Genomic DNA, 144,179 nt, shown 5'->3' on the forward strand with positions numbered 1-144,179 from the left:
CTTTTCCTTAACATTTCTCATAAAGAAAAGGAAGGAAAAGGAAAGAGGGGAGGGAGTAGGATTATGGCAGTAGCATTGAGCCAGTGGCACACGTGCGTGTGCGTGTGCAAGCGTGCAAGCGCATGCACGCGCGCACACACACATGCACAGAGAGCAGGGCTTTGGTTGACAAATGCAGATTGTCCAGAGAAGGTGGATGCATAAGTAAGGAAGACTCTACAGTGATGCAATTGTATCTTTTATGTTTGCATGGAGTGAGAAAACAAATTCAATTGAAAAAAAAAAAAAAGCAAAGACCTCTTTTTAGGTCCCTCATCAGTGAGAGCATACTCAGTATGCTAGAGAATTTATCTGAAACCTTTTAAATCAAGGCCTCTTTATTACAAAAATAAAAATGAACAAACAAAAAAGTATGAGAGACGACAAGATGCTGAAGTGTCACTCCAATCGTCCCTGCAGAGAACAATTGCATCCCATTTATTATTCATTCTCTTCTCTCATTTCTACGATGTCTGTCATTTCCTCTGTGTGAGGCATGTCGGTCATTGCAGAGTCTTCACCTTCTGTAGCTGCTTCATTCTCATTCCGCTTCTTTTTCTAGATGGAAACAAGCATTGGGAAACCTATCAGTAAGTGGTGCGTGAACACAGTCCTACAAACTTTGGGCACTGGGAGAAGCGAGGTGCGAGTAATTTACTTTTTTTTAGTACATTATTAAGAGCTAGAATATTTATGTCATATTCATGACTTGTCACTAATAAGTTCTCTTAACTTAGAAGGTTTCCATAACCTTCCTGGGGCTCAGCTTTCTCCTTTCTAACATAAATGCAATAATAGAGGCATTTCTTATGCTAAGCAACATCCAAAACAGACTTCAGCACGACTGGAGGGAAGAGAGCATCTGGAATCTTTTACGTCACAGACTTTTTATTAAAAAAATAAGAAAAGCAAACAAAATGTGAGAGAAGATAAGCTGCTCTAGGGAGGGAGACAGAGGTGGCAACCTAATTTCTCAAATGTCAAACTTCAGGAATTTACAAGATGTGAGCATTCTGGCTTTTCTTAATATTGCTGATCCACTGTGAACCCCCACCCCACCAACGCCAAGTAATATTAGAGTATTTTTGGCTAGCAAGAGCAGGAGGGCATTCAAGAGTCCTATGATTCATCCAGGATGTCCTGGATTAGTAGAGCTAAGAAGCATTCAGCCCCACTACAAAACAAGTTGAAGCATCTGTTCCTTATTATCCGTTTCTCAGCAGGCTGACTAGTTTTACAGAAAACACTTGTACAGCTGACAAAAAATCCCCCACAGGTATTATTGATTCAGCTGAGTTGGGCATATCAGAGTTTCGAAATTTTAGAGGTGTCTACACAACACTTGATTTGCAGCTCTCAAACGCCGCCCGCTTATTACCACTGCAGGTGAAAAAAAGTTGGTGTATACAGCTACCGGCTGGCTCTGCCACTGTCACATCGGCTGTTGAGACGATGCTGTCAGCTACACACCAATTCCAGTAAGGGAATAAATTAGGTTGGCACAGTTACTACTACTACCTGCACTCATCACTGCAAAAAATTAAGCACCATGTCCCTGGCCAGAGACGCTCTATGAGCTACTCCTGTAACAAACAAGCGATGAGGAGGTCAGTCCAAACAGATACATGTTGTGAAACCACAGGCCAAGAACAGCCATTTCAGTGTCTCCAGGTTTTACTCTTTGGTGCTCAAGAAAAACATGACAGACTAATCATGACAGAGATCAAGGTCTTCTTTTTTCTTATGAACCTTGTACACTTCGGTCTACTGCCATGGCCTGCACTGTTAATACATATCAAAACTGGTTTTAGTTTGTTCCAACATAAGGCTTTTAGATATTCCATCTGTATTTTTTTGCTAAAAATAGAAGTGGTGGGCATCTTTGCTTGGCCTTTAGTAAGACGTCTAATTAAAAAAAAAAGTAAATGCATAGATTATATTTTCTGCTCCCATTCACAGAGTCCTTCTGCACCATGGAATGACGTACACACCATCCCATTTCTGCTTGGAGTTGCGCCTGGTGCCTACACAGTGCCTTGAACATGTAACTGCAAGGGTGCAACACGCAGGTACTGTGACGTATGCAGTCACCTAGCCAATATTTAGCGGAATATTCTTTGAAATCCATGTACCACTACTACTCTGTACATGCAGGATTGTAGTGTGTGAAAGTATGCCTATGAGAAATCCCTGCCTATTTAAGTATTTGTAAGCTCTTACCCTCTACTGCTGTAGGAGTATGTCTTGTTTTAAGCCACTTCTTTAGATGACAAAAAAAATAAGCAACTGCACTTTTTGCCCATTTTCAGCAGAGCTGGTTTTATAAAGAAATAGAAGTATACATACATATACATACACATGTACATGTACATGTACATGTACATATACACATACATATAATAAGCTTGGATGAGTAGTTCCTGTGTCTACATAAAGAAGCTATGTTGTACTGGAGTAGCAGATCTACAGTGCAAAACAGGTGGTGGTAAGGACATGATATCCATGATACACATGCTTAGAAGGGCAAGAGGTTTACTGCAGACCAGCATGTCCCATGGCCTGGTCCCACGGCCTGAATGCCCACTAGCAGTTGGAGGGCACCTTTTGGTTTTATTTCAACCCAAAGAATTCCCAAGTTGCATACTCTTGAGACGGCATGGGGAAACAAACCAAATTCAGTAAGCGGGGATGCTGGGGAGTTACATTTCAAAAACGTACTCTTAATCTGAACTAAAATCCACCATATTCATCAACTGCTTTCATCAGATCCCGCAGAGCCTAATTCTTACCTGTTTCCGATAGACGTAACAGGCTGCTATTGCAACCATGGTGGATTCTCCTACAAAACCAGCTAGAAGGGATCCTACTCCAAGAGTGGCTCCATGAACTCTGTGGGCGGCATAAAAGAAAGTAGTCATGGTTGTGTGAGAATGCATAATTCACAATTATATTTCCACCGGCATATAGAATCAATCTGTTGTTAGAACATTTCCTTCAAAGACATAATACACTGGCAAAAAGAATAACTGGTATTTTAAAGGACTTGTTTCAGTTTTTTATGGCTTCACTGTTTAAAAGAAACGTTCTGAGTCAAATTATGGGCTAAGAATTTGAAGCCTTGTACAGAGTGCTGTAGATCAGATTATTTACCTTATAAACAAGATATTCTTCCATTACCTTTCTTAACAGTGCATTTAATAGAATGGAAATAAATTCCCCGTAGGATACATGTTTGCCTCTCTGACATTTGCCTATTTTTACAAAAGAGGCATCACTGTCATGCCTGCCTAGAGCAAAGTGATACTTGTGAATTTGTACATGTTTCTTTTCCAGATATTGACACTATTTAGGCTTTATATTATGGTTAGTATTTGAGGAAAATGTTCTGAGCTACCCAAACTCAGCTAAGTGACAGGAAACGGGAATAAAGAGGGAAGCAAGCCCATCAGCTCTGTGAAGAGGAGAATGATTTACCCCAAGTAAGGCAGCACAATGAGACTGGTGATGAGGACGATAATCCGCAGCACTGAGCTGGGTGCCAACACAAATGTCTTCTTCAGAGTCATCAGCCAACCAGTCAAGTGCGCTCTGACCGTCACTGTTCATAAACAGGGGAAGAGGAGGGGATGGGAAGAAAGGGAGGCGGGAGTAGTAAAAAAATATCAGTCATCTCATATGAAGCTTTTTCATGCAGAGAGCACTGTTCAGAAATAACCATGGTGAAACCTGTTTCTGGTAACTTTGCACACTGGGAAGCCCTACTAGAAATGAAGTAGCTCTTGTGTCCAAATTGCTTTAATATACTGATTTTTGAAAAAACAAAGTGCCAGTTATAGACAGCAAGCCTTCCTGAGAGCTGCTCTCTTACAACTGATTTATTAGATGGTTCATTCTGTTTTCTTTCTGATTAAAAGAATATCCCTTCCCTAAACAGAAATCATACCAAGGAAAATTTTCCCTCTAGCTCCTGTGTGGTACATGGTGTTACGGTTAGTCACAAAAAATATCTACAGGTACCTATTCTTATATTTGGAGTTTATCTTTATTACAAAACTGTCTTGTCATATAAGCAGAAAACACTAGATGATGTAGCATTTGATTACAGAAATTAGAAATTTTTTGAGGGGAAACATTTTGATTGTGCTCTCAAGGTTGCCTCTGTCTTGAATATGGGCGTTAACTTTTATTCTATATTGTTTATGCTGTGACGGTATCTGAAAGTGCCACTGAGTCTGGCAGCAGAAGGGGAGACTAATGGAGGTGATGTTACTGTGGAGCTGGTCCTAGATGCTATCCCAAACAGTTAATTTCAGTCTTGGCATGCATGTATTGCTACTGCCATTCATGTGTGTGTTCTTGGTCAGCTACAACAGACAGAATTCAGACTTTTGACAGTCAGAAATCTGCCTAATGACAGACTGCTCTTACTGCAACATTTGTATCTTGACTACCTATGTAAATAGTCTTGGTCTACACCAACTTCAATAAAAACTGTGTTTCTTATGCTAGGCACACATTTAGCCACTCTTGTGTGTACAGCCACGCCAGACTCTATGACCATACCTCACAGTAGGTTTGGTTTTGAAGTTACAGAGTTTTATGTTCTTGTTTTTTACCTGGAACTGGAAAGAAGGAGAAGATGCGCAAAGGAACAACACACAGCTCTGCAAAAGCGAAGTCTACTCCAATTATGTCAACTAAAATCTTCTCTGATACGTTTGGCGTCCAAAACATCACAAAACAGAGCTAGGAAGAACAAAATTAAGAAATGTTTGTATTTCAGAAGGGTAGCACAGCAAAAGATAGGCCCTCCTGGTCTAAAACATTTGTTTACCCTACTGATGGGTATTTTTGGTATTAAATGAAGGAAGAAGACGGATACAAAGTAATAAAAATACGTTTGCTTTTCTACAGTGTTCAGGGATCTGTAAAATGCAACGATTAAGGTTTTAATCATCACTAAGGCAAGGCATATTTTATGATTAACTTTAATCACTTTATTTAACCATTCTTTGATGTTTCTGCCTCTTTGCACATACACTGATGAAGAAAAACCACAAAACTTACATGTTAAGCAATAGTCCTGTCTCAACAGTTTAGGAAGCAGTCATAAAAAAACAACACACATGCATGCAAACCTAACAGAGTATTTGTTTGCTGGGTTTGGATTCTAACAATTCAAATGTTACGGTTCAGTCTGACTGTAATCAAGAAGAAATTGGAGGGAAAGTTTTAAAAGGCTCTTCAGAGAGTCATCCCAACCACCAACAGTTCTTGTCTTCGACTTAAGTTGAGAATGCTGAACACTCCAAAAGTCAAGACCAATTTTGTTGTTCTCAATAAAGAGTGGAAAACAGATTCTCACTTCTCTCCAATCAATCAATCAAAAATATTGGAAAAGAAACAATCACAAGCAAAGTTCATAAACACAGTCAGAATTAATTTCCTTTACTTTGAGAAATGTATTCTCAAGCACTGTTTTGCAACAATTTAAAGACGTTTTAAAACATTTAAATGCAGTAAGACTCTAGTGCACACATAGTATATTTATAATCAGCTTGCATGCAAATACACAGAGTACACAAGTAAGAGAAGCATGTTAACTTCAGAAGCAATTCCTACTCTTCATGTTCCTCACATACCAAGACTGACGCATATAGAAAGAATTTTTATGGTGCCTGCAAATGGTCCATTTGTTACAAAAACAGTAAGAAACTTGACTTTTACAGTACTTGCTCTGGTTAAGACACCCATATTCCTACAGATTATCAAATGTTTTAATAACTAAAGATCTGAAGTACTCTAAGACCCAGAGATCTGACCTAAATCTAAGACGAGGGGTTTAAACACGCTGCTGATACTAGTACTGTTGGTATGTAATATGCCTGATACCAAGGCAAAAGTGTTCAGCGTAGTCCTGCAGACACGGTGCCCTCAGGCCACAAATTCACCAAGTCTTGTTATTTTAAAGAGTGTGCTGTTTAGTCCATACATGAAAGGAAAACTTCCATAAAAAACCCACAGCAAATGGTACAGCGGTAGTACACGCTGTTTAGTTTTTTGGTCAGTCCTGAGGCAGGGCTTCAGTTTGGGCTGAGGGGGCTCCTGGCAGCTGGCAGGTCCAGCTTCAGTTCAAGGCACTCGCTGAAGAACGGTGCCCACAGCCCTTACAGGACTTTTCCTGTAAGAAGGGGTACCAGACATCCTTTCAAGTATAACTACTTTGTCATTTAACTTGGTTTTGTGATTTAAAGTGATTTCTTCCTGTTATTCTTGCAGTAAAGCAGATGTTAAGGAAGCAAGCTGACTGAATGAGGCAAAACTTGGGACCTTAAATGCTCTGGCACTCCTCTGTCAGGTTACAAACCAGTGTACCAGGTAAATTATGCACACTGGCTGTACAATCTGATGGCTCTGTAAGACTCTATAACCTCCATAAGACTCTTATAAGCTTACAAGCTAGCATCATAGTATCTAGCTCTTCTCTTACTATCCAGTTGTCACATCCCTACATGTTCAGATGGCTTTTAAAGCTAGTCTTTGAAGTCCTACCACCTCCAAGACAGCTGGGATTTCACTCTCATTCTTTGGTTGTGTGCCAGAGATTGTCCTTTCTATTTGGCCTACAAGTATCCAGACCGCAGAAGTTTCCCAAGGTCCGTGACCGAGTGGCCTGTGGGAGGTCTCGTGTTCTGACAGCCTGTGCAGTGAACAAAACATTTCACCTTCCTGCAAAAAGGCTCATCTTCGGTTTTCTTCTCCACTTCTTAGGGTAGGAACCACCATTTATTTTTCACAATTGAATGCTTTACTTGACTAATTTGATGCTGTCCTGTGGTGTATCTCCATCACTGATACAGAGAATAGTACGTGGAGGAAGGTAAGAGCAGAAGACAAATGAACAGAGCACAGAGTTTTTTCTGCTTTAGCCAGCACTTCTCTCTCCCTGCCAGACTACTTGTACAGGATACAGCTGAAGCAGAGGGGACAATCTAGAGCAGAGAAGGTTGTGTGGTTGAGAATCCAGTTATTAAAAAGTAACTGTACAGTGACAAGAGCAAATTCTTTCATTGTTGCAAACACCATTAGGCAGACTGCAGTGATTTGTACTCTTACTGCAAATGACCTGTAAAGCAACCATACAGGGAATATTTTGTCAAATCTTTCTTCAAAGTCCAATAAACAAAATAAGATGCAAAGGTGTCCACTCTTCAATTATAATTTGCTGTTTTCATGAAAGCAGACCTTTATGCTGCTTGTACTGCACAACGCCATTAGCACCCTACTGAGCAGTATAGTTACTGCTGCTGCAAGATTCCATACATTTACGCTGACAGCAGAGTCTGCCCACTGCTAGCAAAAGGCAAATAGTGCAGTCTTTCCTTCTTCAACAGCCATTTAAAAGAATATTCTAACATGGTTAGACAGGCAAGCAAACAAGTGACCAAAAGCATTGTTCTCAATCCTGTTCTCTTTGAAGTTAAAGTTTGTTTCTGGCCTTAATAAGAACAGACTCCATCTCCATCCAGCTCCTACGGGAGGAAGGTCAGTTTGCAAATCGGAGGTAGTGACTTACACCCAGGTGGTATGCAGTCATTCCTCCTCAGCTGTTGCAAACTGCAGTCCTCCCCACTCCCTGCCCCCCTGATCAGCAGAGAGTCAGTGCTGATAAATGGCTTCAAAGAGCACTTCTTATATAGCAGCTGGTGGGTAAAGACAGCAGTAACTGCTGAGCTTACGAATAAGCAGTTTGAGGAGGTGAGGCATGGCAGCAGAAGGACCTTCTATTTCTGTCTCAGCATGCTTCCATCTTTTGGTTGCAATATTGATAACCAGTTTCATTTTGCAAAGAGATTCTTCTCTGTCATCTTATGAGCAGATTATATTCTCATTGCCTGCAGGGGACAAAGCCTTAGGAAAAGAAATTAATGCTTTGCATCATGCAAGCCCTCTGCAATTTAACTTCTAGAGCACTTGCAACTTCGGAAGTTTCCATATTATTTCAAAGACAAATTCAAAATGTAGTGAAAAAAACAGGCTCTGCTTCAGGAAAACAGTAACGCTAAACATGCAAAGGAGGGAAGGTATTTTGGCTACTGATTTTATTACGGATGAGGTATACTGAAAATAGGATGAAGTCTTAGCTTTTTGTGATGCTGAGTGGTCTGTATGATGTTTGTGATTACCTTGGTAAAGGGTGAGGACTGGTCAGAAAGGAGATCGGAGAAGATGGTAACAGATGAAATGATGCAAGCAGTCCAGTGAAACAGAGAACATGGCACACACAATTAGAGATGGGATCTACTGGAGTAAGCAGTGGTAACTTCCTGGGGCTCAGATCAGGAAAGATTTTAGGAAGTAGGTTTACCTATAGTATGTCTTAGTATGTCTCCTATCTTTCTTTTAGTTAAACACTGTTTGTTTCCCCCTCCCCCTTATGTCTTTCTGCATGTGTCTGCAAGGTTAAAAATAGAATAAATAGGCTTGGGTAGGGTTACCGTTATACCTTCATTTAATCTAACCAAGAGGTGAAGATTAAACAGTAAATGCTTCAGCATAGGCTAGCAACATGCATGCATAATGACATTGCAGCTTCAGGTTGCAATTGCAGTTGGCTGCAATGGCTATATACAGTAATGAATACTGTACTCAGCAACTCTGCTGAGGCCGAAGCATTTTAATGCTTTGGGAGTAAGGATTTTGCTTGTGGAATTCTAGCAACAGAATTGATTTGATTTTCTGTTATCTTATGGTATCAGCACAGCATGATATTAAAGGATAGTTTTGTTAAAGCCTTTGATCATTTAAACAGAACTTCAACTGAGCAGTGATGAGTATTTTAAAAACACAGGAAAAAAAGAAGATATAAACAGGAGAGTGGAACACTACAGAGAATATGCAGGCCTGAGTAAAGACAGTAATATTTATTATGGTGGTGTTATCTCTGTATAAAAACAGTAGCCTAAGTATTTCTGAAAGTGTTTTAATCATTTGAACTGATCTGAAGGGTTGTGCTATTGGCTAACATGTCTTTAACTGATCTACAGTAGTAAAATTTGAAAGACTTTATTAAATATGTCAGTAATTTACAGTGGCATAAGAAAATCAGTACAGCTGTACTAGATCGGATCAAAGCTCCAGCTAGATGAGTACCCTGCTAAAGGTCACTGGGGGTTGCGTAAAGAAAGGGCACGAAGAGCTGGGCAAGTGCAGAGTAAGAGATGCCCTTCCCCGGCTGCGTGGTCTGAGCTGCTGGCAGTTCAGTGACTGCGGTGCACCTTCATCCCATGCAGCATTACGTTGTGCATACAAAATATCTAATATTAGCGATTTTTTTTTCCCCAATCCAGTTGTGCATTGAAAAAAGTCAAAAAACCTCTCTCTTGTGGCTTAGACACTCTCCGTAAGTAGGTGTGCTTACTTTCATGTGGAACCTTGCTATTCTCAGCTAGCAAATTCAGTATCTAGGCATATTAAAAGGTTACACATCAAAAACTTCTGCTGTCAACAAGCCTGAGAGAATGCACCAAATCTTTGTTTCGCCAGGGAAAGTATCAAACTGGTAGTGCTCAGTCCAGCTTCTTTTTAATCTCTTTTCTTAAGCACGCTTAATGCATTTGACTTTCCAAATGACTGTGACGAAAGACTGTCCATGAGATTTTTGTTTCAGATGCTGCATGTGGGAGTTTGAATGCTAGTAGTTCTTGAAAACTAACAGTCTTTTCATAGGCTCTGCATCTCCTGGAAGCTATTTCCATTTATTCTGGTTGCTGACAGGGATTACTAAACCTCAGAGACTCACTACATAATGCATTATAATACATTATGCTAACAAAGGCTATTGTCATGTGTATACTAATCTGCAGGGTGCTAGACTGATTTGCTTTTAGGCACTTGTAGAAAGCTGCCTGTCTTTTGGGACATTCATTGATAAATATAAGGCACAAAAGAGTATTCCAGTGAGCTATGAACAACAGTACAGCATTTCTAGACTTTAGTGCAGTGTCCAGTTAGAAGAAACACTGCCTGATGACAAAGACATGATATGGCTCTATGTTCCTCAGAAAGAAGCTACGGAATCCAAAATGGATGTTTTTAAAAATGGGTTAAATGTATACGAGCCTGGAATGAGATGGGGAAAACAGATTTTACGATGAGGAAGGGTGCTGTTAACCTGCTAAAGTTCTTCTGTGATGAAATGCAGTTCAGATTTTTCTCCTGCAAAACAACTCTCAGCAGATGTTTCCTATCATTTATTGAACTTGCTATATTTGCAGAAGTATGACTGTCCAAGAGAGGTGTTTTACCATCAAAATATTGTTCTGTGTATGTATTGAGGATTGCATCTTAACTAATTTAACCCATGCCTTGTTCATGACCTCTCTATGCCCATTTATCTATGTGGCGCCCAGTGAGGGCAGAGGAAAACTATTTCACACCTTATTACACATCTCAGCTTTGAATTGCACTTCAGATCTTTGGGATAGGATCAGTTAAGTTTATCAGTTCTATTAATATGGAAGAATATAAGTCATAGGATTTTGCGTTTTGAAGTGTGCAATAAACAGATCAAAAAGTAGCCTGAGTCTTACATGGTCTGATCTGATATACCAAACATCTCCATGGCTCCCTCTTTCTCACATAAGCAGAACTTCTATAATTCTGTCTCCTTTTAGAGCTTGTATCACACTTACAAGATGAACTGATCTCGCAGATATGTTTGTAAGTCAAAAGAATATCTTGTTCTAACTTGCATCAATGCGAAAAACTGAATTTGACTCCTCTGTTCAACATCTTATTTTGCAAGATGTTGGAAAAAAAATATTTTGTTGAATTTGTTAGTGCTATTCTTATGGCTGTTCCAGATCCATACCTTCACTGACCTTAAAAATTTAGTTCTCTAAATGACTCTGTAGTACTCGGGCTTGTCACTGAAAAACTTACTCTAGCAACTTAACGTTCAAAGAAACTGCATTTCTCTTCTGTATTTTCATGAAGAGTAAAGTAGCAACAGTTTTGAATTGTTACGTACTCGTACAGAAATAGCTATTAGTTACACCCCTTCTCAGACCACAGTTGGAGTGTATTTCCATGTTGAATATAGTTGTATAACAGAATACAAATTCCTAATACCTCCTGAAGCACTCATTCCACTGTGCAGTCTCTCAAATAGTTGAACAACGTGGAAAATGTTCAACAGGGTTCTTACAAAGGAAGGAGATCCAACCACTCATCAATTTACACAAATAAAGCATTTTGTGTTTTATTGTGGACCAATAATCAAAAAGTCTGTTTTATCATAAAGACATTATTCCCTGTTGATAGCAAATCACATGCGAGTTTAAGATGAAAATAATCAATAATCACAGCCTTTTATGCTGGTTTTGGCTGGGGTAGAGTTAATTTTCTTCATAGTAGCTAGTATGGGGCTATGTTTTGGATTTCTGCTGGAAACAGTGTTGATAACACAGGGATGTTTTTGTTACTGCTGAGCAGTGCTTACACAGAGTCAAGGCCTTCTCTGCCTTGGTGACTCTGGAGTCACCATCCCTGGAAGTATTTAAAAGACGTGTAGATGAGGCGCTTAGGGACATGGTGTAGTGGGCATGGTGTGTTGGGTTGATGGTTGGACACGATGATCTTAGAGGTCTTTTCCAACCTTAATGATTCTATGATTCTATGATTCTATGCTTCTCACCCCACCCCACCAGCGAGTAGGCTGGGGGTGCACAAGAAGTTGGGAGGGGACACAGCTGGGACAGCTGACCCCGACTGACCAAAGGGATATTCCATACCATATGATGTCATGGTCATCAATAAAACTAGGGGGAAGGTTGGCTGGGGAGCCACTGCGCAGGGACTGGCTGGGCATCGGTCAGTTGGTGGTGAGCAATTGTTTTAATTTGCATCACTTGTCTTTTATTTATCTCTGTTATTTTTATTTTCATTACAATATATATTATTATTACTTTTTTTTTTTTTTGCAGTTATTAAACTGTTCTTATCTCAACCCATGAGTTTTCTCACTTTTACCCTTCCAATCCTCTTCCCCCCATCCTGCTGGGGGGCGGGGTGTGGAGTGAGAAAGCGGCTGTGTGGTGCTTAGTTGCTGGCTGGGGTTAAACCACGACACCTTTAAAGACCCAAGGGTTTTTTTGTTAGTTGTTTTTTTTTAAGCACACTGCTATAAACAATTATAAAGTTCTTTGGAAGCTGTGGAGGAATTGCTGGGCATGGTATGACATCAGAGGCCAGCATCACTGTCTTGCTATGGAACTTTTCTGCATACCACAGCTTGGCCCGCACCAGAGTGGACCTGCAGAATCCTATGCTACCTTTGCTGTAAATCATGTCAGAGAGTGGTCTTTGCAAAGCCACCCCAGTTTTGAGAAGTTTTTAATATACAGCTTTTAAGACAAAAAAAAGAAATAATTTTGACCAGCTCAAATGGAGGCGTTGAAGGTTCCCACAGTCTGATGCTCTGTTGGGATATCATGATGATGTGCTCATGTGTCCTGTAATTCTGAAGCGGGTAGAAAGTGGGTCCTTTTCTTCTGTGGGAAATGTAAGGTTTTCAAGACCAGACTGGCCAAAGCCCCAGGGAACCTGCCCTGACCTCACTGCTGACCCTGCTCTGAGCCAGAGGCTGGACCTGATGAACTCCTGAGGCCCTTCCAACCTGAACAATCCTGTGATCCTATGAAGCAAAAAGCCCTGGATGTGTGTGCAGTAAAAATGTCAGACCGCAGTCATATTTGAAAGCGGTTTATCATAATGCTGATGACTTGAATCACAAGGACATTCTCTTATAGCAATTATCCCTCAGGCGCACACAAGTCAGTATAGATTTCTTTCAACTTTGTGTTCTGTGAAGGGTGGGTGTGAAGCTGAAAACAGACGTCAAAAAATTTGTCAAGCAGCAGGGGGAGCAAAAGAAACCAGAGGTTGCCTGCAGGAAAACTCCCTAACTTCACATCTTCTCCTGAAATAATTGGTTTCTACAGATCTAAGTCTCCCCACGCCTCCCCCAGCTTTCCTTATAGTTCAGAGTGACGGAGCACGACATTCTTCAGAAATAAAGCTAGGTCCAGCAGCTGCACAACACAGTGACTCTCTGATAGCATTAACATGATGCCACATCTGCTTTCTCACCAACTGCTGCTGAAAATACTCAGGTGGTATTTTTCAGGCTGAGTTGGGTCACTAAATTGTTTAAAAGATAGTCATTATATCTCCCCATTGAATTATGCTGCTTTATTTTTCACAGAAAGCAGAATATTTTACTAAGTACAGCCTCACTTCAAAAAAGCTTGAATAAACCAAAGCCGGCAGATTCCTAGGCTCTCTGAAATTTCTTCTGTCCTAAGTTTTCTGCAGCCCTTGCTCCCTCCTATCGCAATTACAGAGTTTGAGCAGAAACATGCTGCAGTGACAATTTTTGACCCTTCCTCTTCTGCTTACTCCAGCTCCTCATGCAGAATAGACCCTTTGTGTGAAACCTGAACAATCATGAAGGACACATCAGTCTCCACCTCACTGGAGCAAACAGAAATCCTTTGTTCCGGGACAAAGGCTCAGTGCGGTACCACGGATGGTTCAAGGCCCTTGTGAGGATTTTATAAAGTCAGCCTCTGGCGGTCCAGCATCTTCCTGAGCAGGCAGGAATACTTCCACTCATGTCTGAAATAATTTTTACTGAAACAGGAACTAAACCTGACCTTGAAAAGGTAAAAAGCTTCTCGAGCGATTGTCTGCCAACATGTTATTTTCCAATTGTTATTTTTGTGCCAGCAGCCTGAAGATAAAAAAACAATCTGGGAGTTCAGAGACAGGCAAAATCAAAGCAGTGAAAACAAACTCATCCGCTGGATGGGTGGCATTATTCTAAAAGCTGTCCTTGGCATCCATATAATGTATGACAGTAAAGTATAAAGAATGTGGATTTAGTCTGAAAAGTTAATGTTATTTTTTCAAATGTGAATATTCTAGATAGGACTTGTGAAATCTCCTTGGTACAACGAGGCTGTAATGAAGCCATTGATGAAATAAGATCAGGGAGTGTGGGGGAAATCTGTCCCCCTTTTTTAATTTCCCTTCTTTGTATACTCACGACAGATAATGACACTGAACTCAGTCACCCAGGGAATTCCAGGTACTGGCACTGTCAGCAGCTGGGGCTGTGTCCTCTGAGAGGGACCAGTTTCTTGCCGCAACACTTCTTCCTGTGGATTTTACTGCCTCTCAGTCCTATTAGCCCATGACTCTAATAAAGCCCAGTTGTAACCTTTGACAATAAAGCAATGCAGAGATGTAAAATAAAGACAGCCAATAAAAGATAGGAAAAAATGAATGAACCTTGAACACAAATCCAGTGGCCTCTGGCAATGGCTTAAACTTCTGGTTGCTTTTTGACCTGTGACACTGAATGTCACAGGTATATATGGTGGCAGAAAAACATGGTTCCTGTTCACGTTTCCCTTCATTCATCTTTAAACTTGGGAGGAAAAACTACATGGAAAGCTAAATAATGCTATACAGTACTTTGGTTCTGAAGAAAATGCATTTTGTACTGTTTCTTAAAGCCAATTGCTAGCCATGCCTAAGTTCTTCTTTGTTATAAAAAGGTATTCCTGAAAGCAAGCAACAAATACCAGGAATGGAGGGATACACTGCAGTAGCTACTCTGAGTCTGAAGCTCGTCAGCACTACACAAGGGGAATCAATTATTCTCACAAGCAGAAAAGGAGATATTCAGGGAAAATCTGCTGTTGAGGAGAGCTGTAAGCATGACCTTGGACAGGGGAAGATGAACTACTGCTTTAATCTGGATGAACTGGACAATGTACTATAAAGTACGATTGCTTTAAATTTGGTGGAGGGGGAATGAAGATAGGCAGATTTAATCTATGATTTGATATTGTGTGATGCATTGAAAAATTCCAATTATTATTCAAACTCTAAAGTTCCATAGTCAGACTTCCTTAAAAAACAAACAAAAAACCACACAAAAATCATATAACCTTGGTCAGCTTTAGAAAACAACAAGGGCTTGCCCTAGTTAATGTAGTAACACAAGCCACTTCAAGAAAGTTGGCTCTTAAGTAATTTCCATTTATAAATTCTAATGCAGCGGCTGGTAACTGATGTGCTGGAACTACAATGCTGCAAAACTCTAGCTCATGCCCCTGGCCATGTTTGTTAAAACTCTAGCACCTCAAAAACTGAAAAGCATTATTGCCATCAGAAGTCATGTTACCTTTATGATCCAGAATTCAAATTTTTGATTTCTACAGAGTAACTTCACCTGTGCGATATTACAGTTTGAGCACATGAACACTGATAAACCCACAGATTTCATTGTTTACATGAAAGAAATCATCATGATGAATCCTGTTTTCCATAGTGTGGCTAAGCTGTTTCCACGAGTAAGGTAGAAATGCTACAGTAGCCAAATCCTCAAGATGATAGAAGAGATTAATGAGGTTTATAACTGGGTGTCACATTGCATTCCCCTTTTGCAGGGAAGATGTAGAGTATCTGAAAAGCCAAGGAAGTTAAAGGACGGCTTCTCCTTTTCTGATCCTGATGCTATTCCCTCGACCATGAGTCACAAATTCATGAAAAAATGAGGCTTTGTTAACTTCAGTCCATTTGTAACTACTTGTTCGGCTGCTGGGCTCTCCTGCACCGTCACTGCACAAAGACTACATCTTTGGCTCTCTCTTTAGCATTAAATACTCCCATATTTCACCCCCCCACCATCCCACTCCCTTTCTCAATTCCCAGCTGGGCCCTGGTGGGCCATCTTCTGAATGTCTGCTATCAGTCATCTATATGAGAGTTGAGATGGGCAAGTGGGAAGGTTCTAGCACTGCATGCAGGTTAGGCGTAAAGCACCGAGAGGAACGCCTAAATTAAGGACCTCAGAAATCACCACTTTGTTCAGAAAATGCTTTCTTCAGCTTGTGAACCAAGAACCAGCATTACCAGCCTGGAATGTATATAGCTATCAAAGCTGTAAGAGTTGTAATAACCAGGTGATTTTCTCAGGTAGCAACCCTCTCCCAATACAGAGAACAACTGCGGCACCAGTCACAAGGAAATAGAAACAGTATCCCTTGCTTTTTCTTGTTCCCCTTTCCAGCATTACTTGAAACCGTGGGGATGAGGCAGCAGATACTTGGATGAAGGTGTTTTAAGTGAGAGTGAAGGAGGAATAATGGAGTAAAAGCCCTGACAGTCTCCTGCATTGGTCAGAATTTGCAAATCACTTTGCTCTACTCTAGGTTGGTCTTTACCAAACTTAATCAAGTGTGTACACAGAAACCTTCTCACTCTGTTTGCTAAAATGCATGAAGGTGAGTGCATAAATTGTAGTATTCCTGTATTTTCTTGGTAACTGACAGTCTAATACTGATTTCACAGCAGTAGTGGTAACTGACCTTACTTTCTTTAGGAAAGGGGAAAAAAATTAACTACATTTTTGTGAAAGTACGTTCACATACACTGCTTGTGGCAAATTCTATTTTAAAATACTTTGCACACCTTCTGGCTACAGTGAAGCTGCCTGAGGCATCTAAAAATTAAAGCTGATATCCTGTCAGGTCCTAAATGCAATTTACTGCCTCTCAGCCTTGAAATAAGACCCTTCAGGTGTTTGGTCTCCAAAGGTGGAAACAAAGCAAAGCGCATGATACTTTTGTAGGAATCGCAACTCATTAAGTGCATTCACAGTGGCTAAACGTCAGCCTGCGTGGGACTCCAGAAACCAACCAGCTGACACGCAGCAAGAGATGCCTACTGCATGGAACTGCATGGAACTGCCGTGCAGTTATATCACGCTATGGACACTCCTCTCTGCCTTCAAAAGGTTTCATCAGTGAAACAGGAACATGTTCCTTGGTGTTTCTCAATATGCAAGCCTAATTCATATTACCCTGAACGCAAGCTAAGGATGCCTAGTAGGATAGCAGTCAGTCTTGCTGCGGAGATGCAAAGAATTCTTTAACTTCTGTCCTTTACCAACAATTGCTTTATGTCTCATTGTTTAGCAGGACAGTCTAGCTGAAAACATCAAATACATCAGTGTCTTACATACGCAAGAGCTTTACTCAGGATACTTTGTCATGTGGAAAATGAACTTACAGGTAAATGCAGAAAGTGATATGAAATGGCATATTTATTAGAGATTGAAAATTTGAGATCAAATGGGACTACTGAAAACTGGATAGTCTTTGGTGACCCTCATGGGAAAAATCAGCTGCAGGACTGATGGCTGGGAAATAACAAGATTTGCTGAGTTCAATTGGAAATTAAACAACTATTGAGTAAAAAATGTTTGGTAGATGCATAGCATCAGAGTGGGAATACGTCAGTAAACCAATGCAATTTCAGTAATATACTGAGTTGGTATGAATATTCTGTCTTCAGTCCTGTGGGCTCCAATCTTATCTGCCAGTACCTACATTCCACTGGCTGGTGAGGCCTTGCTGATCAACAGGACAGGAGAGTTGGCAGATGGTAGCCACTTGGCAGTTCCTAGTTTGGCAAAACCAAATCCAAAGCAGAGCGCAAAAGCTTGGGCATCTGGAGCTGCCTTTTAAACAGATGAGGCTTCTCAGCCTGAATGAAACACAGCTGCTTCTTTTCTACAGTGACTGGCTCTAGCTCTTACAGAATTAAGTAGAAAGCAGCAACTACCGAGTCCTGTATTCTGTACTTTAATTCCTCATATAGGGAATTTTCCCTACTACACTGGCTTCCTTGTTCTTGATCAGGGTTTTCTTCTTATCTCCTAAGTGCCTGATGATTAATTATAGAAGATAATAAGCAGATGATGACTGGAGATTAGGCAAATGATGGGATGGCTTGCAGTAAACTGTCATCAAACGGGACAGAGCCTTTCCTCCTCCCCTCTTCGGGCTGAAACTGAATTATCCCATCACAGGCATCCAGCAAAAGAAACCCTGTGACTCTGGAGCCCTCTCTGCTGTTTAAGACTGTGATGGGATCCCTCTATTGAATCTTGCACGATCAGTTAAAGAGCAGTCCCCAGCAGTCTGTCCCACTTTTCTGCCCATGGTTGGGGGGAAATAGGAAATCAACAGGCAAACATGTTAAATGCTGCAGCTTAAAACTTCTGATTGTTATAACATAATATAAAAAACCCCACTTATAATTATATATAACTACACTCTGCATATGATTATATACGTATCGGATACATATTTATAATTACATACACTATACGTTAATATATAAGATGAATATAACTGCCAACTGATGGTAGCTTATGCTGCTATGCTACAAGCTGTAAGCGCTGGAGAGCTGACACAGCGCCTGTGTGCTGCTCTTCCTAAGGGGCTGATAACTTCCAGCAAATGAAAGAAACAGACAGTTGCCAATAGTAACTCCTTAAACTACAGATGCTCATCAGCAGGAGCCCTTAGAAATCAATATGTGTTTTTTCCCCTGTCAAAAGAATAAGTTCAGATATGAATCTAAACATTGCACTCTATTTACAAAAAAAAGTAGTATTTTATTATGGAATATAAAAATGGCCTAATATATAATACAGAAAGTAATATTGTAAGTATTAGAAACATTTTAAAGTTATAATTAGACTCCTCAATTATGGACAAACCTGACTGTAAAGCAGGTGACATTTTGACATGTATTGACACACACTTATTCAACTCTCAGGCCCAAACATATAAGCCAGTAAACTGACCAGCTGTTTGCTCCTAAGTACATTAAATTTAAACTTTCACTGAGATTTAAATCTAATCTAATCTAATCTAATCAAACCTGGCATTTGAATTTGGTTACCATAACACAACTGATGCATATCAACTTGTTCAGCTTACGAGCCTGAGCCTTCATTTTAGTTGAAACTTCATGGCAATGTGGTTTTTTTTTTTGTCTGTGGTTTGTAGCAAGTAAATCTGAAATTTGTAAGCTTTGCATAAACCACACACACACACACAAGTGTAAATGTGAAAGCTTTCCCTCCACTCTATCTTTCAGTCTCCTTTTGGAATAGAAAGGAATGAAAAATCACAGAGCAAACTTGAATATCTGGATTTTGTTTCTTAAGCAGTATCCACAATTAAATATAAGATAGCGTTCTACCCAATTAGCTTCTCCCCTTAATCAGTCTGTTTATTGATGAAAACTGCTACTTTCCTCATTTGTCCGTAACTATGTGTCCATTTAAAAAAAAGCAAAGCAACATTGAAATTCCTTTTATAATAGCACTGGTGCTATTATACTTAAAGCTGGAAAGAGCTTTGAGCTGTTTCTACTAGAACACATGTTAAAACTGAGGAGCACTGTGCAGCTCTCCTGCTGTACATTGACTTGGTGACAGAGGGATGAACATGGCACGGTGCGCACAGCATGTCACCCTTGGCACCTTGAACCTGTCTTACTGGTAAGGGAAAACCTGTTGTAATACATAGAGCACTCAAGAATATGAAGATACAACTGGCCACGTGTCTTACTGACACTTTAGTTAACAGGAACCATGCAGCTAACAGGAGCTGGTGTTTGGAAGTGTATCCCTAAAGCACTGTGATCTGTCCCAGCTGAGGCTGCTTGAAGAGGAAGCTGAACTGAATAGCGTAGTTCACATAACTACTGCTGTAAGAACTGATTGCTCCTTCCCTGGTATAAACAAACAAGTAAGTACAGACTATTCTGGGTCATTTTTAGTGACGGTGAGCTAGGGAGCTTTTACAGTGGTCTCTGAGAAATTGCTTTCTCTGACCAGCATCTTGTATGCTCCTCATGCGGTGATCTTGCTTCAGCCACATAGAGCCAGCCATGCTTCTACCCCAATGGCAGCGACTTAAACGAGGGTGCTCGCAGCTCTTGTTAAGTAAGACATCACTTGCCTTCCAAGCCGACTCTGAGACATGAACAGACGCCACTCCCAGTCCCCTCAGAGAGTTAAAAGTCCCACTTTCCCTAGTGCTGCTTGCACAATCGATGGCCTGCTTTCAACTCAGGGCACGCAACTTCACCGACTTGCGCAGAGTTAGCACACAGACGTGTGCGTGAGGGCACGGCCGTGACTGCCACGTGGCGTGGGCAGCAGCAGGTGCAGCGAAGGAGCTTGTGCCCTCCCAAAGGAGCCCTCTGCTCATCACTCTCATATTGCAGGCACTAACGAACACGAAATCAGCCTGGAAAGCCTTGCCGCTCAGAGGCAGATGACCAAACGCTAATCCCGTGCCTGCCAGCAGCTAACATTAGCCAGGGAAAAGGATCTCAACTGACTGCCACTTCTGTGTCATCACAGAAGACTTAAGGAAGAGCCCAACTGGGAAATGGAGACGGAATTAAAATTAAAAAAAAAAAAAAAAAAAGAGAAAGATAATTTGGCAGTAGCTGTGCCCTACAGGCTGCCTTGGAAACCCCCTGAATTCTGCACTGTGGTGTCCGAGCTCAGAGACACTGCCACTATTCTAAGAAAAACCCTTGCTGACGCGCAGCCTCTTTGGTGTTACTTCTGCCAGGGAAGGCAGGGTTCCCTTGAGTAGCTCGCTCCTCACACAGCATGCCCCTCTGCGCACAGCTCATGAGCAAGGGAATGCTCTCCCCTGACAGAGCAAACCTTTGCAATGGAGAAATGCAGTAATTTAGCACCTGGACAAATTATTTCGGGATTTCTGCGCTGTACTGAGGCACACACCAAAGGGATGTGTGCTACAAATGCACCAGTTTTCTTTCTTCACTTAGTCTGTGTCTTCACTTAGTTTGCAACTGTGCAATGATCTCAGAGCTGAATTGTAGGATCATCTAAACAGGTCTAGCATTGAACCAAAATGTTTAGCTCTTCAACAGTCTTATCTGGCAATGGCAGCAAGACTGGCATTTGGAGCAGTATCTCTACTTATATACAGAAAGAAGCATTTTTTTCCAAAGTGCCTACTGGCAATGAAGTAACAAATAACGGCAAGCAGCATTATGCACGCTCTTTAAGCTGAGAGTAAATTACCAAGCATGCCTTATTTTCTAAAATTGGAACCAGTCCCTTAATTGTATGGGCAAAATTCTTCAGCTGAGTCCCTCCCCTCTGCTATATAAATTTTACATTCAGCTACATAGCCACAAAACAGGGCTGTTGGAAGGAGTCACTGCTTAGTTACAACAAAATCCACATCAATATGACTAATCACATCAGCTCTTTTACATATCGGGTGTCTAGTGGCTTCTATTTACAGCCTTGCAACTTGTCTACAATTTTTTCACTAAGCAATACAACTAATTCCCATTTTTTGAAGAAGCAGCTTTAATACCAGCCTGATGCTTCAAAGCCATGAGGCAGCACTTATGATCACACTCGGCAGAACACATTTGCATGCTGCCCAGTCAGCCTGGGAAGGCTCAAGTGCAGCCTTTCAGATCCCGTGAAGATTTAAAATAAAAACAAAGTTATGTTTCTTAACAGAACTATGCCTTTTTTTTTACTCTGACCCAATACTGCCACTGTCAACAAGGGTGAAAAAGTGCTTCTGCTGTAGTAATACTTTTACAGTACTTCTTGTGCAGGCATGACTGGTCTGTGGAAGGATGCAGGACATTTTTCTTCCAACTCTATGAAAAAGCATGTCTTCAATGACTGGGAAGTTTCCCAGGGTTTTACGCTGGGAGGGTACTTTCCTGCATGGTCGCTGCTCATACTAAAAGCTTCACTGTTATTTTTCCCACTGGTTAATGGACTTCCTTTATCTTTCCATCTTCTGGAATCCTTCTATAGATCATCCACTGAAGAGTGGATTCACATGGCATGTTTAAGTATTTGACTTGTTCTGACCTCTTGGTCAGCCTGGGAGCCTGTTTCCCACTTTCCCTCTGATCCCAAAGAACAAGGTGTTACCAACAGTGATGCCACTAGCCTGACTGCCATTCGTTGCAGGAGAGAGCCTCCAGAAAAACACAGCAATCACCGATGGCCACGGGAGCTCAGCTACAATGACCTGGCTGCAACAGAGGCAAATCTGAAGTCCAGTTTCTTACAACTTGTGGCACATAATAACTTGAGTCATACTGACGTCTTGTGTGCTGAAGCATTTGCAAGCTCAGGCCCTCGAACCAAACCGAGTCTTTAGAGCTCATGTGTCTAATTTTTCCGCTCTGTTCATTGACAAGCAATCCTAAGAATCTGTCACTCGTAGGCAAAAATAGAAACAGGACAGGAAAAGCTATGAACCTCAAAAGTGTTTCTGGTATTTCAGTGCAGACAAATCTCTCATGATGAGCTTATGAAAGAACTGCCCTTGAAAGTACTATGGAGAACTTTTGGAAAAAAAATCCTGTAAAGTTACAAAACAAAAGTCTATTGCAGTAATTAAAAATTACTGCACCTGCAGAGGATGGTGATGGTAATGTGAGAAGCTCATGATTTATCAGAACTTGAGTAAGCTGATAAATGCCCAGAAGGGTTAAGAAAATAGTCAGTTCAGAGAAAGCTTTGAGACGGAAATAGTGTTCTCAGAACAATTTATAAAGAGGAAAGCTTTCCCCTTCATGGGTCTCTAATAACACTGACAGACTTCAAGGGAGGCTCCAGCTGTAGAGAACGTAACCTTGGCTTGGCACAGCACGCAAGAGAAAACCTCAAGGTGTGTGATGGTAGATAACATGAAAGCTGCGGAAAGTCTCCAGACAATGGCCAATTCAATGGCCAATTTCCTACATGCTGCAGGAAATACAAGTTAGAGCAAGAGCTGCTGGCCTCTAAGCCACAAGAAAAAAAGAGTTCAATCTTAAATCTAGGAAATGAATAGACAGAAGAGATGCCACATTGGCTCATGAATCCTGTCTTTGATAGTGGCCAGTTGTAGCTGTTTAGGGAAAAAGTATAGGAAACAAAGAGCAGAAGAAATCTCCTAATTCAGCTATGATGGATTGAGTTGCTTCATTTTCAACTGTGAAATAAGACAGAGAGTACCATATCCCATTTTCTCAGATTGGGACAAGGGGGTGGGGATGGTTACAAATACTGCATGCTTGTGTACTGTAAGGTTTCCTTTGATGTAAATTAGTTTCCCTTCATGCATAGGCCATGTGTGACTTGGTCAAAAGGCTCTACACTACAAAGAAGGGGAGAGAGAAATTACGTCAGCCCTTCGTTACTCAACACTAAATTTGTGAACGTGGGGAGAAGAGAGTTACAAAGCAGCCAGCTACCTCACGGAAGGTTCGCAACACTGGGGATAAAGAGAAAACCTGCCTGGGGTATCAACAGATTCAATTTTAGGACTCTGAGCATCATACCCTAAAACCGTTGCAGCATTTCTCACTGACTTTTGTAGTGTGAGGAAGGACTTTTTCTTCGAGAAGCTTATTTTCTAGGTTCCCCTTGGCTTTTGTCCTGCTAGTGCAGGTACTGAGGAGAGGAGCTGTCATGGCCCTGAGGACACCGCCAGCCCTGACTGTCCCTGCCCAGCCCTCGGGGCTCCCCCACCCTGCCCAGGCCCAGGACCCCCTGTCAGCCCCCCAGCGCCGCCAGCCCCTCACCCAGCGACACCGCAGCAGGGCCGGTCTCCAGCTCCCCACAGCCCTGCCCTGCCCGGCCATGGGCCCCACCGAGCCGGGTCCACCCGCGGGCCTACCTCCCTGCTCGGCCTCGGCCCCTCCCCAGGGAGGTGCCTGATGCCGGGGCTGGGGCTGCCCCGGTGCCCCCCGGCCACCCTGTTCCTGGCTGGGGGTGGGACGGGCCCTGGCTGCCAGGCCCTGCCATGACTGACCCTGGCAGTCCTGGCGCCTGGTGGTGCCCTGACAGGAGCCAGCCCAGGACTCCTTAGGGCACCGTGCACGGATCACAAATCTGCTAATGACTGTCACAGGCAGAGGTGTGGTTGCTAGTGCAAGTCCACCCCGAGTGGCAAGCGGGTGGCTTGACCAGCTCCAAGCACTGATGTAAATCCATCCCATGTAGAAACAGAAGTTGCATTTACTCCGGTCATCTGCTCCATTATTTGCTGTGATCCCCACCACCTGCGTGAGTTTTATTCCACAACTGCCTGTTTGTTGCTAAAAAGACCTGTGCAGAAACAGTTTTTTTGGGAAAAATGCACGGTACGTATGTGCGCAAGCTGGTTGAAACGCTGCAGGCTCAGCAAAATTTCTCCGTGAATGTCAGCCCCTCGCAATGCTTCCCAGCACCGACAAGGCTTTAGATCCTTTTGTCCGTGTCAGCACCGTCTCTGAGATTGCCTTTTTTAGTTCATTTTGAGAGTAAACAAAACCAACGTGCATGAAATTACCCACAGCGTGGAAGACCAGTGCCATGTGAGGCGGCAGGGAACAGATTCTGCAGTTTCGACACGTGCTGCCTTTCCCACCGTTCACAGCAAACGCTGCCCGGGGCGGGCTGCCATCCCACCGCACATGGGACAAATGCAGTTTTTCATTTTCCTGACGCGCTGGTTACCAGAAGTTTTGTTCATTAAAAAAAAAGAGAAAAACAGATATCTTGGATATCTCTTTGCACGTGGAGGCTGACTTGAAATGAAAAGTAGTGAGAAGACTTAAATAAAATAACTCTAGCCCGTAAGATATCCAGCCTAAGTTAATGACAGCTGATTTTCTTAGTACGCTAGTACCATGGTCACACTCTCTTCTCCAGATAAAAGCAACAGAGCTTCATAAGAAAAGACAACTCACCTTTCTTGAACTGCTAGTGCTTTTAGCATTAGGTAGAGGAGATAATTTTCTGGTTGAGATGAAAGCCAGAGAGTTGAACAAAGGTTTCTTACCGTTAAGGACAATGCCATGCAAACAAAAGTGAACTTCTTGATATGTGTTGCTGTGACGGTGCTGTTGGTGTTCACCAATTTATTGCTGGGGTTATTCTAGGGTGAGAGAAAGAGATAACGAGCATTAGCTTGGCTCCAGACAAGCAGGAGGCTGACGGCACCAGGATCATGTGTTGGACCGGACTGTCTGTGCGCGTGCATGTCTGTCTTTGCTTGTTTGCTTTTTAACCTAGAGCTTTCTGAGTACTTTGTACCACCATAGAATATTTTCCGCTTAAACTGACAGCAACTGCTCCTATGGTTACTGAGGGCTGAGTAATCTCCCTACTTTTCTGCGGAATAAGTCCTATTTAATAAATTCAGCTTTGAAAAAGGGTGGTAGCTCTTTCTAAGGAAACTCCACGTGATTTTTTTTACCTTAGTTTAAAGTTTCTAGCATGTTTTCACAGGAAAAATAGGATTCCATTCCTTTTTACCACAGAGTGGTACCGAATCCATATGCCAATGCAAGCATCCTTACTGATCCAATTAGACAAGTAGGTAATATAAACAAAGTTCCTGGAACAGCTCGCTCCGTTAATGCAGTTTAATGAACAGAACGTAATTAGGACTATTAGATGTTCCACGTTGAACACGGGCTCTGTACTCACATGGCAGCGAAGTTTTGTTTAAAACAACAACAAAAGCCCTCTTCCAAATGTCTAATATAGCAAATGAAGCTGAAGATTTAAAATTGCCCTTAGGGAACACATAAAAACAAACTAAATGGTCTGTGAAAGGAGAGGATGGGATATCAAAAGCAGGTCACCATTAGGAGCCCTGTAGCAGTAGGCTGTTGTGTCATCTCTTGCATTTACCCCAGGGCTGTTTGAGATACACAAGTATGTGCCCACGCGATAAAACCTATACCATAAGATGTAGCACAACATTTATTCATCCTTGATGTAACTCAGGTAGAACAGCAGTATCTGTCACACAGTCAGCCTCTTTTACTGAAGTTATTCGTAAGAGAAATAGGAACTTATGCAAACACATCTTGGGAGTGGACAAACCGAACATGAGCTCCGTGAAGGGTACACCATTTCACACACATTCAAGTAGTTGATGGAATTTTGCAATTTAAAGCTTTTGTGGTGATCAGTGCAGCGACAGCACCTGGACAGCCCCTCGCTCCTGCCTAAATATCTGCTTGGAAGTTTGGGTGCATGAAGATGCACGCAGGCAACCCAGACCCTGAAGCAGGAAGCTACTCCCACGTCTGCCCTTTTTGGGAACAGAGAGTATGAAAACTCTCTGTAAACATTTTTTCATGCATCTATTCTTATTTCTTGTGTTTCTGAAGAAATACTTTGTTACTGTTATTTTTTATATACGTGAGGATAGGCCTTGCTTACATCACCTACCAGTGTTTAAATGAACTCTGCTGCATGCCTCAACTTTCTAACAAGGCTAAAATAACAGAGAGGAAGGAAAGCACACCCAAATCCAGCCATCCAAAAGGGCTGTGAAGAAAAAGGGCTCTCATTTGTTCCTACCTCGCTGCTGCTAACTCTGCCCTTGCTCTACTGCGCCCTTTGCTCTAACTCTTGACCACACGCTCTTCATTCCTATCTCTTGCACACATTTAGTTCTTGGATCAAAACACTATGCAGATTATGGAGCAAACAGAGTATCCATTCCCATCTATTAATCAGATAAATAGCGTTCACAAGTCTTCTCACAGTCGGTGTTGCTGCTCTGAATCAGACGGCACAGTCCATTAAGAGTAAGGGCATTATCACCATATAAAACAGCAAACAGAGCACAGAACTAGGAAATGCCTGTTTTCTTTCAGAAAATCAGTAGTAACCCTTAACCTGATGTAACTGCTAGGCCACGAGGTTGCTCTGGACATAGAGTCTCATGAACGACTGCAGCAGGACACTGCATCTCTCTTACAAACGTGAACAGAGGTAGTGATTTCCCAGTGAAGACAAGAATCTGACTTCTCCAGTAGAGCCACTGAAGAGGGGCACACTGTCTGGATCCCAAATCCCATCAGTGAGTTAGGGCGATGCAGTGTGCTTCTGATGGCCATCAGCATTGCCAGCTTTCTGAGTAACTGACAAAAGAAAATGAGAGTTTGCATGCATGCAAACTGTTTCAGCATCTGAAAATCACAATGGAGGCTTTACAGAGTCCGGAAATAAAAAGTGCTTCTATCTGGACTCTTCTGAGAAAGCCTTAGCTTAAGGAAACAAAGCTTTTGAAAGGCACGGTGACACGCGAATGACGTGTGACTGAGGGTAAAGCAATTCTCACAGCAATCTAAAAAAACCCACTGTGGGTTTCTGGTTTAGTATTTATTGTCTGAAAGGTACGGTGGAGGCATTTGCACAGATGGTTGCCAGGATGAGATACCCTTTATACTGTTGCTGCCTCACTTAGCACATTTTATGCCAAACTGCTCTTAAAACATGCAACCAAAATCCCCATTATATACTTTTTTGGCAATTAGACAAACTGTACCTATCTGTGCCTTACCCTAGCTTTTTCTTCCTCACATTCGTTAACAAGACATCTATGAGAAGCCTTTCAACTGAAATAAACAAACAGACAAATCATGGTCTAACCCTCTCACCACTAAAGTTGTCAGCACATCTTCCACCAGCTAAATGAGACCTGAATTTAGGAGTCTTAATTGCTGTTAATTTTGCTTGGCAATAGTGCATTTGATGATTGTGGCTCGTAGCAGATGAGATTAGCAGCCCCTGTGTTTCCTGTCCCAAACCATTTTTATCTTGCAGTTTATTGGTTTTGCATCTGCAGTTCCTTTTCAGCAGCATGACCTCTGAGAAAGCCTGCATGTTGTATTTTATCCGACAGGTCAATTTAGCTGTACACAGGCAGGTTAGGAAGTTATGACTGATTTGACTTTTCTTTGTTTTGTTTTTAAATTCTTCTTGGAAATGTGATGGATTGTATCAAACAGGGCTTGCTTCAGTTATGTACATCCCTGAGCAAGCAAACATATTTTTCATCAGTATTTGGAACCAGAAATTTCAGTACTAACTGGTAAATAAAGGGAAGGAGAGGATCTGGCATTTGAATTAGAGTGTCACAGGACATGACTGTTCTTTACACAACATATGGACTAGTGAGTACCAGTTCTAAAACAGAGCAAAAAAAAAGAGTCTAAACAAAATTAATTTTGGTTATATATTTACTCTGTTCTCAGTTCCACAAGCAGTCCTTGCATTCTTACATAATTACATGATTTGCCAACAAAAATCTTCATAGTCTTGGTCAGCTAAGTCAGTACTACTAAAATAATGTATGTTATCTGTGTTACGGTCAGTCTATGAAACAACCTTTGCTAAATATTAACATCAGCAAATGAACCCAAACCCATTTGAGAGATACCGCAGAATCTGGAGCAGAGACGTGAGCTTGCTCATTCACTGATGGACACTTTGTGAGAAATCACTTCATTAGCTAAGTAGCTACATCATAGTAACTAAGTGAAGACTTTTTTTAATCCTTAAAAATACAGCACCTATCTGTCAAAAAGGTAGCTTAATACCTTGTAACACAGAGCTAAGGTTGAAATCATAAATCAGACAACAGCTTGAAGCCACCAAAAACCAATTCATTTTAACTAGGGTTTTAAGAAAACCTTATCAATGGGACAAGGGACAATAGGCATCAAAAGCAAAAGTAAAGAGAAGCAAGACAATAGATGGTCATTAATACAGCCCTATTTAATCTTTGGTTGGTTTATTTGTTAAAGAATCTGTTACACTTCATTACGGAGCCACGAACTAACTTTCTTCATATTTGCTTGGCAGAAATTCCTTTGACATCACTGAAGCCACCCCTAAATTATAATGTTGTAACAGAGAGAAAGAGGAGGACATGCATGTGAAACCACACCGAAGGTACTTACTACACCCCTAACACAGGCACTCACCTTGTCAAAAGCAGGGTATACTGCTCTGATCTCTGTCAGCCAGCCATACGGCATGTGTCCCACAGGATATGTAGCTGTCAGAATTGCCACCGCCTATGAAAAGAGACAGGGAAACATGAACTTCAAATCTGTGAAGAGAACAGTTAAACTAACATAGGGTGCCATTTCTCAGCAATATCACCACATTGACCTTGACACAGTGAGAAACCAGGCAGGTGACTGGAAGCTCTTTGTTTCAGCAAGACCGTCAGAGTGGCCATCATTTGGCCCAGCGTTTTAAGCTTACGAAATCTTTCGTGCCATGAAGCTACGTTACTCAGCTTTGTCGTTTCACCATCACTCTGATACTTTGGGATAATAGTTAACTTGAGCTGGTGTGTGTCCCTCAGTCAGCCGAATACCTCCCTCCCACATTGCTCCTGAGTTATTCTGCCTACAGATACCCGAGTAGCAGAATGCCTTACAGCTCACCGTAGCTTTGCATCATATTTCATAATTTTAATTTATGTACGTTTTACTTGGTTATTTGTAAGTAAAACAGTTTTAAGACAGACAGACATACTACAAAACAGGCCTCGGTGGCTGACTGACTTCAGACATCAAACTGACCGCTCTGGGGCACAAGGCACTTATGAGACAAAAAAAAACCCTCTCCCCACTTTGGTGCTCATCAATGAAAACCAGATTAAAATAATTCCAGATGACCATTTTTATCATGAGAAACAACTCACTGCCTGCAATTTAAAACTAGGCCCTTTTGCACTTTCACAAGTACACTCTGAGAGGTACATCAAAGACATAACCCCCTCCCTACATATTAGAATGTATGAAAGATTTTGCTGATGTTTCTGATTTCTGAAGAAAAAGTCCAAATACATGTACTTCAAGTCATTCACATAGGAAGGGTGTTTAGGGAGCTCTTCCTGCAGCTGCTTGGAAATCTACTGTCACCCCAAGTTTTCTAGTCCTCAGAGCTGAAGTGTGCATCTGTACTGAGAACTGCCTGACTCTCTTAATTCCAAAAATCCAAGTGTTTGACTGCCTTTTGTCTGCAGGTTCAGATCTGTTACAATCCGCCTAAATTCAGATGCATTTTACATCTGCCAATGATAGCGTTAAGACAGACCTTTTCTAACTACTGCTGTCTCTGTTTCACTCCTAAACTTTCGATGTACGTTTTCTTGGTTATCTGAGCCCATTTTCCCATTATAAATGTTAATTGCTGTCCTTGCTTGGTTAAAAGACCTATATAAATACAGGACCATGTAGCAAGCTAATTTGGTCTCTGTGCTGTTTAAAAAGAGGAAAGTAGTGATATTCACAGAGAGGAAGAGAGTGGGATAGATTCTTCTCTTCTAATAGTAGCTTTAATAATGTTTAATGTACCTTGAAAAAGTAATTGGTTCAAAGAAAACAAATTGGAATTTTAGGACAGTACCCTTTTTAATTGCAATCCCCCCTCTCCTTACTGTATTTTCAGCAGAATTTCCATCTATATGAAACCTAACTAAGTTAAATCAAGATATTTTGCTTATTTTCATGATGAAGTCCAAAAAGACTGCGAAGTCACAGTAACTGTTAAAGAAAACAATATTTCACTACCACAGTTTGTATGCTAGATTCCACTTGGATTAAATTACCAAAGTTTTTAGCGGTGATTTTTCTTCCAGTATTTTTCCTCAATTGCTGGGATCCCAAAATACGTGCATGAAAGCTTTCCTAAATCTTAGAACCTGTATTTGACAATTGAAAAAGTCCCCCATCAAAGCCAACACCAAAAAAGGTACCCCAATCACCATAACTGTGTTGGCAGTCCAAACAGCAGCAGTGGGAGCTGGCCAATGCAAGTGGCCTTGCTGTCCTCATGAACGTCCCTTCACAGGGACATCCTGCCCACACTGAAAGTTGCTGATATTATTGAACAGGGGACCTATAAAACTCCTGTGTATACTGATGCTCCAGACACTGATGTTATCTGTGTTGCCAGCACCTCCCTTTTCAAAGGCAATTATTCCAGAAATCAGAGAAAGTTGAAATGTGACCATTATTGTTAGTGTAAAAAGGCCAGCAAACCACCAGCTATGACATGTATTTGGAGTCATCCTAATAGCAACAAAATGCAATTGGCTAGCCACGAAATGTGATGCATCTAAAATCAAAAGTCACCAAGAAATGCCAAACTGATCTCTGCTAACCTGCTCTCGCTCCCCTTGTGCTGAGACTGCTATTAACGCATAGGCTGATCCCCGATTTACACATGTAAAAGCATTAGGTTTCCTAAATTCTTTCTCCACAGCTGTTTATTTGCAGTCTCTGGCAACTCCTGAGCGAGTGAAATACACAGTATCACGTATGACAAATTAGCAGTGCTGAGAGAACGTTTGTTAGGCATCAGCTGTTTGAATTTTCCTTTCCATTTAGTATCTTACAGCTTTGTTTTTCCTGTAGAAAAACCATGAGAGATTTGCTAATGACTACGTGGATCTAGGCATCCTACCACTGAAACTGGCAGCAAAGGTCCCCCAGACTTCTTAAGAGAACAGGTCAGCTCATGGCGAGCACTGGTGAAGGCTCTGCATTACAATGAGAAGTCCGGCTCCCCCCAGCTGTAAGAGATATTGGAGTGATCTGAAATTCCTCAGGAGAAACAGGGTGCATTTCATACCCCAACCAGGAGACAGGTTTTTTTTATGTATGTGCTTCCTTACGTCTCTACCCTCTCTATTCTGTGTGATGCACTGACTGCTAACAGTAGTTTCACATCAGCTTGCACAGCCATAAATTTACATGACAGGAAACAGCGAAACATGGGATTACTGACGACTGTCCTAAAACCTCTGGGATCTGAATGCTCCGGAGCATATGTACCTATATGTAGAGCATGAAAACCTGGGACAGAGGAACTGTTCAGTGAAAAAGTTCTACTGGTCTTATTGAGAGTGAGGTCCCCTTAGGCCTGGCAGAAACGGTCATGGTAAGAGTCCAGGCAGTCATCTTTTCAAGGATAAAGAGAGCACTAAACAAAAATGTACTTAAGACAATTTTTTCTTGTCAGCACGGCTCAGAAGAGAAACACAGAGGTAACTCCAAGTAAATGATCGTTTGCAGTAATGGAGAGCACTGACTTTCTTACCTCTGTGGCTGCAGAACTGCCACCTAGGTCCCGGGAGACAAAAAGGTTGACAATGGGCCTACTTATTCGCTGAGTTGCCAAAATTAATGCCAAAGGCCACCAGAAACTCAGCATCTTCCTTATTGTAGCCTCTCCCTGCAACACATAGGAAAAAATAAAAAAAAGAAGTGGATTTGGAAAAAAACATGCAGAACTGAACCAAAAGCACAGATAAAGGATTTTTGCTTTTCCCACCCATTGTCAGTTTGGTACATTCATTTCAACAGTTTTCAATATGAGGAGCCTAAAATATTTTCACTCATGTTAGTAATACTGATTCAAAAGAAGCTGTGTCATCGATCTCAATAAATAATGCATAAGGTATCTATCTGCATAATTTGTTCTGGCTACCAGACAAAGATATGTGAAAACCACTATGACATTTGAGGAAAAAGAGGAATTTTGAGACCTTCTTCCCTGTGAAATAAGGTGTCCCCTTAGTTCATGCTGTCTTACAGCTCAGTACAGAGCTCAGTACGGAGGTGCTCGGTAGACAGCACATCCATACCACGGGAAGCATTGCCTCATGTACACTGTTGCTGGAATAGTTTCTACCATGCCTCCTTAAGTGAAAATGTTTTTTCCTGCAGGACGGAGAGAGGAGGTCCTTCATGCACGGTGGTTTAATACAGTATTATAACACAAAAAGCAAGTTAAAATTATTGAATTTGAAAAAGTGCAAAGGATTAAGACATACCCCCATTTCAGGCCCACTTCTGTCAGGAATGACATCATGTATATTCCTGTAGTATCCGAGGCATAACGTGGTACATCGGACAAGTGCTCCCATGTATAAGGACAAGATTGGGATCAAGAGAGGCTCCCTGCACTCCAAGTGACTGTGAAGCAAAATGGCTACAAAAACAACCTGCCAGGCAAACAAAGAAATGATTAATAATTTGGCTGTGTGTTTCTTTAGGGCCAACATATCTCCTGTCTGACTCCAAGCTAGTCCATCTGAACCAACAACCATGCGTGACTGCAGTATCTACCTGACTTTGAGCTTGTGGAATTGAAACTTTAGTCAGGACCCCCCTGCATTCGGTCATACAAATGAGAAGAACAAGAGTTAACATCATACAGAAGCTCTATTAAACAGTACTTGAAGGTATGGGCAGGTGTTAGACTAGGAGCCATAAATAGGAGGTGGTTAGCGTGAAAGTCTGGCAGGGTCTGGCAGCAAGCATGTGGCTGAGTGTCACCCTTCCCAGGAGAATGTGCTATTCTGATATACACTGAGGCTGGAGACATGCTTCTAGGGTCAGCTTCTAAGCCCTACTTTTTTTGGGGGGGGGCGGGGGAAGGCAGTGGCAATTAAAACCCCAGATGTTTTGAAGTATTCACTTCAGCATTTAGAAGCAGGAAGTCTTATGTCATCCTAATTTTCTACTTTTTTGAGTGAAATTTCAGTATTTCATCATTCTCTCTTCAGCTATCTGAGTACCACATTGATGTAAATGAAATGGAAACTTTTGGGCTAATGAACAGCTCATAATTCAGTCCTGTAAGATTAAATGCTCAATCCAGAAAATGCAAAGGAATTGATTAATATGATATTATTCTCTTTGTTAAGTACAGGGCTGATGGTGTGCCTGTTAAATTCCAAGTGTCTCTGGACGAGGGGCACAACTAGAAAGCCAACTGCGTTTGGTGCTGTGAACAGCAGAATCAAGGACAACCCTGCTGGGACATGCTGCCATTCAAGTGAGTTACAAGAAATACAAAACACATTGTTCAGGGGCAGATTGTCTCCTTCATTGCTAGAGCTCAAGAAATACGTAAGAAAAATCACACTTGCAGATGTTTGTTAGGCAGGCCACGCTGTTTAGGAAGGTTTGCAAAACTGCTCTTTTGAACCCTACAAAAGAATTGTTTTTCAGGAAACAGAAGCAAAGTCAGTCACAAAAAGTGTGTATATTAAGCTACCCAAGGAGAATTAGCTACTGCCTGCGCACCTATTGCTTGTGTAGGGAGCAGATGTAGGTGTAGAGAGTTCTGGGGTACGGAGAATCACAACTTTTTGTCTTCTGGATTTGCTCTTGCTCTGTGCAATATTTTGTTGAGAGACGATGACAGGTGTCTTACTCTTCACAACCCTGGCACCCCACTCACCAACCACTGTGGAAAGGGCATATGTACCATGGCCAAAATAAGAATTTGTTTCTGTATTCAGCTGTTTATGACCCGACATGGATCTAGGGTCAGCAAACTTTGCAAGTCACAGCAGAACAAGAGCAGATCCTGAGGGTTAAGGTAATTTACAGTAATTGGTATTATCTTCAGGGATTTAGTGCAGTAGTGTAGAGGGGCAGATCTGCCAAACATAGAATAGCAGCTAACTGAATGGTTCAACCTGGTTTATGGTTTGCTCATATTTAGTGGGAGGAAAATGCTATGGAAAATTGAACTAAGTGCTGTTGACTTCATATTTCCTTTGATGTTGTACTGTTATTATCCTCTTTCTTACCCAGTCATTACACCATTCAGCTGGTAATGGGGCAGTACAGCAATTGTTTTACAGGTGCTGGGACTCTCCATTTTGTAATACTTTTATATATGCTTTGAAAAGAGGGTTGTATAATGGTTCTCAAATGCTACAACACTGGCCATCAGCAGTATGTATGAATGTTGTTTTTTAAGTGTGTATAGTACAAAGCAACAGGATAGTCAACACCTCCTTCACAAATGAAAGTTCAAACAACATTTGGTCTTCTCTGCATTATCCAGGGGCTACCACCACAGATCTCTTCTGGTGCAGTTCTGAGCCCGTACCTTTTGGACCAGTAACAAGAACAGAAGACGGCACTCAGAAGACCGCTTATACTACTGCATTTCACTGGAGTGCAAAACTGACAGGTGAACTGGAGAATCAAGCCTTCACTTCCCCACCAACAAGCCCCACTCAGGACTTCAGTGCAACTGTGCGAAGTGTGGGGGAGAATGCACGGGGGAAGAAAGGTCTCTTTCAAAGCACTCCATCAGCCTCAGGTTTGGTAGCAGCCATCGGTCTCTTTGCCTGACCTTTCTTTTTCCCAGATGTACACAGGTATATATAACTTGTTCCTCAGCCATTCTGAAACAGGGTTGTGGAGGTGCTGGAAGACATGGCCCTAGCCCAAACAATCCTGGTTCCCTTCTCCTGACATTGGTTTGGGACTGACTTGATCCACTGAAGTGAGACCAGCCTAAACCACAACTGTCAGCAAACAGCCTCCACACAACGGGGAAACAGCCAGAGAACAGCACACAAGATTACTTCCTCTGGTGTGTTGTTCACAGCGGAGAGAGAAGACAGTCTCTGTGCAACAGAGCTCCTGCTTAGGAAAGCATCTAGTCCGTAACACAATGGAAACAGTGACTGCTAAGAGGAGTCATTACCTGAGCTATGACATCTGAGATGGAGGCACATCCCACTAGGAAACTGTACTTGTGTTTCAGCAGAATCCCAGCATGGGTCCATGCCTGAAAAAAGGCAGAGAAGAGTTTGGGAAGTGATTATGATACTTGTGAATGATTTCAGGTCCCAGAATGCTGTTTTCACTGTATACAATGCACATTGCTGTTACACTGTACACAAACAACTTATAAAGCTCTTTTCCACCAGCAGTACCTGGTGTGAACCTGGGCAAATGTTAAGCCAGTAACGCAGAGAAAGCACTGCTGCATTCAGTTCCTCATTGCCAGGGCTGACAGGAAGAATGGGGATAATTTTATAGACTGTATAGAAATTTCTGAGCAGATTTAATAAGAAACTGCCCCTTCTTCATAAAAGATGCTGCACAGGATGGATTATCATACTAAATAATCTGAGGGAAAAAATGTTTATTCTCATTCAGCAGCTGGATGCACCTCTGAAGTGTAATATTCATTGGTGCACTGAGTTATACTGAGTCCTGACGGGAAAGGAAAGCTTAATGATCCAACTTCTTTTTATTGGCAGCTACTGTTTCAAGCAGACAAAGAAAGTGGTGGAGGCATGCCATATCCTTTACTAGTTTTATACAGAAGTAGAGGCACTAAAGAGAGCTGCCATATTTTTATGTTGTGCAGGCCACAAGCAGCAAGCCTGGTGATCTGGGAAGCAGCAGCCCACACCAGGTGTGGCTCTCTTGCCCAAGCATTTGAGATATACTGGACTTAGCTGTGCTTGCGAAAGTTGATGGTAAGAAGTATCTTTTCAACAAATTTGCTTTCAGAAAATATTGAGCTTATTCCTTGTGAGCTCTGCAAGTGATCTGGGAATGCATGGCAAATCCAACTCTTTCACTACAAATTGGAATGAGAAGACACATACAGACAATCGGTGCAGCTGATCACAAGATGACCAGTGCTTTCCAGCACGCACATACAGTAACTCTAACAAGGCAGCTGAGGTTTTTTACATATGTCATGATCTCTGGATGTTCAAAGTCCACCCAGATGCTTTTTCCAGGTAGCAGGAGATGATGTGTCCAGATATATCCAGAACTACTGCTTGCAAAGGACACACCTTCCTTCTGCACACCTCCAGTTTCCCATCAGGTAACAGACTTTCTGAACTAAGATCACCAAAGGAAAACAATAACATTAATATTAAAATTCAGTTCTGAATCAGGCACTCACCATGGCATCCATAAAAGGGAAGGCAGCAAGATAAAGGAAGGCCCTCCGAGTTTTACTTCCCACGGATTCATCCACATGGTGCAGCTTATTAATAATGTAATACCCCAAATCACTATATGCTGTAGAGACACAAGAATAGGAATGAATAATAAAGGTTACATATGGACTCTGGGTGAGATACTCAGAAGTACCTGAAAGACTGTGACGCCTAGGAGCTCAGACACACATCCACTCAGCAAACAGCTGCAGGGGCTTCAGGATATTACAGCCTCACCAGCTGCTGTTTATGACTAAGGAGTGCTCTCACAGTTCTTTTTCAAGTAACCTTTGGCAGAGGAGTGATAACAAATGGCTGGGTTGGGAGATGGGTATAGTAAGTGCCACATCTGTTTGCTAAATGAACACACTGGTACTCCAGAAAATCTACTGCTCTTTCATTAACTCAAAGCTCTTTGTTAGAAAAGCTGTTTTCACCAGGCATTGTCTATTTCATGGGGTGTAGTACCTTATAAATGCTGAAACCATCCATTGTCACTGCATTCACATGACATTACCTGTAAACCTGCCCAAAGCTGTAAAAGGATACTACGAATTGCGAAGGCATGCAACAAATCACACTCGTTATGCTACTCCCCTACTCCGCCTAATGATCACCTCTGCTGGGACCTGTCAGGGCACTGCGCCCTTCACGGTACAGTCCCTGGGCAGCCTCGACCAGCCTTAGTTTCCTTCCTTATCTAGAGCCGGGAGCCACAAGTCAGAAAAGGGCACCGCTGGAAATCAGGGGGTTGCCACTTCCGATCACCAGTATGTTATTTTGCCATCCTGTTTCAACCAGAGACGAGAATTTTTAGTGTTGGGCAACACGCCTCCAGCCAGGGCTCTCTTCCCAAGGCCTTGGGTTGAAGACAGCACAGACGCAGGGACTCACCACATAGCTCTCTAAAGACTGCTTACCTCTCTGTTAGTACCCGTGTTATCCAGCTGTTTTAATAACCCCAGAGTCCTCCCCATGACCAGGAATAACGAAGAGCTAGCTATGACTGAACTGAACTATGATTCTGAACTATGGGGACTTACATAATACGCACAGTTAAATAATCCAAATAATTTTTAACCTTTTAGAAACTATGTTCTAGACCTGCATACTTAGTTTCCTCTATACACTTGTAATAGCTGTTAAAAGAATGATTAGGTTGTAAAGTCAACCTCCCAACACAAGTAATGGCAGAATTACTTGTGCCTGGGGAATATCATCTCAGTTCTCTTCCACTTGTGTCTTTTCTAAGATAGTTATTTTAAATGTCAACATCTATCTGATTTTCCATTTATAACAACTCTGTTATCATTGTACAGACCTTCATATAGGGTATTCCAGGAAACTTATCCTTTTCATGCATGCCGGTCATTTAATCGGATTAACAAATGCTAACACTAGTCATCCAATTCTATCTTTTTAGCCTAAAAGTCTCTCTCATAATTCATAATCAGTGTTTGGAAGCAATTAACGAGGAGTTTAAGTCATCATGGTTTTGTGATGGCTTAGGGATACAGCAGTTAAATGGTTAACAGGACTGAAAAGATTTTTCCAGTCTGAACAAGACAGTCTAAACAAGGTGGTAAAATAGAAGGAGGTGGTATGACAGCACTGGAAACAGGCACGAGCCTCATTCCAGATAACCAGGACTGCCCAAAAGATGCTAAAATGTTAAAAACTCTCCCTTTCCTTATGCTGGTCCCTATCTAGATGCCTTTCATCTGAACTACCGTTAGACTTGCAGTCTCCCAGTTCATCCAGTAATGCCCAAGTTGCTTAGCCATCTCCTGAGGCACTCCCAGCCTTGTTTCCTTTTGAAAGGGGTTGGGGAAGAACTTTAAACCAGGACTCCAACCTCTCCTCAGTTCAGGGAGGCCAATTTAGTTCTTTAAGTGTTCATGTGCTTGTTGCAGTCCAGTCACACATCAAGCACAGCCTCTTTTTATTTTTGCATGAATACCCATACACCAATTTTCACTCAGTATTTTGAAAACTCTGTTATGCATCATTTTTGCGTGGTAGGTCCTTGTGGAAAGCTGCTTTTACGGCAGGGCAGCACATGGATGTTTCTGAATTGACTTATTTGAATGAAGGAGAAGAAGTTTGGAAGGCACATGAGTTAAGCTGCCTGTGAGGGTCAGATTCATCGAGCTGTCTCTTAGGTTCCGTTGAAGTTGCTTTACACTTCTCCTGCACAAAAACTTAAAAACTGCTGCAGGAAACACACCGGCCTTATTCCCCACATGGGGACTGACAGAATCAGAGTCGAGGTGCTGAGGAACCTGCTTCTGTGGAGGGGCCTCCGCCAGCAGTGCAGTGCTGGGAAGACAGCACGCTGCAGAAGTCACTCTCCATGCTCTCCATGAACTTCACCTGCTCGGCTTCGCCTGCTTTAAATGAGACTTTTAAAGTGTTTAGGAAGTGAGTAATAAGTAACTTTTTTGGCTTTAAAAGCCATTGAGATGTTTAAATTTTTTTTTTCAAGTTTACTATCACAGAAAAATTCTCAGAATCAGAGAGGTCAGAGGGTGAACTACTCTCACTTCTAGGAACAGACAGTTCACCACAGGGTTGTAGTTTATTAGCAGGGCACTCACAATGTACCACAGCTCACAGCACCACATTTTTAAGATTTCTAGGGGTATCAGCACTGTGCTTTGTAATCTTTAAGATTCTTTTTTCTCTCTCCCATCCAAAAAAAATGTCTAACTGCACTTTTTAATGTGATTTTGATTTTAAAATCATAATGGCTAAGCTTAAAAGCTAGTTTTAAAATAGACAACTATTCCACGTCAGTGAGAGCGCACAATCACTTTTGCTGATGTCCATGAATGTTTCCTCAGGAAGAAGGACTCAGCAAGCTGAGATTTACTGACAAATATACAGGCATGTGTCTCTGAGCTATGAATAAAGCAATTGCTGATGCAATTAGAACTTAACCTTGGCCAACCTTACAAACTTATTATGAAGCATGGTACAAAATTAGTAACACAGACAACAGAGCTGAAGAGTATTACATGAATCTAAAGCAGATGGCTCTTCCCATTCCTTGCATCATTTCAACCAAAACGGAGAAGTCCAACTCCAAGACAAGCTGCCTATTTGCTCTCTTCCAATACCTCATTTATTTTGATATGTCTATGGATTACTTTTGCTACAGAATTTAAGCAGGAATTCTTGCTTTTGGCTTTTCCAGTTGAGTTTTAAGATACAGAAGCTTAAGAAACAACACTGAAAACTGCATACCTAATTGGATCTTCTCTTCCCTACACTGATTTCTTTAAAAAGCTAATTACTACCACATAAACTTCAGACATTCTTAAACCAACTGAACACACTCTTAATGATGCCAGCAGTCTCAAACAAATAGGTGTACCGTAGTCATTTTGGAGCTGTCTACTACCCAGCATGTTATACTTACATCATAAAGACAACAAAAAGAAACCCTCATAGGAAGTGATACCATTTACTTCTAGACACAGAGCTACATATGTCAATATTAGCTTTACTGGAGGAAAAAAAATCCAAAAATGTTTTTGGGTTAAAGCGTGTTCTTTTCAGATGCATTCCATTTTCATACTTCGCTGCCAGTTTTAAAAATGAACTTGGAGACTTGAGAAGTAAAAATCTATTCTGCTGCTTGTCAGAAAGATGGCTCACATGGCCAAAACTGGTGCTGGTCAGGAGTTTGTTCAGCTAAGTGATTTGGGCAGATAGGAAAATGCCAATTTGAATTAAAAAAAAAAATTAATGGCAAATCTTCATTTGGAGATGGCACAGGGTACATAGATTTCTTTATGTCTTTAATTAGCCTGACTCAAAGCAGAAGCAAAAGGCTGCGCCCCCCTTGTGAAAGCCCAGATGATTAGAGTGTTTTAGGCTTTGTGATCTTTTTGCTCACAGCAATAAATGAATTTAAAAAAAAAACAGCTTAGGAGCATCTCATTGCAGACTGATTACTGCAATCATCTTTTTCTGTGCTCAGCTCTAGTTCCAAAATCGCGTTAGTTCATTTTTGCAATGACCGTTGGTCTCTGAAATATCTTTAGGTAGGCCAACATCTCCTAAGTCTCAAAATTAGCCTGTTTTAACTAAAAACCAATCATTGGTATCCTAAAATCCACAAATGCTTTGGTCACAGGCTTTCTTCCTTCCTCTTTTGCCCTAAATACCTTGCTGATAAGAAACCGCCCCTTTTGTGGGAGAAGGGTTGGGGCAGCTGGGGAAGCGTGTTACTGCTTTAGCAATGGCCATCTGAAGATGCTGAAGTAGGGGACATTTTTAATGAATAACATTTTATCACCTTTTAGAAAGGAAAAAAAAAGCAAGCCTGGATTACATTCTGATTTGTGTTCCTGTGCTGTCATCTTCTTCTAGGGCAAAATGTTTCGTACAAGCCAGTACAGTGGACACGTCGGAATAAGACTGACTGGAAAAAATAGCCCAGATGATTGTCATAAGCCACTCTGTAACTCCTAGTCTCTAGAAAGAATTACACTGGAAGTGGTGGGTTTACACCTATGTCTCGCTTCTTATGAGATCTTTCATGTACATGCAGTGACCATGCATGTGGGAAGTTCAAAAGAATCAGTGGAATTACTAGCAACTGCTAAAGTTTTCCCCTGTGCAATCTGTGCAGGGAGTGGCCCGTGCTCACTAGCCCGTCAGTGATAAATTGGCACAAAACAAACCACTCGCATGTCTTGACCATCCAATCTGCTATAGGTTTGCCTGGTTACTAAAGTTCCAACAGTTTTTTCCTGGTGATGACAAATGATCCATCATATAGTTTTTAATCAGGTGTCGTGGGCACCAGTTAAGGATGTCTACTTAAGCAAGGAGGATGTTTCCCCAAAGTAACTTCTGCCTTGTCATTTCCAGAACCTCAGAGAGCTGTGGAGAGTAATATTAATATGCAAAAGGAAATAAACTTTCTCAGTATACTATTTCTCAGTAAACTACTGAAAGGCTCAACAATGCTGTTTTATTGCCAAAGAAAATGTGCATGTCTTTCATGACACTGGTGTTAAAAGGACTCACTTAGTATGGAGGGCTTACCAGCAACACCACGAAACGCACTATGTTAGCATAATGTTATATAAATGATTTCTCTCCTCTGTCAAGCTGGCAATTTAGTAAGATGTCAAAAATATGCACAGACAGGCTTAGCGTCTTGAATCCCTTCTCTTACAGCCCAATATTCCCACCAAAAGCCAATGTGAAATAACGAGACATTTTAGATCCTGGCTACATAGCGAACTTCCCACCAGGAAGCCCTAACTAGTGGCAGTAGCTGCCCCCAAAATAGCACAACGGAAGGAAGGCAGCACACTATCTTCTATTTCCAGATCGCAAATGAAACAGCAAATCCAGGAATACCATACTGACCAAGGTTTGCAGCAGCATTATAAGTGGGACGAAATACGGTTTCAAATCCCTTTGGTCAGGTCAAATTGTTTCTTGGTTCTTACGGCTACCTGTACAGGGGAGTGATAGGAACTGTTGGTGAGGACTTTGCGGACATTCATGGGAATGCGGTGGGGTGATGACTTAGGGACCCAGACCTTGCAGCTGTGAGTTCGAGTGGTTTGGCTCAGCCAGTCACTCCCACGGAGGACTGCGTTAGCCCCGGTGGGGAAGCAGTAGTGGGGAGCTGGTGCTGAAGCAACGAAGCATGAGTCAGGTGGGTGAAACGGTCTGTTTTGATATTTTAAATAAGTAGAGGCTGCTGTTTGTGAGGAGCTGTGTGTGCAGACTGCAATTAGTCTCTATCACAGTTGGAAATGTGGTGATTCACTGTGGTCACTGTGTTTCTACCACTTGTTTTCCTCCTCCTGACTTGCAGTACTCCTCCTTATTTCTTTGGGCTTTTTGTTCCCTGTTCCTTCCTGGGCTTCGACAGTCCACGACAGACAGTCATGTCATCTTCCTTAGCCCCATACACATGGCATGTGGGAGAAATTCAGTCCCTTGAGCGCTGTTTATTTCTCTTTTTCATCTGTCGAGCATCAGTAACCTGTATTTGTGTCTCCTGTAGACAGCCTGTGATAGGCTTGCAGCTGCTGGGGAGCAGTTGCAGGTCCTAGGAGGCTGCCTGTCTGTCACTGGACTCCTTCTCTTCCTCCTGCTAGGCAGGTTATGCATCTGTGGGTCAGAGAAGAATAATCAGGATTTGAAACAGGTTCAAAGGAAACTTGGAACACAAAACTTGGCAACATCACCCAAGCAATTGGTGCTAGAATCTGACTAACTCCATTCTCTCGGGCACTCTGCCAGTCTCTGCTGTGGCCTTTGCATATTTTCAGGCATAGACAAGTTAAAACACTAAAAAATATTTTGCAGTCTGCCACCATAAGCAGCTGAAAGATTGTGTGAAGCCCTTTAATTCAGGACTTTAACGCATGGTAAGTACAGCCTTCTTTTTTCTTTTTTTCCCAATATCTGCAGAGAGGGCATTTCAGAGATTCTGAACTCAGCAGGGCTCTCTTTCCAGGCAAAGGCAAGAAACTTATCTGGCATGTTTTCCAACGGTTGCCCCAAACACTTCCCTTCAATAAGAAGTCCCACATGGAAAATCCAGCTATGTCTTTCACCTGGAAATTTGATAGTTGCACTTTAAGTTTTCTTACAATCTATTGTAGCTTAAAATAAAATGTTGGATGACTAGAAAATATTTCTTTAGCCAGCTGGCAAAGCCAAAAACTTTGACCAGTGCTGGCAGGAAAACAAGTGAGCAAATAGAAGAGCAGCTCTGGGGGCTGAAGAAACATTCCAAGCAAAGAAATATGAGAGCCAAACGTACAAATGGCCCGAAGTTTATAATACTGACTCAATAAAGCAGCATCAACTGTAAACATATTGAGGAAGTGACCAATCAATACCAGTGAATTAAATTAACTTGAATGCATGGATTCAGCTTATAAAATTTGCAACAGCTTATCCCTGGCACAGAGTTGCCATGGCTAGTGAGCCATTACTGTAAGAATTTACCATGACTGTAACGTGGAGTAAAGGTAAACAGCACAGGGCTGCCTTATCGGTAGTGGAATAAGAGACATGACGGTCAAACAAATTGGAGTGCTTGGGAGGCACATAAAGCTGGTGAATATAGCTGGCAGCCTGTTAAAGGATAAGAACAGGGGGCATTCATATTTACCAGATGGCTCTTGTACCTACTCGGGCAGGAACTGAAATAGCGAGGTCTATTCTATTCTATTCTATTCTATTCTATTCTATTCTATTCTATTCTATTCTATTCTATAAGCTGACCAGCAGCATGTGCTGCTCTTGAGATACTAACAGCCCGATAATCAATGGTGCCTCACTTCCAGGCCACTGTAATTTCACAGCAATTCTGGATATTGCCATCACACTCACATTTCCCATCTTTCTGTAACGGAATGATCCCCTACTGCTGGTCATCCAGCTCAACCCTACTGCCTGTCAACCAACACATGCCTCCATAGGCTGTTGCATTACCTCCTTCCTCCCATCCCTTAGAGCTCCCAGCTTTTAGGATTTTACCTGTTGAATGCAATGCACTCTCTGCTTCTTCCTCCAGCATCTCCTGTTCCTCGTTGCTGAGGTCCAGAGGTTTTGGCTCTGTAGAATGAGCCAGAAGGTGCAGAGAATCTGGTGCAGTTCTCGGAGAGGATGAAGTTAAAGTCTTCCAGGTCACATGGCTTTTTATTGCTGTGGCTGATGCTTGGGTTGATATCCCATTTCTCCAGGCTCTCAGAAACTGGCAAACCCTGTGGCTGCCTTACTTTTTATGTTCAGTTCATTTCTGCTTGTGTATTTTCTTTGTTTCATAGTACACTCAGGAAGCTGGTCTCAGTTTGGCATAAAGTGCTCTTAGTGACTACTTCTTTTCTTACAGGTTAATTATTCAACAGAAGTAGATGATGACTAGCACTAGTAGAGAGTAATACCTGATATTTTAATGAGGATGCTGGCACCTGCGTGCTTAGAGTTTTGTTCTGTGAGATAAGTAGCAAAGGGATAGGTACAGAGGGAGTACACCGACGGTGCCACCAGGTTCTGTCAAGCAGCCCTACCAAGCACACCTTCAAGTCCTGCTAAACCCATTTGGGCAGATACTGCTAGGTGATCGTCACTACCTTACCGTAAGACTGAGCTATCAGTTTCATGCAACCTGTCAACCTTGCCAAAGCTTTGCTCGCACACCGACTGAAAGAGACCAGCAGCACATTTTGCTGGCAGGCAGGAGAGCCCTGGGGCTGGAATCTGCCACTTAACAACCTGTTTAAAAAGTCATAAAAATTGCGTGGATGGGCATGATACTAGCCCAAGAGATTTAATCTCTTTTGCATCTCCTGTTGCACTTATAAATGAAATCTTAAGCCTACAGATTAATCAGTTTGAAGAACAGGCAAGGGAAGCAAATTAAAAGACATATTAATTAGACGTGAAGTGGCCTTACCTATTAAGGTATGAAATACAGCAGCTACAGCGCCAGCCACAACCATGCACAAAACTGCTTTGGTCCTGTCTCGCTTGCTGTTCACAAACACCAGACCTACATTTTTGAAGTCACTCATCGGACCCGTGAAGAACTTCATCAGGGAGTATGCCAGCCCATAGCTGGCCAGCATTTCCACAGCATCTTCCTTGACAGCAGCGATGCCCCTATTCAAGGCCTGTTGAAACACAGAAAAAAAATAATGTAGCACATGTGGAAGTGTACCAAAAAAAACCTTCTGCAGCTGGTTTCTGAAGGAACAAGCAAGTTCAGCTCTCATTGTTTTCACCCCGAGTTGGACCTTATTTCTCTGGGTTCAGCAGCAGTAACTTATGACTTGTGACACAGGCAACTTCGTAATTTCATATGGACAGTAAATTCAAGTCAAGTGGACTTGAAGATAAAGTAAATATCTATACTGGAACTCCTGCTATACCAGAAGTCAGTCTCTTTCCTTTTTAGGGTAATTTTATGACCTGCTAATAATCATGGATGATACAAGACCATTTAAATGTCGCTTTGAGGCCCCAGCCCTGAACTGAACAAAGCACAGTCCTCGCAGGCCATTTTTACAGGTAAAAACTCTGACATTATTATATGCTGAAATTTCAGGAGCTCGAACTTTTTTTCAGTGTAATGAGCTCTTCACTACTTCCCATGTAATTGTTGTGAATAGCTGATATTATCCTATGATGTTTATTATGAAACTAGGCCAAATATGCACGTGACTAAACATAGCTGTTCTCCTTCCATGTATCTCACAAGGTTCTGATCCTATATTCATTTATATCTCTCATTTATATCTCCTTGTAGCATATTTAAAACGAAATACAGCACATGCATTCCAAGACATATTCAGGTTCACTAACCTACTAATTCATTCTAGGTCTGTATTTAGGAAATGTCTGCCAATGAATCACTGAGAATTAGATGGATTATTTTTATAACTAAGGTGAACCATAGAAAAAATGTGTAACATCATTGCTTCAGATTCCAGCTTGCACCAAAATGCTTCTAAAATATTGAATAAAAATGACAGAATGATAAATTTTATCTACAGTGTGACAGCATCAATCATCTGGTACACCCAGCAAACCGTTAAAACAAGACTAGATTCAAAAAGCATGAAGGATGAAAAATGACTTGTTTTCACAAGTATTCAGTTCCTATGGGTTACAGCTGTAACCAGGAACATCTCCCCAACCCACCCTCCAAATCTCAGTCTATCCACTTACACAGCAGTTCTAATACTGCTTTTTCTGAATGAACAAACCAGGCAGAGTACCATCAGGTAATCGTGATGAAGTCTTTCAATTTCAAATGTAAGCAAGCACAGTCTTTTTGTTGCAGTCTTTTGACTTTTTTTTTCTCTTCCAAAGACCATATAAGCAAGCAACTCCCACTGACTTCAAAAGAAACCGCATCCCCATAGCAGAAATGAGCATTTTTCCTACTGTTCTTTTCCACTCTTTCTGTGAGATGTGCGTAATTTTGGAAACTAAAGCTGCACTGTCAACATAGCAAAAAGCTATGTTGTAGAAAATACCAACTTCTCCATCCTTGATATCTGCCAAATCTCTCTCTTGCAACATGCTCTGACCTGAACACCTGAGGCTCCAAATGTTTTCATCTGTCTTGCTCCAGTGTGTCCCTTCCTGAAAATACCATGTGTTAGATATGGAATATCTGCAGCTGCTATATGCAACCTTTTCTGGGGTATAGATAATTCCATCTATTGCATCGATAAGAGTTCAAATTATATTTAATCTGCAGATGCCAAAACCACTAGTGGGTGCATAAAACTGTACTCAAACAATTTGTCGAAAACAGTGTGGCCTCTGAAATGAATAGTCAAGTTTAGCTGTCTTTTGTGATGATGCTTGTGATAATGTTGTAATGGATATCAATGTGTATACAGAGTTATAATCTTTTCATTTAAACTTCCTAAAGATGCTGAATCTTCCTGTTGCTGTTGCCAGTAATAGGCAAAGAGCCTTAGATCATACGATATAGAGGGTTCCTTGATCATGGCTTTTTCCCCCCTTTTTTTTTGTAAGCAGTGAAGTATTTCTGGCAGCTTCAATTTAAAAAGAAACAGCTAACCCTTTTCAGGTAGTCTGGTTTAAAAGCTTCTCATCACATGTAAACAGCTGAATTATTTCCAGCCCAGTTTCACAAGCACAAGTGCTTACTTCCTGGTTCGGACAACTACTTAATACCAGAGTCTGTGGAGGATGGGAAGCCACTTCTAACAAGGTCCCTGGGATAAACGCGGCTTTAAGAAATTCACATTCTGTCAAGAGGCACGGCACTACGATCCCTCTGCAGAGAGACACATCTTCGTTGAGCACAGTCCTCAAGCCAGTGAAACTAGCTCCCTGGGTAACTAAGTTTTCCACCTAAGTAGGACAGATGGAAAGACTTGAGCACTCCTCTTTCTCTCCCTCTCTCCCTCTCTGGTTTTCCAGGCTGAACTCTGATCTCTTTTGTGTGAACAAATGACAGCCAAGTAGATACTCCAGAGTAATTTTCCCCAGAGACACACCGTGTACCAGGTAAGGTAAACTGGCAAAATCCCAAAGGGACTTCTGTAAGAGGTTTGTTGCCATTAATTTATACTCCTGTGGAACAGTTGGCTGACATGATGAAATAGGCTAGAGGCTAGTCCTGAAAAAGCAATCCTCCTAAATGCTTCTTTGGAAAGATCCTTAGGAAATGAACAGTCAACAGGGCTGTGTACAGATTGTTTAGCTTCTGCAGTTTTCTTTTTCCTTTTTCACTTTAAGATGACAATGCAAAAGGTTCTTCATCCTCAACTTCCAAACACTATACGAGAACTTGTGTAGCTTTTCTACCCCATGTACCTTAGAATATTTTTGCTACTGAAGCTGCTGATGTCATATTTGATGTCCTTAAATCCACTAGAAATCAAGATACTTGATAAAGCTGCTTTCGGGTGCAATATAAAAGACACAGGCACTTGACCTTTCATGGCATGACAGCCATGCAGTTGGTAACCTTCCAGTCTAATTTCCTGTTAGATTTCCAATTAAATCTCTCATAAAGGAAGAAAATTATAAACCAGGGCAAGGTCTCCATTTTTTTATCTGACTCTATTTTGTACACTTTTTGTGTGAACAAAAATCAATAACAGAACTTCGTCAGTAGCATCTGTATTCCATGTTTGTTTCACACACAATAGAGCATATCTCTACAAAGATTTGTGTAGCTAGTCAATGAAATCACACAGAACTAGGTAGTAGTAGTAGTAGTAGTAGTAGTAGTAGTAGTAATAATAATAATAATAATAATAATAATAATAATACTTTATATGAGAAGTTAGCTTGACCATACATATTTCAGATGTCATCCTACTTTCAGCTGGCTTATTCACTACAAACTTGAAAGGAGAACTACGAAATCCAGGTGCTGGAAGAAAAACTATTGGTGACGGCATTTTCTCCTGTGTTTTTAATGAACAGCTAACCTAATATGGTAGTAGGTGAAAATGTCACAGTAAATCGCTATTCATCAAACGTGATTAAAACAAAGCCACTGACATTGCTGACCCGTCTTTTAGAAATAACAGAAAAAAGCACACAATACTTCCAGGCTGAGCACGATCTGGTAGGTACATGAATAGGTTAGTTGAAGTAAGTCATATTCCTAAAACACTTCTCAAAAAGGCAGGCATCAAGATCTACAGCTACTTTTATGCAATGTCTTCTATAACACATTATGTTATCACTAAAAAGATGAAATCTTTACTATAGGACCTGGTAACAACCCCTTGAGACTTTTTTTATGAATAATTGTGTGCTGTCTCTAATGTTCACTCTAAAATCAGAGAGGACTAGCATTTTTAAATTCCCATCCAAAAGATTCAAGTCAGAGGAATACCAAATAATACACTTAATGACATTTCAAGCCAGCAACCACATCTTTACAATTGGATACTGCAGCTGACTTTATCCTCTTAGAAGGAACATACGAGACCTCTATCAGATTTCGAGGACATGCATAATGGATGAATCCAACAAACTTTTGCATGCAAAGGCAGTGATTTAAAAAGCAACAATTGTGAGCAAAATGTCAAGGGTCTAGCTTGTCCTATTTTGCATGAGCTTTCAGCACTATTCACTAATGTTGGCAGAAAAGGTTTGGTTCCAATCTACAGCTACACACCTCTGTTGCCAAAAATTCAAAGTCTGTCTCTTAAGCTGATTCTATAGAGTTTGACCATTTCTCACATGATCCTCCCCTCCCAGAGACTACTGGATGAATCATGTTTTATTTTGTATTGGATTAGCCATACAAAAGCATAAAAAAATCCACTGAGAAAGCCACGCCTGTTGATACGTTTTCTTCTGCTTTTAAAAATGTTTTATTACTTACGTACTGCATAGAATTTCAATAGTCTATATCTAACATTTTCTACTTCATTTGAAGTTAACTATTGACTATGCAGTCAATACTTGACCAGTGCATGTGTTTCAAATAAGAGCAAGTAAAATCCAAGAAATGTAATTCTTGTCAGTCCTCAATTTTGCTTATCCTGGAAAAGCAGACTGTGACCTAGTGGAAGCTGGCACGTTCCTATGGCTTCTTCAGTTTGAAGCTCGGATTCTGCCTGAGCTGTTTTCAAGTCTGTTCCAGCTAGTTATCTACCTAAGGGTGACATCAAAAACCTGCTCAATTTGGCAGTAACTTGGCCAAATGTATGTTCGGTTCAGCGAACATTTGTCAGATGTTCCCCCTCCCCCTACATCTTTCTTCCTACCTGCCCTCCCCTAAGAAAATGGAAGAGAGCCAAAGTATCCAGTTAAAGAGCAAGCTAACGTAGGGGACAGTCTTTCCTCTGTGTCAAATAGTCTCTCTCCTGATGATCGTTGGCTGAGTTTTCATTTACTAAATCCTGTCAAATTGAAATCTTCAGCATCAAATGTACCAGCTGGCTCTGGCTGTTCTGCCTCTCCCCGTCATCAACTGCACTGCCAGAAGGACACCTGACAGGTCCGATGTTCTATAAGCACGGCATAATCAGACCACTGTGTCAGTGCTACCTGAGCGCTACCCCATCTGCATCTCTGCTTCTGGTTGGGTTTCTTGTAAAGGCAGGAGCCACTGGTAGGCAATTTGAGGGAAACAGCTAGTGCTCTGTGTAAGACTTCCGTGGATGTAGACACAGAAGGGGGAGAAAATGGGGTAAAAATAGCACACACACATTTATTCTGGCTCAAGAAGATTGCTCAAACATAGTGTATGAAGAGATAGCCCTGAAGGGGTAGAAGGAGTCTGACCTTGTAGCTTGAAAATGATGACCGAGGAGTGTTCATTATTTTGGGCCTCTTTTTTGGTTTGGTTTTTGTTTTGTTTTGTTTTGTTTTGCAACGCCTTTACCCTAATTCAGTATCTCTAATTTTGGGTCAGCATCTGTTGTAGATCATGTGTCAAATGACTGAAATGCCATCTGAGGTCAATTCCTATTAGCCCACTATCAAAATACTTGACTGCCCCCTACTCCCTGATTAAAGCTGGCCCTAAGAGAACAGCTAGTCACCCCTGTCCACAGTGCTGCAAGTGCTGAAGAGCATTAGGACTGTCCTGAAAATGAGCGCTGAAGTTCTTCTGTCTCTTGCTGCTTCCTAATTCAAAAGAAACTGGAAATGCAGGGCAGGTATCACAGCTTTATCTTAAAAAAAAAGTTAAGTGTACCAAAATTTCAATCAAATTTACTTTGTCTGCTTAAGTAAGGAGAACATGGCCCAGAAGAAAGCCCATATACCCTGTGAAACAACAACCAGGCCATGAAGACTAGAATGCAACCAGTAACAATTTTTTCCCCATTCACCTTCCTGAGCAGCAATGAACACTGTTGCATGATTCCTACTCTTATCTGAAATGCCTGCTACTCTGTGACCATGACCAGGCCCTGCGTTTTACTTGTTGACACTATCCACTCACTATACAATGTCAAGGCTGTATGAAAGTGTGGCCTGGGAGAAGTTTAAATAAAGACTCTAAATCCAAAATAACATAATTTTTGAGCACTCACAGCTTTCACTTGACCTGGGATACATCAGGGAACAGCACTTTTCAACAGGCACAGCCAGGAGGTTTAAGAAGAACTAGGGCAGCAGTGGCAACAGTGAAGTCAGTGAAAATGGGAAGTCCTCCCATTGCAAGAACTAATGCAAAGGAGGACATGTCGGGGAGCTGGAAGAGTAGCCACTAGGCACACTACCCTAGGGCATGTACTGCCTGTGTGTAGATTCATGAACAACAACCACCAAAACAAGGCAGAGAATAATACAAGAAACACAGGAGACTGCAGAAGATAATGGCGCAGGACCACAGGAAAGAAATCAGACTCAGTGAAGCCAGAATGTGCCTCATTTAAAACTACATTTGACAAAGTGCCAGAGTATTTACGACAGGGAGTAATCTTGGAGGGGTGAACCAGTTGCTGCAGATGTCTCCCCGCAGGACGTGGAGAACACTGATCCCGAAGCCAAGGGAGCTACGAGCTACGGTGGGAAGCCCTTCAGGACATATTCCCCAGGTAGTGTCTATTGAACGGGGATGGCCGACACCTGTATGGAGACCTAAACCACTGCCATCTCCACTGATGGCTGTGGAGAAACCCATCCCCTAAGGTGAGACCATAACCATTAACTTTTCCTGGCCTTTTTTAGGCAAGCAGTGCTTGTTGGGGCACAGGACAGAAGCAAAATCAACAAGTCAGAGATATTCCCCTGCATTATAACTTCCCTGGTATCCTCTGGCTGATGCTAATCAATTGTCCAAAATGTATTTAAGGTGCAACTCACAAGGGAATGCTTTGCTCTCAAAGTATGTGAGCTTTTCATTCAGGTTTCCCTGGAGCTCATCCACAAATGTGAGAAGCATTTGTGATTACGTTACAGAAGTATGGCTAACTTCAGGCTGATGTTATTTGTCTTCAGATCATCTTCACATGGAGGCCAGAGACTCATTTTCTTTCAAAAGCTATTTCTGTTTCTAAGTCTATGAGTATAGACAAATAAAATTCAGACATAAATTGAGACACATAAAACTAGAAGGTCGACTCCAGGTCTCTTCAAAATGCCCTGTGGAACAGCTATCATTTCTTCACCACATCCAATTTTGATTACTTTGAAGTGCTAGAAAACACTGGGGAGGATACAAATGCGTATCACATGTATCTAAACACAAAGAATATTTGCCTTAATCACAAGTGATACAGTATCTGCAGCAGTGCTCCTTCTTTTGTTTTTAATTTCTCACAGAAACAGGCTCTGTTCTCTTCCTCACATTATACCCTCAAAGTAAAAAGTAAGCTGATTTACTATCAGTTGCATATTTCATAAAATCACATTTTCTCATGTTTATAAATTAAATCTCTGCAAGGACTGTTATAAGACTTGTTTGTATGCACACAGCAAATCTAATCTACACAGGTCCCATACCTGTCAGTCTCTCACAACTCTGGCATATTGCCTTTTTATTAGCATTAACTCAATCTCTGCTGAAATACTCCTCACGCCTCTCTCCCCCTGAGATGGAGATTGCCACTTTCTCCATGATCACACCTTCTCACCAGGCTCCAAAGCACACAGACAGGTTCGGGTTGGAAGGGGCCCCTGAGGGCCAGCTTAGAGTGCTGCCCCGGGCTGAACATCGGGGAGATGTTGTGGAGGAGACCCCACACCTTCCCTGGGCAGCCACCCTGAGAGGCCACCCTCAGCCTGAACCTTAACATGTAACCAGAACTGGCATCTGAAGATCCATGGCCATCTCCTTTGCACATTAAAACACACTCTCCTGCCAGCGAAGGCCACGCTCCCAGCATTGGCCCAAATTTCCATCTCCCACATTTCTCCTTCCTTTCCTTGAAGGCTCTTTTGCTTCATTGCTCTGTACCACTTCTCCTTGCTGCTGTCTTTCACCAAAGATCTTGTCCTTGACAATAACTCACCTATATTTTCACTTCATGGCAAGAAATTATTTAGCTCCACTTGCCTTCCAATTTTCACCCTTCCTGTTCTGCTGTTATTGGCTTTTTTATAGATGTAACTTACCATACAGTAGAACAGTATTTTTCAGTAATTTAATGTTGTATTAATTTCTTTTGTATTACTAAGTTCATGCATTACATATGAAGCTAGGCTTTTGCTTTCCCATTGTTTCACATATTATAAGTAGTTCTCTTAAGAGGTATTTTTTCACATTAAGGTTACCTGACACTCCCAATTACAAGATCCTGTATCTAGTGCAAGTCCATTTTTTTCCCTTAAAAAAAAAATCAGTCTAGGAAAAGACCCAAATTGGGAAAAAAAAAAAATCCAAGCAAATATGTTAACGTATCTGCAAAAATACTTTTGCCCATTGCAAGAATAAGGAAAATTAATGAGGTTTGTCCCTGGCTTTGTAGATTTTTAACCATTTTCCTTAAACTTTTCACATTAAAAAAATCTTAACACATGCAGAATTTGGTGAAAACTTCTGAAATTTGGCAGAGGCTATCAAAAGTGCCTTTAAAACAGATCAAAACTTGGCCAAGTATCTTCAAACTCCGAGTTGCACAGGTTCAGTAGAACTTGTTACACTACTTTAACTGCACAGAAGTCTTTTCTATATTTCAGCTGTGCTGAGTGTGCTCCTGGGCATTAAGCTTAGAGCAGTGAAGATCAAGCACCACACAGCAGAGACTGTGTAGGTTCAAGTCCTTAAGGTACTAGGAGACAAGGAAACACTACCTGTATCATTATCTCAAAGCAAAAGGGAAAGCATTTCTCTCTCCACGGACTGAAGATGCAGTACCCTGCAAAGACTTCTTTCTCTCAGGAATTGTAAGGTGGTTTATTCTCCTGTCTTGGCTCTTGTGGAAAGCACACTGGAGGCCAGATCTGTAAAATTTGCTTTTATTGCTTCAGCTCTCTTATTTCTGTACACTTCCCACTCTTTGTTAATGATTAAGATCCCATGTCCTCCTACTTGGAAGACTAATAATTGGCATTTCCTCTCAATTCTCTTTCCACGTGGAATTTAAGGGATGTAATAATTATACGCAGCAAACTCTGCGAGAGCCAACAATCAAGTTTGAGACTGTCAATACCGCAGCAAAATATTTTAGTATCATCACACGTACTATCCTACCACTTCATGGCTCTCTGGAGATTAACCTACTGCTGCTATTGCTTAGAGTTACTGATTTTGCCACAGTCAGAACTGGTAGTCAGCTGGGAGGGATGGGTTACTTCATTGGAGTATGGCCATACAAACAGGTATTTTGGGGTTTGGTGTAACAAAGAAGTGGAAGCCTCCCAAGATGGATGTCCTGCGAGGGGAACCTTCTGTTAAATCAGCAGCTGATCCCTTTGGGAAATAACCCCTTGAGACACTTAGTTCAGTGGTAGATGTCCAGGCTGTTTTATTGCAGAAGATGGTGAAGTTCAGCCTCAGTGACAATGTGCAGGATGGGACCAAAACAGTTTTGGATAATGGGGCTGTAAGGGAAGACACTCACTCTGCAAAATTAGATTTTTTCCTTAAATCACTTTCAAATGTGACTAAAGCGCAAGTTAGTTGCTCAAATTTGAAAGTGTCAGAATGAGGGGGGGGCCTACCTTTTGGTGTCTGCCCCTTGCTCCCTCCCTCCCCCAGTGTAGTTCAAATTCATCAGTACCAGCAGCAGACCAAAGTAAGGGTAGTTTGCAAACTGCAACCCCTCTGTTGCCAGCAGAGCTCCCATAGTCATTCAGAGCTCCCTGGAAGTGTCATCACGTATGTCTGCTAAGCAAAATATGTAAAGCGATCGAGTCTCTGTCATTTAATGAACATTACTTGTACATGATGAAAGGCTAAAGCAAACTGAAGCAAGTGTCTGCAGGTTTTGTTCATTCAGCTTGGGTAAATGTTCTCTCTCTCTCACTGCACACAGGAGAGGTAAGGACCCTGCTGAGCAAATGCACAAAATTCTTGACTTGTCATATGGCTGGGCTTAGGAAGATGAAAGGCAAATAATTGCAGCTTGGTCTTTCATCCTCCTCAGTACTGCACGATGTCAAAAAAAAAAAAAAAGAACAATGTATAATGTACATGTCAAAGCTCCTATGATTACAAAAAATACACATAACCATCAAATAAAGGCTTCTGTGCCTTACTTGAGAAGTGGGAGCTTGCCCAGCTGTCCCAGCTGAACGTGTAGTACAGCCCTACCTTTACGTGTACTTAGTGCACTCTGCAATTATCTGCTGTCCATTAGCTTACTCTTAAAGCATTTACCTCCCCACGTGGCCCAGCATGGACTTGTTACTTATGTTCTAAGGCTTTGCCCAACTTCAGCCGAGCAGAACATATTTGAGGTCTGTGATCTTCATCAGCTGTTGTGTCAGGAGCAGGGAGCACAGCTGGTTAAGGTCCGTCATTAAGCAGCTGTTCCCTCCAGCATGCTGCTGGCTAGGTAAAGCACAGTTTGGGCTACACAAAGCAGAGTTTGTTAGGTGTGAGTGCCTGCGCCTGCAAGTGTAGAGCTGCCAGATTAGCTCATGTCTTAATTGCTCAGAAGCGACAAATAGAGGGCACCTAGATCACCAGCCTAAATACAAACTTGGTGTTTCCGCTGCTGGAAACACCCATCATAAGCAAAGTCCATAATATTGGTAAGAAAACCTTTCATTTGTACCTGTTTTTCTTTCCCTTCTATTCTTGTTCTTTGTACCAGCTTTCTTAGGATGAGATTAAAGTTATTCAGTCGAATTGGAAACAAACTGTGGATTTCCTTTCTCTAGGGCTGGTGAATTTATTACAAAACACGCTTTGAAGCACTTCCAGTTATTACAGCACTTTCCAACACTCCAATACCTGCAGAAAGCAACGGCCTCACTAAACTGCTAATTCTGCCTTTAGGTTTTGACCTAATGTACCTGTTTAAAATAAATGGGAAGTGGGTGGTAAAGATGTGGGAGCGGAGGAAGACAGAAAGGAGAACGGGTAGACTTTCTCCAAGACAGAAAGGAGAACGGGTAGACTTTTCTCTCAGAAAATCTAATCTTCTATGCCCCCAGCCCAAGTTTTGAGAACCTTGAACTCCTCTCCTGGTTCTGCAGGTGGTGTTGACAGGATTGGCTAACATTTCCTTTTAAAAATAGCTCGACTGGTTCTCTCGGTATCCAATGACATGAAGTCAACAAGTCAGCTCACAATGAAGTTATCACACATGGGTTTTTCCAGGCGGTGGGTGTATGGAGCACAGATAACTAAGAAGTTTCTCTTGAAATCATGCACTCTTTTTGAAACCCCCTATCTTTCACAAGGGGAAGCACAGCAATATTTTACACAAGCAAGGCTGAAAATACCCTCTCTGACCTAGAAGAGTGGGAGGCCATGGGAGAACCTGATTACTGTTGCTTATGTGATCTCATGGCAGCTGGGAGCCCAATTGGTGCTGTTATAATAAATGGCTTTCCACGGTAATGGAAATACAGGTACAATACCAATTAATCTGAAATGCAATCAGGCTAGATACGTTCTGTCCTTACTGGATTCAACACTAAAGAGGAGAACGGGAAAATGTGTCACTGTTTCAAGCTTTTCCTCTGTACCTCCTGGGAACACATAAGTTACGGAGGGAGACAAAAAAGCATTCTTTCTGAATATACTGGGACAGACAAACCCTAGAGCCAGGGGTTTGCTGGAGTAACCTCTAAATGCCTGCCAATAATGAATCCTGTTACATCTTCACCAAATCCTTGGCTAATGCTTCTCCTAAGAATTCCTTAAGCAGTACCTAGGCAGCCTTCTCAGGAAAGAAGAGGCTTGGAAACACCCATGGAGTTGTAGCAAGCCTTGAAACTTTTATTTCTGTGTGTCTGGCAGGGATGAGTCTTAACCAGAAGTGCAGTCACAAGTGACTTTTTGAGTGTTCTTGATTATGCCAAATATGTGGTATAATTTGAAGCTTAATCCAACTTCAGAGGTGTCTACCCCTGGGTTCACAAAATCCAAATTCAAAAAAATATATATTTTTAAATCTCTTCCAGCTGAAGAGGTGATCAGACACACAGTGGATGGGTTCCTCCCCTAATTGAGGAACTATACATGGTGCCACAGTAATTCTTAAATGGGTTCTGCTGTCTAACTGCATCTCTACAAACATCTTCAGCAACAGAGCACCCGCCATCACGAGACATTTGATACGAGCTCAATGCTCTCTTAGCCTTGTGCTGACACCAAACTTAACTCCAAGCTTAAAACTATCTTTACTGACATCCCTTCTCATTCTTGCATTCCTTATGACCTGACACAATGATCCCTTCTTATTAAAAGTGATTCTTTCAATAGCAACGAACATTTTTCTACTGACCCGCTCTCTCTAACTCCTCAACTTGAATTGCATACTTAAAACTTACTAGCTCATTTTCATTTGTTTTATACAAGCACAAGACCCTGACTTAAGTTTAGTAAAAACACTGACAGATTCCCAGCAGCTTAAGTGAAACTGATGCGGAAACATCGTAGCGCAACAGGTAATTTTGCCTAGCAGGTTTTCTCTCTGAGTCACTGGTTTTAAATAATGGATTTCCTTACTCCTGGATTTCAAAAGTTGTAAGAAATGCAATGAGATAGACTATCTACCATTCTTTCATGCTAGTACTCTACATGGTGCAGAGGTTTCACTGGGAGAACAGCCTCCTGTCACAGGCCCCCCACCCCCAGACCAGTCTTGTTCTGCTTTCTCAGTCATTTAACACCCTATTTCCATAAACTCAGAGGAGATGCAATCTTTCTTCTATCTTCTCCATACCTGGGTTTTTTGTCCTCTTGCTGATGTGCAGGGAAATGCGCAGGATGTAAAACATTAATTCAGCACAGCTAAAATTTACCTCTGAGCTGCTGTAATATGAAATACAAAATTGGCTTCGGATGGGCATCCTGCCAAGATCCTTACCGAGGGGGAGAGAGAGCAGAGTGTCACACTATTGCTGTTGCGGGGACTGAAAAATTGAGCTGGCTTGCTTTCATAACGTAGTATGGACTACAAGCTAGTCTTACTCAGTGAATACTTCACTACACTTCTCTGCCTACAAGAACAATGGATTAAAATTTATCCTTTGCTGAAATCTTCAATGCCAGAGGATAAAATACCATAAAAGGTACAAGGCTGAAAAAAAAGAAGAAAAAATATAATAAAAGGGCCAATATTACCATGGACAAGTTGAGGTAACTAGCTGTATTTTGCATTAACAAAACTTGAAAACTTGCAGAGGGGGACACAAACCCAAACATGGCATATTTCTTTGATAATCTACCCAAACTGCCTTCATTCTGTCTGACTACACTGACAACTCTGGTAAGGCTTAGCAATGAAGCAGGAAACAAAGGACACATTTCAGCTTAGCTTCAGTTTCTGACACTGTGGGTGTAAATAGCTCACCTTGTGTTTGCAGGTCCTCAGAAAAGTGTAGCACAAGAAACTCTACTGGATTCATCCTTGGGGCTTAACAACAGGGTTTAAAACCCTTCTGCCTGTGGAACATATTCTATCCTCATTCACCTGTTTATTTAGAAGCACTGTTTTTCTACCTAAAACAATAACCACAGTGGATACTTCATTTTTAAAGCCTGATGAGAGGGACTGATAGAAAGCAGTGGATGCTCTGCTCATCATCACATTTCCACGGACTCCAGCTTCTGTGCTGGCGAAACTCTCGCCCTTAGAGGCTGCTGGGCTTTGTTTGTTCAGGCTTGCAGGGCAGTCGGGCAAAAGCGTTAAGTTCTCCCAAAACAGCTTCTGAAATGTGGTGATGCTAAGGCCACCAGCTTGGACTGCAATGGGCATACCATCTTGGGGTAAATATAACACTGAAGCATTTGTAGGGGTGGTGCATAATACTAGAATACAAACATTGCAGAAGCATGCATGAAGCCAACACATCAGCGATCCTGACAGAACTCTGTTTTTTGACTTGTGTGGTAGGAAAACTGAAATGAGGATATCCACAGCCACTGTGGAACATTTCTGGGAAGTGCGTGCTTCCCCTTCTGGGAGGGCACAAAGACTACTGAGCCTCCAGGTGCAGGTCAGGAACAAATTAGCCTATGCTGGTCTTGACACATAAATTCTTTTGGACATCAGGGAACAGACCTTCTAGAGTGGCAGTAGGAGCAAACATCTGAAATATTTTGAAGCAGTCAACACTGGTTGATGTCTTACAACAAAAGCTGGAAGGTATACTTGCAAAGAAATCTAAAATTTATTTGAGATAATGCCGTGTGATGGTTTTAATCGCTACTCCCTCTGGTCGTGTTCCTGCTGATAATCTAATATGTTTGTGCTGAGCAGGAATAAGAATAAGAAACTTGTTCATACTAGTCACAGGTCTCAAAGGAAAATCTATAACTGGAGCTAAAACCAGGTTATATTCTGCTGAAATGCAAGAAGTGCTCTAGCTTAGGAACCACAGTCTAAGAGCTGTAGGACTATTGTGGGATCATCCTCCAAAGCACTGTCATTTGGAAGTGGTGATCCTGAAGAGAGAGATGTTGAAAACCAGCTTACTAGAACTGTAAAAGCATAGTTCTGTACTCCAGGTATTTAAAAACTTTAGCAATGTTGCACAGCACGTATAATTTCTAAACTCTCTATTTGAAACTCTTTGCCCCAAAGAGTCAAAAACATGACTGTGGTAAGAGCGAAGTGAAAGCAGATGTTGTGACAGCTCTCTTGAATAGTCTAACCTGAAAGTTAGATAATCCAGAAAGAGCCTTTCCTTTGGGTCATCCCAGATTTACTGCAGGCAGTGAATTTCCCAAAATTGGTTACTTTACCGTGACGACAGCGTAGGGCAGGACTCTTAATCCCCCGTGAGCTCTGGAGCCCGATCCCCAAGAAAATATACCCCTAGGCCTGTTGCTAGTGGGTAACATACAAACCCCAATGGGTTTGTCCCTTGCAGGTTGATCTAGCAGCAACAGATTCAGCTTTCTTTAGGTCATCGTGCACTTTACCGAAGAGCAGTAGATGATGTCACAGAAAACAGCTTCTCACTGCTGCCCACCCTCAGACGCTTTAGACCTTCTTCACGCCTTCCTCCTCTCACCCCCTCCCTCCTCGGCTGCATCCCTGGCAGCTCTCGCTCAGGCGTGGGGCAGGTATGTACACATTCCCCCGCCTGCCGGCCGAGCCAGACCCTGATGGGCTCCAGACGTTCTCAAGTCTCAGGTCTCACCACAGATATAGCTGAACCAGCTTTAAAAGCACTGCAAATTGCCTCCTGCCCTGCCATGGGGTAAGACCAAATTGCCTTAAACATAAGAAAAGGACTGTATTTTCATAAACTTAGAAGTAGAGGAAATATATATATCTATTCATTGTCTATGAGGCAACCCCCTTACTACTTCTGTGTTCTCTTTTTGGAAGACCTGACTTCATGTTTCAACCTCATTTTAGAGTTTGATATTGGAGGAAATCCTTTGCTGAGGTTATAGTGGAGAACAACTGTTGCTGTCACTGCAAATTTAAGCTAGCAGTGTGACCAATTTGTCAACTCCAGGCAAGAGTGCCAAAATTTTATTTTATAGTAGGAACTGAGCTGCAATAATTCTGTAACTCAATTAACAATCTCTTAAACAAATACAGTTAAAATCTGGGTGAAGAATTTAATTTTTTTTTAGCTATACGACTTACTTCACTCTGAACAAAAGACAGGCCCACTCAATTACATATTCAAATACTATAAATTTTTTTTTGCAGCCAGTAACAAAGCTGCTGCTGTTGATCAAAAGGCTTTAAGGAAACTAAGGTACTTCTTTTTATTACAGAGCTTTCGTGATGTCTTTCCCCCAGGAGACTATCTTGATTCCTTTTAATAAAGACGCCTTTGAGGAAGCAGATGCTTGTCACAGTGGTATCTAGTGGATTAAGCCTTTTCTCCCTGAAACTGGGGGGATTTATAACCGAAGAGCCTTGAATTATAGGCATTGTAAAATTAAAAGGCAATTCTACTCTGAAGCTCTGTTGCTTGCTTATCTTGAAACCCGAATAGCATAGGACAAAGAAGAATAGTTGGAACCTCTTTCAGTCATGGTATTTATTTGACCCCCAATTTGGGGACCAACTCTCGAGCCCCAGTTTGGGCTAGCACAACTGTGTTCCCCCTCTGCTCTCAGACTTCTGGAGAAAGATCTACAGCACTAATGGATGTACTGCCGACGATGGTAAAACCCAGTTTTCTGCTAAACCCCCGCCACAGCTGTGGCGGGATGAACTGGCACGCGCTTCATGCTTGTGTGACGAGACTCGCCATGCAAACGCTCAGCATAGACCACGTCCCAGCCCTGCACGAGGCATTTCAGTGACAGAGGACCTCTCCTAAGAGACCTGGTGGTCTTTAATTCAAACTAGCAGTGAAGTTGAGGGCACAGGAAGGTACACCCCAGTCTGCTGACTTACTGCAGTCAGCATTCACTTCTCGGGAACGGGAAGCCACAGGGCGGTCACTCAGCCAGGACCATCCTTGCTGCCTGCAGTGGGAAAGGACTCGCCCTCGCAGCCAGCACAGGGGCAGGTGCCAGCTGATGGGCAGAAAGGGTTCTGGAGGAGTCAATGGAGCTGCATTAAATATCAAACCATGCTGTCAGAAGCATCTCTGGGAAAGAAACACGGGCTATCAAGTAAAAAACAAAGGGAAAAAAATTAAAGGCCTTTGAAAAAGCCCATTATATTTTTTGGTTAGAATTTTATAATAGCCACAAGGACTTCTTGAAATGGGGCTCCAACTGGTAGTATGATAACAACCTGAAACATAAGCTTCTTTTTTCAAACTCATGTTTCATGAATGGTAACCAAATGTACTTAAAATGCTATTTTATGCAAGCCGTAGAACCTGATCCAATAGCCTCGGCACTCAGTGCAACCCAAAAAGTTTTTTTCTTGAGGAATAACTTTCCTTGAGTGCTTTTGCTTCCCCAGGTGTCTTACCAGAAGACATGGAAGGGTGTAACGAGTGTTGAGGCCTCCCCCTCTCATCTTGTCCAGCCTCACAAACTTAAGCAGATGAAATTATATCAGCAATGGAAAGAAGGAACAGTGCAGTTCTACATGAAGTGGTGATGCTAAGCTTGGCTTTGTTGAATTTAATGTTGCTGTTAATATTCCAAAGGTAATATCTTTTAAAGGGTGCTATCAACTCTCAACCCTCCCACCTGTGATCATGACAAAAGTCAGATATCTTGTATTGTATGATTTGGACACGTTTCTCTTACAGCTGTTAGGTGAAACAGTCTTGACGTTTCAGTTAAGTAATAGCGTTTGCTTTCTGTCCTAAATTCCTACGTTGGGTATTTGAGGGCTGTTCACAAAGGTGCCGTAATCTTCCAGGCAAGTTTACATTTCAGAGCAATGTTTATTTGGAGTATTTCACAGTTTACATTGTGCTATGATGAAAGAATTGTATAAATGCCATTTATTTATTTATTTCATGTTTTAAACACTGGTTCAGATTAGGATTACCGTTCTTCTCTGGAGATCGGAAGAACTAAAGGGGCTTAAAGCACCCACGAACTCAACCGTATGACTGTGCGCTGCGTGAAGCAACCCAAGGTGCCACAGCTACGGCGGGGGCTGCGCGGAGGCTGGTGAGTGAGCCGCTGTCCCTCTGACTCTGGAAGCCCTCTGGAAGTTGGGGCTTTCCAACTTTCTGATTCCAGGCTGGGGTGTCTGCCTACAGCAAACTAATAAACTGCAAAGCAAGCCTACAGCGGACCTAGACAAAAATACCTTAATCATATTGGTACTTTAGGGCATTCAATAATTTGCCTTTAACCAGAAGTCTCTTCTTTTTCCTGCTCCTGGAGAACCTGATGTTAACAATATCATACAATTTTAGTTATTTCAGTGCCAGCATTATGTCATGCCATAGAAGATTATGATTTCCCATCAGGACAAAGTAGTTTGGAACAAATAGATTTTGAAAGAGGAAAGCAAAATCCAGGTCAGTGCAAGAATGGATATTGCGTTTTGAAGCCGTACATACAGTCTAAGTCCTTATGCTTCACGACATTAAAAACATTTTTGGACACTAAGGCTTATTGATTTGTTAACAAGTCAGCGAGTTCTTTGGGATGCTCAGCAACGCGAATTCAGCACGCTTAGTGAGCTCGCCCGCTCACCAGGAAGCCTGCGACAGGAAAGCAATTTGTTGCTAGCAGGGAGGCAGCAAACCATACAGAAACATACAGGCAGTCATGCCTGCACAGGTAGATGTGGAACGGACGGAGAGGACAGGTTTGGAAGATGCCGTCAGAAAAGGCTTATTAGGTTTACAGAGGAAGAGACTTGAAGACTTCAGACCAAAAAATACTTGCAAGCTATGACTTTGGCAGAGAGTCATTATCTTTCCCCTTTCCACTGCAGCAGACGTCTCTACCTCTGCATCTCCACCACGAGCAGTAATGACAGAGGAGACCATGAAGTCAACTGTGGGAAAGAAAGCTGCATGCCTATTGCAAATGCTCTTTTGACAAGCTTATTTGGCCGTACACGCACATTTTATTTTCGAGGCGACAGTGGATCTCATGGTGGAACGATACCAAGTCAGTGGGAAGCAGGACTGCTGGTTTCAGCTCACAAAAAATCCCAGTCTGCTGCGGACGCCTTTGCACAGGTCTGTGGGAGTACTGCTGGCGCTGGTACTCCAGTGCATTCTGACCACGTATTTTGGTACGTACGTTACGTACTTTGCCCACATCAAGTAAACAACCAAGCTTGCATATTGCAGCAGCGAAAACAAAAAAATGGGAGGAAATCTTCAAGCGGTGCTTACATGGGAGAAAAAGTAATGATGAACGCCTCAGAAAACGGCCAATGAAGTAGAACATTCTCCTCTTATTATTACTTGAAATGGTTCAAAGTATAATAAACATCATTCCAAAATCAAAATAATATCTCACCACTGTATTTTCGGCAAATACAGCAATGTTGAACACAGGCAAAGCTGAGGATTGACGCTACACTCAGTAAGCTTAATGCAGGGTCCAGACAACAACAGTAGACAGTCCACACTGTAAACCTTTGAAAGAACCAGTGCATGAAATTGCAGGGGGTTTAATTAATTTGTCATGCTGGTGTTTGTACAATCTGATTAGGTAACAGCATCTGATATGGTATCACATAGGAGAGGATTCATCAGACTGAATAATTACATGGATTAGAAGAGGACTCTGAAATGCTTACGGGGCTGACTCAAAGAGAAATGCAATCAGCAATGCTGAAAGGAGACGCACCGGCCTCAAAGGAATTTACTGGTGGGGCCCCTGAAGATCAAACCGATACTCTTTAGCATTTTCATTAATCTTCATTCACCACACCACAAAGACTCTGAATATGCAGATTACATATGCTAAGGATGCAAATCTAGTAAGCACCGCCGGCACAGATGACTTTGAGACTTGTGTAATAAAAATGGGATGAAAAAAGTAGAAAATGCCAAGCCAAATACTGGGGACTAATAACAAGAATTTCTGCCACGAGCCAGGAACCCATAAGTTAGACTGGGTGTACTAACATGTTGCCAAATGACTGACCGGCAGTGCGATGCAGCCATGGAAAAAGGCAAATGCAAATGGAGAATGGGTCTGGTGAGGCGTTTCTGGTAGAGACTGAGAAATATCTTTGCCGTTTTAAGGCCTTGTTGAGACGACAGCAGGAATAACTCCGCACCGGATCAAGGAGGCTTTCAGAGCATCCCCAGATCAGCGGAAGGTTACTAAGCTGATCCACGGGTACAGGGAAACCTGATCAAGCGAGAGGAAACCAGAAGTGCTTGTTTTCCATAGCAAAGGGAAGGCTGAGAGCCTGCTCTGTTTCAACATAACCATGATGGAAAAAACAGGGAAGAAGAGCCATTTAATTCAGAAGACGGTGCTGGCATTAGAACAAATGGGTATAAACAGGACTTGGATACATTTTGGCTGTAGTTTAGAAGGCGGCTCTCTAACCACTGAAACAGAAAGCTGTTTTTCCTCCAGAGGTAACAAGGGCAAAAAGATATGTGGCGTAATCCCTCTCAGCAATATATAACTTGTGCACTTGAAGGCAGGGAAACAGGACCTGGAAAACCAAAGAGGTGCCTGCATCTTATTCTTTAATTATTTCCACAGGCACTGATGTCGCTTGGATCTCTCATCCCATTTCACCCCTTCTTTCAGTACAGCATGCAGCATGAGGACGAGAAAACACCCCTAAAAGCCAGCTTTCAACCGAGGGGGCCTCACCTCCTTTTGTGGAGGATGCTCCCAAGGACAACTTCAGCAGAGGGCTCTGACTTCGGTGCTCCAGGTCCTGTCCCGGAGGTGTTTTTTTTAACACAAAACAGCTGGGCCAGCCTCTGAGGCAGCATGTTTCAGTGCTGCCGAGAGCCTGGTATGTGGGTGCAACAGCTCTGTTACAGAGGGGCAGGTTGCTGGCGGTGTTTTTTTGATAGTCCTGCTTTTTTCTGCCTGTCACCCCACACTATGGTTACAGCTTCCTCTTTCTTTGCCTCCCCGTTTCCTCTTTCTCTTCGACAAGTAACAGGACTTTCAGAAGAAGCCTGTCAGGGATGGGTCACAACCACATTGCCCCTACTTTCCTGTGCTCTCAACCACCACAGCACCCGGCTGCTCCTTCTCTGTGCACTGCGTTCACGTCGCACCAGCCTGCCAGCACCATTCAATACTGTTATACTTACAGGTATCGCCTCCTTTTTTCTTTAATCATGCTGGTTTCAGCTTTTGTTAGCCTTGCCCCAAGTTATCTCCTTTAGCATCAGTTAAACCAATATTTCATCAGCATCACTGTTTTTACCTGACTACATGTGCAAACAGAACCGATGAATATATATTAAAAGATATAATGGAGATAACTGTATGTGCACTGCAAGCCAAGATAATGAGAAATTTGATTAAGGATTTTTTGTTGTATTTTTTGGAAGTGAAATATCATGAGGACTCTGCATTCAATAAGGTGCTCAGGTTTGGAAGGGTGCAGGCTCTGAAGTTTATTTTAGTAAGAGTGTGACAGGATCTGTGTCCTTCTTCCCCTGCTTAAATCTCAGAAAGTCTTTAAGTGGGTACAAGATAAGGAAAGGCGCGAGACCTCCTACAGCAGCTAGGTATAGGAGCCAGCTGCTGTGCCTCAAAATGGTTTGAGGTTTGCTCAAAATCACTCTTTGGGCTAGGAACTAAAAAGACCCTGGTTAGTTTGGTACCTCAGTCCACTGGAAAGAAATACTTCTTTTCCTTAACACCATCCCCACCCCCCTTTTTTTTTCATGATTTGGTTTTGCTTGACTTTGTTTGGTTTGCATGACACACTTTAATCTTCAAGGGCTACAGAGCCTGCCCACCTTAAACCGCAGTCCCTTCCAATACTTTTACCTGCTCTGAAGTATTACTTTCAGAAAACGTATATACTGGGACAAACTTAGCCAAAATGCCTGGTCATAGAAGTGGCTGCATTTGTTTTCTGGAGCAGCTGCAGAGGCTTCAGAGGTGAATCCCAAGCGTCCTCTCTGACTTCGAAATCCCTTCCAACGAGCTTCTGCATGAAGAACGCAGCAGGAGGAAGCTTCAGGGAGGATTCTTTGCTGCCTTCTACTTTCTATAGGTATTTGCATCCGGATAAACTGAAAAGAAGCAGCTCTCCTCCTGAGGGGTTATAAGATGGAAGAGAACTGAAATGGAAAATGAAATAAATCTTTCTGTTTTGACTTGTGAGTAATAACTGCTGAAGCCAATCTTTCCACACAAAATGCTCCGTTGGTTTATGTGGCCAGGATGTTTTGCCACCAAAATCTAGGTGGAGTCAATTGAAATCTGTCCTGTGGGTTTTGTGGTACGTTAATATGTTTTCTAAATTTAATATACTCCAGGGTAGAAGGCTTGAATTCCTGAAGATAGCAACTCCTGTATTTTTTTCCTTTTTCTTTCTTGCCAAATAGACCTAGATGGAAAGGTTTCTTACAGTTTTCTCTTCTTCTTACCCCAGGCCAGTCAATGAACCAAAGTTTATTCACTTTGCCCCTTTGAGAGTGGTGTTCATCTGCATGTCTGAGAAAGCGAGTGACTGCTGAAGTGAGGATAAACATCCTGTAAATGTATGGGAGAAGGAGGAGCGAACTTGGACATCTTTTGAGAAATTAAAAACTGAGTGTATCTATCTCCTCCATTTTTTCAATCCTTTGAAGAAATATGATGAGCGGTAAGCAGTTCATTGGGGAATCATGAACTTTATTCCCCTGCATTTGTTGCTGAAAAACTCATCAGCACATGAATAGTTCAAAGAATGGTACTAAAAAGTGACAACAGGAAAGGCAGAGCTATGATTTGTCTGGCAGTGTGCTTCCTGATGACTAAGTACTCACAGCACACGAGTGGAAAAATCTGATACTACACTTGAAGGCCAGAGGCCATAGTCCAAAAAAACAACCTCCTATAACAAGAAAAAGGTCATCAAGACTAAGATTTCAGTTAGCCTATGAAAGTGTCTTCAGTTTTTCATGGCCACGAGGGCAGGCATGACTTCAAATGCCAGATTTGAAATTTTGATACAGCCAATTTGGCAGAGGATGAATGAAAACCTACCATTCTACTCCCCAGAGACGTAAAGCCTAAATAGCTTTAAAAGATATCTGATAGAGAGAGGAGAGTATTCACTTCTTCTAAGTGAAGACAATATAATGATCTAAGCAGTCACATGGGTTCTACAGAAAGAAATTGCTTCCCCCTTTGCCTAGAGAAGCTCAGTGTTGCTTGTCTTCTGTTCAGAGGTGGCACTGTAATGTACTAATAGCCAAGAGACAAAGGATGACATTAATTAAAAAAAAAAAACTATCCACATCTATGTAAAAACTCACGAACAGAATTATATTATGGATTCAAAGTCCTAATCTGGGAGCCAAACCAAACAGTGGGGCTTAAACCACTGCTCTGAAGTTTTGTTTAACTAAGGCTGAAACTCAACTGAACAATTTGAGCAGATCTGAAATGGAAAATGAGGTGGTTTGCCTCCTTCCCTAGTGAACAGTCACACCTTTACAGACCTTTCTGTTCGAGGTTAACCTCTCAAACCTCTCTCCCTTATTTGCCAAAGAAGAGTGAGGATACAAGCAATGCCCTAGAAAGCTAGTAACTTTTTTCAGGACAGTGAACAGAAAATAATGCACATACATTCTAAGGAACTGGAAGCCAGACCACAGCCTTATTTATAAATACTGCAGTGTTTTCTTCTAATCTCCTTGCTCCTTAAGGACTAGAGCTGTTAGGATAGGGAGCACCTCCTTTTTATTTGAACACCGCTTAGCACCGCTGCACATACTTATTTTTAATGAAGACATCAGGATAACTGAAAATACTGTTCCCGGACTTTTCTGATGGAAAGGAGAGAAAATAAACTAAGGGCTGAAATGCACTGGCTGAAATTTGGATTTGTGACGGTGATGATCCTATAACCAGAGATGTATCTGAACAGTTTCGTGTGCATCAGAAGTCCTTTTCAGCTGCTATATTTAAAGTATTTGTAGGTTCAACCCCAATCATGGCTTTTTCAGCATTTATTTCCCTCACCCTGAAATAGGAACAAAAAGCCCTCAGATAAAAAAACTGGGACACTATATCTTTGAAAGGTATCTCCACAGGCTTTTTCAAAAAAGCTTATCTCTCACTTGTCTACTATGCTATTCTGCGGTGAAGTGTAACGGATAACCCGATGCTTCCTTAAGGCAGCAATGAACGATTGAGCTCATTTTGTTTTCCACTACTGCATGGTTAAAACAAAGCACAAACAGTTGCTGTGTTTAAAGTTTAGCACACTGTGAAGAAGCAGATAACAAGCCCTTCCATGTAAAGTACCTTAATTGAATTATCAGGCATTCTGTGCCCAATGAAAAAGAGAGGGTACTTGCCAATGAAACTACCCTTTTATTCACTCGTTGTTCTTCTGCGCAGCTCTGGTAAGAAAGCTGGAGGCAGAGAAAGGGGAAATGAGCTGGTTTTTTATTGACAAGCTCCACCAGGCATGGAAGAAATGGTTTTGCCAAGTTTTCTTTCAGTTACTCTTTCAAATCCAGTAAATCCTTTCAACCAGCATTACCTAAAAACTTGCCATACCTGAGTTAAAAGTAAAAAACCAAAACATACCAGCCCTAGTGCTTTAGAAGCACTGAAGCAATAAAAAAGAAAATCTCCGTCTGATACAAAAATATCTGTTGATTAGCTTAAAAAATTAAAGTTTGTATTTTTTTAACCCTTTGAAGTGCATGTTTTCAATTTTTGAATCTGCAGTGCTGTCAACTTCGAAAAGCTGAACTGTTGGTAAAATCACAAAATTCAAGAATTAGCATTTTAGGAAATGCCAAATGCAATAAAATTTTATTACAGTGAATGCCCAAGCAATTTTTTTATTGTTTACTTTGTTGTCAACAAGCCTAATTATGACATATTCCTGTATTTATTAATTTAAACAAACTACTTCACCATATTACTTCCCTGAAGGGCTGAATTCCAGTGCTAGAATAACTTTATACCTTCTTACTGTGCAAAGACATTTCACTTGTGTATTTGTATTTAACTGAATTGGCTTATTTGTCCTAAGCCGACTCCTCTCTTTCAATCTGCACATCAAATGAAAAAGAAAACGTGCTCCGATGGTGTTACTAACTCCATCAACTGGACGTAGGTCTGGAAAGGCACTTCTTCACAGGCTTCTCGTTCAGATGGCTTCTTACGGAGGTTCTCAGCCGTCTAATTGATTTCAAAGGTGTCTAGCAGTGTTTAGGAAATCTGATTTAGTGTGTTTTAAGCTGACTTTTTGGATGTGTTTCTTAGCAATGTGCTCAGCTGGGATTTCCTAGTAAGAAAATAATTACTTCTTTTTTTCCTGCTTATAGCTTAGATGCCTGTTAGAGGCAGATCATTAATAACTGACTCGGCAGTACCATCACTTTCTGCTGCTGGCTCACTAGGTGATTCACCCACCTTACCAGAAGAAGACAAACCAAAGGATATAATGATGTGATGTTAATTCCCTCCAGTGAGACAGGTAAAATGCAGAGGTTGAAGGGGAGCAGCTTCAGGAGGTGGCAGCTATCCAAACGGCTACCACTCCTGCCTTTTTCAGACTTCTTTAAAACTACTGCCTTGGCAGCAGGCAATGCCCTGAGCAATCCCTCCGAAGCTATTGTACGCACTCCACGAGGTATTGTGCAGCCCCCGTCTGTACGGTGGATATAAATTTTCCTCCTGAAAGGAATAAATCTTTCACAAGTAAGGGAAAGAGGAGATATGGTTTCTAAATGAATGATTCATTGTTGGAGGGCGCCGTCTTGATTTGCTGGAGTTGCTACGATACCGCAGCAGCAACGCCAACTTGTCATAGCCCTTAATGCTCTCTGGAAGCTCAGCAAGCCGAAAAGGCATTGCTGAGAGAGAAATTATTTATTTTTAAAAAGGAAACGTGTATTTACCACAAAACTACTTTCAATCTCCCACCTTTCTCCGTAGGCCGGCTTGAAATTAGTTGTAGCCTTTTTCTCCCCCACCATGGGTTCTGGGGGAGCGAAGGGCATAAACAGGAAGGCAGCGTACACTGAGGAAGATGGCAGGATGCCCCAAAACAGTAATTTAAAAAACTCTCTCACTGCGCCTGCCAAAACTTGGGTTTGGGCCTTTTTTTGATAAAAAAAGAAAAATATTGTCAACAACTTTCTGTCACATTGAAAGCATATGTGGCTTTGCTGATTCATGTTTATCTAGAAAAAGTACGAAAGCATACAGCGTATATTCTTTGTGAAAAAGCACAGCAGGGCTATACAAGAATAAAGTCAGAATTTCTTTTGGGAATTCTCATGTTTAAAACTGTAACTGTAGTAACACCAAATCTGTCTTTCAGCAGCATAAAAACTGCATCTTATGCAAGCTGACACCTTAAACAGGGCTCCTGCAGCAAGCTAACAGTACAAAAGAGCGAACTAGCACTAACTGAACACCGGAGCATCTTACTAACTAACAAAAATGGCTAGCGGAGATGGGAGTGAGGTTATAGGCAGGGAGAAAGAAATGAAGTACCAGCACGCAAATTTGTGATGCAGCAAACTGCAGGGAAAATACGCAACTGAATTGCTACTGTTGCTGAAGGAAACTTGACTCCTATTGCAGAAGAGCCTGCGACTGTCCTGGGAAGATGAAAGCTCTGGAAGAAGAAAGACTTATGTCACATCCTTCCCACAGGCTGCAGACTTTCAGAGAAAGTGAAACAACAAAATTAATTTTAATAAATAAGTAAGGCCAGCTAGTCATTTCATAAGGATCATAATGATAAGAAGATGACAGCCTCTAGGTAAAGATTACCTAAGCACACACGTCTCTTCCATTGCAAAACCAACTCGATTTTCTTCAAAGAGCTGTAGCGCATGCTGCCACCTCCTTTCTTTCGAAGTTCTCATTAGTCCTCTTAAATTCAGAAAACAGAGAGTACTACAAAAGTGGGAAGTCAGAGAGGACTGCTATTAAAAACTCTAATGGTCCTAAACCTTGCCCATGCCGAGTCACAAAGTACCAATAAAGCAAGCGGGATGGAAATCAAAGTATGAAAATTGCTTGTAGAAAAGAGACTGGATCAGGGAATGGACACCCAGCCTCTACTACCAAAAGGAACTGAAGTGATTTTTAGCTCAGATTTTTTTTTAATTAGAAAAACTAAAGTTTTTACTTTATTTTTAAAGAAAGGACAAATTTCTTTCTAAATTCATGACTGAACTGGCATGAGAACCACCTCTGGGTGGTTCTTCACCAAACTGAGTACCTTCTTGCTTAGATGCTTAGGAGCATCACTCTTTCCTGCTGAAGTCTGGTAAGTGGTGTCTGCTTTTAAAGAGGTTGTGCTCCTTGACTGACAGCTCCGTCACATTTTGCTTTCAGTGCATGCTGAGAAATGACCCAGATGGGTTTTATAGGAGGATAAAGCTCCATTTTACTAATTTTTTTCTTAAATAAAATAAAAAAAAAAGTTGCCATTAAATCTCTCTTCTTCATATCACAATTAAAAAGTCTCACTAAGTTACAGTAGTGGGCCCAGAAGGACATATATGAGCTTATTCATATAAATGACTTCTCAAAGAGTAATTTACGGTGCCTGCTCCTTTCTGGTTGTTCTGTAAGACCATCTGTGAGATTTCCATTAAGAGATGTTCACTATGCTGACCAATACTGGCTTATTACATTCAAATACCTATGAAGTTACTACTAATGTCCACATAGGATTCTTCTCTTTAATTATAGGGGCCATTCCTGAACCCTAATCTTATAGTATTTTGTTCAAAATAAGAGACTTTTCTCCCTTTATTGCTGTTTCCTACCAGTGACTGACTGTTCAAAAAGACCGAATTAAAGTCGTACAGAATGACCCAACTATAACGTACCACTGGCATTACACTGAACACGAATGCTTCAAAAGACACAGCTTGAATCTAAATATATGGAATCTGCAGGTGACTTGGCTTGTGATTTTGGAGTTTGCTTCTAAAGCTCAATAGGCAGATGTTTCATCCTTGGGCTGAAGGAAGATATTCTTTGTATGTCCTGTTACTTCTCAGTCTTTCCCCCTTGGTATTGCAATTTCTGAAGAAACTGCTGAGACTTCCTATTCCTTTGCTGCTTGATAGTAGCAGGAAAACAGGGAGGTGAAAAGAGCAATAATACTTGAAAGGGACTTAAAAGGAGACTTAAAAGGACTTGAAAGGAAGTACCAGCAGCGTCAGGAGGAAAGCACGCTCTCTGAATGAATGCACTGCTTTCCTACGGCATCTCCAGCCTTTGATTAGGCTCAGCCCCGTGGAGACTCCTGGAAGGATCCTGAAGGCTAATTAGAAAAATGACATGAAATGATGAGAGTCTTCCCAGCTGGTCTTTATGCTTCGCTTTCCTTCTGAGGGGGAAAAAAAGGCAAAAGGAGGGAATACCATACACACCAGTAACAGCAGAAATGGAGCTACATTTATTATGGTGGTGATTCTGTCGGATTCGTGTTGCAGTTGCAGAGACTGAGCTGCATGAAAGGAGGCCACAGTATTAAAAAAGGGTCATTCCTAAGAAGCCGTCCCTTGGAGTGGTGTGAAAGGCTACGGGAAGAAAGCAACTCTCAGGCAAGGCTGTGCTGTTGCTACACCTTTTCTCATACAGCTGGGGGGGAAACAGCATGAATAATTCACCCAGGAGACATGCTAGATTGAAGTGGGAGAAAAAGTGAATTTCCTTCCTTTGCTGCCAGTATTCACAAACCGTACCTTGCTGTAGTCTCCCTTCTTGGTAATTCTTACTGCTCTCCTTTGACACTGGATTAATTATGAGTTTGGCACGATGTCTGAAAAACAGAGAGCAGTGCAGTGACACAGCAAGAAAAAAAGAAGAAAATCGGGAGCCAAAATTGATCTGCCTGCACCAGCAGCTGAAATACAAATTATAATGGAAAAAAACAACAGCACCTTCCACGCAAGCTACTCAGACTGTGGAGTTTATACCTAAAGGTAGCTCCACCTAAAAATAGCTACTACTGTAATTTATTACATTACACCTAGCTTAACAGGAACATCTTTTGACAACAGCGGAGGTAAAAATCAATTTTCCTTGGTCCGGCACTTCTATGCAGTCAGATCGTGGCTGCTGGCTAACTAAGCCTCATTACTGGGTACATGACAAAGGAGGAGAGAAAATAAATGATAACGACCGTGACACAACTGTCCTGGAGGAAAGAGCTGCACCTTTCAGCCCGCATCTTAAATCACTTCTGCATACACCGCAACAACTTAGAAGCACAATGTTATATGAAAGGCACAGAGTAAGATGCTGGTGGTGGCTGTCACAACTAAAAGCTTTAGCACGATGTGTCCCCAGGTTACTGATCCGAATCCTGAATATCACAAGGGGAACCATCACGTAAACCGAAGTAGGCCCCATGTGCAAGAGAAGAGTTCTGTATCTAAGGACTGTTCTCCACCAGAAAGTGACATCTGCTTCTCTTAAATTTAATTTAAATACTATTTTAATAGGTAAAGGACTTTGTAGCTCTTTCAGTGCTGAGAAAAACACGAGTCTCAAAGAGAGGCCCACAGATAATACAGTTGTAAGAGACAGAGACGTGCCTACTTGTAGGGATGCGCACATTCAGTTGGCAGTGGGAAGAAGCAAAGACTAGTAAAAAGAAAGATCAGCAAGTGACAGTACCTTGCCGAAGGATGAGCGGTTTAACAGAGAGAAAACACGGCCCGGAGTTTTTAAGGACGTGGCCTGAAGTGAAGAAAGTGGGTCCTGTTTCTTGTCCGGCCATGGACTTACATGACGTTCATTATAATAGTGTCTTTGCAATCTGCATTGAGAATTTAAGTATGTAGAAACCCCGTACTGGAAAATGCAATAGTAGTATAGAAATAAAGAACACCCATGCTGACCTTCAATGTGTGGATTTGGATATCCGATTTCTATGTGCAAAAGCTGTGATTTTCAGAGAATGACAGGAGGCTTTGCACCCTGGCAGGAGGAATTAGGCACCTTCGTGAGGAAAGACAACTGAGCGCAGTATACAAGAAAAAGGTCTGTGCAAGCCTCTGCATAATACAAGTTTTAACGAAACTGGAGTTCATAAAATATGAATCCCAAAAAACTTTTTTTAATACATATTTTACAGAATAAAAGGAAACTGATACTAAGCAGTATGAGAGCTTTTACACAAATAGGATGATATTCCTTGTCAATATGGGGGCATGTGAGCCCCCACGTCCACTGCAGCGTCACTGCCGAATACAGACAAAACCTCCCCAGTGGACAAGTTATTCTACAATAACTCAGCTGGTCCCTCAGCACCAGCTTCTAACAACGTTAGCAACTGTCAGAAGGAGTTGCTAGACTAGATGGACAACTGAATGGACACTGATGGACAACTAGAGGGACACTGGCTGCTCCGGTGTTAATAGCATAAATTTACTCCTTATTCATACATTTGAAATACTAGTAACCTACCTTAGAGGATATTTACTGATATCTGAGGTGTGCTTTGAGATAAGAGTCTCATGCACAAAATATGAATCTACGTTTATGGGAAGTAATCTGTCTTTTGTGAAGGTATTTAAAAGAAGAAAACCTATATATGGAACACCACTCTGCTTAAAAACAATGGTGACAAGAAAAATGACGAGCCCAGATCATTCAGCATTTGCAGGGTTAATTTTTTTGGTAAAAATGACATTAAGTCATGCTCTTACATCTGCAAACCTTCAGATACTTTCTGAGGTGGCCGCGAAACAATTTCTACGATATGCATATAGAAATTAATAAACTGACATCAAACAAATTGCACTAACTGATCTGGCTTTTTAATGTATACTCACGCTGACACTCCAGTTGCTGTTTTTCCTCAGTGCGATTAGGAGAGAGGGGTTTTTTTCCAAAAACCTTCCAGAGAATGAGGCACCCAGCGGCTACAGGCTCTCAGCAGCAGCAGCAGGCAGCCTAAATGCCTCAGCTGATGCTGGGTCGGGGTATTTATTACCTTCCCAACCCTCTCCTTATCGCCGCGCTGTTGAACCCGGGCATGGTGGGTTTTTCTCCTTTAGCAGGCAGGAGCACCAGGCTCATTTTGGTCTTTCCCAAAAACCTGGCTTCTCACCTCAGGTGCGTTTCGTCATTCAACAGCAGGAACCATCCCACCAAGTTGTCCACCATTACTTTTGCTCATCTCCCCCTTCAACTCCCAGCGTGAATCTTAAGTGATTTCCCATGGGAAGAGCAGAAGGCATGCAAGCTAGAAATACTGCACGGATAAGCAGTCCAGAAAGTTCAGGAACTACCTGATAGGAATAAGCTTAAAAATAAGCCAGGTCCCGAGGGAAGAAGAGACATCTCACAGTCTCTGTGTCCCAAGAGCGAGGTCTTTACCGGTGGATTATATTTTGCTGTGTACCCTACCATCGGGACAGCGTGTGACGAGAAATCTCACAGTGAAATAAATGTCATGTCTCGCTCAATAGCTTTTTTGGCAAATTGCAATATCGTATATGAACAACCATTGCTCTTTTCTTTAAAATGCAGATTGAAAACCTCAGCGCTGGTTTGCGGAGATGCTGGAAGCTGCCCACCAGCAGGCTGGCCTCGCCGGCCGCACGGCCGAGGGCAAGGCAGCTGCCTGACACAGCCTCCGCCGTGTCAGCCTCCCTGGCACTCCTCCTCCTCCAACCCAGCCTTAAGTCAACGTTGCTTAAGTCAACGGAAACATTTCTTTGGCTTCAGTCGACACTGGACCAGGTCCTCTATCACTGACTGAACTTGTTTGTTTTCTTCTGGAGTGGCTTCTGCATTTGCAGAAAAAGTGATCGCGATAAACCTAAATGCAGGTGGAAAAACCAGTAAGAAGCACGCTCGGCGCTCACGCCCCGCCAGGCTGGGGGGCTGCAGGGAGCTGCCTCTCCCGGCACCACTGGCACAAAACTGGGGGGAGACGCTATCCCCCCACACCCTTCGGCCCGTGCGAGAGGCGGCCAAGCACAACAACCCAGCCTACGCGGAGGAGGGAAGGAAGCGGTCTGAGACGAAACACCGTAACGTGGACGCCATAATCGGTTTTGGTCCAAACCCATGTCATGTGTATGGGGGTAAAAGAGCAAGACTGGAAAAACACATTGCAGAGCTATGCTGCAAACAATTTGTACTAAATCAATCCTAACACACTCCTTAAAAATAGTAACTCAAGAGGACTGAATTTGGCTTGAGAAGCCTACATAAATACATACATATCTGAATGAGGAAATGAAAAATGCTCTCAAAGGCGTCCCAAGAAGCTCTCTCTACTTTAAACTTGCTAATCTTTTCCTAAACTGAGTGGACATGTAGTTAACCCATTACAATGGTTGCATGCTCCTAATGAAGCATTAAAACTTTTTTTGTTTAAATCTTCTTGAAGTATTTTCATTAATAGAAATATCAGAATGTTTCAGGTCCTCCAGGGGGAATTTATGACTTGTTATTATGCAGCTTTAATAATTTAAACGCCAATGTAACAATCCAGGAATGGAAACAGTATGTTCCAGGAATGCTGCAGTGAATTAGTAATCGTGATCTGCTTGTAATTGCTGATTATCCCCATGAATTCTACCCAGACTAGTAGAGTGAATGTTTTTTTACTGACGAAAAGAAACTTGGGAATAGTATTAACGTAACAAAATTCAAACCAACAGCGGCTTACCCTGTTTCCAACAAGGTTTTGAATCTCTTTATCAATCATATAAATAATTGCAGAGCTTCAGCGTTTGGAGCAAGAGACCCTACTCCTAGAGCAGGGCCAGGGCAGGAGCCACGTACTGCTGTACATGTAAATACGGGATCCTGTTACCAGGCACTGCCATTGCAATGTCAACACAAATACTGTCGCTAGGGGAAGGAGAACAGCCAGCGGGGCTGGAGAGGCAGTCAGCTGGACAGAAGACAAGGCAGCAGAGCCATGTGTCCTGGGCAGTTTTTGCATATGCCAAAAAGTATTTGAGTGACATACAGGACGCGCTGCAAAATAACATACGTTCATTTGAATGTGTTTTTCCTACCGACTGTCCCACTCAGTCTCGTTTCTCCTTTGACGATATTTATTTCGAGGAAAGAATTTGTGGATTGGAGGGGGTAATAAACACAGCATCGGCATAGATTTGAATGAGCAGATGCTGGGTTTCTTGCGTAGCAGGCTGAGAGGTCAGATGCAGAGTCATCAGGCAGTACCAATAAGAACAGGTACGATTAGAAAGGAAAATGTTAAAAGAGGAGTCCGAGGTAAGAGATGGTTACGATAAAACAGAAAACGAACAAACAAAAGTTGGGAGGGAGACTAACAAGGGACAGGGTACATAGTAAAGAGCGGTGAACTGCGATACAGACTAAAGGAAAGAAAAAGGTAAGAGGAAAGCAAAGGCTTTAAGCTTTGCCAAGGAGTAGTCACTGTAGATGATGAAATTAATTTCACTGAAATGAAACGGATGTCGATAGAGAATTCAAGAGATCATTCATGAACTGAAGACATTAGACAAGTCAGCTCTTGCAAATGAGCAGCCACCACTGGCAGGCCAGCAGCTTGTCAAACAGTTGATACCAAAGGGCCATCAGGAAAATGGGAGGGAGGTAGGTGAAGGTGCTGAAGGAAGGTGAACAGAAGCACAGATGAGTAGGAAGTACCGTGGGAAAGGCTGTATGGAAAAAGGGAAGATGACTTTAGTAAAACTCATTCCAGATCATGTTGGACAAAATATGCATTTTGGCATCCCGGGCTGTGACACAAGAACACGCTCACCTGAGACTGGATCCATAAACCACGCTCAGTGCCTTTTGCTATTCTACCTCTGAGCCACATTCAACCACACTTGATTGTACCGAGTGTCTTCAAGCCTGACCATGAAATAATCTCTTGAGGCATGCACAAAGCTGCTTTGAAGTCAGTGGAGCACTACAAGCATCTGCTCATATGCATCATGTGCCAGGACCAGACTGACACTGACCATGACAGTATTACTTGCAGACTACTTGTAAGACACTGGTCAAGCACACGGTGCATTTTGGCTTTCTATTTTTAAATTAATATATGGCAAATTAAATAATTTGTGAAGCTTATGTTTATTGCATTGTGTGGAGAAAGTTGTGGACTTGATGGACTTGATTCTCCTTTTAGAAGTATCATTTTCACTTCATGGCTGCTGCTGAAATCAACAGTGGGTTGGTTATTAGCTGGGGTAAAAGAGAGAAAATTGGCTCCATAGGTGTTTTCTACATGACAACAAAAAAGAAATGCTTATTCCTGCATTGTGAAATTATGAACCTTGCTTTCCTCTTTTCCTCCATACGAAAAGCAGCAACACCAAGTGAAGCTATCCCCATGCCTTTCCAAACTACCATGGAAGTGAAAAAGTTAACTGTAAACCATCCATGCTTACAAACGATGAAGTCTGTACATTTAACTCAACTTGTGCTGTCACTCACAATCAGTTTGGCAATCATACAAGCAAAAGATCTTTGTCTTTCCCTTGTTCTGTTATTCAACTCAACGTATTTGCCTAATCCACTGTTCATTCAAATCACTGAAGAGGTACAAAATGTTTGGTAGGACTAGGAAGCCACTTTTATCCCAGTGCATACTTCCAAGTGTGCTAATCACATAACCATTTCTAAGCACATTTCCCTTAAAGTATCAATAATGAGAACTTGGTGTCCTCTAAAAAGAATAATAATGTCTGGCTGCCCCCAGAACTGAAGCGAGGCAAGGACCGTATTCTTTCTTTACCTCTTTTCCCGTCTTCCTCAGAGCTTTAGATGGGGACATGGCATATGACAACAAGGTCTACAAATTTAGCTACTGTGAAGTAGGAAGTAAAGAGGCAGCATGGAAGAGAGACCTTTCTCCTGCTTGTAAATGGAAAATACACAAGTTCTTCTGAAGGGAGAGACCAAATTGTCAAGAAGTAGGTGAGGCCACAGGTGACTCCACAAGAAAGGCGGGAAGAAACACTCCAGAAGGAAACATGGGGCAGAATGGACTTGATACTTGGGAGTTAAAGGGAGAAATATCACATAATTTATCGGATTAGACTTTCTTAGCAATATTAGGAGGTTCTAGCTGAATATTGTTATATTTCTACAATTGCAAGTGTTTTTCCTCACTTGAGTGGAGATGCCCAATGGTATCAAATCTGCTGGTGGCTTTGAGGCAGGAATCAAAACACCTCACAAATGAGAAAACTTCCAGATTCTTGGAGCTGAAACTCTTATGTTCATGCTGAATGACCGAGTTTTCAGGGCTCTAGGATAATAATGTAAAATTGCATAACCTTGCTGACAGACACTAATTCAGCAGGTTGTCCAAAGAGACAAAGACAAACCAGGGTCTTATGAAAATCAGCTTAAGCCAAGATGGAATAGGAATTAAGGTAAAATGGAAGAAATACTGTAGATAACATCTCTATCTCCTGAAACAAAATTTCACAAGAGGGAGTAGAGGAGATCATCCTTAAGTGATGTTAACACTGCATAAGTCATGTCATGCTAATAATTAGTTTGTTAACTGTTGAGAATGATTTGTTATTTGAACATGTAGGTTTACATATTAACAAATACTAACCTAAAATCTGACTCTGAAGTATCAGCCATCACTGATAATATCAGCATGTGAAAGAGAGAACAAATGAACAAACAGGCTTTCAAATTTGGATCTGCTTGCTGCTACTCCAGAGCTCCTGTGTGTCCAGTCAACTTTAGTGTATCAAAATTTCTTATTAGATGATGATACAGACTTCTAAAGTTTCCAGAGTTGTATGCTCGTCAGAAAACTGAGTTTGGATGTGGACCTGTATATCTTTATTTTCCCTGGGCCTGGGGTAGTTCTAGGGGTGAACCTTCTTCCCTCTCCCCAGTAGTCCCGAGACATATTTCTTTCACACAAATTCAGTCTGTTAACATAGAAGAAAGTAGAACTTCATGGTCCCTGTGTCCAGTCAGAGCTATTCCTATCCCCACCCAATCCCACATGCCTGCCTTTACATACACACACATGCACAACCACCCTCATTTGTTGAAGCACTAAACTTACTTTCCATTGTCTATGCATTTGCCAGTTCATGTTTCTAAGCGCAGGAGCAGATATGGCTGAGATATAGCACAGAGATTTTGAAAAAGTTTCTATTACAGTTGCACAAGAAATAAACAGAATTAGACAAACCAAAAATTGCTGTTTGCATTTCCCAGCTTTGGAAATTTTTCCTTTTGATTGTTGTTTGCTAGGGAATCTGGGGGCCTTTAAAGTATTCAGGGACCTTCACTGACATAGCTTTGCCTTCTGCATCTCTTCTTCTCTTGAAAATGGCTAGCAAGATAAGTTCTTCCTGATAACCAAGGGTCATCGAGGTTTAGTGACCTTCTATGGACACCCTTGCGACATCACTGCTTGCAACTGCATCCAAATGTGGACTGTGGAGGTAATTAAGATAGCAGAAGGAGAGACTGGGCTTACAAGCAAAATGGAGCTTGCTGTACGATAAAGGTGCTTACACAGAGCTCACAATCTCCGAAACGCAGCTCACAAGTTGCACCGTCCCCAAACAGCCACAAGTGAGAAATCCTTTCTTCTCTCCGCAGCAGCCAGCACCCATGCTCGCCACGAGGAAAGCACAGAAACAGCGGTGGCACAGCACCGCGCTCACCTCCCACTGTCAGCCTCAGCAATGCAAACACCGGTCTTTTTGGTCTCGTGGGGAAAGGGGGAAGGGAGGCGTTTTAACTTCACATATTACTTTATGAGTTTTCTCTTTAGTCTGAATGAGCCCCTCAACAGTATCACCGGGTGCTGGATGACGGCTTCAGAGCTACCTCATTGTACCAGGTTTGGTGTGCCCCATCTGTAGTGATCTCCTCAGCGTCGGATGCACAGCGCCCACGCTCCGTGGGAGGCTCCACGACCCCTGCCCACCACAGGATGGTCAGGACCAAGTGCCTGCTGCTGAACTGCCGCATCCACAGCAGGAGATCTGTTTTCAAGGCGGCACATTTTCTCAAATCGTTTTGTTTCTTCAGTTCAAAAACACTGACTTGAATTTTGGCAGATGGCAGTTCCCACTGTTTCAGTGCAGAGCAGGAGACTGGCTGTCACAAACCATAGAGTGAAACTTAAGGGGAAAACGGAGGAAGCAAGACTCATCTCCTTGGGCACACTCCAAATATCTTATTTATATTCTGCCTTTTAAAGTCCACTCCTGTTGTCAGATACAGCCTCATTCTGCTAGCAGCAGCCAGAAATACAAAATGGCCTGAAGTTCAAAGCAGGAAAAAATCAATGCACAGGTTTCATTTTACCACACATACACGACTGGCTGAATTTGCTTCTACCTAGGGACAGTAGCCCTAGCAGCCCAAGGACAGTCCTTACATACTAACTCGCACTTATTTTTAGATTCATGGAACAGGGAAGAAGAAACTGAGCAAAGCAGCAAGTGTCTTGCATCACACAACTCCACGTATTAGACAAGCAGGTGAAATGGTGACAGTCGTTAACAGTGAAGAAAAATCTGAAAGCAGAGTTCTTAATTGTGACAAACGTTCAGCAGTGAATTATAATTATCATTTTATTTGTTTACAGTACTCTTGTCCCTAACTTTTAATTCCTCAGCTGATGACCTAACAATTGAACCAATTATTTAAGCAGAAATTAGTTTTAAGATTAATGAGCCTCTTTCTACAAGGAAGTAGCTGCAGGGGACTGTGCTGTCACTAAGTTCTCTTCTGTTTGTCACTGCTCCCCAGTTACAGATGATCTAAGTTCTGGCTTGGTTTGCTGCACGCTTATGCTGATGATGCCAGAGATAGCTTTGGGACCCAGGTGAAAGCAAGAGCGTCCGCGGTGTAAGCATCCCTCAGTGGCTCCCGGTGACGGCTGGGGAAGGGAAGGAAAGAAACTGAGGGTGCCGTCTGAGTAAGAAGTCCTGAGATCTGGGCAGGGGGAGGTGTTTTTAGTGGAAGAGAGGGAATTTCCTCAGGATTGTGAGGTTCTCCGAGACATGCATTTTATTCATTTTTCATCCTAAATGATACTGACTGCAGGGCTATGGATTACCCCAGTGCTAACGCCCAAGCGGAGACTACAGCAGCAGCGCTGAGATCAGCGGTACCCCAGTAAAGGAAGCAGTGAATAGGTGGCCGTTCCGTATAATATCAGGTCAGCTCCATATTTAGAGAATTCGTTACATGTTTCCAGAAGAAGCATGACTCAGATACATGTGATCAAGAGCATCTGCATAGAAATTGGAGGCAGATGTTTGCTAGCAGGCAAAGTGCAAACTTCAGAAGCAACGAGGTCCATGGAAAAGGTGGGTCTTCAGCTTTCTGGTGGAAACAATCTTTTTTGACTACCACTGTGACAGCAAATAAGGGATTACAGGTGCAGTGTCATATGAACTAGAAAAGACATTAGAAGAAAACAATTGGTACTTTGTAGTTCTTTTTGAACAGAAGATCCCAGGTGTTCAGATACTAAGAAACTACAGTCTAGGTGATCTAGAACGAAACATAGTGTTAAAATACAGAATACTGTAACTGAACTATAGCAATGCTTACTTAAACAGAGAAACTGTCCTGTCTTCAGAGTCTAAATTCTCTGGACACAGACACAGTAAGTGAGCCAAGATATCATAATGAAAAAATCCTTTCCTCTGCATAAGCACACTTAATTTTTATGTTAAGCTTTGCTTTAGTATCTGTAAGTCTGCATTTTCACTATTTAATAGATACTGAAATTCTACAGTAAAAGGAAAAGATTGAAACACAGACTTCCTAAATGTAGATGAATCAAGTAAATCACTTGAATTTCATTGTGGGGATTTTGGGGTTTTTTTTTGCAGTAGGACCGTACATTTGTGCAGGGTTGTATCATCTCATCATCTGCAACGTTCTTCTTTAATCTCCTTTTCTGAAACACAATATTGCAACTGATGCTGTCTGCTCTCCACAGCTGTTTTACAGCCTTTCTGATTTTGAGCTCTCTGTGGTTTGTTCACTACCTGTTGGTGAATTTGGCTAGACTAATGCTGTTTTCTGTTCCTGCTATTAGTTTTATAAATATATTGAGACAATACATATTGAAACATTGGTTCTTTATCCATCTTCAAAAAAGAAGAGGAGTGAAATGTACTGGCTGTAGCTTCAGAGCAGCCTGTTTCATGGCACTAAGTAGCCTTCCTCCTTTGTTTAACTGTGTTAAGAATGGGTATAGTCAGCTGTACGTTTTGTTGCTCTTCTGTAAGTAATATAAACATTTATCTGTATAGAAAATTGTGGAAAATAGAACTATTCCCGTACAGTAGTTCTCAATTTACAGTTTCAAACAGAAATGACGCGCTTGCCTGAACCACTGCTTTAAATTCCACTTTCACGGAATTAAAGTTATGAGGGATCAGCTTTATCTGAGCTTTATTCCCAGAAAACATCTCACATTTCTGTATAGTGAGGATCAGCTTTTTGCTTGTTCAGGTCTGAGCTTGTTCCTCCCAGCAGCTGCCGTCCAGCTCCGCCAGTGGGCAAAAATGACTTCCAATGGAGGCATCGCAGACAACGCTCCCCGGGTACCCAGTGAAGGCAGACGCAGGGGTTTCCTCATCTCTTCTGGGAGCTCTGCATCTTACTATAACAATAATAATGATTTCTTCACAGAAGTACCCTTCAGTTACAAATAAAGAGCAGGCTATTGGAGCAGTAAAAAGAAAGAACATCCTTTGCCTCGTTTTGTTAGTGTCATTAAAATCTGTGAGTTTTGGCTACTGCTTTCTACAACTGACATCCTGCAGCCTCGTTAGGATTATCTGGTAATAGTTCATAAGTAAAGATGCCTTTTCACACAGAGACCTCAAAAAGAGACCGCTGCTGTCTCTTTTTCTGTCAATGAGGAGTGCCAGCTACCTTCTCTTTCATTGCTGACTTCTCGATCTATGGCAAACAAGTCCCGGTGATACAGTTAGTACAAAACAAAGGTATTTTTGAGGCAGTAATAGAATAACAAGTGTTTCAACTACTAGCTTCTCTACTCTTTCCTCTCCTTCTCTTCTGAAACACCACTAACACAATGCAATAAGCACTCTGCAGTGATTTCAGCTCTACCTTTTTGGAAGCAAAAGCAGCTGACTCATGCTGTATGAAGAGGCACATATCCCCACTTTTACGACAGCACTAACTTCTGACAGAAGCTGTGGAATCGTTAGAGCCACCAGCTTTGATGTTACAAGAGAAACTGCAAGGGTGCAGGTGGTTTCATTCCCTGTAGGTGAAAAACCGGTGGACCTTCATCTTAAATCCACATTGGTCTGACGGGTTAACAGACTGCTGTTTGAAGCCTTGCATTTGTTCCTCTCTCCTGATCTTTTCTTTTATTGTCCGAGTAAAGGGAGATTTGCTTATTGGCATATCCCAGGCTCTTGAATTTTATTCTGCTTTTTACATAATAAGTCCTTTGTCCGGAAAGCAATGAAATGTGATGACTATAGCTTTTGTTCCAAGATCTGGGCTGAGTTTTGGGCCATTAAGACTCTTTCCAATTGTAAGATCTCGCTCCCTCAGGCTTTTTATGTAATGGGTGATAAAGGAGTTGGAAAGCAAATTTATTGCCTCTTTTTCTTAAAGGCTTTCCTTTTCATCCTTGACAGTGGTAACGGGACCTTTACCGCTGATGCTATTGGGTTTCTCCTGAGTGTCTTATTCTTCGGTGTCATTAACAAGATAAGTTATCCTTTCCTAAATCTCCTCCTCCCGTTCACTTTCAAGGGTCATGTTTTTGCATGGCTTCAATGTTAATGTGCAGAAAGTTCCCACCGAGCATATGGAAACTCTACAGACCATCTTGGATTAGGAGTGCACTTACTGGTGATGGATCTTCAGGTACCTTTTCTGTGGATATCACATATTACAGACAGCCAAAAACTTCCAGTGAGCCAAAAGAACTGGAGCTGCTTTTATGTCATGTGATATTCCTCCTCTTTCTTTTCCCCAGACTTCTGTCTCTCTATTTTCAGTTTGGGAACCCATCATTGTGCCTGATATTCACGTTCCCAGCAAGGATTATTTCTGATGACTTCACAGTTTCATAATGACATTGAGCAACAGCTGACATCTCTCTGCACAGGCTGCAGCAATTTCTATTTCCAGACTGTCTTTATTCTGCTTAGTTAACAATGATACAGCAAATTTTTAATTCACTACCAACAATGAATGAAAAATATCAGTCTTTTAAAAAGACCGGGGAAGAAAAAAAATCAGTTTTCCACTTTCTAAGGACATTGCTACCTACATATGGCTATGGGGAGCATAATGACTCTTCAAGGAGGGAATGTGTTCAGGGAAACGCCAAATCTGCACCCATTTCCTATGCATTAGTCTAGCAATAAAGAGCGATCATGAGAGATGAAGAGGGAATAGCTACGCTGCAGAAAGATTTCAACCTTTCAGAGTCTAGGATGCAAGTATAAAATAAACAGATCTGACACTTTATTTGTGGAAGAATGAACTCTGCCCTGATTAAAAAAAAATATAAAGGTCAACAGCCTCCATGTCTCATGAGGACACAAGCTGAATGAGCTGGATGCAGGTACTTCTGCCCCTGGGAGAGAGTCCGCGTAAGTGAGTGCACTACGGGAAACCCTGCTTGCTCCCGCGGCACCCAGGGACGGGGACGGCTGGAGATGACGAGGACTACTTCGCAAAAATCTTTTAAGTGCCAACAGTAATTAATCCCAATGCATTTCAGGGCCAGGAATCCTCTCCTTGCTAGGCACACCCAGCCCCCTTGCACACGGGCCAGGGTCTGTGGCCAGTCCCACTGTACAAATGTCCCTTCACAGCAATAAAAGCACGGGATTGCAAAAAAGTCCTTGAGAAGAAGGGTGGCGGGAGGATTCACCTCTCTGCACAGACGGCAGTGGGCAGAGCGAGGCAATTCTTTTGGCTCCCCCCTCACTGGCCGTTCCCCTCGGCACAGCCGAACACGGAGTAGGGCCAAATGATGGCCACAGGTCAAAGCGGGTACGACACACCTGACAGCCTGGCCGTTCACTTCCATCTGCTGTCAGCAGAGTAATTAGACCGTGCTCAATCAGCGCTCGGACACTCGCATGTAGGTGGTGTAACTAAAGAGAATACAGAAGCCCCCGAGTCAAATAAAACTCCCTTTTCCCTCAATCTCGACTCAGCCAGATGAAAACGCTTAATCTCTCAGACGCAGAAGTAAGCCTCTCAAGTTTCAGCATTTGCTCTCCTTACAGGATGCATCGTTCCAGTCACATCATGAAAACATTTTAAAATAACATTTTTAATTAACTACAGCAACACCAATATGGCTTCTTAGTCGCTCCATTTATGCAGAGGCCAGCAAATTTGATGCCCACATTTCTGAAATGCCACATTTCTGAAGGTACTGCACCTTATAAAACTTGCGATAGATTTTTTCTTTTAATATCTCATTACTGTAGTAATGGTTGCTTTGCTTTCAGAAGGACCAAAGCAGCCTAATTCAAATGGATGGAAATACAGACCGAGACTTTCAAAGTGGCCGATGGGAGTTATGCATTTCTCTCCCGGTGCTCCCAGCGCAGTCTGGATGCTTCCCTCTCTGGCATACTTTTGGCACTCTTGTTTTTTACTAAGAATACACTAAAGCAGCAACGTTTAAAAGGATTTTCAAATCACAACGCCAGCCTGCTATTTGGAACGCTGGGAGAAGACATAAGCAATGAGAAAATGGGAGGGTATTTCATGTTTTGAGATTGTCCTAAATCAGGGTCAATGGCAACAACAAAGCAAACACTGACACTCAGCTTTGATTTATCATTAGCATGCAAAACAGAAAAAATGAACAGATAAGCTGTCCTGTGAACAGCGATAAAAGGGGATTGCCAAATCCTTCCAAATTTTGTTTAACGTGTTATCATTGAAAGCACTTCTTTATGAACCTGAATATACATTGTCTTCTCTCATTATGTTTTTCCTCACTCGATTGAGCAACCTCCATCCCCAAGCTCATCCTTCTTCTGTCCCGTCCCCCGCCCCCCACTCATTCTGCTGGAGCAGAAAATGAACAGAGCTTCGTTTGTTTGCCGGTGCCAGCAGCAGCAGCAGCAGCAGCAGCAGCAGCAGCAGCAATGTCAGTCCCGCAGAAGCAGCCGCCCTGCCTCCGCAGCCCCGGCCGAGGGGACACCTCCTGTTTCTGGGAATTGTGCATCCCAATGAACTGCTGTTCCTCTGAGAGAACAGCTAGTGGGTTTGTGGAGGTCTCAAGTAAGCAATGATTTAAAAAAAACAAAAAGGAAGAGACATTAAAAAACTAGTGTTTTAGAACTACTGCATATTCAGAGAGATTAAAAAATTCGCTATGAGAAGAGAAAAGCATTTGAAATTAGGGCTTAAACGGCAACAGCAGGTTCTCTGGACAAATAAGCTGAAGCCAGAGCATCTGCTTTCTTGCAGCTCCACTCAGGGACTCCCATTCCTTTTTGTGTATATATGGATCACACACAGGCTACATACATACAAAATAATAGTTGCCTCTACCAAGTTCTGCTTTCTCTCTTTCTTTCCATCACACAGGGAATGCAAACAACTTCCAAGGGTGTAGGCTTCGGTCCTTTGCTGTGCTCCAGGCACACATGCAACAGCATGACTTTCATTAACTCAATCTTAAAAGTTCAGCTTTCCTGCCCCTGCTCTTTCCAGAGCCTCATTTGTCTGATAGCCTGGAGCCTTCTTCATTTCCAGTTTAAAGGTACTCACGGTCTGATTACAGTCAGATGTTGCTACCCGGTTAGCTCTTGTTTGCCTCCTTTATCTACGTACAGACAGCAAACTTATTCATGCTCTACCCATCTTTAGTGGGATAGAGACATCAAGATCTTCCAGTTTCTCCTTCTCAGATAGGATGAAAAATGGAGAAATTAATAGCTGGGGTTTCTTTTGCCTAATCTTTTGAACAAGCTTGATTTGACCTGCCTTAAGTATGCGTGGCCAGAACTGTGCAAAGTATCCCAAGTGAAATCTCACTTGAGGCATGTATTATCTCTACGAGGAGACAGGTCATCAGATAAATCCTCCAAGATCTCCAATCTTCTCACCTTTATGTCATCCTCACATACTTCATATTCTTCTTTTTTTCCCGAGAGAACAGGGGCCCTTTGTGTTAACACTTCAGGCAGCTTGCAGTGCCTAGGTAGGGAAACACCCATTCGTATTCATTGGGAGACAACCCTGCTTTGGTAAACTTAGAGATTTGCAACCTGAACTCTTGAGAGTGCTAGGCAAGCCAAAAGCTGTCTACTACTGAAGCTGTTATTTCACAAACTTGTTTATTCAGAATACTTTCTCCTAGTTGCATGTTTTGATTCTTTCCATTATACCAGTCGCCTTGTTGCTTCCTTACTCTCCTCCACTCTTCTGCTTTATTTTTTTCTTCATTATCAGCCTCTGTAGAAATGCTATCAGTAATTCCTGTAAGGTGGGGAGATTTTCGAAAAGAGTCTTAAGATCAACGTAGGCTCAGCACAAGTTTAATTTAGAACATGTGATGGGTCTGACTCACACAGTGCTATTCATGCCATCCATCCCTGACTTGGAACAAGCCTAGTTGTTTAGTTATGACCTGAAAATGTCTGAAGCCAAATTATATATAGCATTTTAAAAATATTTATAATGTCAAGAATGGTTATAAACATCTCCAAAGTCCCTCAAGTGATGCACAGGTTCACAATGGATACGTTTCTGTCTGAAGCCTACACTGAACACCTACTTCACAACACCTGGACCGCTCCGCACAATGCATTCATGCCCATGTAAAATGACTGAGCTTGACGTGCTTCTCTCAGGTTTCCTCAAAGGATTGCCTTTGAAAGAATACACCAAAGAGCAGAAGCACTCTCTGATCCAAAAGAGGCTTTGCTGAGATTAGACTCCCTTGGCACTCCAACATCTTTATCTCTGACCTTGCAGGTAAGAAAACATCACTGGTCAGCTACAGCAACGAGACCTCTATGGCAGGATGAACAGGCACGTGAGGAATGCAGGCAATGTTATTCTCGTCTGTGATCCAGAAATTGGCTTTAAGACTTAGTGAGAGAATAATCACCCTGACCTTCGTCTGCAACATCTTAAAAAAAACCACCAGTGAGGACAGCAGGCATTCACCACGTGCCATCAGACACCAATATGCAGGGAGAAAAATTTCACTGCTTCTCCTACACAGCATGGTGCTGAGCAGGAATTCAAAACAAGCCACTGGAGTGAGGATGACAGGGAGCCACAGGCCACCGGCAGTGGCAGAGCTGTCACAGCCACGTCTCGCCCGCACTGTGACGTGCCTACTCCTAGAGAAGAAGTATCTGAACCAGACTGACCCGGAGCTGGCCCTGACACGGTGGGACGTGAAAAGAGGAGTACAAATAGCATGTTCCCTGGTACCGCAACTGCATGTCTGGAGGAACACGAAGAGGCAAGCATGGACCCTTTGCCAGATAAAGTTTTGCAGCTTTACAAAGCTCACATTCTTCATCTGGAGCCTGGCTGCCTCATATGAGATAAATACCTGTGCATGAGCTTAACTCAAGCCCAAATTTAAAGCCCACAAACATCAAAAAGATTTCGAGTTAAGCATTTCTCTTGCTGAACCGGGCCTCTCGTTTGCAAAGGAGGAATCTGCCGGGGGCGGGCGGTGGGAACCTTGCTGTCACGATGACGGTGGGCTGCCTGCCTGCACACGGCAATGGGACGTGCTCTGGAGGCAGCCCCTGGACAGGCACAGAGAAGGAGAAGTAGCGAGGACAGAAGGGAAGCAGATACTTGAAGATTACACACTACTCCGGAGAAAAAAAGGGCGGCAAATGGGTGGCAGGGTGACAAGGAGGATGCAGGGAGGAGGGTCAGGAGCTGTCCAGGGCCACAAACCACAGCAGCGCACGGGAGGCCCCAACCCAGGGCCGAAACCAAAAAATCCCTGGTTTTAAATAAACAAGTATAAATAAAGAGCCAAGAAAAGATGAGATTGATGATGCCCAATCCTTTTGGGTTCGGCTTGGCAGGCTGCAGACACCAGACTGTTGGTTATGGTGCTGCATCAGTGTGCTGCCACGCAGGGATTCAGTGGAAGGGAAAAAAAGGATTGAATTGTGCGCAGCTCCCTATTTTTATATCCTGTTTCTCTCTTTCTCAATGGGATATTTTCTTTCTTTCACAAAGGAATCACAAAACAAAGGGATATACACAGAAGATTTGAGGTTACAGAATCTTATCTGGCCAAAACAGAAAGAAGAAAAGTGTAGAGGTATTTGATGCTAAATGTCATGAGGCTACAGAAGCACTATTCTTTATGGAGAGCAAATGAGAGATGCTCTTGCTTGTAGCTGCCTTTGAAACCAACTCCCAGAAGTTGCAATAATAACCTCTTGCAAAACAGCTACTAATCCTTTTTTGTAACCGTTCCAAGCTGTCTGTGCATCCTTCACCCCTACGCTGTGGCAACAGCAAAGTGAAACAGTGCTTAGGGTCCCTAATGCTGTAAGAGTGTTAAGAGTAAAAAATAAATAAATCAAATATCCTTTGTTCTTCCAGCTGTAGACATAAACCACTTCCCTGTCCGGCCAGTTTGCTTATTTCTTGCCATGACACTCCATACTCAGAGTTCTCAAGAGATAAGGCAAACTCATCTAGAAATCACTATATTCATATCTAATGGTTTCAGGTGTCGCTACTATTCTTATCTGCTCTTGAAAAAAGGTCAAGGATATTAGTGAGTCATGTTTTTTCCTCCACCTATTTCTACAGTTCAGTGCAGGTTATCCTTTATCGCCAGCTGGACAAGTATTGCTTTAACATTCTTCTCGGTGCTGGTCATAGAGAACCTGACTGCCTTCTCGTTAAGCCAAATTTACACTGGCATGCCTCCTTTGTCTACTTTAGACTTCCAGCGGGACGAGGGAGGCAAAAATATCTGGTTCATTATTCAGCAAGATATCAGTGATGAAATTATGGCCCTGCAGCCGCTTCGTCTGTAAACATCTCAGCCTTTCTAATGCGGTGAAAAGCTTTCATGACCTGAGACAGGCACTTGCTGGACGTTGGGACTTCTGGGATGTGCTGGTACTTCCAAAGCCAAAGTTGTCAGGCTTTTTCCTTGCAAGCAGCTTCCCCCTTGATCTAAACCTCTCTCTCTTACTACTCATTTCCCCTTTCAAATCAGTGGATGCACACAGAATACAAGAGGCTCCACAGCTGCAGATTACTGCAAGCACGACCAAACCCTTGGAGCTCAAGTCACAAATATGCAACTTAACATGAGGTTTCCTTGACAAAGTCCCGAGGCAATGATTGTGCCTTTGCTAGCTATTTTCTCCTTAGTGATGCAACCACCCACAATGCGGTAGGAGCTTGCAGCTGACAAAAAAGGCATGCCGTGATTTGGAAAAGCTAGCCCACAACTATACAGGCCTTTTCCGGACAGCGATACAAAGCTCATCAACAGGTCAAGCCTACAATAAGAAAATGTCAAGCAGGTTACCTGCTGTGATTTCTCATAAATTTATTAAAGAGAGAAACTTCGGCCTCCGCATAGTATTAGCAGAAAAAAACAGACTACTTATATATTAGATCCAGAAGGCATTGCTGAAGAAAGCTCTTCCCAAGACTATTACAATGCTGGAGCATGTCCTAACCAGTAGACCGTTGACTGCATCTCAGAAAGCTCATATAAGAACAAGACGGTGAATGCTGAAAGGTCGTCATGCTTTCATGCTTTGAAATAAAAAGCTCTGAAGCAAAACGACTGCCCACAAGTATATAAAGAACAGTGATGCAGTGACCAGCAGTGCTCTCAAGGTCACATCTTGAAAAGATGAAATCCATGTACAAAATTATTGTTTCAAAAATAAAGTAGCATTTGCACATGCAACCACCATAATAGCATGTAACCGGAGGCAGCTCAAACTATAAGGGACAGGAGGTGCATGTGCAATCACCTAAGTAGTCCCATGCACAGCTCTTGTCCTTATTTCCTTAACCATTTTGCCTTGCGTATAAGCCAGTAAGTAATCAAGACAGAACTTCAGCACCATTCAGTGTATAATTCTCCTGTAAAGGCAGTCTCCTGCTCACGACACACTACGTACATGTGCGTGTGCATGTGCGTACCTTTTTTATTAAAGAAGTACTTGAAAATTGTATTTACCTGTGGCAAACAGAAAGCTTTTTGTGGATGATTACCTTCCGTCTCTTAAGGATCTGAAAAATGTTTTGTGGTTTGGACTTCCTTTCTCTTTTAAAGCAAATGCTTAAGATTGCGAAATCATTACGCCCCAACATAAACACAGGGGAAGCTGACAGTGCTGTCATACTAAATTTGGAGCCCCACATTACCAGTTGTTTTGTACTACTGAAGTGCGGAGAAAAATGACCAGAGATGTCCCCGTGACCGTACAAAACCAAGGACAACTGGGGATACCTTGACAGGCTTCAAAAAAACTATGAGCAAGAGAGGGCAAAAATTAAAATTAAATGAAGAGGATGATCCAAATACTCAGATTGGAAGATTTATTCCCCATTGCCTGTGAGGCAGCCGATAGGCTGTGCAAATGGGGAAAACCAGCTGCCCTTCCAGGTATGGTCACTTCTGCCAGGTAGAGTTGGTGGCCGGCTTGAACTCATCTCCTTAGCTGACCTCTTGGGTTTAGGGGACTGCAAATAATGCTAGCATTCAAAATCGTTTCCAAAATGCCACAGTGGGGGAGGAAGTGGGATGGACTGACGAAGTGAATTACAAAAGCTAGTAACAGGACGAGGGCGAAATGGATGGGCTCCCTGGTAGCAATTAGGGTGAGGAGCTGCACTGCAGGCTCCAGCCTGGTGACAAAGCCACGTGGATGTCTGCGTAACTAAACCTCTCGAGCTCCCATGGGACAACCAAGCAAAACAAAGGATCTGCAGAACCGAACTGGAAAGATGGTAAGGGTGCAGGGCTGGGCATGCACTTTATGGCATCGCAGGACCTGAAACATCCCCTGTGCTTGCCGAGTCTTGCCTCACAGCAGCTATGCCTTTAAGCCCTTTAAAAAACTCAGCAAGCTTCCAGTCTAAAAGCAGAGTTAAGATCTCCCTTACTTCCACGCTGAGGACATCTCAACACTCCACTTCCCTCATACTGGAAAGGTCCCCGTATTTTGATAAGCTCATATCATTTGGGTTTTTCCTCCTCAGCTCTGCCAGGGAGACCCCAGCACTACGCTTCTAAAATGAACAAGACGGGGGTTTCACAGTCAATACTTTTATTATCTAGGTAACTCTGGTTTCTCTCCCTAGCAAGTGCTCTCTATACACTGAACCTGGGAGGCGTCAGGTGAAAAACAGAAGGCTATAAAACAACTGTTTAATACTAGAAATTCTGCACCTCTGAGTTGCAGTTTTTGTACATTTTACATTAGTATGTACAATTTAATAGGAAGATGCCATGCTAACAGCCCATAACTACATTACCCTTCTAAATTGCACTGTCTTTGAGGAGCACGTAGTTCCCAGGCTGCTTGTCTCTCTCACCAGAAGACGTGGTCTTCAGGTTTGACCCACCATGTACAGCACTTTACATTGATCACAGCACTCGCTGCTTTCGGTGACTCACTGAATTTGAGCCTACGTAAAACGCCACCACCACCTAACGCCGTCTAAAGCACAGCACTCTTCATGCCAACATTTTAGAAGGAAGTAATGTGTGAGAGGGAACGATTCCTGCTTTTTACTTGGAAAATCATCTGAAAACCTTTTCAGTCAAAATTGTGTTTAACTGCCCCAATCTCTCTTGTTGCTCCTGGCCGTGGTCTCCTCCACGGCAGTGACCTAGCTAACCCTGTTTCCTCTCCTTCATGACCACACCGCAGTTCATGTAACTGCAGACAGCTATCAGATTCCCCTTCTGTCCAAACTATAAATGCTTCATTTCTATAATCTTTCCTCTTGTGTAACTGACATTTTTTTCCGCTCTCAGCAGAACCGAAAACGTGAAGTGTCCTCCTGGCCAGTAATGCTGCTAACTATTGGTTTTCTTCTCAAATGGGCTAAACGCTTTTTAATTGGTAAGATGCTGACAGAGGAAATGGTAACGATGGACTTGTGCAAGAGTCTGTCTTTCATCTGCAGGATGGCAGATTTGAGATCAAAGGCTGCCAAGTTCTTGGAGCACGTTGGTATGCTGTGGCAAGGAAAGTCTTCGCAATGAGGAGGGGGCTGCTGGAGGTGGACCACAGCTACCACACCTTAGCTGGCCATGGCTGCGGGAGAAGCAGGGGTTATACCTCACTGGCAGAGAGGTTATACGAATAAGATATTGATCACCAATACACAGTAGAATGAAAGAGGGGTAACACGGTGTGAGTAGGAAGCGAAGAAGAAAAAGAGTCTAATCTAAATGTAAATCCTGCATTTTCAAGGAAGCAAATTTCAAATCCTGTCATTAAAAAAACAGGGCAAGAACAGCGGGTGCAGTGTGGTTGCACCCCTTACACCTACACCGGCTGACCATCTGGCTCAATGAAACAACAGTCCCAGCTGGGCATGCGTCAACGCTGTCTTCGGCCAGAGTAGGTCAAAGCCGTGCAGCCACAAAGATCTAAAGCCAGCACACACGAAAGCTCAGGTATGGCCTGCATCTGACTTCATTCACTAATTTAAGTATGAACACAGCTAAGAAGCCAAGAAGCCAGACCGTCTCCTTGCCAAATGCCTTTCAAATGTATTTGTCAGCAAACGTACTAGCACGTGCTTCGGTGCGGTGAGCTTTCAGCCCCACAGAACCCTGGATCTTAGGGAACATTTACAAGGAGTCGGAAACAGGTAACTAAAAAAAAATGTAAAAGCAAATACGCTCTCCAGCTTGTACGGATGTGAATTTTCCCTGCATCTCCACTGGAAAATTTTCCGGGCTCTAAAAATTAAAAAAGATTGGAAACAATCGCCTTAGCGATCCAATGGCAATGCAAAAAAGCTATGTGAAGCAAATCACTTGAAAATAAGTTGCATCTTGCAGTTTGTTCGCTTTCCATGCTAAAAGCTGAACTCTTGCTGAACCACTAAACCAGTAAAGCAAATTGGGCATGCTGGGCAACAGTGACCACCCCTTCTCCAACAGTAACACTCCTGCCACATCAGAAACAGTGGATTTTTTGCATCATCTTGGGGAAAATAATTAAATTGGCACTTGAGATTTCATGCCATTGTGGCACTTATTTTTTAACAAACTGCTCTTGACTCTTCAAAAAGGGTATGGAACTCAATCGTGGGTTTGCAAATAACAATGCTGTACTTCAGCCCTCTTTGGAACCAAACGCATGTTTACACCTGGAATTATTCTTAGTTAATGTTTCATGCAGGCACTTTTATTCTGCACTACATCAGAAAGGAACTAATCAAGAAAAACTGCATATGCAGCAAACTCTAAAGCAGAGTAGCAAAGTTCTGTGGAAAATCTGAAAGAGAAGTGAAACCATAGAGGAGACAGAAGTTGGAGAACTGCAGAGCTTTGCTGTTTCAGACACTGAAGTTCATGGGTCATTTAGATCTCTTGTTCTTACGGCGGTTCCCTGGTTTTTTAATTCTCCGGATAATGGTTATCTGAAAAGGCAACGACGCTGTCTAAAATCATAGTTACAGCAATATCATGTCAGTAGAAAATCAAGCAAGCACAAGGAATCTGATGATCCAATTGCATATTAACACTCCTGTTTCCCTCTCCCCAAAATCCACAGGTTTCCAAGTACAAATAAGATAAGGTACCAATAGCTAGTTAGAATAGACTGTTAAAATCTAAGGTCATTACAAATTTTCCATTTTTTTTTTTAAGAAACACATGTTCTTATATGCCATTTAAACTAGAATTGAGCTCAGCAGTAATATATATGTTATTTAAAAACATCACAGATTTCTGAAAGTAGCTACAAAGCAAAATCTGTTTGGAATTGCTCAGTTTTATGCACGGAGGTTTCTGCATGAGCTGGCAGATATATTTAAATTTTCTATTTATACAGCAATTTACATCCATGTTTTACAAACATGAAGGAATAAACTTTGTAACTGCCTCGTGAAACACATCACTATTTTGGAACTGACAAAATCCACACAAAGAGAGAGATAGATGTCTTGTCTAGGATCAAGATAGGAAGTCAATTAATAGCTAGAATCTGCACTTTCGGAGCTGGAGCCTTGCATATATGCCTTCTTTGCATATAAAAAGTCACTTATCTTCAGTCATAAGATCGGTCACGTCATATAAGCCTTTGTATACAACCAAGTCCTCCACGCAGCAGCAAAGTGAGCGAAGATTAAAAAGAAATCAGTTCAGACCAAATCAAATGTGAAGAGAAATCAGCTTTCTTGATTTTGTGAAAATGCAACCAAAAGAAATGAACACGAAGACCCCTGAAACAAATCAAATGGTCAGTTCAACTCAAAACCAAAAGTTTTACTTTGGGGTTTTCTCTCCAGGATGCAAAATACGGTGGTTCAAACCCCTTTCAAAATTTCAGTTTTGAACCCATGTTTTAAAATTAGGCTTGGTAGAGACAAGACGCTGTCTTAGTCTACTAGACTTTCACTGATGTAGGGAGGAGAACCCAATTCCTCCATTTCTGAAATAAGCACCAGAAATCTTCGGCTATCACATGACCCTTTTGCAGTGAATATCCACGATATTACAACCGGAGTATCCCCAGAGAGAGCCCTCCACCCTAGGCACTGGGACTCGGGACTGCTCGGCAGAGTGGTAAATACACCTGGTCTCCCACCGCATCGGTTACTCTTCTGGTAGGGAGAATCGTTTCCACCCCACAGACCTAAGTTTTATTTTCAGACAACCTACTGGACAAATATAATCTGAACTCACAATCCTGAGATGAATTAAACTACTTCAGAAAAAAATAAGGGGCTGGTTGGTGCTGTGCGGGGTTGCTTCTCCCTCCCTCCTTCCATCCCTTCCTGGAAGTAGGTATCTCTGCAGTTATATAGCTAGCCAACTACTTCAGACATGCTTAACAGGTATCATCGAGTAGAAAACCTGCCAGTTCTAACAGTGAAGCGTAAGAAAGTCTGGAGAAGTCCTTACAGCCGTGCTGACACAGCCACGGAGGGTGGGAGGCAATGGGAGTGGGAAGCAGGGAACTGGAGGAGTTTGTGAGGGAAGGAGAGGGTAGGATGAAAAAAGAGAAGGTACCGACAAATGAGGCATAGCACAGATCCTAGTCTAGATTATGTATTCTACACTATGGCAACATGGAGCACTACAGGGGATGGTCTCCTCATTTCATAGTGCATTCTCATAATTTGTAGGATCATCTGAAATCTTCAGCGGTGACAGCCCCACAGCTCTTCATAACCTGTTTATTTTGTACCTTATGTGCTATAAAATGCAAATATATATTGGTTTAGCTGCCGGGAGCATGTGTCTTTGTTATCTTTAAGAACATTAATGCATTGCTGAGATTTGGCTTTTATCTGCAAATGTTTTATCAGATCTTTGACTTCTTCCCAGATCTCAGCATGCATTGCTTGCTGTGAAACTCCAGCAAATGCTCCGCGTGACTGGTGAATGCAGTGTCTGGTATCTAATGCCTGCTGCAACTAACAGAAGACAAATAAGCCTAATTAATCACTTGTGTACTCTCAAGAATTGTCCGTGTGGTCTAGAGGCCACTTAGCACTGTCTTGAAAACCCCCAGTGCTTGGCAGACGACTATTTAGGAGTTAAGGCTTAGGGCTCAGGCTGGATGCAAATGGAAGTAAAGCCACGTTCTTTAGAAGAAGGAAGCCTCTGGAGTCAGTACTGAGGTACAAATCCTGAAAATGACTACTTCAGGGGTGTGTGGCTCGGTTTTCAATCCTTCATATAAGGTCTCACTTGGATTTTCTCACTCCGAACAGGGAAGTTAGAGGTATTTCACTGATCTTGCCCAGCCGCTTCCCTGACTATTTGGCTTGTGGATCCTGCAGGAGAAATTAATTCCTTCAAAATATTACCCCTGAAACTTTAAAAAAAAAAAAAATCTGTTGATAGCATACTCTGTAGATGTTTGCTCCTTCAACACAAATTTAATTTAAAATGCTGTGTAGTTCACATTAATTTAAAACAAATAGGGCACTTCCATCAATGTACCATACTAATAATGTGGTTGTGGTAATAACATACAGTCACAGTCTACACTATTATAAGACCTTGTTAGCTTTTTTGTTTATATGGTACTAAAGTCCTCCACGATTTACACGAGTCCCTGACCTCTCACAACAGCAATAGCAGGAGTACTTTGCACTCATACAGCACCTTTCATCTCGGAGCGCTTCTGACACATGAATTTTCATTACATCCCTGTGACACACAGGTAGGCGTCTAGGCACACTTCAAAGGCAGGGGAACTGTGCCACGGAAAGGTTACGCAACTTGGCCCAAATCCCTGGGGAACAGCTGGGAACGTGAACTCTCCCATTGCTTGTTCTGAACGTCCAGACAATAACACTTACCCCAAAACTGAGCTTCATAAAGCATTAATCAAAATGTTTAACCCCCTACTAAGTTTGCAAATGGCGTGGGCAGACGATAAGCTCACTAATTCTTTTTGATACATTATTCATGACTTGTTCTCTTTTTCTGGCAACACTTTTTTTCTCAAGGAGAAAAACAAAACCAAAAAACATTTAAATACAAGAAAAAGACAGTTTGTTTTTCAAGCAATTATTGCAAAATAATTTGGAATCCAAAACATTTAGCACTTGCTCTACAGCTCGCCTGTTTGATCCCAACTATGCTGCGCGCGACGTATGGCCATGTCTCTGCAGGACCGGAGCACCTGAGTGACCTCGGGAGAAAGCGGCAGCGGGACTTTGCTTGCATAGGTTTTAGTTTCCAGGGACCTGCAAGCCGCTGAACAACATTATGTCTGCATACCTAACAGTTATGTTGGTAAATAAAACTGCCCAATCAACAACTAGTGACAGCAATTGAAACTAGTGATTCAGGGACTGGCCATACGATAGCTAGAAAGGAAAAAAAAAAACTCTTACTGTTCCTGTTGATAATTAAGGGACTACTGCAGACAGGCCCCGAGTTCAAAATGTTGCTTTCTGCCTGGAAAAGCAACCCCGTGAGCGGCAGAGAGAGTTACCGGCCACATTTGTGAATTGTGTTTAACGCTCCCTAGGGCTGATTCGACGCTTCTGAGAGAGTTAGTGAACTAATGCGCACCTCAGTTCCCCCCCCTTTATAATAATGCTAATGCGAATGTACACATACGTTACCAATCAGGCCACCACAATACATGTGAGCAGCTCTGAAACCGTTTTAAAAGGAAAACTGATGTGGGTGGTGATGGATTTTTGAGCTCACGGGGTAACGGTGGTATTATTTGCTGGGTGAGTTGTTTGAGGTCGTGTTGCGCTCCATCACATGGGAGCAGTTTATTTATTTATTTCCAAGCAAGTACATCCACCAACACTTTTCATGGGAGCCGGGATTTTTAATGCAAACTCTGCTCTCCAACAGCTGAGCTCTAAATAAAACACTAATTACTGTGAATCTCAGGACAAGATGTTGAGAGTCGAATGCTCTCACCAGCAGAGTGAAAGAGAGAATCTCTCTTCTGGTGATAAGTTGTGTATATTTGCATGTGCGTGTGTATACGTAGAGAAAAATAAATAAATACATGCATGCACGCACATACACACACACACACGCACTTGTGTGGAGAAGGAACATTTAGCCAAGATATCTGGGACTATTTTCCTGAAGGCCTTACTCTAAGAAGAAAGCTATGTAGTATTTTATTTCATAAAAGCTGTGTAGTACTGTAAATAAATTGTAAGGGAAATGGGTTGCAGAAGGAAATCATGGAAATAGGTTAGAAATGGTTTATTTCTCTTCCACTAATTTACGTGGTCATGCATCAAGACTAGCTTTTTCAGTGGGGGGGGAAAAATCAGATATTTGTCGAAGGAGATTTTATGGAGTGAACAGATGAGATTAGCTCACTTGATTGGTGTAACTCCGTAATATAGCTTTGTCCTAAAGTGTTACTGGATTAGGGCCCAAAGGTCAACAGGAGGCTCTTCACTGGCTATAGCGGTTCTGGAAGTGCAGGAGATGAGCTTGTTAGTTCTTAGGAACATTGCTCCAGCATTTTTTACTTCCTACAAACTAAACAGACTTGTCATAGAAAACATCTCATATGAGGCAAGGGTGACAGTCATAAACTATGTTCTGCAAATATTCTCTAGCCTTACTGTAAATTTCCCTTAAAGTAGCAAGAAATCTAGAGACAGCCACATACCAAGGATCTGGCAATTTCCTAGTGATGTTTGCTATTGAATAAAACTATTCAACACCCAGAAAAACCTCTCAAGGTAAAAAAAAAAGGGGGGAGATTCTCTTTGTTTCTCACTTTTCAATCTCAGGTACCTTATAGTATTAGGTTTTGTTAAAAAGGCTTTGCTTTGAACACTCTGCTTCCAAATACTCTCCACGCTTGAGAGAGCAATGTATCAATGCGACACATCAAAAGGGTTTCTGACTTACAGCATTTCTTAAACACCTCTTCTTCCCTGGTCAGGCAAGGTCCATTCTCTCCCTAATTTTTTACAGTCATCTCTTACTTCTGGCCTATAGTTCTCCTGTCTCTTTTACAGTATTGTCCAGAGAGGGTAACATTACTACATGCAAATTTTACTTCCCTTATAATTCCTAGAAATCTTTTTTATCTGCAGCATACATTCACAGGAGGAGGTACGGCAGCCTTTTCAGAGCGATCTGTTGGCACACCCATTCTTCTATGTTGTTTCCATTCAGCCCTGTCGTTAAAATTATTACAATTTTGGAGAGCAGAAGGGTGACTGGCTCAGCAAGTCAGTATATTTTCAGCCACACAAGTCCAACAGTAATGTCCTACAAGTGTAAAAAATAACTTCACATATTATATACAGGAAAACAAAATGCCTGTCCTTTTGTCAGTACGAGGATCTTTTCAGACCTCTTCAGGTCTCCTCAGACCTCTTACTCTTCAGGAGTAACTTTGTCCCTGCCTCAGTTTCCTGATTTCCATGTAGGTAAGTCTCCCACTAGGCTGGTACAAAAAGCATCTTTCCAGCTCCCACTCCTGAGCTGGGGTTTTCTGCAGGAGTGTCCCTGCTTGCTAGATTTCTCCCTTTTCGATTAAGCACCTCCCCAGACTGCCATCCGAGACGGGATAACCCCAACTCTCCTGGAGGGCCAATCCTATGACTCGGCTATCAAATAAAACACGCTGTCAAAGTTGGTTAGAGAAGTGCTTACATATATCATCCACATGTTAATATCCCTCCCGTGTCACTGGTACTCGGCCAGACAGAAGGCCCCTCACTTACACAACTGTAATCTCTTGCTTGCTAATTTTTGAAATCCTGGTCCAGAGTACACAGAAGCCAAAGGGATTTTTTTTATGGGCTGACACGGATTTTGAATCAAGCTGACCTTGTATGAAGCAAACTGTATACACGCACCTGTCGTACTCCGTTTGCTGAGTGAACTGCTTTCAGTTTAACTTCTACTGTATGTTATTAACATGGCACAGCTATTAGCATTCAAATCACCTTTTCCCTTGTCATTTCTATCTTTAGTTTTCCCTTCCCCCCCCCCCCCCGCCCCAAGTATGATTTATAGAAGACTGACTTAGTAGGAAAGTATGTAGTTGTTAGGCAAGGATGGAATTGCATTTTTTAGTATCACGGTTTATTTAAATTTAAAGGACTAGGATGCAAAATGCATTAACACAGCCATGACAAACATATGATTAATGTTAGCTATTTTTTCCCACTGTAATAGTTTTCCTTTCACTTTCTTCTTTACAAACGGGTGGAAGGACCCACTAATTTTCTGGTATCTTTGCTCAAGGGGCATGGGAGCAAGTGCCTATTCTGCTTAGAAAACAAGAGCTTCTCAGCAAAACTGAGTTACTTAGGACAAGGATAAAAGCTATTTGAGATGCAATACTTACTGTGGCTGCCCAGCTTAACACTCATGAATAAGTATTAGTGTATACCGTCCTACTAAAACTGTAATAATAGGCCCTATATAGTGCAGCCTGACACAAGACCAGGGCCTTACCTGTCATAAATACCGAAACAAGAGAGCAGAGATTTCCCCACACCACAACGCTGTGGCAAACAAGCACCCTGCGTGGAAAGCTCGCGCAAAGGAGGAGTGCGTATGTCAACCACAAAACATGTTTTCAGTGCAAACGCAGCAAGCGGGGATTAGGAGGACGAAGCAGGAGGGCTGCACGTAAGGGAGACTGACAGCGAGTCAGGGGACGCTGGGGCATCTTCTTGGTGCCCCGGACAGGGGACAGTCTTAGGTCACCAACACCACTAGGGAATTTCAGCAGGGCTGAAGCGCACAGATCTTTTCACGGCTGAAGTGTGGTGGCAGCAGCTCCTCCTGCTGTGCCCCGATCTTTCCAGGCTTCTGCCCTGTGGCCATCACCGCGGACTCCCGGCTCACACAACACCGGCGGAGGAAGGGGCGCAGCCAGAGGCTCACCTGCCCGCAGCACCGCCGGGAAGCCGCCCCCTCACGAGGGCATGCGGAGCGGCTCCCCGCCGGGCTGCCGCCCTCCTCCCGGGATGCGGCGGCGGGGGCTGCCGGCCGCGGGGCGGCGGGGGCCGCTGCGGCAGCGCCGCGGGGCGGGGGCGCGGGGCGGGGGGGGGCGGCGGCACCTCTTGGCAGCGGCCGGCGGGGGCGGGCAGCGGCAGCCGGGCCTCCCCGCCCGCGCCCCGCTCAAGCACGCCGGGTCCCCGGGCTGAGCCGGCTCCGCCGCCGCCGCCGCCGCCTCCGGGCTGAGCCGGCTCCGCCGCCGCGCCGCGCTGCGCCAGGGGCTGCTGCACCTGAGCAGCCGTGCCGGCGGGGGGAATAAACCAAAACCAACCCCCGGCAAATGCATTATGTAATTTCAGATTATATAATCCTAAAATACAAGGGGGTGGCAAAAAAAAAAAAAAGCCAAACCCAACCCAAAACGCGCCGTCCCTCCCCGCGCACTAGCGGGGTGCGGAGCAGCCCCGGCTCCCGGGCCGCCGCCGGGGCACGCACGGCGGCACCGGCCGCCCGCCGCCCCCAACGGCGCAGTGGCCGCCGTCCCCGCCCGCCGCAATGCGCCCGGGGAGGACGGCGGGGCCCGGCCCGGCCCGGCAGGGCCCGGCCCGCCTCTCCTTCCCTTCCCTTCCCTTCCCTTCCTTCCTTCCCCGCGGAGGCGCCGAGCCCCGCCGGCACGGCCCTGCGGGAGGGCGAGGATGGCCCCCGCGGGAGGCGCTGCCTTACCTGCTCCCCGAAGTCGATGGCGATGTTGGTGATGCCGAGAGGGACCAGGAACCGGATCAGGGGCCAGTAGTTAGTGAGCGCTGGAAATTTCACCATAGTCCCAGCTGCGCGGTGACCCCCAGCGCATCTGCCGCGGCAGGAGACGGCGCGGGAGGACGGCGGGGGGAAGGATGAAAGGGCAAAGGAGGAGGGTGCGTGCGTGTCCCTGTGCGTGTGTGCGGGGGGGGGGGGTAAGGGCGAGGGAAAGGAGCGGCAGAGCCCCCTAAAAATAAAGCAGCCGGGGGAGCGGGCGGGGGCCGGTCCCTCCCTGCCCGGCGCGGGTGCTGGCTGGGCGGCGGGGCGCGCTGTGCTGCCGCCTTAGCAGGAGACCCGAGAGATCAAGTCCATCCCCGCCGCCCTCCTCCCACACAACAATGATCCGCCGCCGCCGCCGGAAAAAAAAAGAGGAGGGACACCGCCGGCAGCCACTCGTGCGGGCAGCGCTGCCATCCTCGGGGCGCGGGGGCCAGGGGAAGGGCCAGGCCGGGGCCTCCCCCCCGCCTGACGCTCGCCGGCGGCGGGGCGACAGCCGCGGCGCCGCGCAGGAAAACGCCGCCCTCCTCCCCGTCGCCGCCGCGGGGCCGGCGCAGGCCGCGGGGCCGCGGTGCGGGGCCGGGCGCCGCCGCCGCCGGGGGTCCCTGTGCGGGTGGGCGAGGCGCGGTGCGGGGCCGGCGGCGGTGCGGCGGGGCCCGGCCGCTGGGCGCCGCTCCCCGGCGGGGGCTGCCGGAGCACGTGGGTTTGACACACGCTCGGCAGACGGGCCGGCTGGCGGCGGCGGCGGCGGCGGCGGCGGGGGAAAGAGCGGCACCGAGCGGCTCCTGACGCCGGAGCGGCCGCGCCGCGCCCCCTGCCCGCGGCGGCGGCGGGGCCGAGGGGCAGCGGCCGGGCCGGGCACCTGACCGACCCCCCGCACCCCCCGCTGGGTCCCGCTGGGCGCAGTGGGGCTCCCCCCGTGTACGTGGCCCGCGCCCCCCTCGAGCAGCCGGGGGCTGAGGGAGGCTTTTCCTAGCGGTGGGCTTCGGGCCTCCTGCAGGGGCACCTGTGGAGCCACAGGGAAGGTGGGGGTCCTTAAGGAGGCGTTAACCAAGATGTCTGACCCGCGGCTTTTCTTCTGGTCAAACACCCAAAATAAATAAATGGTGAACGTCTGCCAATGCAACCTCCTCGTTTTTCAAAGTCTCTGCCCGAGTCCTGGACCTGGACAAGGGAATGTGTTTGTGGCCCCAGGGCAGCTCGCTGGAGGGTCCTCGCTGGCTGGCAGCGCAGGTTGCCTTCTGACCCATGGCCTTGACAAACCGCCAGGCTCTGTCAGCGTGAGGGTGGGAGAAAGAAGAGAAAGCAACCCCCTTCTGAACGCCTTGCGGAAGTTTCTCAACATTTTCAACTCGCAGGAGGGGTTCGGGGTTTTGTTGTAACTGAGTTTCTTTGGGGCATTTAGGTTTGTGGTTTTCACCTTGCCACCTTCAAGGAGGGTTGGCAAATATTTCAGGAAGGTGGAAGCCTTGTGAGGAATCAGATGTCTGTATCTGATCCTCAGAGGAGCAGTGGCCAGCAGAGGAGTGGTGGGCAGCCTTCCTCACCCAAAGTCTCCTGTACTAAAACATTCCTGTAACCGAGAGCTGTTTCACATATTTTGGAGAGTGAACAGGAGATGAGCTCTGAGAATCCTTGACAGGCAGATGACAGGCTGTGGGGTGGGGTTGGACTGGGAGAGCCCCTGGGGGTTCCTGAGGTGACTTGGCAAAGTCAGCTTCAGCTGTTGCTGGAGGTTTTTTCTCTCCTACAGCTGGAGTTTGTCTCACCTAGCAGCCCTTAAGCTGGTACAGCCTTCCTTGTGGGCCCACGGGAGCAAACTCAAACGCTTAACAAGAGTGCAAACCTGCCTTCATCCTGTAGAGCACCTAAAATGCCACAGGCATGGTGTCCTGGGGATGATGGAGCGGAGCGGTGCAAAGCAGGAGAGGACAATAAACTGAGAAGAGGGGAGCAGGAGCTGTTTGTCATTGCCTAAGTGTGTCTTTGAATTAACAGCACCAAATCTTCATCATCCTAAGGAAGATCTAATCATCTCCGGATGGACCAGTGGTTGGTCCATCAGACAGCTTCAAACCGTGTCCGCGATGGGGAACACTCGGTCTCCAACCAAGCAGACTGAAGTTGGACTGAAGTAGAAACTCTCACGTAGGTGCAGGGGCCTTACACCAGCTGCCTTGTTTTACTTGTTCGCTTGCATTGAGCTGGATTACCTGCCAGTTTAGACATAGCCTGTGTGTATGCTTGTGTGTAAGTTGTAGAAGATCTGTGTAGTAGGTCCCTTTCTTTGAAGCAAGTCTTATGGCTTTTGAAGACAAGGCTGGCTATATTTCAAAGCATTAATTCAAGATTAAATTCTGTCTTCCTGAGACTGTACTTGGGTTTAGATAACTGTGTTGCCAGTAACTAATTTCTTCTTGATAGGTCTAGATTTTATTGGGAGTGAGGTCATTCCTCCTTTCCATGGGTCTGCGAACAACTTACAGCTGAAATCATGGAAGAATATTGTTTACAGCTATGTATTTTTACATATTTTCTCAGTAAAGTGTTCCTATTTTGTTTCAGTTTAGAGCGATTTTTTTTTTAGGGGAAAGAAATCTTTAGTGCTGTTCTTGAGTCAGAGGAAAGTAAAAGGGAAGCCCCAAAGCCACTTGTAAATGTATAATTTTAACTTGCCATTTTAAATTTTCAGGTGAGCTGATGTTGGAGGACTATGTCCTCTCATTCCTGGCAAAACCAAGCCACCACAAAATTAAAGCTTCCTGAATCAAAACAATTGGACACTGAGCGTGTGGCTTACAGTGCTAACTATAAAGTATACGTAGTGATTAATTACTTTGTTACAAAATTATGTTCAGTCCTGGAAATACTGAGACACCCAAGTTATTTAGTGGAGTGTAAGAGAAGCATATCCTTCTGGGGTTTGTTATGTGTTCATAAGGTAGCTGATACTTTTTAACTCTGGTAGATAATGAATCAGGCCCCTTACATCTGTAATTAATTTCCATCTGATCGGTCGCTTGAGAGCTCTGATTAACTTTCTATCTTCCTGCTGCCCAAAGCAATAGTACAGTTTTATTTTAAGAGTAGTTTACATTTTACTTCATAACATGTCCTGGAATGTCCTGGGAAAATGCTAACCTAACTGATGCTCTCTTGAGTCCCATATATTGAAATCATCAATCTTATTTAATAAACTGTTAGGCTATGTTTTAGGTTTCTCTGTCTGCTTCCCATTCATGTCTTCTGTTTATGGGATGAATGTAGTTCTTGTGTGCTTCTCTTTCAGCCCGGGTCATATTTGCTCCTCGAATTCATTACAGAAACAAAATAGTGTTTGGAACCAAAGAACAAGGATGGCTTCTCACATCCTGAAGTCAGTAGTTTGCTCAGCTGATGAGCTGAGGAAATAGGTCATTTTAGCTGTCTTGGGCAAAAAGCAATGATTAGTAATCATTTCCTTTGTAGCATATTTTCTATTACACTACATTTCTTACTCATGTATCAAACAGTCTGTTTGTTTAATGGAATAAAAAAGACACAGAGAGGACAGCAGGAAATAATTAGACATAATCTCTCTGCTTTTGAGAGAAAAATTATCTGGTCCAGGAGTATCTTGGATGGAGGCATCTCACTGGAGATGGAAGTCCGTATGGATCACGTACAGTGCTGGAAGTATTTCTCTGCAGTATACTACACTATAAACGAAGAAACGTATCAGAAAACTCCCTTGTGCCTGGTAGCGAAATGTGTCTGTAATTGCGGCTCAAGCAACAGGGTCAAAGTCTGAAGGTGTCCCCAGTAGCAGATCGTATCAGGGCAGTGCACGTTAGCTTTACTCACGCAGTCAGAAATCCAACATGCAGATCAGCACATGAGCTTTAACGTGTTAGAGTCCCAGTCCTCTCCTGAACTTAAAGCAGGCCTCTCACCACAAGTACATGAGGGGAATCTTGAGAGGACCCTGCTGTGGTATTGCCTTGCTTCAGAAAGGTGCCTCTGTTGCCTTGTTGAGGCTACTGCTAATTACCTACTAAAGAAAATGGGTATTGGTTGTTTTTTTTAAATCACTGTGTTTGGTCTTTCCATCCCCAGTTGGCTATCTAGCTGTCACCCCTGCTTTTCTGAGCTACTGGCTTTCTTCCAAACCTTATCTTCTACCTAGGATTTTTTTTTTCTTATAGTCTAGCAATTGGGAAGCACTCATTGTATAAGGAATTCAAACTAGTGGATAACAAAATTTGTGAGCCAGTCGTTCCATAAGAGGACAGGTGAACTGGGTTTCCAAGCCTACAGGATGGCCAGTGATTCTGGTCTCTGAATGGCCTTGGGCTGGGAGAGAGCAAATGATGACTGTCTTTTCCTGTCTGTTATCTGACAAAGTGGAAGGACATCTCCACAGTCATATTCTGCTTCTATCTTGAGTTATTCCTCCCCCTGCAACAGCTACCTCTTGCAGACATAACTTCTAAGTTGGAACTGAGTCTGATGCATATTTCCAGCTCTTTATACAACAATAATTAAAACAATAAGATTGTCATTTGAAAATGTTGTCAAACTACAACTGAATGTTACTGCAGGAATGCTCAGGATGTGGGTCTTGTGCACTTAGTGTAAAAATACTCATTCCTATTTAGTTTTGAGGAATAAAAAGCAAAAATCATCTACCCACTAATTTTTTTAGGGCTCTGGCCAGACACAAAGCTTGGTTTTAAGGAATCTTCGTGACCCAGCTGAAGGTCCCCTTCTTCCCTTGGCACCTCAGTTTTGCAGAAAGCCGGTTCCTAGGAAAACTGTACGCTCAGCCTTTTCTTTTCCTGCAGGGCAAAGGAGAGCTGTATACACAACATTTTTTCTTCCTAGGTGTAAACTAAGGCTATGTCACTGCAATCACTGTGAGTTGTGCAGAAAGCCTTCATCTCAAAGCGTTGGTGGAACTCTCCTTGTCGTACTCCTCATGCATCAGCCTTAGGATCAAGGGGCACTATGGTCTTGGGCTGTGTGCCTGGCCATGACTTCTAGGCTATTGTGGTCCATAACTGGAAAGACTACAGAAATGCTGCAGGAAAAGTCTGTATATTTATATAACGTTTTGTTCTGCGAATGGGTAGAGCTGAACTGAAAGATCAGAAAATAGCCAAAGGAATTGGGGTTGTCAGTCAGACAAGTGTCCGACTAATCCAATTCCAATTTAGCTACAGCTCTGTGTGAAGAATAAAAATGGTCTTTACAGTCACCCTATGTCCCCTCCCTAAGGCCAGTCTGCTCCGTCCACAGCTGGCTTGTCAAGTTAGATGATAAAGATGGTGCCCCTGGAGGAAGCCCATGTCTTTCTTTTGTGGCTGGCACAAGTGCACTGGCTGCTTCAGGCAAAACTGTTTCCCAGCTGAGGAAGCAGAAGAAGCTTCCTATTAAGGCTTAATAGACCAAGATAAAAAGAATGTCGGTTTTCAGTGGCACAAGGAGACCCAGCTCACTCAGAAGTGCCTGGCTCATTTTTCAGGTGAGAATCAAAGTGCTGCTTCTGGTCACCTGCAGCAGGGGACCGGTCCAGAACATGCCTTCTGCCACAGGGCGTCTGGCAGTGTTGGCTCTTTACCCCCCGTCTTCACAACGGCGTCTCTTCCACCGCTCACTCAAGCTCATGGCCTGGGGTAACCCCAGCTATGTGCACGATTTGTGGTCCTGGAGTTAATAGCCTGATTTGTCTTTTGGACTCGTGTTCCGAGTCCGAAACCGTCTCTTCTTCTTCTGAGGTGACATGAGGCATGTGACTCTGCAGCAGCTCCGAAACAAGGGAGCTGGTGGGAGCAGCTGGTCGCAAGCTGCAGGCTGCCGGCGGGGATACGGAGTGATGCCCAACTGCAGCTCCACTCACTAAGGCGACGCTGTGCTGTTTCTTAGCAGATTAATCCCAAGGGCTCCTTTTTCAGCATTGGAGTTGCATAAATGCGAATATTGCATTGCAGGAGGCTAACCGGACCAGGCTCTGCCCGAGTTAAAGATTTCTCTCTTTCAAGTGCTTGCAGTGTGGCTTCTGCGATCCTGAGGGACTTTGGTGCTTATGAACCTTGTACGCTACAGAGGGGGTTGCATTGTCCTCACATCAGGCCTGAGGCTCTGGCATTGTCTCATGATCAGAGGGAGAGAAGCTTTCTCATCATCAAAGCAAATATATACAAATGTTGCGCTTCCTCAGCATGGGAGAAATTAAGTCTTTAAACACAGGGGGGTTTTGTGTTGTGTGTAGGGTTTTACCCCCCCTAATTTCTAAACTACAGTTTATTTAATGATAATAACATATGCATTCAAACATTTTGAAAGAAATGCAAGTAATAATTTAAAATATTTTCCAGAACTTACTTCTAGTTAATAAATTAAAATGTATTTATATGCTTAATAAGCTTTGATTTGCCTGGAATTCAGAATCCATTTTTTTAGGTACATTTGGCATCTTTGCTCCAAGTGTTAGGACATACTAGGACTTTCTGCAGCCTGGTTGCTCCTCACTAAACCATCTACATGTAATATCACTTGCTGTGCTATATGTGAAATGTAATAAGCACACAACCTTACCAATAATGTGAAGTTGCAAAGGTCAATCTTTATGGCTTTGTGTATCGTTAAAACAGTAATCAATATTAGACTTTAGCTCTCTGCAGAGATTATTGGTGTAGCTGAACACCATTTAACTAAAACTTGTAGGAGGTAGTGGTGAATGTGTGTTCCAAACTCCCATATTCTATGTCCTTTTATGATGTTGAACTCAGTAACTAGATTAATTGTTGAGAATATGTTTAAATGTTTCAGAAATATGCATTTATGAGCTTGCGATACTTCATCCTCTCCAGTTTTCTTCAGAAGGGGATCAGTCTATCCTAAATATGTGTCTTGCCAAATAGGGCTTCTGTGTTTTTGCAGCAACATAAAAATAGCCTCTGTACAGCACCTATAGTAAAGTAATGAGTAATCTAACATATTTGTGAAAAGATAGTAATATGCAAATGCATAAACATTATTTATCAGTGCTTGTATGACTGAAAATGCTATAGTATATGCATGCGTAAAGCCAGTATTCCCAGAGTACTCTAGAACTTAAAAGTAGTGGTAAGTTTTATCTTTAAAATGTACAGTACTGCTCTTCGACGTCTTAAGATACTGCTACTGTCTGGCCATCTAACTATAATATTTGACAAAATTTGCTTATTTTAGAGAAATAAGATTTTGTTCCTAACTTCTTCTTACCCACTGGGAGCTTTTAAGAGATATTTGCTTTTTGGAATGAGCATTCCACACTTTTATGGTAAGGATGTTATTCAAGAGGATACAAGGAAATGTTAAGATGGCAGGGCAGCCAATTTATGAAACTATACAAAAACACTTTTCAACACTTTCATTGCCCTTGCTGCCTGCCAGACCCAAAGTGCTTTAGAAATCTGAGTTGTCCTCATGATATATACTGCAACACCAGAAGTACCAACGGCAAAAAATTCCCCTATTTTACAGATAGGCAAAACAGAGGGAAACGAATGGCTTGTGGAGGTTAGGCAGGGGGACATGTATCCCAGACCTGTAACTGTCCCGTTTGAATCTTCTGATTTATTCAAGTTTTCTGCTGAACCTAAATGAAGAAAAAAAGAAGAAGAATTTGTTCACAGACAGGGAGTCTAATCTGTCTAGTTAGTTTATAAGTATTTAGAGAACAAGCAGAACTTTAAAGCCAAGTATAGTCTGTTATTTGCATGTGGATAATGTCCTTATCCAAGGTCTCAGACATTTATTGTTCTTTTACAGATAAAATTGTATCATTGTCTTCTCTTACAAAGAACTAAAAGAAGCAGCAAAGAACCAGCTTCACCTGAAAGTTGAAAATATTTCCTCTGAGGCCTGGTTCTTTCAGATTCTTAAAAAAAAAAAGCAGCCTGTGTAATTGCTAGACGAATGTAAGCAGCTCTCACAACCTAATTAGTATCTTACATGACTTTTCAAAATGCTTAGTCCTGAAAAATGGATTGGCCCTTGATCATCTCTCTCTGTCCCTGCAAGATGTTCATCTCTTCTAATAAGGGAAGGATAGATACCAGATAATTGAAGGAAGTCTGTTCAATTTTCATCCCCTGGTTAGAGAGACAAAGTCAATATTGGCCTATCCAAATGAAGGCAGTTGGTGGATTGATGAAAAATAAATGGTAAAAATCTAAAAGCAATTCAACTCCAGCAATACAAAAATTCCTCCTTTTATACTATTTAGAAATACCCAAAAAGGCAGGATGGTCAGGTCCTCTGAAAAAGGAAGTAGTGATGGAAAGATGAAAGAATTCATTTTGCATGATCCTTTAATATTGGAATTGCCTAGTAGTTGATAAATTTCAGTAGAAGATCTCTCAGTGATAAATTTTGTTATTTTGATCAAATGCATTCCCACATGTAAAGATGAGTTTGGGATTTAAAAAAATCTCAAGTACTTTCTTGCACTTACATTCAAATCCAGTATGAAAGCACCTGTAAGCCTGTTAAAGGAGTGTAGAAATCTTCTTTTATTTCATGGAGGGTGATGAATAACATAACTATTGGCATTTTTCTTTCTCCCAAAATTTTTGCTGTCATTTTTTTCTCTAGTTTCAAAACAGTATTATGAAGGGACAGAAGAGACTAGGCACAGTACTGGCTGTCATTTGCATAGGGACATGAAATATCTTGAGTGGGATTCCCTCAAAATCCCCCGGCTTTCCCTTCTGGAGATTTCATTAACAGGATTCACATCCTTTCTAGGACATGGAAAACTAAACGTTTTGAGTTAGGTTATCAAACTTTTCAATTGCTTGCTTATTTTTTGGGTGCAGTGCAATCATTTGCTAATCCGCTCAGACTCCAGATTTATACTTATTGTCTAAACCAGGTGTATTTGTATCTGGATATAGTCAAAGAATTGTTTCTTCATGCAGGTGGAATAAGACTCTATTAGCTGAACCACACTGTGCTAGGATAAGCCTTAAAAAAAAAGAACACTATGGCAGTCTTTTTGCCTATGGGAATTCAGACTAACATGTTATTATCTTAAATTGCAAGAAAGATTTGTCATATCCAATGGAATAAAACAGAATTAGTCTATTCATTTACTACTGAAAGTAAAAATTGTGTGCTGAATGGATTCCTTACTAAAACTGTCTAACAAGTGTGTTGTCTCAGTTGGTGATGAACCACAAGGAATTTGGTGCAGACAAGCTCCAGACTCACCAATGTATTCAGCAGCTGATCAGCAAATTTTCCTTTCCTTTCCAGAAAAGAGTCTTCCAGCAATAAATGAATACTTTGAGAAGAACTGCATTAGACCTGGGGCAGTCTTGAACAAAGACTGATTTGATGTATAAAATCCCATAGAGGTAATCAATCTCCCTCACATCCAAACCGCATCACAGTCGCTGTTTAAAGACATAAACTCTGTGAATCAGAGCTCCTCCAACCAGAATTAAGAAGTTCGAGCTGCCAAGGCCTAGTCTAGAAGAGGGTGGTTCAAGTTGTCCTAGTCCCGCAGGTATGAGGGGGAGACCTGTTGTCCTGTTTTGGGCACGCACTCCTCTTTCTGACATCTCAGCATCTTTTAGCAGGCTGTACAGGGCTTTCACTTGTGAAAGCGAAGCACAGATTTTTCTCCATCCTCCATCCGGCAGCCATGCTATGGATTGGTGGGAAAAGTGGCCGAAAGGAGGTAATAGAGAAACCACATGTGTTGGAGTGGGCTTGGTGTGTTTGGGAAACCCTTGTTATGGAAAGGGGCTGGGGGTGGCCCTCTCTTGCAGCTTGGCAGCTGGATCAAGCTGGCCAGATGCATCCCACCCTGCGACACCAGAGAGCTGCAGAGAGAGCAAGTGCTCTGCTTTGGGTGCAGGGGAAGGGGGATCTGCCAGAAGCGGCAGGGGGGAGCAGGGAGGGAGTCAAAGCGAGCCTCGCACTTGGAGCAAGACTTGTTGGGTCAGTGGCAATGACAGCCGGGGGCTAACCTCACCTTCTGCTGTGCCGGTGGAGCTCGGTGGTGAAAGCAGACGTGCTCTGCTTCCTTGCTTCTGCTTTAGGAGGTATTGGTCTAATGGGCTGTGAATTTATGGCATGACAGCTGGGTAAATCTTTGATTTTCCCCAAAGGCTCTGTCCTTTACTGGATGTAATGGAGTTGCCTCTCAGGGTCTGAGAGCTGAACCTGAGCAGGTGATGAGGCTTAAGGCCGGAAACCTGGCCGGGCAGGGGAGCAGCAGCATCTCACAGGGATGTAGGGGAAGACAGTCATTTGTGGGCATCTGTCCAAGAACATGTGAAAGCATCTGCAGTGGGTCAGGCTTGCTTTGGTGGTGGGTAGTGGCTTGGGACTTTGCTGTTTAAGATCAGCCTTGCTGAGAAGAATAGATGTAAATTTGCTGAAGGAAGGCGTGGTGCTTGCTGTAGTCTGCAGTTTAAAATGGTAGAGTTTTGTTGGTCGCGGGAGCGTTTTTTTCCTTGTTTGTTAAAGGATGGGAAAAGACTCCATGTAAAAGGTTACCTGTTTTGAAATACAGATTCTGTGAGGATGGTATCTGCCCTCAATCCCTTGATGAAAGAGCTGTAGGGCACTGCAGCGGTTGCTGTAAGGAATAGCCAGCAGTGACTGCAGCCAGCAAGGACGGCTGTTGATCAGTACAGGTAGCAGACATCCCAGGCACCACTGTTTAGTGCCTGAATCGTATGGAGGCTTCTTTTCCCAGATGGAGGAGATGGTGGAATCCTCAAACCCAAACATCCATCAAAGACAACAGATTTACTTCCCCTTCACCTGAGATCTGCTGAGTCCGATCTCCCTCAGCATGGTCTCACCAGAAGGGGGAATACATTTCTAGCTACTCACCATGGACGGAAACAGACTAGGTCAAGATTTTTGCCAATGTACTCTGAAGGATGTCAGTCTCATCTGCTGTTATTTTTTCAGGTTTTTCCAAGTTTGCGTTTTCCCAGTAAAATTTGGTTTTCTTGCAAGCAGGAAGCTATTTGTCATTTTTGATTGCCCAGACAATAAAATTTGGTTTATCAGATGCTCTTATGATCCCCAGATGCCTAACTGCTGATCCTTGGAGAACTCGGAAGATTTTCTGAGACTTTTTCTCCTCTGGGAAAAATGAGTTGAAGGTGGTCAGATGGCTTAACGAGCGTCAGGCAAGGACAAATGGATGGACCAGCAAACAGCAGAGTGGCAGACTGCCTCACGTGCTTAGGAAACACTTGTTCATGTTAAATATGACCTGTAACAACTATGCCTTGAGCCTGAAAGTTTTATTGGTCCATAAAATGGAAAAAAAAGAAGATAAAGTGTCTATTTTTTTTCCTTTTTATCAGATATTTTATGTCTACTTATTAACTTATGCAAAAGCCATTGGAAAATTTAGGTTATGTCTTTATAAAGGTCTAATGGATCCCTATGACCTATTAATGCAGATAAAAAAGGCATATCCCTAAGACCTATTAGTGCAGATAAAAGGCATGTAGGGAAAAAAACAGGAACCTTGTTTGGATGACACGAATCCCTGGGAACACAAAGTTGGAATCAGTGCCATTTGCGTAAAGATTAATCTCCCTGTTAAGTTTAAGCATTGTTTGATTCACTGCATGCCAACTGCCCAAACAATTTCTTTTAACTCGGGGCTTTGGTAGTGGAAGATGTTACAAATACCGTGAGCTAATTTGCCAGCCCCAGGTTCCTGCCATGTGATCTTCAGCCCTGGGTAGAGCTCCTGGGGCTTCACACATCCTTTGGGCAAAGTGACGAGGTTCTGTTGCGTGCACTGAACTGAAACTGTGTGAATAAAGCAGTCTTTAATGTTGTAGAGTGCTGGGCTTATATATTTTGACAAATGTAGTTGAATCTTAATTATTTATGTAGCTCCAGAATGTAAAGGGATTCCTTTTTGCGAAAATAATTGCTTTTGTAGCATGAAAGCGAGTGCATCATTGTGCTGCTAGTAAGTCTCTGTGACAAATTAAGACCTGTCACCAACAAGCCAGCAATTGCTGCTTGTTTCCGCTGGGGGGTATCTTAGTTTTTATACTTACCTTAGAAGTTTTAGCATAGAAAAATCACTCTTTTAATCTTACTTGATCATGCGTTTTTCTAATGCATGCAACATTTTAATTATTCACTTAACAGTTACCATGCTGCAGTCACTTCCATGTGTGTGAATTAGCATGCGTGGAGGAAAGCAATGCAGTGTGCTGTGGGATTCCTCTGTCACCGCGTGTTAGCGTCCCACTGCTGGCGGGTTCTGTGGCGTCAGTGGGAGGCAGGCTGAGCAGAGCCAGTGTTTCTTCTGGTGCTATTTGCATAGATTTTCTAGGCTTTGAGCATTCTCCTGGGCGTGAAAATAAGGACTAAACTGGGCAAGGGGTGTGCTGCACTACGAAACAGCCGTTCCTTGTTAGGTTTGGTAACTCTAGTGTGACAGAAAAATCCCTCTGGTAGCTTTGTGCTGAGCTGTTAGGTTGATGAGAAGCAGGTGTGTGCAATGTTAAATCTGGGGCTGATCACTTGCTCATAGTGGTCGGATGTCCAGAATCTGCTTTCGGATTCTGGCTGGTGATATGGTTCAGTGCAGACTAGTTTAGCTATTGTGAGGAAGATCCATAATTATGAAGTTTTGGTATTTGTGTGTATATAGGTAATTCTCAGACAGACTTGCTGCTTGATCGTGGAGCTTGCCTTTTGAGGACAGATCAAATATTAAACTTTTAAAATGATTGATCCTGAACTGTTTATATACAGAACACATTATCACTGAGGTCGTTGGAGATACAGGTATACAAGTGCTCTGAAGAGACAGAGTTAAGATATATTTTCTGAGTTTTTGCTTCTTACAGCCCCCCTTACCACCCTAACTAAATCATGCTTCAGAAATGGATCTTTATTTTGTCATTCTATCAAGCAGTATTTTTGTAAAAAACTAACATGTATGTAAGATTTCCTTTTCAAGAGCAAATCAATTGAAGCTGATAACCAGTTCTCCGTTAACTGACTGTAAATTCTTGGTTTTGTTTTGAGTACAGGAATGTTTACTAACATGTACCAAACCACTCCATCTGATGAGATTCCCACTTCTTCCAGATGTGGATGCAGAACTGGTTAGGTCATTCAGGGATGCCAGATTTCATGAAAGAGTCTTTATTAATGCTCAGTGTGAAACTTGACTAAACTTTTTTGTATATTTTCCAGCAGGTCTGGCAGTTCTAGTCCTATCACAATTCATTGAACAAACCTTGATATTTCTTCCTAACATTTCATTATCCCTCATGCACATCTAGACATCTCTGGAATGCAGGACTAAACAAACAAAACCCAGAATATTTTATTTTTATTATTACATATGTATTGAATTGAAGTCCTTCTGGTACTTCTGGTATTTAAGCAATAGCACAGGTTAACTGTGGTTTCTGTTCAATTGCTAAATGACAAAATACAGATGAAAATATTTACATGTTTTCCCCTGAGGGATGCTTTTGCTTTATTAGCATTAAGTTAAGGTTTCATTCTGCTGTGATCAGCAGTTACCTTGATTGTGTCAGTGTTTTTACAGCATAACTAGGTACAAACTATTTTAAAATTAACTTCTCTTTTCATTATTAAATTTGTGTCACATTTAGGACAAACTTCTTTTGTTGAAGGATAAATACGTTTGTAATTCAGTTTGCTAATGTAGCATATGGGAAATTCTATGATAGCTGTTCTCCCACTTCACTTGGTAGTAATTTTCCAATTTTGGTTGCAACCCTGGCTATGACTGGAGGCTAGACCTCTTGTGGCTGTCTGGACCAAAGATGGTAATCTTTCCAGGATATGGGTGAACACAAGAGGTGTGGTTCTTCTAGTCCATGAAATTGTTCATTCAACCAGGAAAACACCATGGGCTGTTAGAAATGCCATGAGGACATTTGACCTGGAGTTGTCCTTCAAGAGCTGAAGCTGTTCCTAATTTTTCTTCCATCTAGTTGTTGCTGGCAAAGTGTCAGAAAGCACTGCATTTTTCGGCCACTTTTGCAGTATAGCAGGCAATACTTTTTGTTTAAAGGTAGTGGAGTCCAGTGGATAGGACGCAGAGGTGCTCCCCAAGGCGGGGTCCTCTCTAGTTACTGAGAATGGAGGTCTTTCTTCACGGTCACAAAAGTGACCTCTGAAACTGCTGAGTTAGTGGAAACTTGGTCCGAGTGAGGTCTGTAACCATTTTGTACTGTCAAAGAGGGTCCATCAGTTCGGTTACCTGCTGTTTCCCAGGCCAAGCCTGTCACGCTTCCAGAGCAAACAGGTACGGGATTTGGGGAAGAATATGCAATACCCATCTCGGGTTTAATGCAGGTGTGTGCAATACAACCTCAGATACACGGCGAAGGGACTGAAGCAGCTAAATTCAGGTGGTAAGCGGATGAGTGCAGCCGCATACCTCGCCACCGGTTTTATTTCAGCCCGAGGTCCATCCTGCACACAGGGAGCTTCAGCCGGTCAGACATAATGTTTTGCTGCTGCCTGCAGTTTGTGCAGCAGCATTTTAGGTTTCTTATTTGGCCTGTGAGGATATTAGGCTGCCTGAGAACTTTTTCAGGGGGGCCACCCCTGTGGGAGCGCGTGGCGGGGCAGCCCTCCCCCAGTTGCCCACCGTTCACACGGGCACCTGGCTGTAGTTCGGCAGATCCCTTGTTCCAACATGGCATCCGCCAAGAGTCATTTATTTATTTCACATCTCAGAGTAAGTGAAAATATTACTTTTTCTGGGTGCAGTGTGAAATGTAATGCGTTCATTTACGCATTAATGGACAGCCTGCGGCTGCGCTGGCCCTGAGTCTGGGGAGCCAGCCCTCCAGGAGGGGCCCTGGCACAGGACTCTCCCCTTGACACCGCTTTATCAAAGGTAAATAATCTGAGATTCACTAGTTACTGGACATGCTTTGTGAATATCAATTAATCGAATAGAGATTTAAATGTGATGCTCATTTTTAATCTTTTGCAGATCGCTATTAATCCATCCTGTTTACACTTCCACACTCTAAGCAGAAACACTTCTTATTAATCAATACACCAATTTGCTGTCTTACCTAGGAAGGAAGCAAGGATTTGCTGCCTACGTGCTTTATACATAGGGATACCACCGCTGGGATCCCACGAGCCTGCGTCAGAAGGCATCTGGGAGCTAGAGAAGCCTTGCAATTAAGCAGATTAACAGTGATTTCTATTCTTCAGTCTGGCAGCAGGTGTCTGTAACTGACTCTGTGCTTTGCAAGATGATACTTCATCGCATAAACGTGTGGTCAAAGTTAATTACCTACATTTTATTTTGCAATTCATCTCCATGATGACATCCTGCCAGTAGTGAAAAGTGCTCAAAAAAAAGATCATTTGTGCTCTAGCTGATCGATTTTATGAACACATGAGAATGAACTTTCGGAAAAGGAATATGAAGGCTTTATGTTTGATTTTGCTTTATTGGTTGGTGCTGACAATGTAAAAGCGATTTAAAGGTTTTGGAGATTTTGACCAAGCTGCCAAGTTTCAGGAGTCTATCAGCTGTCTTCACTTAATAATGTCTCCCGCTCTTGTAGTGAAGCCATGAACGCATGGGAACCTCTGAACTGTGATGGAACTGTGATCATCACAAGAGTGACCATCGTTTCATGTGTCACTTGTGATGGTACAGAGGAAAACTGTTCTTCAGAACAATCAGTGAAGCCTGTCAGAGTGCTTATCTCTAATTCTATGAAATTATATATAAAATTTGGGCTGAAGCAACATCAGTGAATGAAGTTAAGGCACTCATCTGTCTGCCAGATATCATTTCTAACAAAAACAATATGCTGACCATTTATTTCATAACTGCCAAACTGCCTGGCAAGGGGTTCAAGACAAATACCTGCATATTCACAATGCTTTGGGCCATCTTTCTAGAGAACCCGTCAGCTCAAGGAATGAGGTAGATAGATAATGTCTGTAGGAACATTCTCACCAATGAAGCACAATGATTTTTCACTTTCTGCCCCAGATACTGACTAAAGACAGCATTTGTTGAAATACTCAACAACAACGCGAGAGATGGCAAATACATGGCAGTAATCATAAAAACAATTGTAGCATTATAGGGATTACACTCTGTATTACTTATCTCTCAGCAAAATAAAAAATATGTAGAAATGCCTTCTTTATAGGTGGAGGATGTAGTACAAGTCTACTTGGACAGGATAATTGGTTCATTTTCTTTAGAAGTCTGAAAAGTAGCTTATACTAATAATCATAATCAGCTGAATTGTAGAAGAATTGTCTTGTGCTTTTATCTGCAGCTAAAATCAGATGTGCCATTTTACAGTTGTGAAATCTGGATTTTATGTATGCTGCCAACAACGGCTCTTTGATACTGCAAGCCCAACAGGTTACTCCTTGACAAAATAGCATCATGTTGATGCAGGTAATGTCAAACAATAATAGATTTTAGGCTGTCTTGTATGTTTTAGCTTCTTTGCCTTTATTCCAGTGGCAGGAAACACCTAGGCAGCTAAATGCCTTGCTGACATAATAGGAGGACTCATTGAAAGTTGGTCCTTAGCGCTCTCAGGATCTTTCAAATATTCTGATCAGAAAACTTCAGCATTATCGAGGTGTTTTTTGAAACAGCACTGTTCCAGGAGGCATCTGTGCCAAAATATCTCATGTATCTCTGGCACTCACATTTAAAAGCAGTTGGGAAGAAAATCTAGCCAGGGCCTGGCTGTGGTGTCAATGTGGTGGACCAGCTCAGTGGTCCTCCTAACTGAGAGGCCTGTGTTCAGATGAAAATTGTTCTATCCTTCTCCTCAGACGGTGGAAAGAGATAGGCAGTTCCAAGATAAGGTTGAGAGGGGCTGAATCACCTTTTTGATGTTCATGCTTCACCCTGATGATTATCTAGAGATAAGGGCGTCTAGCCATGTTAATCATTAAGGATGCAGTCACACCTTTCTGTTTGTAGTGGGGCATTACACCTACATTCAAAATCTGGACTTTCTTTTTATTTCTGTCCTTAATCAGCAAGTTCTTACTCTACCATGGGAGGAAAATTTGTTGGGGAGAGGGTGAGGAAGGCACTGCATACCTGCTAATTCCATGAGAGAAATAAACTGGGCTCTATGGTGAATCTCAGCATCTTGTTGCTGCTTCTGGGAAGCATCCTCAGTCAAGTGGACAGCTTCCCACCGCTTTGTTTTTTACTGGGGTGGCCACATCCTCCCCATTTGCCCCCCACCGCCTTCGTCCCTTGCAGCACTGCTGTGACAGTGTAACCCACAATTACAAGAAGCAAAGACCCATCATTACATTTCCATCAGACTGCAAATAGTAATTTTAAAACACAGGAAGTCCTTGCGTTGTTGCCTAACTACATTCTTCAGGAAGGAAACAGACAGACAGGGGTTAAAATCTAGGTGACTGATGCTACCGTCTTGACAAGCGTGGTTTCTGTACCAGTAACTTTTAAAATGCAATACGTCTGTGTCCTCCTGCCTCTCCTGAGACAGTGAGGTAACTGTCATGAAGATCAACATTCAGCAGGAAATGATGGGGCTCTTCCAAAACAAGCTGCAAATTTTGTTTTGTAGTTTCAGTATTTTAAAAAAAATGCATTTATAGATCCTAGCAGGTCAATAGCTTTGGTTATGATTGCTATCTACACATGCCTTTGATGTTCAGCACTGAAATACTGAGTCAACAGCTTGCAGTTAAAGTGAATGCTTTCTCAGTGAAGTTGAGCGTTTATTTCTCCACTAATTTTTTTTTTTTTTTACAAAAACCTTCCTTTACGGATCTGTCACTCATCAACATATGGCTATAATTAGCTGTTTATTTAGTCAGAATTCATGGGTGGCTTCAACCAAGCTTCAAGAAGTTTCAACCTTGTAACTGGGGACAGAATCTGGATTGATACATGGCTATTACAAGATGCGTATAATTATAGAAATCTTATGGCAGATTAACAGGCAAGCACTAAACATGCATGCTTCACTTTCTGTCCCACAGTGGCTAGAAACAGCAATTTTCAGAGACACTGACCTTCAAGTATTAGAGTATTTAAGCTCTAAAAGCAAAGCATGTATTTTGAATTGATTATTTTCTAACAGAGGAAGTGATTTTTTTCTTGCTGCTATATTCAATAAGTTTTTTTTTTAAATGAAAAATAGTTAGGAATGCTATCCATCCTATCAAGTCTGTGAGAAAATCAGATACTTGGTGCCTGTGGATGCATGCTCCATACTTAAGAGCTCCATAACTTGCAACAGTAATGAAAGGAGAATTGTGTAAGGTGCATAACCAGGGGACCAGGTGGGACAGAGTAGTCTTTCCTGAGCTTGGCATCTGAGAAGGTTTTTTTTTTTCCTTTTTAATTATAATCATGGGTCTAAACTTACTCTTGGCCTAAGCATATATGTTCTCTGAAAATCAGTGAAAGATATTTTTTTGGTATTTTTTCAGTGATGAATTTTCTCCAAGACTAAAAGCCAGCAAGGAAAGCAATCCAGGCCAGAACAATAGAGTGGCTGGAGCAGTTGGTAGAGCTCTGTGATCAGTAGCTAGAATATTATTTTCCTTTGTGGTGTAGGTGTGGAAGAAGGGTAAACTACTTTGTTTTTCCGTTGTGATAAATTTTCGGGAAGACCTGGGCTCCTGGAACTTCTTTTTTCAAAGTCAGTTTTTGGGATTTATGGTAAATTTAGCAATCAGGAAGTGGAGTCATCCTTCCTGACTTATGATGAAGTGCAAATATCAGCTCTTTATTCTCCTGAAGGTCATATGACTTTAGAATTGCTGTGAATGTTGGCTTCTCACACCAAAAAGAATAAACAGAGTGTTTTCAACTGAAAGGCCACTAGGTTCACAAGACGCTTAAGCTCAATACAGAGTAAAAACTGTTGCAGTCATGTCTCTTTGCACAACTGTATACCTCACATGGTCTCTTAATGCTTTGAATGCAAATAGTTTTTATCAGCTGTGAGTAGCATTTATTCTTCTCTTATTAGTATAGACATTATAATGATGTAGTGCTTTTGGTTATGTTCTGGTTAATTTTTTAGGTTCAGACAAAGTTGCTAACTTGAAGAAAACAGAGGAAGCCTGATACAAACATTTGGTATCCGTGTAGGGTATGAGAGAGTCATAGTCAACACTGGTATACCAGTATGAAATGGCCATCAAGACCAAGACATGTATGACAGTACTTCAGTAGTTCCCAATGTTTGGAAGAAGAAATAAGGGCAGTATATCTGATAAGATCTGCTGGATAAATGCTGAGTTCTTAATGGTTACTAATGTACAATCTACTTAAGCTCAAAACCTGTGACCTTTTTGACAACCAAACCTCTTCTAGGAGGATCAAATATACAGCTCTCTTTAGTAGAGGCAGCAAAGTTCAGTGGTAACTTGATCACTGTGTCAATGTCTGGCATTTCCTTCTATTCAAGGAAAATTGTATGGTACACATTTACTCTCAAGACAATCCATCAAGAGGCCTGCGTAAGCCAAGGAGTGTATGTTCATGTCAAATATTTCACCCATAATTCTTATTTTTTCATCCTGAAGCTTGCTTAGGAGTAGCATAAAGTGGATATGTGTGGGCGTGTAGGGGAGGGGAAGGCTTTCCTAGCTGAGACCCACACGTCTGGAATTCTCTCTCCACAGTCATCAACTGGCCGAGTAAATATCCTGTGTGGGATCCGTCACAGAAAAACTCAAGATCTCTTCCTTTTCTCTTTATCATGGTTTCCCTATAATTGTTGTTTTGTGTGGTTTTGACGTAAGAGAAAAAGGGTTCAGTGTATTGTGTTCAGAGTTTCTTTCAGGTGCCACTCTGAGGTCCCTTAACGTAATTATTTTTATGTTATGCAGTTCAATTAGTTTGTTGATGAGATTCTAGCCAGTAGTTACTGAGGAAAGAGGAGATTTCCAAGAGAGGTTGCTGTCAACTATTTGAAGGAAACAACAACAGTCTGAACCTTTACAAATTTTTGAACGGCCATCTCAATAATCTCTCTTGCATTCTGGTCCCCTAAGGACATCTGGAGAGTGTCAGTTCGGCCACATGATACCCTCCACTTCTGCTGACGTAAACCTGGAGTACAGTTGCTGAAAGTGCATGTTTGTGCAGTTGGTGCCATTTAGATTCTGTTTGTAAGTCCTGTCTTCCATCTATATTTGCTTTGAAGAGGAGTACAATGAGATGAAAACCTTCTTCTTCTAATGTTTTCCAGTCCCTAGTGCAAATGATATTAAGACTTGGGGTTCAACTACTGACCTGGGGTTGGCTAGGTTGTTTTTCCTCTTGTGATTAAGTGGCAAGGTGAGTTTGTATTGCCAGAAGCATAGCTGCAACACAGGGAATGGACTGAGACAGACTGAGTTTTGTTTTGCAGACAGGCCAGACTTATTTTTGGTGGCTATGGCTTGGTCATGTTTCAGAAACCTCATTCCATAAGGGTTTTTCCTGCCTTCAAAACCTCAGTTGTTTTAACAATAACAATAACAAATTATAAATGTCTCCATCTGTAAGAGAACTAACTTGATCAAATTGAAAGGCTCGTGTTACCCAAGACATAGGGAACAGTGTGCTTGAGTGCTCTGCAAACATTGTCCAGAAACACTGCTCTTAGGCCCTGTGGAGGTTTCTGGACAGCAGAGTACCTGCAGGTACAGATTTTCACAAAATAGCCATCTTTACAAGTAATTTAGAAGTAGGATTGGTTCTAGGCTGGTTTCTAGGCTGCTGTTCTTGCTTTCCTTACAGATGCATAGGTAGCTTAAATATAAACCTAACATTTCACCCGGCATGGCAGAAAGGCTGAAGAGTAGGCTGTACCACCATTTATAGTTTGCTTCCAAAACTGGTCCACAATTAATTCTGTCGTTCTACCGTTTCTTTCTTGCATATTGTTATCTGGCTAGTCCCTATCACATCCTGAGTTATATGGTATAAGGTGACTCAAGCCCTCAACAGCTTATTTTCTCTTCTTTACATTGGCCTGCAGTGAAACTGTATTTGCTTATGGGGCAGGAAGAGGAGATGTTACAGACCCCCCCACTGCTAACTTGAGGCACGGGACTAATATACCTTAATGAACAGGACCCTTCCAGTGGCTTAAAAACAAAGGCCTTCAGGCTTAAAACTTGTCAGTCTGATATTCCTTTATAATGAAAAAAAAAAAGAAATTCTTTGATTTTGCCTATGTTCATTGTAAACATGACAACTACAGCAAAGTAGTTGGTAGGGAAGGGAGAGAGACAAGATATATTTCATATTAGAATAATAATTTTAAAAATACAGCAAAAGCTACGTAATTCTGGAGCTCTGTTTTAATCGTATTTTACTGTCTAATGAATCAGAAAGAAAATGTGTAATTTTATTGAAAATATAAAGTAAATCCAGATGTTTATATACAGTAATGTCACTAGAGTCTACAAGGAGCATGTTATCCTGTTAGATTTATTCCTCTGAATACAACCAAACAGGTCATCCTGAGTAAGACTGGGGCTTCCGTTCAAACAGCCGTGGTAAGACTGTGGGACTGGAATCTCCTGCATGAAGGGAAAATTTTAAGACTAACACACATAAAGTCTGTGGAAACATAATACACTGGGCTCTTTGTGCTTTAGAAACATGCAACATTTTATTATTTTTTTTACTTTGAGAATTTTGTTGTGTCGCACTTGCAACTGTACTAAGGAATTTGTATTAACTCTATCTAACAGTACATGAAAACATTGGCTAGGGAAAGTTGTTCACTGTCTGGGAAAACTTTTTTCTTGTGATTCCACCTGGATGGGGTGTGTGTTTGGCTTTTAACCTCATGATCAGGTTGTGGTAGCAACCTGAGAGTCCTCAAAGCTGGAGACATCTGTCAAAAGGAAACTGATTCCTTACTTGAAAGGCAGACTGAGATGATTGAATCTGGAGCTTCACTACATGAAGTTCCCCCTGTTATCTTTTCTGGGCCAGACTTTCATCCCTTGGGAAGATATTCACCCAGAGCATGTTTGCAGTGACTGAGCTCTTTCTGTGATGTACCCTGGCCATAGGCCTGATACCGAGGAGTGGCTCTCTGGTTAGTCTTATGGCATGCCAGTTCTAAAAAGGAGAAATGACAGGGTCCTGCTCCTTTGAGAGTCCCCATCTAGGGCAAGCACTAGCAGGGAAAGTTAAGGCGGCCCAGCATAAGTTTAAAACTGAAAATGCAGTGCTTTATATTTAATCAAATCGAGCCCCATGGATTAAAGGAAGAATTTATCAGTAAGAGAAGCCTCATAGTCTTGAGTCTATGTGATGACGAAGTGAAAACATCCAGCATAATCTATTATTTGTAACTTTTGGTTCTTCTGACCCCTGTGATTTTTTGTGTGAAAGTGTATGGCAGTTAAACTGTTTGAAACATTACAGTAAGTGAAGTCATTGGAGTAAGAATAGAGGTGTGGTGGCTGTTCAGACAGTCTTTTTCCATTCCTGTCTACAGTTCTAGTTTGGTTTCTTGATTGTGTGCATCGATGTAGTCTTTAATTAGATCACTACATCCTATTTTTCATTCTGAGGCAAGATTGAGGATCAGCCCTCCCAAGACTGCTATGATCCCAAAGTGGTTAAATACCGTTGTGTCTGAGGCAGTAATGAAAACTGCATGTATTTATCCTGTATTATTGACTGAATCATATATTTTGTTCATATACATTGATACATAATGTCCACAGTAAAACACTTTTCACACAGAAAAATGCCAGTGAGTCACCAAAAAGAAAAAAATTCCTCACTGAAGCAAGGAGTTCTTCAATACCCAGACAAATTATGGGACATGACCCTACAAGATATCCAAGTGTATTGACAGACTTTGCAGTCTCTCCTCCCCACGCTCCCGTGGGGCCTGAGTGAGGAGCTGGCACGGCGGGGTGAGGGGAGACAGCTATGTCTCCCAGTGGCCATTAGCAGATAGGAGGGTCTTGGGCGTACAGCAAGATGTTGAGGTGCGTCTGGGAAATTCAGGGCTCATGGGAAGCTGTCGCATAGCTGTCTGAGGTTCTCTTATTCCAATTCCCTTCATAATGCTAGATCCTATTTACAGCAGGCTGTGCCACACCTGCTGGCAGGATCTTTGTGAACATTTCTGTTGTGTACTTTGAACAGTGTCTGTTCCGCAAACATTAATTCTCATAGATACTTGTATGAGCTCTGCAAAGGGCATTGCCCTAGCTTTAAAGGTGATAATCAAAACACAGAGAAATTAAAGTCAAAACTCTTTGGTAACTTGGAGTACCTGATCTGAGATGCCTAAAACCCGAATGTTAAAGAACGCATATATATTATATGATATGTTCAAGCATGGCTCCCCCTCTACAACTTCATTCGTAGCTCTGTATGCTGAGCATTTTTAAGCCAGACTGAGGGGTCTCCTGTGAGTGCCTGGAATTCACACTTTTGAAAGTGGATTCATTGGATGAATGTCCTGCATCCCATGGGGGCTGTGTCAGAGATGGGCACACCATTTCCTTTTCCAGCAACCAGTATTCTGTTGCCTGAAGCAGACACACTCAACCTCAGCATGATTTTCCCTGCAACTGCATCTTCTGACTGCTCATCATTTTCATTTCCAGGGAACAAGTAGAATCACTAGATCTGTCTGCAAAAAGTTCATTGTACATAGTACAGATAAAATCTTTGGGGAGACAGGATTTTTATGGTTGCGCAGTCTGCTCTGAATGCATAGATTATGACTAGTACAAAGGCTTGTATTTTGTCTGGATTTCACAGTGATTGTAAAAGGTGCATTCCTTTTACCCCTGTGACTGTAGTCCCATCCCAGCAGACCTCAAATCTTGCTGGAAAGCACCGAGTATGATTTTCAAAAAGGAAGTTTTCTTTTTCGTGTTAAATCAGGAAGAAAGACTCTTCCTGCTGCTTAGAAATGATAGAATTGATTCTGATTCAATCTAAACAGCGAAAGTATGCAGGTTGAGGAAGAACCTGATATGAAAGATGTAGCTTAAGTCTTTTGGCAACTGAGGAAAGAATGTTGAAAGGGAGAGATGTTGGCTAACTTACTAACTACATAGCATGGCTATTTGCCTTACAGTACCAGACAAAACTTGTCTCTGTTTAGAATCTAGAAAATGGTGGAGTCAAGCCAAGAACATCAAAGGATACTCCAGCAGCAGGATGAAAAAACAGAATTAAGTGATAGGAGAACAGAAGGAGGCAGAAAACTTACAGGGATCAAAATAGAGTCTGAACAAGAGCTCCAGGTTTATAGTGGGGATAAGTTGGATTAAGAAATGTGTCCTAAAGAGGTGCTTCTTGCAGTTTAAGTAGTTTAAGTTCCTTTGGCAGTATGATGAACAAAACATCAGTGTTTTGATGTTTAGAGACATATGGTCCTTTGTTTTCAGATATTTTTGTGCAAGAAGCCTCATTCTGAGTTTACTCTAGGTCTAAAAGTTGATTTGACACTGATCAGTAGTGGCGTTTTTTCTTCTACAGCTGGTTCTTGCCCAAATCAAACATTTCTTACTTGACAGATTACACAAGAAACCGAAGACGACTCTCTCCTTCATAGGTAAACAGAAGCCTTGTTTCTTTCACTCAACATGCTCTTCACTATCCCTGTTTTTCTTGCAGTATTTAAGTAATTGGTAATTATTGCCCCTGTCCCCCTTACATCCAAGGATTCTTTCTGCTGTGGTCAGGTCTTTCCTGCCTCCTTTTGGAAAACAAGACTGTGACTTCATCATATTGTGTAATAAAGTTTAAATTAGTGCAGGAAAAGATTGTACAAAATAACATTTTTTAGTTCTGTAATAAGCTTCATAACCTGAGGGTAGAAAGAAATAGAGGTCATTGATCTAAAAAGCAGTATATTTGGAAAACAATCTACATAACTGCTTTAAAAAATGTATCTTTACCTTAAAATTATGGCATGTAGATTGGCTGCATGTAGCATTTTATTTGGCAAATCAATGTTCATTATCTTGCAGTGTAGTTCAAAGTATGTTGTGAACAGATCTGTTTGCATACTCCATCTGGGCAGAAGTTTTTGTTTGGTTATTTCCCCCCCCAAAAAAAGAAAGGCCTTTGTTTTAAATTTGTAGTGAACAATAAATTGCATTTGTCCGACTCTCATGCAAGTATTGGAAAGCACTTTCTTAAGCTGTCTAACAAGGCCCACTGTAAACTCCCTAAACAGGCAGGGATTACAATCTGCTCTTAGGAAAGGGTAAACCAATTCAAAAAGCTTGAGGTACTTTCATGTGAGTGTACCGCAAGTCAGTCTGCTTCTTGAATGCAACCTGAAATGTACTTCCAAAAATTATAATTGTTTTCTTTTTCAGGAATCCATTATAGCTCTAAATTTACAAATAAATTTTCCTTATTTTAGAGTTAAACTAGTTTTCAGATTTATACATAAAACTCTCATACTGACATTTTGTACAAGTCAAGGTCTTTTGACAGTTGTACTAGTAAGACAGTGACTGATGATCTGACATATTATGAAAATCTTATTTCTGGTTATAACAAATGATCCTTGAAGTGGTGTAGAAGTAACTCTTCCTTCAGTGTTTTGGAAGAAATTGTTCACTAATTCTCCTTTAGAGTGAGAAAACTATTATTTGCATATGAGATCTATTTATTTCCATTTTCATGATGCCATCCTCTTCACTTGTGAGGGAGACGTCTCTCCCTAATTTTTTGTGCGCTTTTACAACAACAGAAATGAAAAGCAGCTACTACCACAGCTTCATCTAAAAACAGCTGCATATCTATTACTTTTCTTCAGCTTCTCCAAATTAAGTTAAATTCTGGATAATTCTCATCTGTTGACTTTCTTTTCCAGTGGAGTGGTTAGTAAAAGAATTTGTTTTAATCCTTGTGCAGGGCAGAAGGATCTAATCCCAGGACTGGGTCAGCCAATGATGTGCTAGGCAATCTGTAGCAAGTTATCTTTATTGCACTGTAGGAAATGGTCTTTGACTAAACCAGGGTTTGGGCATTGAACTCAACATGAACAAGCGTGACTTTCAGTGTCATGAGCTTCTAAAGTTCATTTTACTCAATATTTCGGATGGTTGCTGTCTTCAAAAAATCAAGCCAAACATGTCTAATATGCACAAAGATTAGACATGTGATGAATCAGGGGAATGCTAAACTTGACAATGTTCTCTCTAGGCATGGGAAGAAAACAGAAGAAACAATGGAAATGTGCAGGCAAAGGTCTTTCGGTCCCTGTCTTTTTCTCTCCCAAAAGAGAGTATTCTGTCAGGAAATAATCTTTTGATTGACTTTCTAAAAGTAGGCTTTGCACCTACTGGTCATCCCATGTTGTGCACACAGATTGTGTCAAGATCAGGGCTGCTCTCTAAGGGTTGGGGAGCTGGAAGCCAAGGGTGATCCCTGGACTAGCAGGAACGGGGCCTCAGTGGTCAGGGCCCGTGCTCCAGTATCCACATCAGCCAAGCAGGACAGATCTGGAGATGGTGACCAGCTCCTGCCAAGAGTTCGGATCATGAGACAATATCATGGCCATGAGGCAGATTGAAGGTCAAGCCAGGAAGTTAATCCATAGGTCAGGGTTAGGATTAGGTCCAGTGATCACCCAGCAGGCCCATAGCAATAAGGCTAGGCTGAGGTCAAGCCAGGAAGCCAGTCTGTGGGTCAGGGCCTAGATTAAGGGGCTTCCATGGGCCAGGCATGACCATGAAGACCAGCACTCCTCTACCATAGCCCAGGCAAACAGTGAAGGCCAGGGCTGAGCTTGAATAGAGCTTCTGGGCCCAAGGGTGTAGGAGCAGCCTCAGGTGAGGCTGGTCACAGCTATTTAAGGCGTATTAGTGCACTCGGGGCCCTGACAGATGGGGGCTATTCTGTAATGTGCTCTGGAATATTTAAAAGAAATTGCTTCACATTATTCCTTTGTTATCCTGGGTGCCCCTTCCTCCATAATGGAGCCACCAGTATATGAAAATAGCACAGATCAGACATTCTTCTTCTTTTAATATACTGAATTCTTAATAAAGCCCCTCCTCCCCAAAGCCAAATAACCACTTCATTTTAGAGATCTTTGTGGTGCTTTTTCATTAAAGTCTCCCTTTGCCGTGCTACTAACATATTCCTTAAACATCACAAGTAGAAAAAACAGATATAGATAAGGTGTTTCATTATGAGTTGAAAATGACTTAGGAAAGCCAAATTCTACAGTCTGCAGAGCATCAGCAGAGCAAAGACTGAACTTTTTATTTACTTTGGATGCTTCTTGTTTCTTAAGAACCTCTTAAAATTCATGAGGAAGGTGTGTGTGCAGAGGAAAAAGTATAATTGCTGTCATCTTACAGTGGGCTGGTAGGAGGAAGGAGAGGAAGAGTCTTGACTCCTATATCTGAAGATATCCTGGCAAGACTGAAGGGGAGAGTGTTTTATACTATGAAGCTAAGACATTAACTGTGGCCCTTAGCTGCTGATGAAATGTGTCACACAGGGAGTGGAGAAACTCCTGTTTCTCTTGATAAGAAACTTCAAGTTGAGTCATGAGCAGCTGAAGTAGAAAAACCTGGGCTTATTGGTGGATAAATGCTCTCCATGAGTCAGGTCAAAGCCTTCTGTAAACATTTCTATAGATGTGAGCCAAGCAGTTTTATGGATTTTTGTACTTGAAATTGAAGCTTTATATGGAATCCCGTATGACATTTTCTGATCTTTTGCTGGCTGGCCTGCTTATCCTTGTGTGGTAATAGCTGTACAATGAGTTTAAAATAACGTTGGTGTTTGACTGATACGCACATAGTTCAATTTACACCCTACCTTCAGGATGCTGTACAGTCATGAACCTGATAGAAACCTGTGAGTAAGCACTCGGTGGAGAACTAGTATAAAAAAGCAGCGTGGAGTTGGAAAAAGGGGGTTGCAAGAGGTGCCGAGCAGCTCCTGGGGAAGAGAAACAAATCTTAACAACTTGTCAGAGGTTAGGTTTCCGATTCAATGAGGTACTTCAGTGCATATCTTGTATGATAGTTTATGTCCTTGAGGTTAATAGAGAACCTACACAAATGTCTGAATTCTTTAACTGAATGAAAGTCAAAATCATCTCTTTTCCATGCTGCTAAGTGTTAAAATACAATGATTCATTTTTTTTATCTGTGAAGTTTTGCTGATTTATTACTTTTAGCGAGTTGAATCTACAGTTGGATGAGTACCTGATTTGGCAGTGAGTTGCAAAGAATGTTGTGTTCATTTTTTTCCAACTTCTCAGTTTTTTCTCCCTTATATTGTGAAATTCTCAAAAGCATAATTGTCAAAAGCAGGGATTCATTCTGGGAACATGGATTGCCAATCGTTAAACTCTCTTTAAAATGTTATAAGATTGCCATTTATCCTCTGAACAGAAATTTACTCTGTTCCTTTCTTAACTGGGGTTTCCAAGGCCCCTATGATATTTGTTGTGCTTGTAGGGACAGCACATAACAGCTATCTTCTGTCAACTTGGGTACCTTAAAAATGATGCCAGCTGTCTCATTACAGTGTTCTACAAGGAGCTGGAAAGTTGCTGTGCAGAAATAGTGCTGTAATTAGCCTTTTATCCTGCACTATCACCAATGACTAACTGTCTGAAACTCCTTCCCTGGAAAATACTGTTCCGTTGACATCAAAAGACCTGCGCTATAAGGGTAGTACTCATGGTGATTTCTGTCCTCCTGACTTGACTTTAGTAGTTTCCAGAACCCCCTCAACTTAACGGAAAAGTAATGGAAAAAACCTGCAGTGTAAAACACTTCATGTGCAGAGCAACCTCCCTGATCCTGTGAATCCCATGCAATGCAATGAAGCGTGCAATGGCATTGACAGCACGTAGGTTAATGGTAGCTTGCGTCTTAATGTTTTACCGGCTTTTATCTTGGGATGATCTGGCTGGGTGCTCCTTCCCCAGAACCGAGCCCTGCTCCCGGTGATGTCCTGTTTCTCGTGCTACCCTCTTCCTCTGTTTTGTGTTGTAATCTGTGCCATGTTCCCTTGATGGCTCTGGGCATCTGGCCTTGCACGTCAGGTGGGCTTAGCAGAGAGATAACGTAACTTCTTGTGTGTTGTTGGGAGCAAACATTTTAGAAGAGTGAGGTTTCAGTTTGGTGAACAGTTTCTGTAAAGGAAAGAAGTCAAGTACTTAATGTTCTCAGATCTGCTGAAAAGCAATGATAGTTTTTGTTTGAAGTGTCATGATAAAACTCTTGAAACTAGAGAAATTATTTCATTCTGAAAAACACATACATAGGATGAGAAGTCAAAAAATTGATAATCTTTACATTGGCCTACTGTTAATCTCTATTTCTTGTTTTAAAAATGCTGCCTAAAATGATTGTGATTGGGATTCTGAAAGCATAATCACATTTTCTGAGTCTCCCATCTTATTATGTACTGCAGAGTTTTCCACTTCATTGCAAATAGCGTAATTGTAGTGGGAAATGGCAGAGGTTCTCACTTGAAATGGCCTTTGGTTTTCTTCCTTATTCAACATTCAGAGTTGAGGGAATCTCTTTGCTATTTTTCAAGCTTCTTGAACAGCTTTGCATGTTTAAAAAGTTATTTGTGGGTAAATGCTGTTTTCTGCTCAATAAACTCTTTTTCCTCTCCTTCTAACTATTATTTTAAATTTAATTTAAAATAAGTAAAGCTGCCTGTGTTCCAGTCACACTGCTGGACTGTGAAGTGGGCATATGTAGAAGTATTCTAGCCAGAAGCCACAGAACAGAGAAATATGTTTTGTTTTACACATGTTCCATGCATGTTGTTTGCATTTTAATGAAGGACTAGAACCTTACAAATGTCTTAGTTAAAGCCTTCATTCTGACTCCATAGTGATAGTTTGGAAATATTGGTCAACAGCTGCTTACTGTTGCAGCGTTAAATGACTCACTTTGGGATTTTCTGTTTGTAAAAACTCTTTCCATGTTAGGAAGCAATCCATTTTGTAGCTCTCTAGCTGTCTCATCATCGTGTTTTACCATGTGACTGCAAACTTTTAAACTATCATTCACTAAAGGTTAAAGGGGCTCACAAAATACGGGAAATCCCAGATGTACACATTGCTGACTGCTTTGTGTAGAAGCATTGCCCTCCAGATTTGACCTAGCAGTTTTACATGTAAGAATGAAAACTCTGAAAACCCTGTCCTTGATGCATGTGATTGATAGGCATGGTAGAGTTAGACAGTGCATAACCGCTGTGCATGTGCCAACGCATGGTCTTACATGAGCTTGTCAGGAAGTAAAGAATTTCAGGTTTGGATTTTTTTTTTTACTGTGGTATTAAGAGAATAATTGACATTTGGAATCGGCAACACTCTTCTGTTGTGTGGCTTCTGTGTAAATATATATAACAACATCTTCAAGAAGATATGTCTCTGTGCATTATGAAAGGAGGTAACCTGTAAATCGTGTGGTTTTTAGAGAATTTCTTTTCCTTGAAAAGGATGACTTACTTCTTGGTGTGGCATTTATTCTAGGTGAGTAAGTGATGATCCCTTCAATTGCTCTCACTGTTTGTGAAGAAATTGGAATCTGCAGAAACAGTACTTAGCACATTCACAAATGATATTTATCAACAGTACAGCCTAAAGAAAAGCCAATTTCTATGGTAGCTGACTCACAGATGATGATGTATTGGACTAGGATTTCAAGTGTGGTAACCTGATTTTTTCTTCACTTGGCACTTGAATCCAGCTGATCATCCCGTAAATGAGAGTACAGAATTATCCACTTAATACTATTTGCTTGATAGTATCAATGGTTTATTTTGCCTTCTTTTCAACCTCTTTACACTAAAAAACCCACGCAGTTCTGAGGTTGCTTTAATCACATAGGCTGATACTACTGGTTAAGCTGAAAACTAGTAGCAGCCGTTTTGAAAAGAAAACCAAACCTTTGATAAATTGATTTCAATAGCAGTGTAGGAACCATGAAGCTGTGTTGTGCAGTCTCAGCACAGGGTGAGGAGCACTTAATTGCTTGAATAGCTGCTTTGTAATCTGCAGCTGTTCAAATCTGTGTAACCTTTACCTGAGCTATGCATCAATACCTCTCCTACATAGCTGCACTCTGCATATTGCTTGCAAGTACTTAACTGTGTGTCTGCTCAGCACAAGCACAGGAGCCTGTAATTCAGTTCTGATTTGAGATTTCTCTAATTGAGCATTGATGGGGCAAACTGATACGACTCAAATCCCCCTCCATCTGTTAACCTGGTGTCTCTGTCCTGACAGAGTTGATTGATTGCAGGATTGTGCTCTGGTTAGGTGAGAAGCAATTGAGCTGACAAAGAGTGGTTTACCCCTGCTGATAGGGAGGCTTGTTAGTCAAAATCATAATGAGCTCCACTGAAGAAAGAGGATGGCAGTAAATCACAATTTCTTGTGCTGTACTTTTCTGTCTAGAAGTCATCTGAGTACTCAGTCCATGTGTAAAAGAAAATAAGTTCTTTGTCTGTACATCAGATTTCAGATTACCTTTACTGTTAGGGTGCTTTTCAGCATCACTAGAGGCATAATGATGTTGATCACCTTTGCCTTTTTTCCAGGAGATTGCAAACTACTTGCATAAAAACATTTCTATTTTTGTGGAAGTAGTGTATGCCAGGGCCCTATTTTTTTTTAATGTGGTGGCCTTATTTTTTGTTTATGATAGTGTTGTGTATTCTGTCAGTTTGGAGTCATGTTGGGAGGCTGGTGTAGCAATTAACATTTGAAAGATGACAAAGGAAAATATCAGTATTTTGACTAAAACTGGAAGTCTCTGAGTCTACCTACTTTAGCCCGCATGCCACTTCTCTATTTATTTCCAGCCTAAAAATGAATGGCAGGGGTTAATGAAATCCCTGCAAGTAAGCTTTAGTAAGATCTGAACCTGTATGGATCCTCCATTTGCCTAGGAAGACCAGCCAAGGTCTTAACTATGACTTTAAGTGCATTTAGAAATGCAAAACATGAGTTTTATAGTGCAAGTGTTCTTCTTTGCCTGCCATGCTAGCTGCAACAGCTGAGCTGAGAAGAATCCCTAGGCAAGCTAAGTGTTGGACATTTTCAAGGAGTGCTCCCTGTATGCAAATGAAAATCGGAAAGGATCAAAATGTTCAAAACAACAGACCGAACCTGCATGTTTTTCAGAGGTTTTTTTTGTACCTGGAATGAAAAAGTAATATTCAATACAATTTGCTAAGGGTGGCTTCCAATTTGGGAGATTATAGGAAAAATAAGGAGTCAAATGCAAATTACAGTTTCTGAACTTAAGTATGCAGGAGATTAGTTTCCTTTCAGACAGGTAGGAACCGACCCACTTTCACGGAGATTTCTAATTAGAGCAGCCATCTATGGAATCGGTGCTGGTTCTTCACTAAGACTTTCAAGCTGTACTGTTGGTCAAGGCAGCAGAGTAACTTAGCTCTCAGAGTGTGGGCAGGTGCCATTCAGACAGGATTTTCTCACCTGCCTAGCAGGTTTGAGGATGTATGCTGAGAAATGAGGTTGCTGGGGTTTTAAGCTTAGTTACTTACATGCTAATAAGGAGTTGTATTTAGAAATATGACCCAGCACCTCCTTGCATTTCACTTCTTCAAGAGCCAGTCATGAATCTATATTCCTTGGACTAGGGAGGAAAAAAACCACCTTGAAAAACCCAATAAAAATAGCTCTGTGAATGCCGTTTCTGAAGAGAGAAGAAGAGAAAACAGACAGATGCACTTTGTTGACCCTGCATTCTCTTCCCCCACGCTCTCCTCCCACAACAGCTTAGATCATTAAGCTCCTGTATAATTAAAACTTGGTCCAAGTCACACTAATTCTGTTTACTGGCCACAGTGAAGGATATAAATACCTAATCACTTCCTTACACAGAGGCTGCTTCCTGCTGGTGGTTTGCAGTTGCAAAGGACTTGGTCCCTCAGCGAGCTCCCTGTACAGCTGCTCACCCTGTGTGAAGGAGCCTTACTCCAAAGTGGTCCCCTGCCATGGCGCATTTATTTCCACAGATTCCTCCTCCTGTTTTTTCAAAGGGAATGATGTCACTTTCTAGAAACAGAAGGCAGAAAAAGGTTATTGTCAATGCCATAATAACTGGAATTAAATTTACGGAGTGAAATTAAAAGGAGGAGAAGAGACTGTCTTTTGAGATTTTCCCAAGGGACTGCTGTTCTAATGGGCAGCTGAAGCCACAGCACTGAAAAGCCTCACAGACAAATATGTCCTGAGCATAAATCCACTGAAGTCATAGCAATGGTTAATTGATGGCAATGTAATTAATACAAAGTGTTTCTCCTCACCATGGAATGCCAAATGTCCATTGATAATCTTTGGAGCATGCAGAAGTTAAACAATGTGTTGCCTGTAGTAAGATTTGACGGGTGTGCTGGCTCCATCCAACACCCTTCTCTCTCTGTAGGAAGGAATACCAGGGAGAGGGAAAGCAGAGAAGAGGGAGAACCTTCCTAATTCACATCATCATTGTCTTGTGAAGTTGTCATAAGTAGCAGGATTGAAATAAGTAGCTACTCTTGAGCTCTGGTAGGATTGACATGGCTCTGACTCTTTGGGGAGGGGGAGATGTGCAAAGAGTTGTACAACATGCTTCGAGACTGTTTGTGGAGAAAGTCTCAAAATTAAGTGGATGGCTTCCCTGAGACACTGAGCACCCAGAGCTGTTATTCCGGCCTGCCTTGGGCTCAGTGACTCCAAGAAGTTAGTCCATGAGCTTCTGCTTCCTCTGTGCAAGCAGAAATGGCAGAATCGCAAACCAAGTGAAACTAAATAGATGCACTGCAGTATCAGCCCTTCGCCTTCACTCACAGTTTCAGGAATACCCACTGTTTTACTGAGTATTTAGAGTAAATTATTTCTGTCTTTTCTCGCTCCTTATTTATGAAAGCTGAGTGCTGCTACAATCAAATAAGGTTGGCTTGTACTTTGCTGATATTTTACCTATGCAACTGGGTAAAGTGCCTGGGGGTGAAAGATACTAGTTACGTGAACAAGGCCTTTAAAGCTCTTTAGTTAAAATTTCCACGTTGTAGTGACTAATCTAGTGTCTAAGTTATACTCAGATTTATCAGCCCTGTCAAGATGTACAGAGGCTTGCTGTGCTTTGGTGGTTGAAGTGAGTCTGCTTTCATTTGGAGTGTTTTTAGTACTTCTCCAAGGTATGGGGGGAAGAAGGCTAATAGTTGTACACTTAGTCTGGGGCATTGGATATGTACCGATGCTCCAATTTAATCTTTTGTAGAAGCATTTTCTAGTTTTAGTTACATGAGATGTTAATGACAAAAGTAACTTTAAAGTAGTAGTCATATTAATAATACCTTGGAATTTATAAAAAAACTCTCTGGGATACAAGCTAGAGACAGGTCTATTTGAACAAAAACCTGTGTGAAGTAGAAGCAATTTCACAGATGTGAATTTAAAACATATGCTGTTTTGGCTTTACTCGTTCTCTGCAACAGATTGATACTGACCTAAAAGTCCCTCTGCATTTCATTTCTGGCTAATGTTGCTTTGCTGTAGAATTAATGATTGAAATAGTTTTATTTGAATCTGGACCACTTAGTGAGCAGTAGAATTAATTTGTCTTGTTCTCCTGTCTTCTGCACTATTGCGTGTCTCCCTATGTTTCTACAGTCTGTTCATCACCTTCTGCAACATCTGTCATGTTTTTTCCTCCCACCTTGTGGAGGCGGAAATGCAGTGGATTGCCCTGTGGGTGTTTTTTTAATTCATTTTTAATTATTCTATGCAGTTTTCTAGAATAGACAAAGCAAAGAAGAGGGGATGAGGTTTGTGTCGGATATTTATTTAATGGACTGAACATGAGAGTTTTTGTATCCTACACAGCCAGCACTTCTTCCTCCCTGGCCCCCTCCTTCCCCTCCCCAGGAGAAACCCACAAAGTCAGAAAGGAAGGGTGACCTACTCCAGCTGTCAGCCTGGAGTTGCAGATGGTCTTTTAAAATCAGGCTGCTGAGCTGTGGTGTGACTACTGTTTTACCTACCTCAGATTCAGTTTCAACCAGCCTTCCCTCATCTTGTAATTGGTCTTCTCCAAATACTGAATCATGGGGTGTAGTAGTAATGCTCTGTCAACAACGAGCTGTGTGTCATCTGAGTATTGCTAGTAAGTATGTGTTATCTCACCAATTTATCTGTGTTTAGTGTTGGAAAATGCATGTTCGCAGGGTGCAGTGGATCTAAGGTAGAGACACAGTTCATCATCATAAGAAAGAGTTTAAGCCCTTCTAGTACATTACCATAGGACCCTGTTGCCTGTCTGATGGGAAGAAAACTTCTGCTTAGTAGAGTAAGATGATGCAGAGTGGACCAGAAGACAGAAAAGTGTGCTTTGTCCTTTTACCAAGGAGAGGAGTTACCACAAAAAAAACTCTTGAGAAAGACAGTGAGACTTCCATGCAGATTCCATTTTATGTTTTCAATGTAAGCAAGGCTTGCTTGTATATTAAATAAATATTAACATTTCAGAAACTTTATGTAAAAAATCCATGCTTTTGAAGTCAAATACCTGATTCAGCCTTAGGCATGGTGCTACGAATCTTATCTCCATAATTAACCATTGCACAACAACTGTCTGTGTAATGACAGTAATTAGCCTTCTCCGTGCTTTTCCCTCTCATTTCAGAACTTTCAGGTTCTACATTTAGTTGTCTTAATGTGTTATTTAGTGGCAATAGGAGACAAAATGGTTCTATATGAATAACAAGATTTTTCAAGCTGCAAAGAATGGGAAAGGAAGAGTGAAAAGTTATTTTCTGAGCATTTTTTAAAAATTTGTGCTTTCATTATATTAAAGACATCATTCACAATCTCTAAGAAAGAGGACAAATGCGGTTTCTAAGTTTGTAACACCTTAACAGGTTCAGTATAAAATTCAGAGACTCAAAGAGAATTTCCAGAGATGATGTGGAGTTTTTGTGGGCTCAAAATGAACCTAAAATCCCTCTCCCTCCTTTTCTTTAGCTTCTGTGGTAATTTAGAGCATCCTGCATATGTAATATTGGTTGGAAATGGGGACATGCTTGTAGAGCTAGTTTTAAAAAAGTTGATTTTGTTTTAGTTATGTTTCTTAGCAAAATAAGAAACAACTTCTGAAGGTGAAAGAGTGAACTCAAGCCAAATATGTTGCCTGGAGTCTTAGCACAGGGAGTTGACTGACACGTTTATTTGGGTGTTTTACTTGTTGCTTCTGTGGTTATCTGGGATTTATATGCTGCAACGGATATACAGAAGTCACTGTTAAGTTGTGAATCTGCAAACTGCACGGGTGCTTCGGCTGTGCTACTTATCCAGTTGCTGTGAGTGCCACTATGCACATGGATCAGGCTAGCATGATTATGATGTGATGCAAAGCCCGTGACAGTCATTGCAGTATTCTTTACTCCATCCTCCTTGTCAAGTCTGGATGATTTACTTTGCAGGTCAACCTATAGCTCTTGGCTAACTTCCAAACTCAGTATTATCTAATCTACAAATCACTGCTGTTCCAACAGTTCAAGTCAAACAAAAAAAAGAACTTAAATGAGCAAGGGAAAAATTTTGCCCAACTGAATGAATAATTGAAGATGGAGTTTGGTCCAGAGAAAGAGGTATTTGAATCTGGGGAATGAAAAGCAGCAGAAGAAATGGCAGCTGCATAAATAATTGATAAAGTCTCAACAGCAGTCCTTTTGTTGCTGAGGGAAATAAGGGAGCGGTGCTTTTTCCCCCTCACTCCTTGTACGGACTGGAGGCAACTGCCTGCGTAAATGAGAGGAGGAATCTCTGAAGGTGATGGCAATGGGAAAGGCAGTGCTTGGCTTACCTGTCTTTTGATTTGGAGGGCAAGTGATGTGCACTAGTTCCGTTGCAGAGGGGAGAGTGCATGTTTTCACCATATTTCTTTAGGCAAGTTGATCTTTGACCTGCATATTAGAAGTAACGTGTACTGTGGAATCAAATTCTATGTGTTGTCTTCGCTGCTCTCAATTGGGAAGACAGAGATGATGTGTCTTGTGAGGTCAGCAGTCACCACTATACAGCAGTTACTACTGTCAATATTTCTATTGCAGGATCTTCCCTTGGTTGGCCAAAATAATGATGGTGAGAAATCGCTTCAGTTCAATATATCTGAGACAGACAGTGCAGCTAGGATCTAAGAAACAGGGGTTGCCATGCTGCCACTTAAATCATGCAGTTATATGGTCAAAAGCTATTGCCTTCAATTCTGATTGTGGATTGTTCCCTTATGTCTGACAAAGGGAGTAACTTTGACTCCCTTACATCTGACCTCTTGAAGAAGAGGTATGAAGAAGAATTAAATCTTTTCCCATGCTCCTTGGTGTTTCTTAATGGTGTCCACATATATTAAGATAGTGTTTTGGTTTGTTTCCTTAGGCTGGAAAATTTGCTGTTTGAACCCCCGAGGACTCAATGTTAATTTATTTAACAGTTGTTTGTATAGCCATCTCTAGCGTGTCCCACATGGCAATAAAGTCGCCTAAGTCACCTATGGCTACAATTGTCTTGGTCCAGGTACGTAGCACCATTTTCTCCCATTTCCTGCATACAAGGAATAGTTTTATTTGTTCAGCAAGATCTTCTGCATGAAACTCTGCTGGACCCTTGTTTTTGCAATGGTGCAGAGAAATAAGATCAAACCTAACAGTAGGCTGGAAAAAACAGGGGAGTAAAAACCGCAGCATACTGGTTAATAAGTGACACAATGACAATGTCATTGTTGACCTTCCCAACTGATTATACCCCATTTTTACAACAACCTTTTATTATGGACCATGCTAGAGCATTAATATTGTGCTCAACTTCAATTGCACTTTTGCTGGAGTCAAAAGTAGAGTCAGAGTATGCATAAAGATGCCTTTGATACTATATGATACTGTGCTTTTCAGAAAATACATGGGAAGACAACATCATTGTCGTAACATTTGTTGTTATGTGACTGCAACAGATTAGGTAGAAAAGAGGTCATTCCCTCTGGTGTATATCTAGAGATGTTAACATACATCTGTCTTACACCTGAAGAAGAAGTGTCCATGAGACTATTGCCATCAAGTTGCTTAAGAAAACCTTGTCAAAGCAATCAGTCCGTGAAAATTAAAACATTTGTCATTGGGGTAGCACTATCTAACGGTCAAAAAATTCTCGGCGCATTTAAGGCTTACTACATAACAGTGAAGGCTAACCATGTCAGACTGAGATATAAGAACTGAATGTTTCTTGTGTGAGGATTAGACAGCTTAAATCAGTTCATTAAAAATCACAGTGAACGTCTACCATATGTAATGTCTCCCTGTGATGGAAAGACAAAATTCTTGAGTTTTCACAGCACGTGTTTCAAGTGTTTTCCAGCGCTGGTTCTGTCCCAGCAGGACTCCACTGTGTAGGACGTTAGCTTCACATTTGCAGGGGGCACATACATTCGTTAGGATCTTAAACTAATAATCTTCTTTCTTTTATTACTGGTTGAAAATACATATTTAAAAATCCAGTTTTCTTGGCTCTATGGCTTTCTAAGACAGATGGGACCAGGACTTACCAACTGTGCAGTGATCTAATAATCATAAACCAACAAGCTTACAAGCTCAACTTGGAGAAGTTAATGTATTAACAATCACTGTTTGTATGGCTCTATTCATACCTCTGTGATATATACAAGAGGGGGTGTTTTGATTGGAAAAAAATTAGTCAGCATCTAAAGTGCTGTCTACTTTTTTACTGAAAGAAAAGGGAATGAAACCCTTGAGTCAAAGCCTCTTTGTTGCTGTATTTATCTAGGAACACTCAACTTCCAGCATGAACAGAAGTGGGCACAGCATTTCTTATCCTTCAATATACTTAAAAACTTAGAAGTGGTCAGGAGACCGGAATTGTTTAATTAGGCTTCTTGTATATGTCTAGGGTTGAGCATACTTGACAGTAAGTAGTTTGACACTCAGACTATTGACCAGTACCACTATTACAGAAAAGCTACCCTTTTAATTGTTTTGCTGCTGATACCGTGGCATTCAGGGTGTAATAACCGAAGCAGGCTGTAAAGAGTTGCAGAAGAACCTCATGGTACTCAACAGCTGTTGAAATTCTTTGTAAACAGGTATGAAGTGATGCTCAAGGGGCAGGCGTAGGGAACAACTTGCACACACAGTACTGTTTTTCTTCCCATATATGTGAAAGAGAGAATCTAGAGTTTGTTATAGTCAGCTTTATTATTGTCAGCTCAATGCGCAATAATGGCTGGAGTCCAGAACAGACAGCCCTGGAGCACTGCATAAATCCATAGTACGCCTATATCTGGCACATTATGTATGGTTATGGTATTGCTTCTCCCCCTGTACTCCTCTTTTCCACTTAGTCCTCCCCCAAGCCTACCTCCGAAAGAGATAATAGAACTGAAGGAAAAAGGGTCAGAGGTATGAAATGACTTCTGTATGAGAAATCATATAACACAACTCTTCAGGCTGGAAGAGGGAGAACTCATGAGAAGTAGACCTCATGTAATGTTTCAAGTGTCACGGGCAATGTGAGTGAGGTTTAATTGCTTAGTGACCCCTGTGATAGGGGACATTGGATGAAACTGGCAGGACTCAGATTCAAAACTGCTTATTAAGCAGTAGAAATCCCTGCCACGGATGTTATTGATCCTAGATGTTTTACACAGGTTCAAGGGGAGACTGAACAAATTTGTGGAAGAGAAATCTATCCTCTGTTACTAAATATTACAGTAATCTGTTGCTCAGGAAGTGTCTGAGCTGAGAGTCATTGGAGACTGCATGCGTGGTACAGGTAAGGATGGCTCCCCACTCGCTCTGGTTGTACACTTTTCCCTAGGTGTGTGCCTTTTGACAACTGTCAGTGGAAGGCAGTGGCACAAGTCCAGGTTTAGCCAGTGTGACTGTCCCTGTCTTCTGAGAGGCCGCTGCACGTTAATCTTGTGTTATCAGGTGGTCTTTCCTAAAGCAGGTGACATGTATTAGAGACCCCAAGTAAAAGCAATCTCCAGTAAACCTAACCAATGATCTGGCACATCTACTATTGAGTTACCAGATGTACAA

The 144,179-nt window shown here is 42.3% G+C and overlaps 1 protein-coding gene across 1 annotated transcript; it reads right to left on the reverse strand.

Moving 5' to 3' along the window:
- Positions 1-346: 346 nt before the first annotated feature.
- ANKH (ANKH inorganic pyrophosphate transport regulator) lies at positions 347-104,481 on the reverse strand. Its single transcript, XM_075142483.1, has 12 exons — positions 103,982-104,481; positions 45,010-45,226; positions 36,530-36,648; positions 35,306-35,389; positions 32,625-32,795; positions 31,889-32,023; positions 28,756-28,848; positions 24,807-24,902; positions 4,656-4,785; positions 3,514-3,637; positions 2,829-2,928; positions 347-597 (listed from the first exon to the last, which is right to left on the reverse strand). The coding sequence occupies exons 1-12, from the start codon at positions 104,075-104,077 to the stop codon at positions 481-483; spliced, it is 1,482 nt and encodes a 493-aa protein (XP_074998584.1). The 5' UTR covers positions 104,078-104,481; the 3' UTR covers positions 347-480.
- Between the last annotated feature and the right edge of the window lie 39,698 nt (positions 104,482-144,179).

The sequence above is a fragment of the Calonectris borealis genome, chromosome 2 (genome assembly GCF_964195595.1).
Source record: "Calonectris borealis chromosome 2, bCalBor7.hap1.2, whole genome shotgun sequence".
Taxonomy (NCBI): Eukaryota; Metazoa; Chordata; class Aves; order Procellariiformes; family Procellariidae; genus Calonectris; species Calonectris borealis.

Excerpts from the sequence above, each read along its gene's own strand:
- ANKH (XM_075142483.1), bottom strand. The coding sequence starts at position 104,077 with ATGGTGAAATTTCCAGCGCTCACTAACTACTGGCCCCTGATCCGGTTC. Across the intron at positions 24,903-28,755 it reads TATACCCTGCTTTTGACAAG|AATAACCCCAGCAATAAATT; the intron begins GTGAGTGCCTGT and ends CTCTCACCCTAG. Across the intron at positions 4,786-24,806 it reads GCATGGCATTGTCCTTAACG|CTCTGTTTTGTGATGTTTTG; the intron begins GTAAGAAACCTT and ends TGTTCTTCCTAG.